Source organism: Leptodactylus fuscus, chromosome 11, assembly GCF_031893055.1.
Source record: "Leptodactylus fuscus isolate aLepFus1 chromosome 11, aLepFus1.hap2, whole genome shotgun sequence".
NCBI classification, from domain to species: domain Eukaryota; kingdom Metazoa; phylum Chordata; class Amphibia; order Anura; family Leptodactylidae; genus Leptodactylus; species Leptodactylus fuscus.
Window position 1 is genome coordinate 42,140,976 of NC_134275.1, and position 144,179 is coordinate 42,285,154.

A 144,179-nucleotide genomic window follows, 5' to 3' on the forward strand; every position below is an offset into this window, starting at 1 on the left:
TGGGAGTGGTACCTCAACTGTGGAAAACATCTTGTGTGGTACCAGTCCCAAAGAAACCCAACCCGATGGGCTACAATGACTACCGACCTGTAGCACTGACATCCCACCTGATGAAGGTCCTAGAGAGACTGGTCCTGACACACCTACGCCTCCTAGTGAGCTCCGCTCTGGACCCCATCCAGTTTGCCTGGACCCCATCCACCTTCTTCTTAGAGCTCTCTCTCACCTGGAGAAACCTGGGAACACTGTGAGAATAATGTTCTTTGATTTCTCCAGTGCGTTCAACGCCATTCAGCCAGGGCTACTGAGGGAGAAGCTGAACCTTGGTGGAGTGGACCATCACCTCTCCAACTGGATCCTAGACTACCTGAAAAACCGCCCTCAGTATGTGAGAGCCCGGGACTGTGTATGTGACACTGTGATCTGTAGTACGGGGGCACCACAAGGTCCAATTCTTGCCCCATTTTTCTTCACATTGTACACTGCCGACTTTAGGCACAACTCCTCCAGCTGTTACTTACAGAAGTACTCTGATGACTCTGCTATAGTAGGCCTTATCACTGATGGCGACGATAGGGGATACAGAGACTTAAACCGGGATTTTGTTGAATGGTGCCAGCAGAACCACCTCAGGATTAATGCTGGGAAGGCCAAGGAGATGGTGGTGGACTTTAGTAAACGGAGAAGTGCTCCGACCCCGGTGGAGATCCAAGGGACATGCATTGGATAGTCAGGACCTATAAGTACCTGGGTGTGGTCCTCAATAATAAACTAGACTGGTCTGACCACCTGGAGGCGCTGCACAGAAAGAGCTACAGCAGCCTCTACCTGATCAGGAGGCTGAGGGCCTTCGGAGTCCAGGGGCCACTTCTTAGGGCCTTCTTCAACTCTGTGGTTGCTTCAGCCATCTTTTTCGGTGTGGCCTGCTGGGGGAGCAGTATATCAACCAGGGACAGAAATAGACTTGACAGGCTGATCAGAAGGGCCAGCTCTGTCCTGGGGAGCCCCCTGGACCCAGTACAGGTGGTGGGTGACAAAAGGATACTGTCCGTGGTGACCTCCATGTGGGAGAACAATTCCCACCCCATGTATGGGACCTTGATGGAACTTGGCAGCACTGTAAGTGACCGTCATCTCCACCCCAAGTGTGAGAAGGAGCGCTATTGCAAGTCCTTCCTTCCAACCGCGACCAGGCTTTATAATTTACATCAGTCCAAGTGAAGATCACTCCGCACAGAAAAATAATGATTATGACGTCTTCCTTCTTTCTCGTCTGTTCTTTAGCTGCTACGGACCCTAGTATATCTTCTCTTCTCAGCATATGTGTGCCTACATCTGTAATATATTACTGTGTATTATCCTGTATCTGTATTACTATGCTGCTGTAACATGCTGAAATTTCCCCACTGTGGGACTATTAAAGGATTATCTTATCTTATTTTGTGTCTGCTCTTCTCTCTGGCCAGAGGAACCCCACTATTTACTAATAGGGTGTGTGAAAATGGGTTTTCTGAACTGGAGAGCCCTTTACTGGGTGGTCCTTTTCTCAAACATTAGAATTATTATTTTTAGATAACCCCTTCAAATCAAGAGGGCTCACAAGAGGTGAGGGAACATGTTTCTGTAGAGTGTTTTTTACTGGTTGGTAGCTAGTCTATTGGTCTTGTCTATGGGTCACGTGAGCCTTGAATAAAGGGCCATATTTCAATAAGGTCGGGTTCACATCTGCGCCCCGGCCTCCATTAAGCAGGTTTCCGTTTGCTGCCCAAAACTGGGCAGGAGACGGAAACCTGCAGTCATTTGAATGGGTTTGGAAACTGTCCGGCCATGAGCACCGGGGAGCGTTTTGTGCTCCCTGCGGCGAAACCGTTTTTTTTAACTGGACAAAGTCGGACATGCAGGACTTTGTGTCCGGTTAAAAAAAAATGGTTTCACCGCAGACAGCACAAAATGCTCCCCAGCGCTCACGGCCAGACACGGTCTGTCTGGCTGTATGTCTCCTTCGGTCTTACATTCCATCTCCAGAGCGGTATTTAACTATGTACCACAATCTGCTTTCTACTGATCTCTTTTAGACGGCTGGCATCTTTGTTCCAGTCCACTGTCTGCATTCAGAATTTGCCACTGTCGAGGGCCAGTACTATAACAATTGGTCATAGTCGTGTTTCGATGTCCCATGTCCAATAATATGTCTGAGGACACAATTCATTGGTTCCTATGGCTAAGATGTTCTGATTGGGGCATTGTCTTCCTAGACCTCTAGTTGTGATTTACAACCTTCAACACTTTAACAGTATAAGCTGTTACGACTTCCATATGGATTATCCAGCTTCTCTCTGGCTTGGTGATCTGGGCATTGGAATAGAAAGTCCTATCTGCTTGAAGACAGAGAGAGAGGTCACCTTAGGAACTTTATCTTGTGTTTAGCTAATGCCAACGCTCCTGATACTGAGTCAATACCCTTGTATGCGCCATCTTTGCTTCATCATTTACAATCCTGTGTTCTGTTCCTACAAGCGTTACATTACACAAGGCTGTAACTTGTCATGCACAACCAGATCAACAGCTTAACCACCGAGAAGAAACTAGACCTCAAAGATTGTTTACCTATTATTCAGTCTATCATATATGGATTGAGCAGCTAGTAAGAATAAAGTAAACACCTATACTTTTGGCAACTGTGACAAATTGGTAAAGTAGTAATTACGGGGTGGTGTCCATGAGGGTGGGTGTGAGCAGAGTTAGGCGTAAGCCTTTTAAAGATATGGCTTGGGGCCCCGTTACCATAAATTTAATGATGGAACTATAAGTCTAACTACATCTACTTATTGTCCTCCTATAGGTTCCCAAAGATTACGGCTTCCCTACCTTTTAGACAACAGCTATGGACCAGTAGTGGCGTGCCTAGTGCCATGAGGCTGCTCACCAAAATCTGTGCTAGGGTGAGGGTCTGGTGATCTATAACTCTGATCATTATTTACACATCATGATCATCAACAATCTGTATATGGCACTGTATTCTTCTCTAGAAGCATGAGTATACATAAAAGGGTAGCAGCCACAAAAGGGCCCAGCAACCATGGCGGCCCACCTTCAGGAATAAGCTTTACTTGGTGATATTTACTTTTTTTTGCATCATTATTGCATTATCCTTGTACTGTCCCTGTACAGTGACATCAATGTGTGTATTATCTCTGTACTGTGACATCACTGTGTGTATTATCTCTATACTGTGACATCACTGTGTGTATTATCCCTGTACTGTGACATCACTGTGTGTATTATCTCTGTACTGTGACATCACTGTGTGTATTATCCCTGTACTGTGACATCACTGTGTGTATTATCCTTGTACTGTGACATCACTGTGTGTATTATCTCTATACTGTGACATCACTGTGTGTATTATCCCTGTACTGTGACATCACTGTGTGTATTATCTCTGTACTGTGACATCACTGTGTGTATTATCCTTGTACTGTGACATCACTGTGTGTATTATCTCTATACTGTGACATCACTGTGTGTATTATCCCTGTACTGTGGACATCACTGTGTGTATTATCCCTGTACTGTGACATCACTGTGTGCATTATTCCTGTACTGTGACATCACTGTGTGTATTATCCCTGTACTGTGGACATCACTGTGTGTATTATCCCTGTACTGTGACATCACTGTGAGTATTATCCCTGTACTGTGACATCACTGTGTGCATTATTCCTGTACTGTGACATCACTGTGTGTATTATCTCTGTACTGTGACATCACTGTGTGTATTATCCTGTACTGTGACATCACAGTGTGTATTATCCTTGTACTGTGACATCACTGTGTGCATTATTCCTGTACTGTGACATCACTGTGTGTATTATCCCTGTACTGTGACATCACTGTGTGTATTATCCTTGTACTGTGACATCACTGTGTGTATTATCCCTGTACTGTGACATCACAGTATTATCCTTGTACTGTGACATCACTGTGTGCATTATTCCTGTACTGTGACATCACTGTGTGTATTATCCCTGTACTGTGACATCACTGTGTGTATTATCCCTGTACTGTGACATCACTGTGTGTATAATCCCTGTACTGTGACATCACTGTGTGTATTATCCCTGTACTGTGACATCACTGTGTGTATTATCCCTGTACTGTGACATCACTGTGTGCATTATCCCTGTACTGTGACATCACTGTGTGTATTATCCCTGTACTGTGACATCACTGTGTGCATTATTCCTGTACTGTGCATATCTCCCTATGCTTTAGGGAACCCCAAATAATCATAAGATGAGCTTGATGCTGAAGTAGATCATGTTGGGGGGGGGGGGGGGCTGGAATTTTTGTTATGCCACTTTTTTGAAGCCAAGTTGCAATTGGAGAACACCTCCATAATATATGGCACAGCTGGGGCAAGTATGGGCCCATAGATTTCTTGCACATGAACCCTAATATTGTAATGGATCCTATAATTCTGTCTATTGGAGATCTTCACTGTGGTCAGCCATATTAGTTGGTTATATCAAGTCTCCGCCTACAGCTGCTGTACAATTAGTTCTAGCTCATATTGTGATCCCAAGCAACGCTCGCTGCCAAGTGTACTGGGCTACATAATTCAGGTGTGTCCAGATCTACATGGGCGATCTGTTATCGCTCCCCAGGCCTGGACTATACCACCAATTGATTTCCTTCCCAAAGACATAAATTCTTCAAGTCAAAGGCAGAAGTCGTTCTTGGACATGGGAATATTAGTAGAAAACACATCAGATTATAACTTGTAATTGTAAATCCCCTTTCGCTAGTCATCCCAGGCTGGAATAAGCAGCAGGACATGCAGTTTTCACCACTAGGGAGGTATGTTAGGACGTATCGTGAAAGACAAATGCAGTTTACACCATGGCAGTCTGTTCCCATTCGTCTTGTTCGAGTGCGTCCTGTTCTGTTCTGCACGTACCATACACTGGGGCTTCCAGGGGGAGTATAGATCTTCAAGCTTTATTTCAGCATGGACTGGAGACACCAAGGGAGCCTGCAATCTTAAAGGAACTTATTAAAATCATTGAACCCCCTGTTGTTAATCCTGCGGGCCTGGGAGAATCCAGAGCCGCATGTATAAACAAGGTGCCTATGCTAGTAAACAATTATTTTTTTCTTAGCAGGAGGTGGAGGACACATGGCCGTTGTTAGTATTCCGTGTTGCAAAGACTAGGTGCCGCAGCCATGTGTATGCAGTAGGCTGACATGACAAGTGACTAGCATATTAATATACCTACCCATATACTAACTGCAACCCTAATAACAGGCTACCTACCAAGGAAACACAATTTCTTAGCATCAACAAACTTGGTTGACCAACGTTGCAACGTTCTGAATTCCTCAGACAATATATGCAGTCACAAGTGACAACATTTTCCGAGGGCCACATAATATTATTTTGTCCATGTCCAGAATGTCAGTTCTTCATGGTAGATTCTCCTACTGCAATGAATTTGTTGTAAAGGTAGCAGGAGAATGGTCCTAGCCTGTGGAAATCTAAACGTATCAGAATCTGCTCAGGAACTTTTGGCACTGTTTGGTACCACCATGTTTTTCAATGTAAGAAGAAAAAGAACTGGTTTGCACAAACTTGTAGTTACCACTTATAGAATGATGGAGTCAGGTAGGGCTTTATGTGGATACACTGAGCACATTTGGCTGAGGTGATGATGAAATCTAACATGGGAAAACAATTTGTTAGCATCAAGAGCTGTGGTTGACCAAGACTTATTGTTGAAGCGCCATGCAACACCTTTTGGTTCCTCAAGACAATATATCAACTCACAAGTGACAAAATATTATTTTGTCCATAGGAGAAATTACAGAATTTTTCATGAGGAAGATTCTCCAATTTCGATGAGTTTGCAGAACATTTGATAGAGGTATCAGAAGAATGGTCCTAGCACATGGAGACCTAAACATGCTTCAGAACCTGTTGAGCAACTTCTGGCATTGTTTGGTACCACCATATAGCTCCATTAATTTTTCTTCCATGATGATCTGAACTCAAGTAGATGTAAGGAGCACATTGGGCTAAAGAAGTCATCAAATGTTCAGTAGATGGACACATTGCTGTTGAGTTGGTGACACACAGAAGAGGGAATTTATCATGGACACCACCAAACATGGTTGGCCAGAATGTGCACCACGCAACACTGTTGGCTCCCCAAGAAAATATATCATCGTACAAATGACAAAAATTTCTTTAAGCTCCAAGATATTATTTTGTCTATGGGAAATAGTTTATAATTCAAGACTTCACAGGGAAGATTCTCCAGTTTGGAGGAGTTTATAGAAGATGTCATATTAGTATCAGAATAATGGTCCTAGAAACATGGAGACCTAAACATGCTTTAGAACTTGCTGAGGAACTTCTGGCATTGTTTCGTACCACCATGTAGCTCCTTTAATTTTTTGTCCCTACTGAGGGTCTCAGGACAGGTTTTTTGTAGTTACACGGATCACATTTGGCTATGGAGGTGACCAACTCTTTGGTAGGTGGGAACCAAAATAGAGGAATGTTACTTACTTTTAGGCTGATGGCACAAGGGGAAGGGGAGGAATATTTATCATGGAGGGAGGGAGGATATGGGTCAAGTGATTTACCTTACTTACTCCAGAAACTGGTATGGGGAAGGATGTAAATATGCAAGTTAGGCAGGAACTCATTAAAAAGAGTTCTAAGAGTTAAGGTGGCCATACTTATAAGAGCAAAGTCAGCCAAACCCACCGATTTTGGAAGGGGGACCACTTGACTATCAAATAAGTATGGGTGTGCCAATTCTCCAACAACAAACTGGGAAAAGATTACTTGTTTTTTGTTGATAAGCTGTCACTAAAGGAGTCTGACAGCTTATTCCTCTCTCCATTGAAAACACATGCACTCTCAGCCAAACAAAGTTGGGAGAAATAGCTATGAGAACTAGTGGCACACAACTCAAAGTCATCGAACTGGTGGCTGACATCGTCAGTCTCTGCTGGCAACCTTTTGCCTGGTAGTGGATACCAGGCTAGAGACAGCCCAGACAATCCTAGTCCACTGGATGGAAACGCAACTCTCTGATTCCTGTCATGATGGTGATACTATGCTGAGATCTTTGTGTGGGATGCAGATGACTATTGATGGAAGTCTCACACAATATCGATAAGTCCCCCATTATACACAACAGTCACCCCAATCAACCATTTTTTCCCCCTTTTTCCAGAAACAGTGCCACTCTTGTCCGCAGACTAAGCCTAGTATTGCAGTTTTCTCTTGAATCGCGTTGAGCTGCAATACTAGTCGTACAATTACTACATTTTCCATGATGTCCAAATGTCTGGATCTACCAAATGCATTCTTACGTCTACAAGATGCGCACGCCATAATAATATATCCGTTTATACAAGCAGAATTGGTAATGAGGTATTATTGTGGCCGCTGTGTGTGAATGTAGCCTAGCTGTGCAGCCCTGGTGATCATCCTGGGGTTTGCTGGGTAGCTCGGGGCTATGCTGTGTTTACAGTGCTGTAGTACAGCTGCGCGGCTCAGGAAGTGGCAGTTAGAGGGTGTCTGGAGAGGAGGGGGCTGCCAACGTTTGTGGTGGAGGGGTGATTCATCTATGTGACTTGAAGAGCTGGCTAAAGCAGAGGGGGCAAATCTGTAGCCGGCCATAGACAATTTACTCTGATTTGCACACAAGGACACTGGTCATACAGGGGCAGATACTGGTGGGAATGGTTCCTTCATATGTACAAGGTACAGTCATATTCTTATAAGTTTTACCATCAGTGGAACAAGTTGCAGAGTTCTTCGTAAGAATGGGTCAGGGGGATTTCCTAAAATATAGGCACGGTGTAGGTATATGGTGGCATCCATCATCCATAGGCTCCAATGTTAAAATTATGCTACACATTGTGTTTTGTTACTGAATGTCTCCGTATGGAATATACTTGACAAGACTACAATTATCAGACATGACGGCTCCCCTTTCTAGTGACGTGGGCATGAAACGTGAGGCCACACTCCTCTATAGCAACGTGACCACCACATAAAGTGACCCATTGACATATAAAATAACTGAACTCTCGGGGTCCCGGGTATATGCCTGCTCTTCCTGGACACTGGGAGCCACCTGGACGTTCTCAGAAAGTTGTCAGGTATGGCAAAAAGTTATACTAATGTATACTGGCCCAGTGGAGACCAAATGGACACTCTTAGATGAATGGAGGCCTATGGATAGGACTGACAGGCGTTTCCCCAGCGTAGACTGCATATGTATTGTGAATATAGAGGAAAGCTAGACAGGGCCGCCGTCCTGATATCACAGAAACCTCTGTGACAACTCCTATGGCAATGGCGACCATATTGGATGTCTCTCAGAAACAACTATAACTATGAAGTGGATGAATATCAATGTTATCAGCTTGACCGAAAGGGTTAGACTCACTGAGTATGGACTCAAGGTTGTCTGTTACCAATAGCAACCAATCACAGCACAGCTTCCATTTTATATTCTGCTGCTGAAAAATGAAAACCATGCTGTGATTGGTTGCTATGGGCAACAAAGCCAGGGACGCTGAGTATTTAGGAAGGCCAAAGTAAATATCTGGTTCACTGCGGCCATGTTTGAATTTATCAACAAGCTTTATTGGTTCGATCTGATCACAGGCAGTGTATATTTTTCCACAGGCGACAGAGAAGGCAGGTTGCTGCAGCAGTGTGAACAGGCAGGAGCAGCTGTCACAGGGATTAGGAGAATATCTCAGCTTCTGCGGTTCCCATACTAGGTCAGCTCAGTGAGGATGCCTGGAAAAACCAAACCAATATTGAACAGGACGGTATCAATATGTCTTCCGTGAAGATGATACATGGCATGACCAATGTGAACACCGTCTGAATGGTCGGTGTAACTAACTGCAGCATTGGTTGGCTCTCTGTGATAGACAATCACAAAAATGGTGGTTTTGGATAACAATAGCTGGGATTTGTCAGGGGCCTAGGAAAGCAGAGTAGATTCACTTTTATGAAACAGAATGTAGAGCTGCTTTGTATGAGCACCTCCTGTTGTGGTGGACCCGCACAGTCCTCGTATCACACGGAAGAAGGCCATTATTCCGAATGGTTAACAATGCATATTTTTTTGTGCACATTATGGCCAAGCGTTCCCAGCGAGAACACAGGTTTTATGACAGGCAGTGTGATAGTGACCTCTAGTTCAGATCAGTCATTTTTGGGATCAGAAACTTGGTCATAATATGGGCAGAAACCCCCCCACAATAAACTGGCCTATCCTTAGGACATGTCAGCTGAGTAAGTCTTGTGTAGATAATGAACATGCAGGGAATGCAGCGGAAATTAACTCTAATGCCAGCAGAATTGTGAGTGCTGCTCTGGAGTATAATACAGACTTATTAATACATAATGTAAGTGACTTCACATAACCACATGATCTCACCCAGTCCATGTCTTTGTACGAACGCTCGCAGGCCTTGTAAATGACTTCACACAGTATACAAATATGGACTTTGCTCCTCCATGTCAGTATTGCGCCACTTTTGTTGCTCCGCGTGTAACTTGTTATTTGTTTAAGTTAACGGTAGGAACTGTGAAGAGCTGTATGCACCCTGTGTGCCAGACGCTCAGGCGCCACCCCCTAAAAATAATAGTGCATTGAAATGCAAAATGCCATTTAGGACTCTAGGAAAGCTGGGTGATAACCCCTGTGGAATGGTAAAGGCAGACATATTGATTGTCAGCCTAATAGATTGTATAAGCCTGTCCTTGACTGAGCAGGATGGTGACATTCACAAAGCAAAGATGCCTTAGCACTTTATTAAAGGGCTTGTACAGGATTAGACAACATGGCTGCTTTCTTCTTCTCAGTAAGTGTCCTGACATCCATTGGTCACAAGGCAATACTACAGCTCAGTCCCATTAAGATAAATGACCATGTGACCAATGGATGTTATATCATTGATGAGAAGAATAAAAAGAAGCCATATTTTCTAAACCTGCACAATCCCATTAAAGAGAGTCTATCATTGGCTCTAACATTTTTTAAAAAATAAGCAAATCTTCACATAGGCTATTCTAGGCGTATCTTTCATTCATTGATCCTTGCGACTGTTTTTTAATTAACCCGGTTTCCTTGATATGCAAAGTATTCTTTAGGGAGCACTGGAAGCCTTACCCCTGTTTCTCTAGCTGCCCTGCATCACCAGCTGCCTCTGTTTCTCACCGCCCCCCTTCTTTACAGACGATCCCACCTTCTACACCTTATCACTGCTTCCTTCAGAGCAGCTAGTCACATACAGCACAATTAAAATCTCGCACATGCGCTGTACGTGATTGGCAACGAAGAGGGGTAGAAGGAGGGATCGTCTGTAAAGAAGGGGGGCAGTGGGAAACTGAGACGGCTAATGACGCAGGGGTGCTCGGGGAACAGGGATAAGGCTTACGATGCTCCCTGAAGAGTAATTTGCATATTAAAAAAATGGGTTAATTAAAAAAAAACCGCTGTGAGGATCAAAGAATGAAAGGTATGAATAGAATAGCCTTTCTAAAGGCTATGTGAAGATACGCTTATTTAAAAAATCGATATAGCCAATGATAGATACTTTAAAGGGATTGTCTGGGACTATGATGTTAATTGTTGCGGCCTCTTCACTACTTACCAAGCACAGTGCGCTGTACATTTAGTGGCTGTGCTTGGTATTGCAGATCAGACCCATTCATTTGAATGAGACAGAACCAGAACAAGGTCATGTGACCAATAGATATGGTGGCACGGGCCTGAGAAGAGGAAGTAAAGCTAAACATCATAGTCCTAATTTTGCAAACAAACAATCTCTTTAACGCTAGGTTCACACTAGCGTTCGGGTCTCCGTTTTGTGGTTTCCGTCTTCTGCATGCAGAAGACGGAAAGCTGTCAGATCGGGTCCGGCCGTGAGTGGTGGTGAGCGTTTTATGCTCTCCGCTGCAAAACCGTTTTTTTTTTTTTTTTTAAATCGGACATAGAGTACTGCATGTCCTACTCTGTGTCCGGTTTAAAAAAAAAACGGTTTCACGGCGGAGAGCATAAAACGCTCACCGCCACTCACGGCCGGACATCTTTCAAACCCATTCAAATGAATGGGTATGAAAGACTCCTGCAGGTTTCCGTCTCCTGCCTCTGTTTTGTGCAGGAAACGGAAACCTGCAGAACGGAGACCGGGTGCAGATGTGAACGAGCCCTAAGGCTGTGTTTTTTTCCCCTGAAACAGTATCACACTTCTCCATAGGATTTCTCTACCATTCTAGTGAATGTTGTAATACTCCATATACAGTACATTAGAAGGTCAGCCATACCTGTCATAAGCTAATGTATATGTATATCGAGTTCCACTTCATTTTCTGAAGCCAGTGACATCACATCCTTTGGTCACATGACCATGCTGCGGCTCAGTCCTATTCCAAGAAAGGGGGATAGATAAAATACCAAGCACAAACACTATATAATGCACAGTGCTGTACTTGATCGTTGTGCTTAGGACAACCCCTTTAAAATTAGAATACCCCTGTATTACAACTGGGATGGGATAAGCAGCTTCCAGGCTCTCTGCCACCTCTTATCTCTTAACTGTATGGTGCCTCGGCCCCTCCTACCTGATGGGATATTTCAGAAACGTTATTTTCAGTAGTCCATCTCATGCCATCCTGCACTATAAAGATGGGTCACCAGTTATGAGACCAACCCGCAGGCCTAGCGGTACATTGGCTGTTGTAGCCCGCTCCCCTTATCCCAGATCTCCACAATGACAGAAGATGTGTAAGAAGCGGTCGGGTGTCAGGGAGGGGAGCGTGCTACACGGCTGCTGTCAGCCACACACAGGTGTTCTTTAGTTTTGTTTTGCACATCATGACAGCCTGTGTCAGCATCGTGTAGAGAGACTAGAAGCCGCCGTACGCGCCTCTCTATTCTGTGCTGATGGCTCCTGCCGGGTAACAATGGGGAGTCCTGCAGGGTTTTAGCAGAGTTCTCTAGCACTGTATGCGGGAATCACCAGTTGTGCAATTCCCTGGCAATTCTTAACCCCTTCAGGATTTAGCCATTCTTTCTTTAATTTTAGCATCCAAAATTTTTCACCTATATTTGCGTTTTTTTTTCTATACAAGATATATTTTTCAATGACACCATTTTAGGGGCTGTATAATTTCCTGATTTTTATTCATTTTTTTGCGGGGCACAGAACGAAAAAAAAATTCTTGATAGCTGCAGCTTCTGCCATTGACCTCTAGAGTACAGTAGTAACACCCACAAGATAATTGGGACTTATACCGTATACACTTTATGGATCGACCATTTTACTAGAAAATAAACAGACTTACATTTATTAAAATGATGTAATTTTCTGTCCACAGGATCGACCATCAATATCAGACCGCTTGAGCACTCCTGCAGGGTCTTCAGTGTTTACACGGCTCCACCTACATAACAGTGGCTGTCCACGGTATTGCAGCCTCGTCTCACTCACTTGATCTGATATTGGCGGCCTATCCTGAGGATACCATGAACCTGGAAAACAGGGCGCTTATTTTATTCAACATACTGCTTCAGCCTCCCAGTGAGACAGATTGAGGATGGAGGTGTGAATATGCCCTAAGGTTATGGAAACCGCAGACAATCATATAAAATAATAAAAGAAGCAATACTCACGTTCCCGATTCCCGCCCAGTCTCTGACTCTAGTAATGTTGTGTCGCCCTGAAGTGATCTCTGCAGCCAATCGCTGATGTCACTGGTGTCAGGCAGGTGATTGGTTGCAGTGGTCACATGTCGACATGCCAAATCATTGCTGGAGCCTTGCGGGGGCCAGGAAAGCATCGGAAACGCATAAGGCGAGTAGAACTGTTGTGATGTTACAGCTCCAGCTGGCGCTAAAAGGTATAAAAATGTAAAAATAAGCGCTATATACAATCATATAACACACACGTATAACTCACACCATCATGGTCTTGAGATTTTATTGGTTTAACCCTTAATGCAGGCAGAATTCCAGTGCCAAAATTCATCTTAAAAGAACAAGGACTTAAAGGAAACCCTCATGGCGGTCTCCTTATAGATGACATCCATAGGTCATAACTAAAGGCAAAGAGAGCAGGGGAAAGAACCCGTCAAACTGTGGACACCATCAACCTTCACCTGCTAAAAGGAACCCAATGCCCTAAACGAAGTGCGACTATGTAGACCTGCTATACCCAAAGACACCCCAACCCCATACTATACAAATATGGCGACAGGTGCGGAGTCTTAACTTATACTGCTAATTCCAAAATATCAACTTCTATCTCCTGCTCTCTCCCCCTCCTCATTTGTAAAAGAGCCAGTGCTGAACCCCTCCGTCCACAGCAGATATGACAACGTGGATAAGATAAGCGGCCGCACAGCTAGGAACGGCAGGGAAGGCTTGTGTCTAGAGGCAGAGGGATCTCTGCTCCATCGCCGCGGATCCTTAGGACTTGACAGGCTGAATGGAGAGCAGGCTGCCAAACTTAAAGTGCTGAATCACAGGAAACTTCTCCAGGCACTGCAAGAGATAAGACACAATCCCAATTAGAGGGCACAGCAGACACAGAAATGGAGATAGTCATAGGCAGGGTGAATTTATAGCCCCCCCCCCCATGTCATATATACTGTACATGTGTCCTGAGTTACATCCTGTATTATACTCCAGAGCTGCACTCACTATTCTGCTGGTACAGTCACTGTGTACATACATTACATTACATATCCTGTACTGATCCTGAGTAACATCCTGTATTATACTCCAGAGCTGCACTCACTATTCTGCTGGTACAGTCACTGTGTACATACATTACATTACTTATCCTGTACTGATCCTGAGTAACATCCTGTATTATATTCCAGAGCTGCACTCACTATTCTGCTGGTGCGGTCACTGTGTACATACATTACTTATCCTGTACTGATCCTGAGTTACATCCTGAATTATACTCCAGAGTTGCACTCACTATTCTGCTGGTACAGTCACTGTGTACATACTGTACATTACATTACTTATCCTGTACTGATCCTGAGTTACCTCCTGTATTATACTCCACAGCTGCACTCACTATTCTGCTGGTTCAGTTGAGGATGTAACTCAGGATCAGTACAGGATAAGTAATGTAATGTATATACACAGTGACTGCACCAGCAGAATAGTGAGTGCAGCTCAGGAGTGTAATATAGTCTATAACTCAGGATCAGTACAGGAGAAGTAATGTAATGTATGTATATAGTGAGTGCAGCTTTGGAGTATAATACAGGATGTAACTCCGGATCAGTACAGGATAAGTAATGTAATGTATGTACACAGTGACTGTACCAGCAGAATAGTGAGTGCAGCTCTGGAGTATAATACAGGATGTAACTCAGGATCAGTACAGGATAAGTAATGTAATATATATACACAGTGACTACACCTGCAGAATGGCGAGTGCAGCTCTGGAGTATAATCCAGGTGTATAGCAAGCATAATATGATGGAATACATTTCTCACATAAGACAGAATTCTTAGTGAGCCCCATTAAATAGCACCTTTGTATAGGGTGAGTATAAGTTCTCGGCTAAATCCGTATTCACCCAGAGGCAAGCTTTGACATCATCTAGCACCGGTGCCATCACTGCGGTATGAAGCACTTAGTGACTCAGCCATGTCTTTGTCTGCTTATGACATGACAGGCAGCACTATCACGAGTCTCAGGTACGAGGCACAAACCAGCTGCCAGCTCAGAGCGCCTCTGTGATGAGACCGGTTCCTAAGAATTACACACTGTATCAGCTGCTCGGCAATGCCACGACTTCCCGTACCACTGGACGGTTGTTTTCTCCTGACTGAGTCATCACTGGTAAAGCCGACAATGGCTGGACATGAAAACATTTCACTATATACCCTTAAAACAGGTTAAAGCTGAATTTCTACGAACTATAAATGGTTAAAGGAGTTGTCCAGAATTTTATTCATTTATTTTTTTAAAAGGCCTGTAGTATTTTCTGGAAACAGCGCCAATCTATGGTCTAGTCTATGGTTGTGTCTGGTACTGCAGTTCAGCACCACAGACTTGAACAGAGATAAGCTGCAATACCAGAAATAACTAAGTCTGGATTGATTCACACCTGTAATGGAGACTCCGCCGCAGAAAGCGCCCAATATTGGCGGAGAGAAGAACCTTCTCCCTAGGGAAACTAGGGAACCGGATGGACCCCATTTTAAAATCGATGAGATCCGCGGGTTTCTGCCTGTAACTGCTTTATAAGAAAACAGGGTCTCAGTCTTTCGGGTCCCCATGCGGACCCAAACAGCGGAAACCAGTATGCTAGTGTGAACCTGGCACAAGTCATGAATTGCAAATCTAGAAAAGTGGGTGACTACCCCATGAGGCGGCCATATTGCCATCTTTAGTAGTGTGTGTATACATAGGGGGCTGAATGTTGTGGCGCAGTCTGCTGCCGTACCGTCGCTTTGCACAGGATGAGGTGGGGAGGGTGCGGACTCTGTGTGCGAGCGCTCGGCCTCTGCAGGAAGTTTACCACTAAGGAAGTTTCCACGTGTGTGTGTGTGTGTGTGTGTGTGTGTGTGTGTGGGAAGAGACCGGGACAGCACAGCTGCGCTCCCTGACAAACCGGGCAATAAATGCCATTAACCATTCAGCTGCCCGAGCATCGCTGGGGGGCCCCTCATCTGCAACATATTATCAGCCTGCCGCACAACTATAGCAAGCTGTCCATTCTTAAAGGGGATTTCTGGTTGAATGTAAAGTTTAACGAATCAAGACTTCTGCTTACAGTCAATGAATGGATAGATGCAGTGGTAGTCACTGACATGGTTACGAGGCTTCTTAAAGGGAGTGTATCACCAGACCCCAGCACATCACCCCAGCCCCCAGATAGATAGGTTAGGGTGTTTTCTCCTTGTGAATCACTGAGTCCCTTGCTAAGATATGGCTGTTTTTACCAATATGCAAATGAGCTCTATGGAGCAATGGCAACTCCCTGAGCTCATTTGCCTATGGACTAAAATGGCAATCTCTCAGCAACGGAGGCAACAATTCACAAGGGGAAAACATTGTATGATTCAGGTGACCCTACACTATCTATCTGAGGGCTGGGGTGATAAAGGGCATCTGTCACCACACTCCAGTGTAAGTGAGTGACCCTGCTTGGTTATTAAAGAGGCTTTCCAGGCTCCAGAGGGCAGAGGAGGGTAGTGGAGCCTGGAGGTAGTGGAGGAGAGCTAAGTGAGGCCCATTGGTTATAGCTTTGGTATAGGTATAGGCTTTTAGGTAAAATTTATGCCAGCTTTTGGGTACAAATTATATAAACATCAGTAATGGAGACCCCACCTTGTCTCCTTACACTTTTCTAGTGAGAGCAGTGCAAAACCCTCAAATTGTGGCAAAGTTTGTAACTATCCCCCCAAAGTCTATTATAAAGTTACATAAGTCATCCATATGCAATGAATGAGCTGTACTTAAAAGGGTAGTCCATACACAATACCTTTACAGAGAATTGCAGGAAGGTAGTAAGTGACTACAGACCTCTCCAGTGGCAGATCATCTCCTCCAAAACCATCAGCCATGCTGAACCCTGAGGCCAGGATTTGGCTGCAGCAGTCATGTTAGTGACGTACATGACATCATCAGTGCAGAACCTGCCAGGACCAACATAGCCAAGAGCGGATTACCGGGTAAGTAATGGTTAGATTTTATACCGCACTCCATTATTTCTGGATATGACGACCACTAGACCTTCCCTGGGGATAGCACTCAGCTTTCCCATATGCCATACTCTAGATATAAGGGATCAGGGTCATTTGGGATCAGCTCCTGTGCCAGGTATTGCCAGTAATTCACACTTCCTTGGGCACCGATGACGTGCTTCAGGTATTTTGTATACTGCTGAATGGGCCTGGCTCCAACACACCATTGATGGCATGTAAAGTGAAGCCTTAACTCCAAGATTCACACCAGTCAGCAGAACAAAGAGGCAGCAGCACTTCAGAGCAGATTCGCAGCAACAGGCAAAGTCTACTGACCTGCTGCTGTGTCTATGCTCATCTACCTGCTCTGCTTATCCGTGGGTGTCCCCAATGTCCACATCAGGCAGCAAAACTAAGGACCCCATATATTAGACTGTCATAAGTGAAACCTGCAGGCTTTGCGGCTTAGTTTTGCAGGTTATTTTGAATCCTCTGTTGCTGAAGCCATCACATTTGCCAGAAAACTATAGTGCAACACTCAGCAAAACAGACACTGACGTCTATTATAGGACAATGGGTCAGCCTAGCGTCAGTCACAAGGAGGATCTACCAGTAGTAAGGTGGTTTTGGTTTATTTTCAGAGCCTTGGTCACAGAAGCCACCATATTGGAAGGACAATCGCAAAACACACAACTACAAACCGTAGTATGTCAATGATGACAGATCAATCACAGTGTTGTTGGTGTGCAGATTATTTTCAAAGCTTCCTGTAAAATCCAACACATTTTACGGACAAAAATGGCACAGCATGCAGCAAAATGGACACAGATGGAAACTGACAAACTCTATTATAAGCCAATGGGGTCCACCCGACGTCATTAGTGGCTGCCGCTCGCTTGATTTATAGTAGTAAGGTTTCCCCACAGGTTATTTTCAGGGCTTCGGTCACAAACTAAATCATTTGATGAAAAAAATAGCACAGCATGCAGCAAAATGGACAATAATGGAAACAAACGAACCATATTGTCAATGGGGTCCACCTGGTCCAGTCTGTTATGTATGGATCCATCACAGTGTTGCTGGTTTGTGCAACTGAGGGTCTGAAAGTAACTCGCAAGCCATCACATTAGATGGAAAAACTAGTGCGGCATGCTGCAAAATAGACACCAATGAACCCTGTTATAAGTCAATGGAGTCCACCTGGCACAAGTGATGTGCTGTGTAATGGATCTTTTGTATTATTGTTGGCTCTCAGACCATTTTCAAAGCCTATGTTGCAGAACTATCACATTTGACGGGGGAAAAAAAAAAAAAAAAAAAAAAATTATATATATATATATATATATATATATATATATATAGTACAGCGTGCACCAAAACTACACCTACTATACGTAAATGGGCTCCGTCTGGCATCTTGGAGTCATATGAAGGATCCACCACAGTATTGTTGGTTCAGGAGTTATTTTTGGGGCCCCTGTTACAGAAGCCATCATATTTGATGGAGAAAAATAGCACAGCATGCAGCAAAATTGACACCAACAAACCCCCAATATCAGTCAATATTTACGCCTTGGCACCACTGGTGTCGATTTTGTGGAGGATCCATCACAGGGTTGTTGACTCCTCTCACAGAGGACATCACATTTGACAGAAATAAATAACGTAGCATGCAGCAAAATGTATACAAACACAAAGTGGCGAACTGTATCATAAGTCAATGGGGCTCACCGGATGCCACTGGTGTCTGTCGCATAACAGATCCATCACAGTGTGGTGGCTTCTGTTATAAATGTAAACCAAAATACTGATGTGAACAGCGCCCTATATGGACAGCACTAGAAAAGTTTAAGCCTCCATGAACCTCCTAGATTGGGCCTGTGTGTAGACTGTGAGACCCTAATACCTTGCTCCAGCTCAGGCTGTTAGTTGCAGGCATGCAGCTGCCGGTCTCGCTGATGTCATGAGGGAGGCTGGGGGTTGGGGGGGGGGGGGGTGGGTTACAGATCAGGCCGCCTGGAATTCCAGCCAGGGTGAAAGTTCACTTCGCTTCCCAGAGACTCAGGGGCCTGGTGGAGGCTGAGCAAACATGAGAGCGGCTTCAGAGCTAAAAGAGCTGTGCTGTTCTCCTGCAGCAGGCGCAGAGCGTATGTGCTGGTGTGAGGGGAACACACATCAAGAGATGAAAGGAAGAGGCCTATCAGTTTGTACTGACACACATGGGTGCAGTGTGCTGGCTCTGCAGTCCTAATGTGAAGCAGCTCTCGCTTACAAATCAATACCACACCGCCTTATAGTGCCAGGAAACCATGCACAAGCATAGCCCTCACACCACCACATGGTGACTGGGTAATGACGGATAGTAAACTGCACAGAAAGTGGGTGCTGATAGAAATTTCTAGGGTGACCATGGCAGATGTCTCATTCTGGGCTATCCGAGCATCGAGGCGTCACTTAAAATAAGACATGTAACCGGTGGACCTCACATACAGACTGCTGAGGAGGATTTTAGGGGTGCCTGTGGGCCCACCCAGCGACTACATGACTGCTGTGACTACGCCTGGTCTCACCAACACTTGCCGTGTAAAGAATATTGCTATATTAAAGGAGCAATATATATATATATATATATTAAAAAAAAGGAACAAAAAGAAAAAAAAAATGACGTATCTTCTCTCCTACTGTGCCTATATACAGCTCCTTTGCAGACCCATGTGTCTCCATGGTAACAGACTACAAACAAACCCTGAGGAGTTTGATCCCGCAGTCACGTCTGTCATCGCCTCTTCAGTCTATAGTTAGTAGAGGGAGTGCAGGATCCCGTGACTGTAGGATCAGACTACACAAGGTTTGTTTGTAGTCTGTTACCATGGAGACCACATGGGAGCCGTGGACACAAGACAATATATTTAAAGCAAAGTTTGTTTTATTGTTTTTGGTTTTTTAATATGTACTAAAAGCAGAACAAATGGCTGTACATACCCTATCTTATAAGAGAATTTGGTGATGTCTCGATAGAGGTGACTGGGCCTCTTGGTTTTTGGAGTTCATGCTAACACTACATTTTAGCAGTGTATAAAGCATTGTCCTCCATGCCTACGGCCCCTGAAACTCAGCCCTGTATTTTATATCTGTAGGGCCAATATATCTCATGACTACACTGACATATCCATCAGATTCTTGCACAGTCTGGGATCTGTGAGAATCACAGAGGCCATATTGGGTGTCACCCATCTTTCCCAGAACCAGATATCACTGAGAAGTAGAAGCAATCATCTTAGAGGCTTATATTTATGTTGCGATTTCTCCTTGGTTGGTTGTGGGCTGAGGATATAGAAATGACAACCAATCTGGTTTTCATTATGTGGCATCCAGAGGACTCGCCGGCCTCCATGTTGCCTATTATATCATTAATGGACATGCTGGGTCCTCCAAAGTAAGACACCCTCTCTGTACTTGTTCTTCTCTTTGTTTAATGGATGAGGATCCTCAATAGGGGACTCCCCCATACTTACTGACCCCAAAGTTATTTATCTGAGCCATAGATAAGGGCACATAAAAGAATTCCACTGTCTTAGATGGAACAAGATGTGGATGTGCTGCAGACCCCGACTCTCCCAAGGTAGACCCCGCTGTTCCTGCCTGCACCTGGCCTCTGTAAACGGAGGGACAACCGGGAACAGAGCCCTCTTAGCAGGAAGGAGACAGCACAGACTTCCAAAAGACTGGCTCCCAGATTACAGAGGTATGTGGGTGGAACCTTACACAGGATGTGGAGCCGGCAGCGGAGGGGGGGTGGAGGAGGAAGGACTGATTCAGAGCTCCAGGAACTTTTCACCTCAGTAATTCTATTCAGTACATGTGCTCGCCCCTTTCACGGGTTAACAAACAAGCCTGTGGTAACAGAACCCAGATACATTAACCCCTGCTCTGCTGACCAGTGTAAAGATCTGCTGTATACCCCTCTATGTATACACATATAACTTATATGTATATATACATATACAGGCACACCAGGGGACCATAAAACTAAGGCTGCCCATAAGTCTCTGTATATGTAGGAGCGACAACGTGTGGCATAGAAAGATTGCACAGAGCCTGCAGAGTATATGTGTTACATGGCGTAATACACATTAGGTTGGTGGTATACATCAGGGAGACTGTCCCATGTACACTACTAACCTATGCCAGTCTATAGGCATACAGTGCCATATGTCATCCATAAGGTTCCATTGGAAAAACTCATATACGTTACAGTATGTGTTCCTGCAGCAGCCCCCCGTATAGGAAAGCAAGGTCTGCTGAACTTTCTAATACAAACCACCCTGATAGAAGCCAAAATGGTTGAACGGGGGTTTGTGCCTACATGTAACATATATGCTGGGAGCGTTTCCTGGGATATATGTTAAAGGGATCTTCTAGGCTTATTATTTATTATGCTTACTTATATATCGCCATCATATTCCGCAGCGCTTTACAGATATTGTCAGTCAATGTCCCATATAGGGCTCACAATCTACATTCCCTATCAGTATGTCTTTGGCGTGTGGGAGGAAACCGGAGTACCTGGAGGAAACCCACGCAAACACGGGGAGAACATACAAACTCCTTTCAGATGTTGCCCTTGGCAGGATTTGAACCTAGGACTCAGCGCTGCAAGGCTGCAGTGCTAACCACTGAGCTACCATGCTGCCCTGGCTTTACTTATTGATAGGTCATCAATGTGATTGGTAGGAGTTCTACACAAAGAACCCCCACAGATCAGCCGATTGAAGAGGCCACAGAGCTGAAATAAGAGCTGCAACTTCTTCATTGAATACCAACCACAACTCCATACACTGTATAGTGGCTGTGCTTGGTATTGCAGCTCAGCCCCTTTCACTTAAATGGGACTGAGCTGCCATTGTACCATGTGAGTGATGAATGTGACCACAAAAAACTGACATGGGGGAACTCAGTTGTTGGACCCAAACTGATTACATATTGATGATCTATCTTTAAGAATAAGTGCTGGAAAACCCCTTTAAATAGAAGCTCCCCTTGCACATGTGAGCAGACGTCTCTCTTTGACCCAGCAGCCACACAACACCACAGCACACAGCGGTGCCATGCACCTTACCACAGGGCAGAGGTTTCTGATACGCGGCAGGCATATAGAGACATATCCGTAATGTTTTATCATTTGGTTTCTTTGTGGTCAGAATAAACCACGGCGTTACCCTCTACAAATATCTGTGTGGTCACCAGCGTTTATCGGATAAGCCTTAAGACAAAAAGCAGCTGGGTCAGTAGTGTGGACGTTTCCTGGATCCATGTGCCTGTGCATATGGCCGCCCTATGATGTGGTTTCATATTGAGGCGCTACTCTCTGTATGTCACACTACACAGGGCCGACAGGGAACCTTCGTCTTTCAGTATCGCTCAGCAGGCGCTTTACTGGATAGCTTTAACCCTTTACCTCACAGTACAGTCCTGTCACATGCAGACCATGTGGACAGATCAGTGCATACCACATCAGCACATTCCTCTACTGAAATACTCTGTGCTGCTGCCTGTACTATTTAATACATGGCCTGTGACCTCAGTCAGTAAACGACGCAGTTAAAGGGGTGTCCATATGCTCTAGTTGGACACATTGATACCTTATAGGGTGGTCTCTGTAAAAGTGAGCTCATTCATCTTTGTATGGTTGGCTACTTAGTGAAATGGCCACCATGTAACACTATATCAACCCTGTGGGGAAGCCTGGTCAGTCGTGGCCACCCTAGCAAAATTGGTAATGTTAAAAACCATTGTTTTTCAAGAGATAACCCCTTTACGGCTGAGGCCCCACGTTGCGGAAACGCAGCTTCTTTTGTTGCCGTTTTTTTTAGCCAAATCTAGGAAATGCTACAAAATGAATGGGGAATATATAGGAAGTTCTTATACTTCTACCTTCTACTCAATCCACTCCTGGCTTTGGCTCAAAAAGCACAGCAAAAGCTACAACAAAAAAAAAAAAGCTGTGTTTCTGCAAAATGGGGGCTCAGCCTAAAGTTGTTTTCCAGGACTTATATACGGATGGCGTATCTATTAGGGTAGGTCAGCAATATGTGGCTGGTGGGGATCTGACATCTTGGATCCTCATCAATCAGCTGTTTGAAGAGGTTTCAGTGATCACAAGTGCTACAACTTCTCCTCTGAGCTGAAGTCATGTACATCAGTCACATTGTACAGCAGCAGCTCAGTCCCATTCAAGTGAAAAGGGATGAGCTGCAATACCAAACACAGCAACTATACAACGTACAGCACTGTGCTTGTTATTCAGTGAAGAGGCCACAGCATTCACCAATCTCTTCAACCTGCTGATCGGTGGGGGTCTCGAATGTTGGACCCCACTGATCATATATGGATGACCTTTCCCAAGGATGGCTTATCAATATATAAGTCCTGGAAAACATATCCCTTTCAGAATTTAGCCCTCAGGAAAATTAGCTGATCACACCGGGTCCTACGCCTGGCGTATAGATACCACTAGCCTAGCACACATGACCACTGACTCCATGCTTCCTGACAGTGAAGACGAGCGTCCACAGCCTGCCTCACCTCTGCCTTGTACATGCGGATCAGGCCTTGGTTGACTTTTGACCATGTAGGAACAGCGCTGATATTCCATAGCTGGTTGGAGTGTTCTGCGAATGGGCCGGTCTTCATCTGTAAAAGAAACTATCATCAGATCTGAGGAAACCACAATACATCCACAAGTGATATCACAGACATTGCACTGCGTAGGTTTACTAGCGGCCTCTGATAACTGCTGCCCGGTCTAACTGTAGGGAATGTCCTGTAGGCAATGCCTTCTGACTAGTCCCTGCAATATGTAAGATAACATTACTGTGGGGGGTGAATGAGCCCCAAACCCCCATAAATTCCAGGAATGAAAGGGCTGCTGAATTCTGTAATTTGTGGTCAGGGGTAACCTTAGCACCTTAGCAATTGCATGGGACTCAAGAAATTAGAGGGACCCCCACTGACCGGCAGGTTTGTGGTTATATCAACCATTACATATTATTGCAATAAATACTCACCTCTCCTCACTACTGGCTCCTCCTCTTTAGCCCAATCATGGGGGAAGTATACTGCATGTAGGAGCACTAAGGGGGCACTATAACGCATGTAGAAGCACTAAAGAAGCACTATTCCGCATGTAGGAGCACTAAAAGGGCACTATCATTCATGTAGGAGCACTAAGGGGGCACTATACCGCATGTGGGAGCATTAAAAGGTGCACTATACCGTGTGTAGGAGCATTAAAAGGGGCACTATACCATGTGTAGGAGTATTAAATGGGGACCATACCGCATGTAGGAGCACTATGGGGGCAGTATTAGAGAGGGCCCCCAAATATACCAAATCTGTCTCCGTATGGTTACACTTTTGGGGCTGATGAATCACTGCCACCAGTTGTAATGGCAGTTTATTACACTGCACCATCAGTCAATGGCCCTTCCACAGAAGCACTGCATTGTAGACAGCAGCCATCAGTGGCCATAATACCATGGATGGGAAAAGGTCTTGTCTGGAGCTGGACGCCGTTTTTTTTTAATCCCAGTCACTGGTTTCCAATTTGCCTTCCTGAATAGACTGTATGCCCCCAATAATCCCCCCCCCCATCTGTGTACACAGACCTAGGGGTCTCTATAGACACAGACTACAGACAATCCCAATACGTAGTCTGACTCTGCAGTCTTGTTACTTTATTCCCAATCTCGCTCTTATACTTCCTGCAGGTTAGTACATAGAAGGCTGAGGAAGCAACCATGGAGACATATTGGTCCATGTAGGAGTTGTATACACAAAACGATTGCAGATTTTTCATGACACAACAAGGATGAAATGGAAAGGACAAGTTATGGTCAATGAGGAATATACGGACCGGGCCCATGTGTTTCATGGACAGAACTAAGAAATATGATCATCATCAAGTTTAAAAGGGGTCGTCCAAACCAATAAAACATAAAAAAAAACAAAAAACTACTCTCCTCCCAGATCCCATTTCATCATGTTCTCGTCGCTCCCTACTGGCCATTGTGTACATGTAGAGAGTACAGAGCAATCCCTGACTTCAGAGGTCACAGGTCATACTTGATGACATCACTTTTTTTTTTCTCTCTCCTTACATTTGCTGCTTTGTCCCTCTCAGGCAACTCCTTTAAGGCCCACTGAATTAGTTCAGCCATGTTGAATTTTCAGATTCAATCCCACCGACTCTCTCTTTAAAAACAGGGGTGATCTGGAAGCTACTTTATAGGCACATGTTAATGGGAGGATTGGAGCTGAGCTGTAACACCTCGTACATCCTGCAGTTTTTGGGGTTTTGTTTTTTTCTGCACCCTCTAATATTTTTGTGCAGGAATGGAGTGGAGCAGCTGCCATACACCCACCACCACTTATCTCTAATCGAATGAGATTGCAAATAACAAAACAAAAAAAACCATGGTTGCTTTCTTCTAGCTATAGCGCCCCTGTCGTTCTTTGGCTTTATATGGTATTGCAGATCAGTCCTAGTCACATGAATGTCGCAGCTGCAATACTACACACAGTCCTATGAACAAGTGTGGCACCATTACTTAAAAATTTTTTTTAAAAAAAATGCATCTTTAACAAAGGAATCAATTGCATCCTTAAAGGGATCATCCAAAATTAGAAGAAAAAAAAACATAGCTGCTTGCTTACAAAAACAGCACCACACCTGTCCACAGGCTGTGTGTGGTACTACAGTTCAGCCCTATTCACTGCAATGCAGCTGATCTGCAATATCAGACAAGAATCATGGACATGAGAGGCGCGTTTTTGAAAATAATGTAGCCATGTTTGTCCAATTCTGGATAATGCTTTTAAACCAAGGCTGACTATATACTTAATATAATCAGTACACAATGCTTGCTTGGTTGACAGCTATCCCTCCTGTACCCTTCCACACACACAAATGCTCTGTGCACACTCCTGTAGGTGTCTTTTGCCCCCAAAATGATCAGGCATGTTGACATCCAATGGCCTGATCCTTCTCTTCCCTAATACCTGCCGTCAAGGGAGAGACAGGAGGCCGACATACAGTCAGGTCCAAAATGCCTTCCAATCCAATAGTAGTGTCATGTAGGGAACTGTAATAGGAGCAGGAATATCCTTTTAAAGTCACACACCAATGAAGCAATACTGAGATAATCATCTTTTTATTGACATGCAAATCAGCCTTCAAGTGCACTGGGGGTGGAGCCTGATTTATCAGATGTGCCTACAGACCACCATCATGCAGGCAGCGACTATAAATTCAATTCATGCCTATCTGGATGGCAATTCCAGAGCAGAAATGAAGCAGGTGTTGCTGTCTGTAGGAAAAGCTGACAAATAAGGCCCCGCCCCCAGTGCACTTACTGGCTGATTTGCATAAAAATATGATTATCTCTGCATTTCTTCATCAGTTTGTGTCACAAAGATGTGTTTCTGCTCCTATTAAAGACCCCTATTCCGCACTATTATTGGTTAGGGAGACAAATTCCGTTTCACCACCTCCAACATTTTGCGCCAGAATCGTCCCTTATTGAAGGATGCAGTTGGAATTTTTTTCTCTCACCTGTCCCACTCCTGGGCAATCTACGCAGTTAGTTTCAGCACCCAATATGTTAATTAGTCTTTCTATTGTCAGGTGGGCGGTCCTACACTATAGTCCGGCCCATGTCACCTGGCAGTATGGAGCCCAATAAGCATATTGGATGCTGAAAATAACAGCACTGATTACTCGGGAATGGTGGGAGCTACAGAAAAGATTCCAACTGCGCTGGAATAAATGGGGAGACGCCTATTAAATGATGTAAAGAGTTGGAGTCGACGGAGGAGATGAAAGGTCCCTTTAAGACTATTTTATAAAGCCGCCATTTTTATGCTTTGCCTTTTCACACGTAGTCAGGGGACACTTGCGGCAAGGACACTGTTGTCTTTGCAGATACGCCGCCCATTGAAGGTGGTAAATAACAACGCTTCCACTTCAATAGCAGCGCCATAAAACAGGGACCGAAACCGACAGCAGGGGAGGGGGGATAAATAAAATTAAAAAAAAAAAAAAAGAGCGAAAATACAGAGAGAGATCATGAGAGGCGGCAGGAGAAAAAGAGCCTGAGACATCACATGATGGAGAGAGAGGGAGAGAGCCAATCCTGCAGTAACCTCAGGGGAATTGTATGAGTCAGAGAAGCCATATTGAGCAGGAAATTACTCACAGGCTCTGCGTTCCTGACTCTGCTCTCCCCAGAGAATGAGCCTTTTGTAAATGGTTCCTCAGTCAGTAAGAGGAGGAGGAGGGGGGGAGAGGGATAGATGAGAGCAGCCCCTTCCTGTCAGTTCCTTCCCTTCCAGCAGAAATCTGAACCCTCCCTTCTCTAGGAAAAAAAAAAAATCTCCTCCAAATTTAGAAGGGCAGATTGAAGCGGAGACTGTGGCGGCGGCGGAGAGCGGTGCACAATGCTCTGCGCCTTTCAATTACCGCTCATCTCTCTCTCTCCTTAAGTCAGCATCGCTCATTCCAAACTTCACTGATCTCATCCTTTGTGGTGGAAGCTGCGCTTTTATTAACCCCTACGCTCTCGGCCCCACAACCGCATCCGATGCGTTTCTTCATCAACAAGCCTCAGGCGAGGTGGGGGGGGGGGGGGGAGTACTGACAGTAAATCCCTTTTAAAGCAGCGCATGTAAAATATAGAAATTCTGGGCTGCAAGCAGATCGGAGGAGATGGCTATGGTACAGTGTTGACTTCTCTAGGATGCGGTATAACAATGCCCTTCTCCAAGTGTATGAACAGGGATCGGTATCCCTATATTCACAGAAACTATACCGCAGCACCGTGCACAGATTATAATCCCGTACACCAGTCCCTAACCCCACAATCTAATATCACTAGAGTTTATTTCAAAACCAATTAACCCATTAGTAACCCACACAGACTACACAAAGACGACTGAATTTAAAGAGGACCTTTCACCGCCTCCACCAATTGAAGCTCTTTTCTTCCTCAGATACGCCCCTCTTCACCGATTCAGGCGCAGTTGAAATTTTATTTGTAGCGCCCCACTGTTCCTGAGCAGCCCAATATGCTAGCTAGACTCCCTAATGTCAAGTGGGTGGTGTCAGGCAGGAGCAAGCAAGAGGGCGTGACTCAGAACTCCAATCAGAGGGAGACCGTGTCAGAGCTCAGAGTCACGCCCCCTTGCCTGCTCCTGCCTGACACCACCCACTTGACATTAGAGAGTCTAGTTAACATACCAGGTACCAAAACTAACATGCTTGATTAATCAGGAATGGTGGGGGCCAGAATCAATGAAGGGGCGACTATTAAAGGGTGAAAAGAACTGTCGATGTCGGAGGTGGTGAAAGTAATGATGAGCCATATAGAGGTGCTTAAAGGTGCTTTCCATGGTTATTAATTATTATTCGGATTGGTCATCAATTGAAGATCGGTGGGGATCAGACACCTGAGACCCCACAAATAGCCTTTGAATAGACCTGAGCATTCGGGTGAGTGCGGTGATCTCTTCAATGAAAACAAGCATAACGCCATACAGAGCCCCAGTTACTTGAATGGGACTGGGCTGTAAACAGCCCAAAACTGTGGTGTCACATGGCCTGTGGGGAGAAAGTGGCTCTGCAGTTTTAAACAGCTGATCGGTGAGGATCCTGGGTGTCAGACCCCAAGCTGATCTTCAACCAATGAGCTGTCCTAAGATTGGGTCATCAACTAACAATACCCAGAAAAACCCTCTAACTGTCGCTATGACAGACCTCTGGTATTAAAGCACTACAGACAGATTTTAGAAAATCGATGCACAACCGAAGCATTTTTGTGATAATTTTGGATTATGGCAGCACAAATCACAACAACTAAACAGGCTCAGCTACCAGTCTCAGGGCTGCGATCATTACAATACATCTCATACCACTGTTTCCCTCAAGATAAGCAGCGCCAAAACAGCCTGGCATCCACTTATCTCACCCTAGAAAGAACACGGTTTATACCTGTACTAAATGGGCATTTTCAGAGGATATCCATGGCCAACTACAGTATCATAGTAAGAGGCTGTCTCCAACCCCATTACTTTAAAGGGGTCCTCATCCTACAGGAAAGTTTCCTATAAGGCCATGGCTATTTTCCCAATGTACGTACAGACATCTGGATACAAACTATACGTGTAGCTTCCCTACAGCTGTAGGGGCAGAGCCTTTAAGGGGTCTTTGCTTTAACCAATGCCTCTTTGTAAGGAGTCCCCCCCCAAAGAATAAACTGTCCCAATATTAAGACCTCCAGTGATCAGATATAAACTGCCAAAGAGCACGTGTTCTATTGCCTTGCAGCACCCTCAAAGGGGAAAAGAAGAATTACAAGTAACCACTAAAATCAATGCCCTAGAGTAGGAGATGCCCTTGTAGGGCCCTAAATTTAAGGAATTGTTTAGGATTACAAAAACATGGCTGCCTCCTGTACATAGGTTGTGTGCGATTCTACAGCTCTCTTTAATTAAGCTGAGCTGCAATACCGAACACAACCCACAGGCGACTGTGGCGCTGTTTCTGGAGAGCAAATCGTGTTGATGTGTGATCATAGCAGTGCACATGTATGGAGAGGTATATGTGCGAACTGTAAAGGGGCTGGAACGGGGCCGCAAATAAAAGGGCACAATCTGGCAGCAGGAGTGGAACTTGGGGAGATTAAAAGCATGGGAATTCCTACATACTTTCCTCCATACATAAGCTCCAAGCCACCAGCTTAGATTTTTTTTTCTCCGGTTTTACTTTTATATGGAAATCTAGAGAAAATTTCCATCATGGAGCATTGGGAATAAGGCAGACACAATAGTAATAGGGCCGGGGCGGCAGCTGCAGTCTCTGCCATATAATGCTGCAGGCAGGCAATATTCTGTCAGGACTGCCTGCTCCGGTAGCCTTTTCAGACAGTGATGTGCCAGCCCTGGGTGACCCCCGGGTCACAGCCAATATACATGTCTCAATAGGGATAGCCCATCCTCTGATCTTCACCCTCCTAGAGGCAGATAGTGTTTCCAGGAATAGAAGCAGAGACCAAGCGGCGGGTTACATGGATATATGAAATAGTCACTGACTAATCCATATACAGGTGAGCAGTCCAATGTAAATCCAGCCACAAGCCCTATTAAACACATTTTTGCGGGACTACAAGTTCCAGCACGCAGTGACTACACATATGCTTGAGCTTGCAGTTCCACAAAAATCTGAAATTCTCGGCGGCCTCACCCAACCGGTGGAGTTCCCCGCAGTCTTACAACACATGAAATGAGTGTGTTAACCTTTAACCATGTGGGTGCAGTTTACATAGCTGCTCCGTTACAACACCAGCCTGTTCTTCAACTATGGAGTCAGCCGAAAATACGCTGAGCCAAAACCTGACTAGGTGACATTGCCCTGAGGAAAGAGTCAGGCTGATAACAGAAGAGAACAGCTGAAATACCAAGGCTGTGGAAAATGTAGAAATGCTGCAGATGTTTGGTGTGCAAGTCACTCACAGTTACAGAAGTCATGGCTTAGAGCTAGAACGTACCATTACTTTATGATCAGTGGAGGTCCAACCTCCGAGACCCACCTGGATCCTGAGAACAAGGCATCCACACCTGCAGCCCCTTCCTCCCTGCGCTGTGCCTACCTGCATAGTGCAGTGAACTGGGCCTGTGACTGAGAGCGACGTAAGAAAAACTTATGATGCAGCCCCCCATTGATCATATAACGGCACAATGGTAAGTGGGGGGCCGGTACTTTTTGCACAGCAGATTCCAGTTACATCGGTGATTTTACACCATTTATCCACCATCACGATTTTGCCGCCACCATAGCCACTCCTGAAGTAGCTGTAGCCACACGTGAACGTCAGTCCCACCATTACAATGCAGTGTAAAGCGCTATGCACATAACCAAAAAGGTCTGTGAAAAACGGAACAGGCGGAACACAGAAAGGCATCGATGTGACAACTGTGGTGATCCTATCATTAGACTAGATGGACAGAGGTGCAAAAACCTGCTCCAGATCTGGAAGTAAAAAGCTCAGCTGTAAAATATATCAGCTATGTGCATGGGGCCACTGAAATTAAAGGGGTTGAGACATTACAGACACCTCTTCAAAGGGCGTAGCTATACGGGGTGCAGAGGTAGCAATTGCTACCAGCCCTGGAGTCTGAGGGGATGACACTAGTATTATAGACAGCACATGGCAGATGGGAGCCCCATTACAGATTTTGGATTGGGGTTCAGGAGCTTCAAGTTACGCCTCTTGTGTCAGAGTACTGGGGGTCTGACCTCTTGGCCATCCAATGGTCAAAACTGGGACCAAAAACTTGTTCTCCAGATCACTGAGAGTCCCAGCTGTAGGACCCCCAATGACGTGACACTTATCGCCTATCCTATACTTTAATAGGTTTGTACGCCATCCATTATTATGGATCTATAATAACAGATAGAACACACACCTAAAATGGGTTTATGTGTATGGAGCCTTAGATGGTAAGCCACTATATGGACAGGGATAAAAACAAGAGTGAATGCATGCTCAGTACTATGCCACGGAACATGCTGGTGCTATCAGAGTAACAGGTAATAATAATCTGCAGCCAGGTGGCGTTCACTTTAGGAGTTTTAGGTTAGGATATACTGATCCAAATTCTTCCCATACAGTAGTGACGTCTTTACAGTCCCCATCACCATGAAGGGATGGGGGGGGGGGGGGGGTCATAGCAGGAGCATGTGAGATAAGACGACAAAATGTCATCACTTACCTAATGACTCCCACTGGTCCAATATGTCCCCCACTGTGCTTTGTTTACATGGTTAGCAGTGATGATGGCCACAGCTATCTCTTCCTTATCATGGTAGAGGCTCTTGCAGGGCACAGTCCCAGTAAGTATATTAGGGAACTGCACTCCCGACTGGACAGTCTTCAGATGATGAAACAGACTATGGTGGGGTCTTTCTGGCCCCCTGCCTCAGAATCACAGGGGCAGTCACATGTTCAGAGTGACATCATCAGCTTTGCAGTGACCCTTTTTATCCCTTAGGTTAGGACTTAATGGTAACACATAGCACTACGAAAGATCACAGTGTTGCCCTTCCATGCTTCGCAGCTACCGATTGTGGCCACATTGCGACTTGCAAGTTGCTGAAATGTGAAAGTCCCCATCCAGTCACATCCAGTAGATTTGGTCTCATGGTTGTAGCCGGTAGTAACTGCGATGCAGGTAAAGCAACACTGATCTATGGCCAATGGATGTGTACCATGGCCAACGTCGCTGTGTAGCCCTAGTCAGACTGGTGACTTGATGATCATCAAAATGTCACCAGGGCCCATTAAAGTAGTTTTCTAGGACTTACTGTACCCAGGACCCCCACCAACCAGCTGTTTGAAGAGGTTGCAGCCCTTCCCCTGTGACAATAGAGTCACGTGCATGAGGCACATTGAATGGGAGCAAGCTGCTCCTGTACTAATATGGAGACTGGGATGTCCTGAACGCTGCCAAGCTGCTGTACCATTCTTAGCTGTGCCAATCCCACCCGGCCATAGACGGCTTCACCCTCACCTGTGTAATAAATAAGATGCACTCCAGAAACATATAATCCTTGTGATTTTCATTCACTACCTTCTCGTCCACAAAATGCCTGGGCTCCAGGGTGGAATGATCTGCAGAAAGACAGAGTACATGTTAATTGCTGCCCTATAAGAGACTGTATCTGTGTGAGACTACACGTATGTGAGTGGATATTACTACACGCCAATGCGGTGTGTCCTCAAGAGAACAAGTCATGTAGAAACAACAAGAGTCTTACAACGCTGAACTTTTTACCTACAAGCTGAGCGCTGCCCCATATAAAAGGCAGAAACTGGAAGTCGTCCAGGCCCCAGACCCCTTGACTGCCAGCAGGCTCCATCCTGTAGGTTTTTTGTAGTTTCCTCATGACCTCAAGGTAACTGTAGGGGCACGGAGAAGAAGGTGAAGTCATTACCCTAAACCATCACCAGGCCCAGCGAGCAGCTCAGTCCAACATGTAGATCCTCCAGAGAGAGCTCTGCCATCCTACCCCCTCTATTTAAGTACGATTTATCTGCATTAATGGGGGTTTCTGGGTTCACACTACTAATGGCCTGTCTAATACTATCAAAGTGGTGGGGGTCTGACTCTCAACATCTACATAGGAAAGACTACAGAGCATCGCAGCTTGAAAAGGATGGAGGTGCAGTACCAAGTATGGCCACTATGAAACGTATGGTACTGTGCATGGTAAACAATGAAGGGTATGCAGAGGAGATACGTGGCCCCTCAGTCATCAGTCGGACACCCACAAATCTGATATTGAAGGTTTACACCCTCGGTCAGCATTAGTGTGAACCCCACAAAACATATTTAACGTTTGGAAACTGAAGGGGCAATAGATTGTTCGCTGTTATCAGCCATTTCAGACTCAGTGCGGATTCCTGACAGATAGGGAGTCCAGAAAGATATGTGATCACAATAAAACCTATATGTAGCCTCCAGGCTGTACAAACTGAACCCCAAAACTACAAGGTGGCTCCTCCAAATAATAGCTCTGAATGGAAACGTTCTGGACCACCTGGGGAGCAGTCACTGACTGTAAGCTCTGAGGGGCGAGGCATCACCAATACTATGCCCAGCTCAGGTGCCCTCATTGCCGTTCTCTTACCGGTCAAACACCTTGAAGACGATGGCGAGCTGGTCATCCACCTGCAAGACTCGGATCCTACACAGGCAAAACAGAAAAGCAGCAAAGGCGGCCTCATGTCCTAAGGAAAGAGACAGAGCGAGTTAGGGCAGCAGTCTACAATCCGCCACGGTTTACATATTGCAAAGTGACAACCCGCAGCGTGAATATTGGGAGTTGTAGTCTCAAAATACCAGGATAGACATTGCGTTGTTTGCACTACTACATCACATGATGAATAATGAATAATTATGTTATTTTTGAGTTATTTATGCCACTCTATGTATATAAAGTATATGTCAGACTAGGTCTGCGACGTTCACTGCAAACACAGTGTGAACAGATGCTTAGCAAAAATCAAACTAGACATTAGTAGGAGAGAATAGTGGTCTGTAGCCTGAGCTGTACTGCAGGGATCCTGGCACCATTCTGTGCCCATGTCAGAGGTATACAGCACACTGGGTAGATCCCACCACATATCTCTTACATATGTAGCGCATGTAATACATCCCCCGTACTAGATTATACACTTTCTCAGTATATGAGCCACATTATACAGAACATCCGCAGGGATATCCTTTCAATGTACATGACAGATGCAGTGTGAACACACCCTTAGCCTCTCCAGGACTCGCAGTCTATAGGCCACCCCACACATCTACAACCTTTCCTGCCTCCCGAACATCCTTCCCATTTCTGCCCCCCCTTCCCCAAAGCTTCCAGTTCCTGTGCCTCAAATAGTACCTTTGAATGGCTTTTAACCCCTTCCCAGCCACCAGATGGCATGAAATGATGGACAGCATCCTGGCGTGTATACTACGGCCCTGACCTAATCCAATGCTCAAGGTGGATTTTACCGAGCGTAAAAGATAGGGACCTGATTGTAAGCGTCCTATAGCGCCGCCATGTCCTACCCGTCGTAGACTTGCTGGGACTTTTAGTTCTACAACAGTGATGGAGCAAATGGTTAAAAACTAAAGTAGAAAAAGAATGTACAGATGGTTCTGGGGGTGAGTGCTGCTGCAGCGGAGGTATTAAGCGTACGTGAGGCGAGCGCCATGCTGCTCGCACATCTCGCATGTCTACCAGCAGCCCCTGGAACACGTGCGACTGATGCTGTCACCCCATGGAGTTACAAGACACAAACCGTTTTAGAGTGACTAACAGAGAACAAGAAATGATGTAAGGGAGAGGGGAAAAAAAAATGACAGCACAGGAAGAAGTGGGCTCGAACGCTGCGAAAACCACTGCAGGCATCCAGCAGGCAAGCACTGCTGCAGCAACAGGGCACCCTAGTGGCAGGCTGCGGAATAGCAAGCAAGCTTCATTTCTGAGCCTCTACCATTGTGTCGTGCCATGGGCATCATTTGGGTTTATGTTTGGTGACAGCTCAGGTGAAAAATGAGCGTATTATACAGATACTCATTTGTGCAACCGCCATCTTGGTCATATTGAGCGTGCAGGGTATAGGGATGCGTATAATAGGACAATACATTACCACATAAGATTCCTAGTCCTTCATTATTATGGTTTATAGGGGGATTACAGGATACCGCTGGACATTACCTGTGCCATAGTCAATACGGGTTGAGTTGCCCACAGATTCCTTCAGATATACGGCCACCTCGGGCACCGCCGCACTCAGCTGTGGAGGGATCACCGTGGAAACGAGATTCTCAGCTTCCTAAGGAGAAGACTCCGGTGTTAGGCACATGTGTGATATTGCTGGAGGAATGGAGGGACAACGCCATCAGCTCATTACAAATGGGGTACTAGAGGGTATCTGTGGTCCAGCCAAGGGTATACATGCCACAGAGTCACTCATAGGTGCCAACCCTATCTGCAGAGGGTACCCTGTACTACAGGCGAGCAAGGGGTCAGTGAGATCCCAGGATTTCCACCGCTGTATTCCCTCTCTAAGGACCCATTTTGGAATCAGGGGGTGGAAAAACTGTGAAGTCTCTGCATTAGAGGAGTGGGCATCAGTTATGTAACATTGGCTACCCATTTCATTTATGCCCATGCAGTCCTCTTTAGAGGCTTTGGTTTCCATTCACTTTCGCTGATGAAACTGCATTAGAGTGTGGGTGTCCATACACATTAGACAATCATCAGCCTTATATTCGTTCAGATGAGAGCTCCCCCTTCCCATATACAGGCACCATTGGCTGGGCCAAGCATGAATGTGTCTGCCATAGAAAAAAAAAAGATCTTGGGGCGATAAGGATAGGGCATGTTGAAATCCAAGCGTTTTATCTTCCCCCATATCTATTATCGGGGGAGAATCAGGAGACCTCCATACACATTAGGTGGTCAGCCGTCCCCGCTAAGATCATTGGGTTTGTCTGATATAAGCGATCCCAAGCCAAAATGTTCTAGGATCTGGGCACTAATGCATATACGCGCTATGTCAAGGGAGTTTCTTTTAATGCGCTTCTTCGGGATAAGTCACCAACATGTTATCAATGGGAATCTGACACCCAAGGCCGCTATTCAAGTGGTGGTAGAGCTGCAATACCAAACACAGCCACTATGATATGTATAGCACTGTGTTTGGCATTCAGTGCAGAGCTTGCCCCAATGCTGCGGCCTCTTCAACCAGCTGATCTGTGGGGTCCCTGAAGTAGGACCCCCACCAATAAGGATATTCATTCATATACAAGTCCCAGAAACCCCTTTAACATCTCGTACACATTGAAATGGATTTGTTGCTGCAGCGTACAGAGGCCGGCTGTGAGTGCCATGTATATAATAGGGGGAGGGGAGAGCACTGCTACCAGCCCACGGTGCAATTATAAATCTCAATGAATTCTTCACGCCCTTTGCTGTTTCCATGCCATGCTGGTTATACAAGAAGGATTCAGTAAATACACGGCGCCTACCCCCACCCCAGGTACTGGTGCTGGATAAAACCAACAGTCTATGCCGGGGCTCTGTACAAATGTCCTTATATCCATCGTCGCAATGCCCCCAAATATCTGAACCCTTACACTGAAGATACAAACTCATGAAATTACTGGACAGCGCCTCCGTGTGGCTTTACATACAATATAACCGGTTGTGAATCTCTTGCGCGGTTCCCACCTGATCCAGCTTGGCGTACCAGGTTCGAAATGCCTTGTTGCCGAAACGGGATGGTTGGTCTACAGGGGGCGTCTCATCGATCCAGCGATCTAAGGTGTCCAGTAAGGCCATCAGCTTCTCAATCGCCTGTGTGGGTGGTAAACATACATACACTTAGTAATGTGGGTTCTCGGCTGTCATAGTCAATAATGTGCGCCCCCTAGAGGGCCAATTCTTCAATGAAATTTAGGGTGCTCTTTTCAAGGTTTCACTGAATTTTTCCCTCCCAATTGATCCTTCTCAGTCACATCTACAAGACCTTTGTGCTGACCCCGTCCTCTGGCACGGCCATGGACTATCAGACCAGATCCTGACATCCACACGTAACTCATCCCTTTAAGAAGGCTTACTATATCATAATGGCTGCTGATGGCCCATACACCACCAGACTTACTAGCAGAGGTCAGATGACTCAGATCCAGCAAACAGCACCACTCTAGACCAAGGGTTTGGACCAGAACCCCAAAACAGCCGTCTATAGAGGTCTTATCCTCCTACAGGCGGCTTCAGATTTGGCAAATATCCTAAGTCATGTGCGAGGCTTCCTGAAAGTGGGGCATAACCTATAGAGAGTCACCTTCTAAAATGTGGCGCTAGAGGCAGTTTTCCTTTTTCCAATTTTGATAACTGATTTGCATAGCTTTTCCCACAATTCCCATGTATGAAATGAGATAAAAAGATAGAGATATGATAAGAAATAAATACGTATATGCATTAGATAAATAGATTTCATCATGTTTTTTCCATTATAGATACAGCACAGATATGACGGTATTCTTGGATCTTTCACATGACATACCCCATATGTGCCCAGTACACCCCATAGACTATAGTGGGGCTGATCAGGTTTCCGCCATGGTGTCAGCCATGTTTACCAGACATCGTAGTTATTACTGTTTTTTTCTACCAGGGCACAAACTTGTATTTTAGGTCCATTAACCCATGAGTGTCCAGCCCTGGCCTCTCCTAGATCCCACAGCCCTGACGGCAGAGGCTTCTCATTGTAATTAAGAGTCATGGGGAGAGCGGCTTTCTATTAAACAATGCTGATGATTTACATGGCCACCAGCCTGCCAGCCATAGGCGGCTCATTATGGCCAATTCTGGATTCTCCATCCCTCTGGTAGAGCAGAGACTGGCTGAGTAATGGCTGGCAGGGGACGGCTGTACCTCTAGGCTTAGGAGCTGGTGAGGAGGAGGGGGGAGGGGTAGAGCAGTCACGCATCCATTGCTTTCTACTGCTTTTTAAAGGGATTAAAAAACAGCAGAGCGGTATGCAGCGAGCAGGCCCCAGCTGCCAGCCCAGGCTGCCTAATACATAATTAAAGAGACACAAGGGTTTCGCTGGTGTCTGGGTCTCTTTGAAAAGCCGCGTGTGGAAGCGCAGGCGGCATCCTATTGTCCGGCTAAATTAATATTGCAACGGAAGCATTAGGGTGTGTGTCCTATGTAGCCGGGGTCACAGGCAGCAGGAGCCGGAGAGAGGCACGGACAAAACCTACCCTGTGTGTCAGCACAATACATTACCTGACAATGCAGGCGGCGGCGGTGGCACGGCGCACAAACTGTACAAGAAGCCTCCTAGTATCAGGTCTACAATACCTAAAATGGGTCAGGTCTGTGAATTTACTGCACCCCCTGCACTGCAAAGGACAAAAATCTGTGATCGATGGATTGAAAAATCTGCAACGTGGGTCAATTTTTGGTTTGTTTTTGCATCTGCCACTACTGTAAATGTTGCCGTGGAAATCGGAGCGTACAGGTCGTGTGTGGGCCCTTAGGCTTGGTTCACATGGCAACATTTTTACAGTTGAATCCGCTGCAAAAATGATGTCTCCCATATATTTCAGCAGGAGACAGAAGCTTCATTTTCTGGTAACTGATCGAGCGTCCTGATACGTCTTCAGGAGAATCTCCCACTGAAGTGAATGGGGGTAGGAAATCTTTGGAAGGTCTCTGTGGCGGATCTTGCATGGTGGATCTCAGTGTGAACTTACCCTTAGACTGTTGCCTGTGGCGTAATTGCTCCACTCTTGCCCCCTGCTGGTGTTTGGTGTAAGTACCAGTCTATGAGAAGGTGTTTGGGGTCAATATTTGATATGTTGCTTCCCCAATTTTTTGTTTGGGACAACACATTGATATGAATGGAAACTGGCTAATGCTTCATTCCTCCTGGGGAGGCGCTGCAGGGAATTCAAGCATCTGCTGCTAACCGATTACTTAGGGTCTAAGAAGCGAGACCCCTCCACATAGGTCATCAATTTAAGTCCCAGGAAACACCTTTAGTATATTCCTCCTGACACCTAGCACCCCGACAGATCAGCTGGTTGAAGAGGCTGCAGCATTCAGGTGCATATCGTATAGTGGCTGTGCTTGGTATTGCAGTTCAGCTCCATTCACTGAAATGGGACGGAGCTGCTGCTGCTGCACAAGTGAGGCCGAAGATCGTGATCTCACTGGCACAGGGAAGGGGCCGGCATGCTCGTCCAATCGCCACAACCTTTGCAAACAGCTTATTAACAGGGGTCCTAGGGGTGGACCCCCACCACATATTGATGGCTTATCTAGTCCCAGAAAACCACTTTAAAAGCTTTACATATTTACTATCCCATACACCAGAAATGGATTCAGATTGCAGGGTAAACAATGCACTCCTGCTCATGGCAGGGACAGATTCTAAGCCCTAGATGCACCACATTTAGTAACAGATAAATATGGTGATGTAAGACTAGTGTAGGAAAACTCCAGTCCTAATAATTTCCCCCATAGCCACTGCCCAAAACACCCCCACGATTTTCCTGCTGCTGCACAAAGCACACAAGTATGGTAGTTATGTAAGTGAAGGGTGACAGCTGCCAGATGCATTCTCATATTTGACCACCAGGTGGCAGTGTTCTCATATCTGCTATGGAACAAACCGTGTTCTAGTACAGCGACTATCAGGTGTATGGAGCAAATACAGAAAAAGTAACGTATACATGAAACTATATGGTGGATAACAATGAGCCGTGCAACGTCCGTCTAGTCCTGACTGAACACATCCATAAGCGTCACCAGAAGGAACGGTTTCTGTCATATTCAGCCGTCATACAAGGCTATATGAGAGATATCCAGTTACATTTAGCTTAATTCCCACCATGGTGCCAGAATTGTCCTGCACTTTGGACAATCCCTACTTGTTAGAAGGGTCCATTTATAATAAGCTGATCTTAAACTGTCCCCAGCGAACAGCTGTAATCTGTAAGGAAACCTGGTAATAGGCGTTCATTGTCTCTGCAGCGCCACCACAGGGGAAACAAAGAACTACAGAGTGTCTATTTAAATGTATGGGTTGTCTATTTAATGCAGGACAGGACAGGTCCTCTGGATTGAGGGACGCTCTTTGTAACTGCTCTGATCAAGAAAGAAGAAACCGGAACAGACGACCACCTTCTGTGTTTTCTAAGGTAGACAACCCCTTTAATTAAGAAGCCAATCGAATTTAAGGGGTCCCAACTCTCTTAATGAAGGTCCACTCTGTATTTCAATGAGATGGTTGTGGTGGCTATGACCCCACAGTCCTGACAGCGAGGGTCTCCAGCTCTCACATGTATAGTCACTCTCCCTTCCTATCAGTAGGGGAGTGAGTGCTCTGGGTTGTGTTCACATCACTACATGCCTTTCATGTTGCTTTTTTTTTTTTCACTATGAAAAAAAGTGCAGAAAGTTTTTTTTTATGCATACGTACATGCATAAGCTACAAATTGTTAACAGATTTCATACAGGTTCAGAATGTGAACATATCCTTATAGGTCAGGTCATGTAAAACAACCTGGAGCTGCTCCATCCAAACCATCATGTAGGAAGAACTAATACAGATAAGAGCTCAGACTGCCGGCTACGGCTTGGTGTACATAACTGGGTGCTATACTTTATGTCCACCAGATGGCAGTGTTGTAGCCCATAAAGGCTGATTAGCTGCAGATACACAACACACAATGTGTCACCCCTGCTGATCCCCAAAACCTTCCTAATGGACAAGCCGCCATCAATCCATGTCCTAAATGCGAGGACTCAGACACTGAGGATCATACAAGCACAATAAAGGATCGGTCACATGTCCTGTAATGCTAAAGAAAATATACAAAGACACCCCAAATGAGAAGCAGCGAAGGGAATAAACTGGAGCTCTTTATCCCCAAGTACTGGACAAGGCTATGAAGCTCTAATTTATCAGTACAGACATTATTACTCTATTCTGCAGACGTATTGCACTTGTAAATGTTACACCTGCCTCTAGTCTCCACTAGGGGGTGATCTAGATTACATGGTTTCACCATATGCCCAATCATAGAGAGCGGGCGCCCTGTCCATCTGGAATACCCTCTAGGATGTCTAGACACAATATACCCCACAGATATCAGATGAACATGGGCAGACCTCCTGCAATAAGCAGCTGACAAATGGAGCCACCATGTGAGTCCTTGGTCTTACCTAACATTGTCAAATCTTAAAGGATCTCTGTAAGAGTCTACCACGTAAATTACTAGTATGTGTATGCTTACATGAATAGGAGCTGCAGTAACCCCGCCTGGCCATTACATAATGTATGGTGCTGTCTGCTTCCTGCAGTTCCAGAAGTGAAGTCTGCTGAGGACAGCCGAATGGTGGGGGTGGTGGTGGGGGGCTTGGGTGTCAGACCACCGCTGATCCGATATTGATGACCTATCCCAAGGATAGGTCATTAAGATCTAAAGGCTGGAAGTCCCTTGTAAGACCAGACGCACGCACGCACACGACCTACACACAACAGGACAGCCGACGGCTAAACCACAGCGAAGTACAGAGCAGAGGAATAGGTGGGACTGACAAAACATCCATTCACACACTGCAGAAACACCCAACCAATGATGTGTGCTCGCCCATGGATTTTTAACCTTTGCATTGCCGAGTCCATGGGTCCAATGTGGAATATTTATGGTGGACATCCTGCAGCCGATCCAACATGTGTGGCCTTAGCCTTAAAGGGGCATTCTAATCTTATAAAATGCTCGGACAACATTGCTTATAACACTGCTAGGATATGCTATCACTAAATGATTATGGAGGGCTGACCTCTGGGACCCCGACCAATCCTCAGAATGAAGGGGCTGCGGCACTCCTTTAAGACTTTTCTCTGCACAGAGAAGCTTCAGGACCTTTATAGCTATGTCTCATCTCTGTTGCTCCCAGTGCCTGCACAGTTTGACAATGAAGCCAAAGATGTACACCCCAGCTTCACTGTGCATGTACCCCAGTACAGTGAATGAGCACCAAAGCCAAGACGTACAGCTCCGGCTTGACAGAAGAACTCTGACTTACAGCTGATTAGAGAGTATAAAGGCTGGCTTACAACAGGATGATATAGGACACTAAACACCCAATCCATAAGGACCCGCGGGTCTTTAGTGTCCCAAATCAACCAGATAGATTCCCTTTAAAGGGGTATTTTGATGACCCACCCTTAGGACAGGTCATCCATATGTGATCAGTGGGGGCCAACACCCAGGAGGTCTGTCAATCAGCCATTTGGAAAGGCCGTGATGCTTATGTGTGCTGGGCCCCTTTCTTGTGCCAAGGATCACATTCAGTGGTCACAAAATATAGCAGCAGCTCTGTCCCTTTCAAGTGAATGGAACCGAGTTGTAATACCTAGCACAGTCACTTACACAATGTACGGTGCTGTGCTTGCAGTGTTCACCCAGACACTGCAGTCTCTTTATCCAGTGGGGGCTTCGGTGTTGGGGCCCCACTGGTCATATACTGATGACTTAAAGACAGGCCATCAATGTGTAAGAAAACCCCTTTAACAGTGCGAGGTCCAGCAACTGAGAAGAGGAAGGACAAGGGCCCAGTAAGTGTTCTAGCTTTGTCATAGTGAGGTAAGGACAAAGGCACAAATAGCACCCATGACATAAATTAAGGGATTGTCTTATGAGAGCGGACGGTCTATACATCCTACAAGCATATGATACCATAAAAGGGGCTCGCCTATTTTGAAGCCCCTTCTATGAAACAGAACAGAGAGCTGCTCTTGTATTTATCTGACCAGTCTTCTTGTAATACTAACCTTCTAATGGCTTTCCCTTCTATCAGTTACCGCAGGTAAAATGCCTGGCTAGCTGCCGATTCGCCATAGGGTTACATAGCCTGAACAATCATGTGATTACCCCTGACCTGCATTTATCAGAGGTTGTCCAGGACTGTGACATTGACCTCTACTTCCTCTTCTCAGTCAAGTGACATCATGGCCATGATCTCAGTTCCATTCAAATGAATAGGGCTGAGCCATAATAACAAACACAGCCACTACACAATGTATGGCGCTGTGCTTGGTAAGTAGTGAAGTAGCCACAGTGATCAATGTCATAGTCCCAGAGAACCGCTTTAAGGGCATCTGCAAATATTTATAGGTCACAGTGGACAGGTTTAACAGGAGGTTTCTTCAATCAGATATGTAGACAGATTGGGCAGTGGGTACCCCACTTAGGATCACTCAGTGCAGGGAGGTGCTGGCCATCAAATACATGGACCTTCCATTCATTTTACGTAGCCCATATTGTGATCGCTGCAGGGAACATGACTAAAGAACTACCACCTCCAGCAGCAAGACCCCAGACTAAAATTAAGAGGAAGGGGGCTGCTGAAAGGGGGTTAGCCAAAGTTAACAACCCAAAAGAAAAAGAGAACATAGACTTACTTCTGACACATGGTAATCACAGGTCAACTTCTTTCCCTTCACGCTCTCATTTAAGGTGAGGACGAAGCCCATGTAATCCGCGTAGGCCTGGGAGGGGATAGAATGTGGGTTACATCAAGTCATCCAATGGTCACTTATTACTAAGTAGCAACCCTTTAAAGGAACCTTCTGGGAGTTACATATCCTTAGGATAGGTCATCAATACCTGATCGGTGGGGCCTGACACCTGGGACCACCTTAGCTCATATCACATTATTTACCTAAATACTGTGACCTCTTCACTGAATACCAAACACATTGCCGTACCCTATATAGTGGTTGTCCTACCCACTTGAATAAAACTGCGCTGCAAACAGGTCATGTGACATCACATGACCTGTGAAAAGTGTCTGGTGCTCACCTGAGGCGATAGACTCCCTGATCAGATTTTGATGACCTACCCTAAAGACAAGTCATCAATAGTTAACTCCTAGAATGCCAGAGGTTATTGTGTCTGCTGCTCACAGATTATCTAAGTTTGCACACAGTTTTCTAGGATAAATGATGTCCTACGCACTTCCCTGAAATGACACTGAGCACTACAAAGCCTCAAATGTAGATTTTCTATTTGAAGAACTCTTTAGGAGGTTCTCAGAATGAAAAAGAACATAACAAATCCCAGCAAAAGTGGTGAAAGAATCTCAAGGAGCTGAGCAATGTGGTGGGAATTAATTCAAGAACACGTCTTCTGTATTTGCAGATATCTAGAGAACGCCTGGCAACAACGGTTTATTCTATACAGAGATGTGCCGTTCCCAAAGCCGCCACAAGAGGGAGCTCTCGCTGCAGTGTCCTCCACACAGAGTAAAACCTTGTACACATAGAAAGGACTTTGGCGCCAAAATCTGCAAGTAGATGTGGCTAGGGCTCTATTCATCCGATGTAGACCTCAGTTGTCTATACAGTGGTATATCCCCTCTTCTATCAAGGGGTATTCCTATTTTATAAACTAATGTTCAGACCCCTAGTGTACACTCACAGCCGAGTGTACACCATAGGGTAATCTGTTCATGGATTCCTTGTAGACTTGAATATGTTGTAACTGTGAAAACACACCAAGAAATAGCAAGTTCTATTTAGCGCATCCATCGTTCACATGGATTGTCAAACAAATCCAAAAAACGGCTGTGTGAATAAATCCATTATTTTCTATGGGGTAGTGTACTTGCCATTAAAAAATAATAATGACTGTGAAACTCTGGTTCCTTTCACTTGCAGAGCAGGTGGCGCCACTGCGCCATCAGAGAGCTTAAAGGGGTTGTCCGAACACTTTGGATTCACTTACCTGATCTGGTGGACTCTTGATGCTGGAGCTGGAGATTCAGGCCTCATCCAACCCTGTGGGCTCCACCACCTCCCTAATCTCACAGATAATTATCTGTGCTATGGGAACTAGCATAGCCAGCTAACCCTAATAGAACAGGTAATTTACCTGTGAGATTAGGGGAGGGGGCAGAGTGACCCAGAAGTCAGACTGCCGCCTCCGATCACGTGACCTGGGGGACAGAATGAAGCCGGAATCCCTGGTCCATCATCAAGAATCTGACGGATCAGGTAAGTGATTGTAAACTCTACGTACAACCCCTTTAATGAGTAGTGTGGCCCCTTCATACACAGAATCAGTCAGACGCCCATTTATCATAAAGTGAGATCTAGAAAACCGCGAAGAATTGATAAAGAAAGTAGAAATTTGTAAAACTTTCTATTATACAAACAAAACAATTGTCTCTCTAGATTTAGACAACGCATTTTAATTGTTTGTAATTATTTTATAGAATAGTAACATTGTATAATAGGATACGTAGCCTGTTAGGCCTGGTTCACATCTGTGTTCAGTATTCAGTTTGAGGAGTCTGCTTGGGGACCCCCTGAACGGAATACCAAACGCATTGACAAGTGATGAGCTTATGAAAGCACACGAACCCCATAGACTATAATGGGGTCTGTGTGTTTTCCGCACACTGTCCGCACGAGTCATGTGGAGAGAAAATTACTTCATTAACTACTTTCCTCTCTGGATGATTTGTGCGGACACCGCGCAGAAAACACACGGACCCCATTATAGTCTATGGGGTCAGTGTCCTTTCATAAGCTCACCGCTTGTCAATGTGTTCGGTATTCTATTTGGGGGGTCCCCAAGCGGACTCCCTGAACGGAATACTGAACGCAGACGTGAACCAGGACTTGCACATTTACCTTCAGTTTACTGCTCCTGATTGACCGTGGCTGTGGAGTCGGAGTCAGTGGTTTGGCAGGATTTTTTATCCAGCGATTTTACATGGACACTGCAACGAAGTCTCCGAACAGAGACTGTGACGCAGATGTGAATACAGCTTTAGGAATGCGCCTTGTGTTTACAGGCTGGTTCCAACCTTGGGTCATGTGATCGGAATCAGCACCCGACCCCCCAAGTTGATCCGCCTCCACCATGTTGTCTATCATTACCTGTACTATGGGGGCTGGCAGAATAGATTATAATAGTAAGACCCCATAGTACAGGTAATGCCAATAAACACAGGAGAAGATGGGGGAGGTGGAGCAACTCAGTGCTGGTGCCAATCACATGACCCACGGTTAGAATCAGCCCAGATACAAAGGATCATCCATAATAGAACCCAGGGGAAGAAAAAGTTTGCACAGTCTCTGGAGAACCCCTTTAATGAGCCAGGGCACTTATGCAAGTGCTGTGGCCTATTCAGGACTAGGCAGAGTGCCTCACATTCTGTAGTGGCTGGGCCTGGTACTGTATCCCATGCATGCACATCACTGCTCTATTTACATGGGGTACTTGTGGATCCCCATTCTCTAGACTGCTGGAGGTCCCACAATCAGACCCCCACCAATTAGCCACTTATCCCCTTCCAAGAGATTTTCCAGAACTTTTTAATTTATGATCTATCCTTAGTAAGATCTGGGTGTCCAACAATTCTTCTCCACACGCCATGTGATGTCACATTCATTGGTCACGGCTTGATCGCAGAACAGTCCCATTCAAGTGAACGGGCTGAGCTGTGACACCATGCCATGCACAGTAACTATACAATGTATGTGCTCACTCAAACACTGCAGTCTCTTCAAGCGGCTGGTCAGCCAGGGGTCCCTGGTGTCACACTCCTGCTGATCTTTAATTGATGTCCCATATTTAGATTGGAAAACCCCTTTAAATATTGTTGAGCTATCCTTAGAATGGCTCATCAATATCTGATTACAATGGGCCCCACAGATCAGCTGATTGAAGTGACAGCAGCTCCCCATTGATCGTATTCCTACTTCACAGGCCAGTGACATCACATGAATCCGCCATGTGTCCTCACTCATATCACCCAGGGATAGTACACACTTGCTATGCAGTACCTGAGAGCGTTTCCACTTGGCCATGTCAGGAACAGTGTTGATCTCCTTCTTCGGGACGATGAAGCTGTGTCCTGCGAGAGGATCCTCTTCCCCATCATGGGAGCCTGAAAAAACAGAGACAACCATGACTTACACTTTGACAAATAACGGGTGACAGCACATAAGGCCACCACTACTGGTCCAATAGAGAGACTAGGAAAGCTGAGTAATAAACCCAGGACATCTGTAATGGCAGCCAAGGCTCCTCTGCCTATACTGTATCGGTATGCTGCCATCTTGGCCAATCAGAAGCACTGAGAAGGCTCCGATAGAGTCATAAGGAGTTAATATGGCAGACATCTTAAAGGTCCAGAATTGTACAGACAGTGAGAACACTTCTTGCACGTCGCTGCATAGTCCTTGTCCAATGCTGGCTATACGTTATAGGTATACTGGGATGAGTGGCAATCACATGCAGCACAACGCTTCTCTACAGGAATCAGGGCACATCCCACATGCCCACTCCTTGTCTCCACAGACGTCAGTGCCCTCAGACATCGGACCAGCTGTCCTGCCCCCTCTTCTATGTAGTCTGAGTCACTTAAAGTGCATGGACACAATTCAGACAAGCTCCATTATTATTACTGATACAATTCCACTCCGGTCCAGCGCTCTCTATAGGACCAGTGGTGATCCTTGTGTCATGGGATCCAGTCACGGCTCATAGAATGTACAGTCTCTCTGAGGCCTAGTCAACACCCAATGGAGACTGGGAGCTGACACGGCAACACATTACTAGTCCACAGCCCTAGATATAGGAGAACTACAAAGCCCAGCATGCTAGCAGAACACGTGAGGCATGCTGGGCTATGCAGGTAACCCCCAGGGTAGCCACCTCTGCCTGACACCAATGGAGACTGGGAGCTGACATAGCATCACATTACTAGTCCACAGCCCTAGATATAGGAGGACTACATAGCCCAGCATGCTAGCAGAACACGTGAGGCATGCTGGGCTATGCAGGTAACCCCCAGGGTAGCCACCTCTGCCTGCACAGACCTACAGGCCATCCACTGTAGGCTTAGCCATGGTTACCATAGCAACGAGGGACCAGCAGAAGCCATGTGACTAGCCGCTCCCTGACTGTGTAGTGTTATTAATTGGGGGTGTCAGGGTCCCCAGTGACAGACCTGTCTGCTGCTCCCTCTCGGCCATCTTCTTGCAGCCGGGTTCTCTTCACCTTTTACCTCTCACCTCTGAACGACACGCCCTCCGCCCGTTACCCTGGAAACAACGACTCTACCGCCGCCACCGTTTCCCCCTCCTTTAGGTTTTTTTGCCGCCAGCAAAACTTTCACTCCGTCTTTAAAATAAAAACTGATCCCCCCTCGTTACAAACACGCCGTAACCCCTCAGAACTAGGCGCTTGCCAATTACAAAAATGGCCGTCGAGGAGTCCCCTTCAGCCATCTTTACTAAGGGCACATTTTCCGCCCTTTCAAGCTTTCGCTAAATATTACATTCGTTAAATGATTTCCATATCAGGAAACTGAGAGGTGACGTCATGGCGTCTAGTAAGCATTTGCCCTTAATCAAGATGGCTCTGGGTTTGGGAACGCGGGCGCCATATTTGTTCCTGGCAACTCCTAGTTGCGTATATCTCCTGTTTGCAAACATTTGGAGGAGAGTTCTTCTCCTGAGAGCGGTTTCTATCCCAGGGTGATGTTACGGAAGGGAATTTGTTGTGTGTGAGGAGACCCGGCCAGAACATGGCCGCTGCGCCCCACCCTGGCCTGTGTGGGCAGTGCAGCAGAGTTGTGTTGACAGTGCAGCAATGAAGTTCCCTTGCCACTGTCCTTGTGAGTGACAGCAGGTCGGCAGTGACAGCTCTCAGTAGGGACTTTGTACTGGGGCTCTGATATCTCTCCCCTGCAGGAGACATGCTGGCCTTTATAGCTAGGAGCATGGTAAGTACAGCAGCCTGGGGGAGGTGGGGGTGAGGGGTCATGAAATGGGGGGGTAGGGTAGGGTATGACCTGTGTGCTAACCCTTTCTTTCCAGGACAGATCACCTTTAGGGTTAATCGTGTTCAGGGCTATCACTTTTAGGTGATTTAACACTTTAAGACTGTGTTCACACTATGCGGGTGCAATGGAGAAAACTGCATGCGCTGCACTTTCTTAACTTTGCAGGTGAAACGCGTCGATGTGAATAGTTTTCCCTGCAAAATTAATAAACTGCGTCAAAAAATGCACCAATACGGCATGCGTTTATTTCCCATGTAGTTTTAACTGCATTGTGTGCACGTTCCCCAATTCGTAGCAGCCGTTTAGTTTTTCACATTTTTTTTCTACACCTATAATTTGCAATATGGTAGCGTGTCAAGAGAACGGAGGCCTTGCATATAACCGCTATCTTAGTATCCTTTATGTTGATGTATATATGTGTCATTGGGAAAGGTTGCCATGTTTGTGGCCGTAGTAGCCCTATAGTTCATTTATTTTTTACTACTTTTTTGGCCATTTTATAATTTCTCACTATTATTTTGCAATTATTGGATCGTCATAGCGTGAAACTGTTCTGGTTTCAGCACAATGTATTTGTGGAGAGAACCGCCTGTATCATGTTCACATGTCTATAGTGCAATCCTGGAGGAGAAATATAAGTTCTTAGGGGTGGTAAGTAAATCGTCCTTGGGCCGTGTTCACACTGCAGATTTCAGTTTATATACTGCATGCGTTCCTCCTCTTATTGTTTTCAGTGGGTAACTGCACTGCAGTCCAGCGTTATGGGAACGAAAGCATTGACGCGCCAATATGTGACAAAGGATGGAGCCATAGGGATGGTGTGCTCCTCAGAATCCATCCAGTATGAGGTCTCCTGCATTTCGTGTGACATGTACATATCTATATAGCGGTCATATAGCGGTGATATAAGTCCTGAGGTGCAGTATGAGGTCTCCTGCGCCCCGTGTGACATGTACATATCTATATAGCGGTCATATAGGGGAGATAGAAGTCCTGCGCTGCAGTATGACGTCTCCTGCGGCCCGTGTGATATCTATATAGCGGTGATATAAGTCCTGAGGTGCAGTATGAGGTCTCCTGCGTCCCGTGTGTCATGTACATATCTATATAGCGGTCATATAGCGGTGATAGAAGTCCTGAGCTGCAGTATGAGGTCTCCTGCGGCCGGTGTGATATGTACATATCTATATAGCGATCATATAGGGGAGATATAAGTCCTGAGCTGCAGTATGAGGTCTCCTGCGTCCCGTGTGACATGTACATATCTATATAGCGGTCATATAGGGGAGATATAAGTCCTGAGCTGCAGTATGAGGTCTCCTGCGTCCCGTGTGATATGTACATATCTATAAAGCGGTGGTATAAGTCCTGAGCTGCAGTATGAGGTCTCCTGCACCCCGTGTGACATGTACATATCTATATAGCGGTCATATAGCGGTGATAGAAGTCCTGAGCTGCAGTATGAGGTCTCGTGTGACATGTACATATCTATATAGCGATCATATAGCGGTGATAGAAGTCCTGAGGTGCAGTATGAGGTCTCGTGTGGCCCATGTGATATGTACATATCTATATAGCGCTCATATAGTGGTGATATAAGTCCTGAGGTGCAGTATGAGGTCTCGTGTGACATGTACATATCTATATAGCGGTGATAGAAGTCCTGAGGTGCAGTATGAGGTCTCGTGTGACATGTACATATCTATATAGCGGTCATATAGCGGTGATAGAAGTCCTGAGCTGCAGTATGAGGTCTCGTGTGACATGTACATATCTATATAGCGATCATATAGCGGTGATAGAAGTCCTGAGGTGCAGTATGAGGTCTCCTGTGGCCCATGTGATATGTACATATCTATATAGCGCTCATATAGTGGTGATATAAGTCCTGAGGTGCAGTATGAGGTCTCGTGTGACATGTACATATCTATATAGCGGTGATAGAAGTCCTGAGGTGCAGTATGAGGTCTCCTGCGCCCCGTGTGATAAGTACATATCTATATAGCGGTCATATAGGGGAGATAGAAGTCCTGAGCTGCAGCAAAGAGATCCTTCTAGGGACGTGTTCACACAGCTCGCTCTGCACAATGATTTTTCCTCCTATTCTGTGTGTATTTCGCCTCCCATTGGAAGCTGTGCTGTAGTCCTGCATTGCTGAAGCAAAGGTACTGCCACGCCAATTCGTGAGGTGGCGTCCACAACAGATAGCCAAATGCCTCACTTGGGGCGAATCCACTGCAGACATCCAAAGGTCGTCCTCCATTTTCTAGCGGAGATTTTCTGGCATTGTAGGATGTCTGACATGTCTAAGGCAATGCTCCCACGGCAGGAGAACATATCGTATAGCCTGCCGTGTATTTTTACCCTGAACCCGGAGGCCATGTCCATAGCACGGCCTTGTCTTACAGCCAATCACAGAACTACTTTCATTTTTCCACAGAAGGTAAATAATGAGCGCTGACAGGTTGCTATTGGCTACAAGGCTAATAAGTGAGGCTGAATGTAGAGTCTATGGGGCCTCTCCACCCCAGATTGGATTGTTTGCTATGGGCAATAAGGCCAGATTTTCTGTCAGGCAGTATTAGTGCGGCACAATGTATGTGGGTCATATTCTGTTTGGGTGTAGTACAATTGCCTTGGTAACTGCACCCTCACCCATCTTCACCCTCTTGAATTAGAGGGTCCTGCCCTGTATGTGTCGTAGCCGGGGCCCATGTGCCCCATACAATACTATCGCCCCATCTCAGGACATCCCCTTTACACACCAAGGTGGCCACTTCTAACTCTATGGCGCCATCTTTAAGTGGCAAGTGGCTCAGCAGACTGCGAGGGAGCGATCCTGCCATGACTCTCACCCTCAGGCCATACATAATTCTGCCTTCATTCCAGCCATGAAAGCGAACGCGCTCATGTCACCAGTCACTGCAACAAAACAGTCAGCAGAAATCCATCAGGTTTATAGCAGCTTGTGAGTCGCAACGTAACCACATTCACTACTCACAAAGAAATACTGACATCTTTGCTCCTGTCCAAAGTCGCCATGTAGTCCGAGCCTTATGAGGCCGCAGTGACAAAGTGTGGCCATGAACGGCAGCGGAATATGGCGACTTTGGCTGGAGCAGTGTCTGGAGTGTGTTGGAGTGTTCTCGTGTCCCACATTTTGGGGGAGAGAAGGATTGGGCTGTTGGATTTTAACGTTACCTTTCTTCTTTTCTTAAGGGTGCGCGTTACCTATTTCTAGCTAAGCTGGACGATCATCAAACTCAGATTTCCACACCGCTTTTCTTGGCTGCTGAATGGCAAAGCTGCCTAGCTCCATAGTCACCAACATGCGTTTCGCATAATCTGCCATTCAGAAGTCTGGGAAAGCATAGTGACCACTGTAGGAGCTGCTGTTGGTTTCAATTCTGCTTTCTCAGGACTGGACGTGTAGGAGGCTGATAGTAAAGGGTGCCTCAAGGACTTCTATTTTAGGGAGAAACATCCATGCTTTGGTAAACTGATTCAGGGGGGTTTGATGTCCTAGATGATGACCCCGGCCGGCCAGCAGATGTCGGTGTATGTCAGTGCTGAAGCATGGTCGCTCTGAATAGTCAGGATGTTTGCAGTGTATTGTGTTACACATGGGCCGGGGTCTCATACCCTTGAGGTGTAGTTTTTAGCTCATGATAGTCCCAGGCATGGACTGTACACAGGATCTGCTGTATATGTAGGAGAATGGGAATTTGCATTTCGTCATTGCCTGTTGACAATAATCTGGCATCCCATAATTCTTTGGACTGCAATGAATATAATTCTAGATCTACAGTGAATACTGACACACAAAGAAAAAGGGAGAAGATGTAACATTACTTTGGATTACTTTTTACAATTCGTCATTGCCTGTTGACAACAAGTTGTCATCCCACAATTCTTTGCACTGCAGTGAATAGAATTCCAGGACTGCAAAGAATAATGACACACAAAGTAGAAGGAAAAACAGGGCAAAATGTTGTTTTGCTTGACAGTGGAGACTTGTGCACTGTTCAGGGACCTGGGAAAGCTGAGTTCAGTGGAATCAGTATCCAGCAGTCTTTACCATGCCCTGCCCTGTAGGGTGTGTTTGTATCTGGCTGTTGCAGCGCTATAATCAGTTATTACAGCTCTCTGCCTTGATAACCATTGGTGGTCAGAGGTCACGCTCCAGCTACAAAACGGGAAATCAAGGACATGAAACTGGGGTAAAGTTTACATTCCTCTTCATAGCTCTGGGACTGTAGTCCGAGCAATGGCCGACACCTTATAATAACCAAAACGCCTCCAGGATCAGTTTTTATAAAATACAGGTGGATGGTCCCTGGTAACATACAGGGGGCGCCAGGTGTAAAACTACAGCAGGAAAATGTGGTGTCTGTGGGCTGTGCTGCAGATCTACTCATAGTTGTATCATATCGTATTGATATCTTATATAGGATAGTTTGAGAGGTAGGACCCTCACAATCCCAAGATGGGGGTACCCCATGACGTGCTTGTTGTCTTTGGTTTGGTCAGGGCTCAACACACATACATGACACAAATATCTCTCGGTCATCTAACCGAAGGTGGCTGTCCCATATACCAAACCTCTTCTTAGTAATTGTCCACCTTGGTGGTCAAGGGAGTTGTAGGGGAGGGTGTGCTCACTGTTAAAGGGGTTCTCCAGTTTTTATTTGAGGTGAGGTTCCCCTGTCCAATATCTTCATCTATTTGCCAGAGAGTGGTTGCAAAAAGTGACTCTTACTCTGGAGGACCTTGTCCTGTCCTTCGTTACATAGACAACCCATTGATATGCGTGGATATGGTGTAATGCTTCATTTTCCCTGTGGTGGCGCTACAGGAATACTGAACACTTAGTGCAGATGACGGCGGGGGATCCCAGGAAGAGGATACACTGATAAGATTGTCAGTGGACCCTCTAAGAAGAGCTACCCAGAAAATGCTGACTATAGTGCGGTATATTAGAGAATTGCCTTAAAATGCATTTTAGGTTGTTGCGTTCGCTCCAGAGCAGTGAAGTGATTGGGTGGGATTATATAGCGACTCCCTGTAAATCGCATTACGACCACAACTTTTAGTTGGAAAAGACACAAACACCCTCAATTATTTAGCGAATCTGAGTCCCATTCGCAGCACCTTGCTTTGTAGTGCGACTTCATTCGCAGGAGTCACATGGTGATCACATGACAGGAGTCTCCACATAGGCCTTGTCTAAGGGTTGTTACTTAAGCAGTTCCCTGTATATTAATGGGAGGTATGAGTAAGAACAGCATGGTCCTGTTACCCAGGGCTTCCGTTTTTCCACTATCAGAGCTGTGAATGGCTTCATTATGGCGGCACGCCTGATTCTCCTGCCAAGTGTTGCACAATTATTGACACAAGCAGTGACTGTGGTGCCCGGCGGGCAGTTGAGATGTGATCTCATGTCCAACATACACAGAGGTTATAACAGCCCGTTCCTGCATTCATCCTGCTGACAATCTATTCCCCCGGTGTAGACACTTGCACATCAGGTATGTAGTCTGTAACATGTCCCCATACCCTCAGGATAGCAGCAGGGGCCCTACATAACTAACCCTCCTACTTGTAGGGTAACAGCGCCGTAATTATATTTTATAGGGAAAATTGCTTATAGGGTAATTCCCTTCCTGAGGTCTCCATAGGCTGCTATACACACTCTTTCGCAATTTTCACAGTGGATTTATATTATGTCTTTCCCAATTTCCAATATGCTGGGATATTACACATTGTAACGGAAGTACAGCTGTGGTGCTGATGGAGACCAACACCTGGTGAAGATATACAGGCCCATACACACTGACCTGTGACTGGCCTTTAAATGACACATACTAGCCCTAGTAAGCTAGGATTAAAGGGGTCCCTGCTAGGGGTAAGCTTATCCTGAAGTTAAAGGGGCCCTCTCAGAAAGACTAGCGAAAAAGTATCTCCCATATGTACTAATTCACAGATGCTAGGACTGTATAGTAGCACTTACAAGACTAAAGCGAGTCACTGACCGACAGCTATTCCCTATACACGTGCACACTTGATTTGGCTAAGAGTGCATATGTTCTTTGTAAGGATAGGTGCATAGCACCCGCAAGGACTAAAGCTAGTCATACACTTAAGATCCACCTTTGTGCACACATACTTTGTTTGGCTGAGAGTGCAGGTGTGCTCAGTAGGGAGAGGGGAGTAATGCCCTCAAGACTAAAGCTAGTTATACATTTGAGATAGTTATCAGCTGAACACTTGTACAGCCAACAGCTATTCCTCCCAACCCTCCAATACACATGCAGACTTGGCTTGTTCTCAGCAGGGAGAGGGGAGTCAGTCACCTCTGGTGACCGCTTGTCTCTCAATCCTTTTTCTCTCTCGACATCGGGGAAGAGCATTATGACCCCTCATGCACAATAGATGGTCAGAGGGTTCTGCTGAAATTGTCAGCTTTACAGTAGGAAGAGCAGCTCCGGAGTATAAACTTCTGTAAGAGTTGAAGTTCTGTGCAGCTAGGAGAATCACCTGAATAATAGGCACCAGTTAGTATCTGGGTAACTATTCCAAATTGTAATGGCTGCCGTTTTGTTTCCAGTGTAAGGTTTTGGTCCTGCATGTTGTTTAGTCTGTCTCAGAGCGTCAGGTATGGCGATGGATGACAGGCGCCGGTCTCATCAGGTACAGTACGCCTCTTGCTCTATGTCTTACCCCTCCGGCCGGGGCTGTCCTCCTGCTCTTACCTGATTTGCTTCCGCTGGGATCAGAATAATGAGACGACGGATAATTCATCTCATTACCTCTTATCCTGTTATATCCACCATGTCCAGGAGACTGCCAGGATAAGGCCCAAGATCTCATCATCCGTGTCCTCCAGATTAGTAGAAGTAGGTTCAAGAAATCAATAAGGACATAATCCCCATGGAGACAGCACTAGGGGATTATGAGCTGGGCTGCAGTACCAGAGACAGCCCATTGACAGGAGTGGCGCTGCTTCTGGAGAAATAAAGCAGACCTTTTCTTAGATATAGAACTTTTCCAGGTTTATTAATTGATGACCTATCCTTGATGGGGATCTGTCGCCTGTCAGTCAGCTGCAGACTCTTCACCACTTGCCAGACACAGCGCCTTATATTGTCTAGTGACTATGCTTGGTATTGCAGCTCATGCTCATTCACTTAAATAGAACAGAACTGCCAGCAGGCCATGTGACCGATGATCGTGACATCACATAGCCTCGGAGTGCCATTGCCAATCTGTGGGTCTCTGATCCCCCGCTGATCTTCAGTTGATGACCTATCCTAATAGTAGGTTATCAATTATAAAGTCTGGAAAACCCATTTAAGAATATATTAGGCAATTTTTTGAATACTGGTTCCCTTAGTATCATGTTTTTTTTGGAATTGGTCACAGCATAGATTAGGCCTCCTCCTTCTGGTGAGACTAGATTGTGTAGTCGTAGTCAGGAGTCCTTCTCCACAGCAGTTATTGGTGCTGCCATCTACCCTTGGACTAAACTATTTGGTCACCTCTCCCTTTACCCATGTACTGTATATGTGATATGGGGACATTGTAGCAGTATTACAGCCTTATTACCGGGGTGTTCTGCTGTACTGTAGCACAGGCTATTGCAGCACATTCCTTGGTAATGATGTATTGTGCAATGTAAATATCTCGCACTGTACAAACAGATGGAGAAAGTAATAACTGCACATAACCTGCACTGAGAATCTACTAAACCAGACTACGCAGGATATACATAGGGGATCACGTCTCATGGGACCCCACCTTCTCATCTATAGGCCACCCCACACTATGTACCTCCTCTTAACACTGCCTGTGGACAAGTGCGCTAGGACTGCCGGGACCCAAATATTTGGCTGACTCTATAATACCTGGATGGCCTCTGAGCCCAGAAACCACATCTAGGGGCAAATAACCTATTAACCCAATATATGCTGATGCTATCTTTTAATAAGGAACTTAACCGCAGTTTCTGAAATGAATCCGAAACTTCAGCTTTTTATAACACGCAGAAATTTATTAACACAGCTAAAGATCTGGACATTGTTACTCACAGGTATCAACCAGTCAGACATATAAACATGCCGTTACAGCGCCCCTTTTGTCCATAGTCTTTGTCTGGTATTACAGCATCCAGATCCAAGAGAGCTGCAGTACCAGACACTGCCTATGGATAAGGGTGGTGCTGTTTCTGGTAAGATAAAAAACAGTCCTTTTTTCTAAGACGTTGTGCCCCATGTAATTTTGGGTAGCATTACTATTTGACTTATATAATTTAAGTTTCTTTTCTCTTTCTTTTTTTTTTCTTTTTTTTTTTTTTTTTTTTTTTAAATATAGGCAAGGCCGGCTCGCTTGGTAAAGCCTGTATCACTAGTGAAGCTGCCAGGTAGGTACTTGGCACACCAGGAGGGATTGCCCCACTTTCCAGTACCACCATTGCAGCAGACACTGGACAAGTACCTCCTGGCCCTGAGACCCCTGGTGCCTCAAGAAGAATGGAGCCATACCGAGGGGCTGGTGGAAGACTTCCGGACGTCTGGAGTGGGCGAGCGGCTGCAGAAGGGTCTAGAGAGGAGAGCAAAGAAAACTGAAAACTGGGTACTGACCTCTGATATTGATACTGTTACTGTAGATCATTGGCCTCCAACTTGTACCTGTCTAGCTGCTGCAACTAGACAACTCCCAGCCTTAACTGGCAGAGGCATACTAAGAGTTGTAGTATTACAACAGCTGGAGAGCACAAGTTGTAGAAACTGCCTTTAAAGGAAGTCGAAAAATCAGTATCAAGATAATGAAAGTTTCTTGTATGGCGGCTTCTACACTTACCAAAGATTATTTTCTTCTTCTACATTGCAGCTCCATTTTCTTGAAAATCTGAATTTTATTCTTATGTAAATTAGCTGAGATGGGGCGTGTCCTCTTCTGCTGGGGCTTCACTCTCTGCTGTAGATAACCTGCCCTAACTGCCCCCAGCTCCTCCCCCACTGCTTGTATGAGTTTGTCATAGTTTACTAGAGCTGAGCGTAAAGGAAAGAAATGACCCTGAAGCCCTTTCCCACTAATTTCCATAAGAATAAAATCCTGAACAAGGAACCGCCAAGCAGAATAAGACATCATAAGAAAGTGTAGAAGCCACCCTACAAGATACTGCCTTTAGTTTGATAGCAATTATCTTGCTCACGACTCTCTTTAAATCAGGAAACCCCTCAACCGGTGGGTAGAAAACCCTTTTAAGGTGTTCCCAAGGCTAAACAATCCATGACTTATCCTTAGGTTAGGTCATCATTTAAAGATCGGCCATGGATAGATGAGCAATTTGAAAGTCCTGGAAAAACCCTTTAAATTTCCTATCACCCTCCGCTGACTGGCTGAGGGAGGACACATGACCAAATAAATAACTCCTCATGGATTGGAGTCAGTCACGTGGTCTCTTCCAGCCTTTCAGGAGAGAGGGATGGACAAACCCTTCCAGAACGTAGCCCAGGGCTGCTCCCTACACTTCTACCAAACAGCTGACTACTGGGAAAACCCTCTTAACAGGTGGTTATTTTCCCTACAGCTACCCCTGCAGGAGACTTGTAGTATCACATGGCTAAAAGGGTAGACACAGTATTAGGGTGGCTTTCTGTACTGGATCAAAGTGGGGGTTGCTGATTGGGTTGTTCCCCTGTATGTTGTCCATATGTCCTAATAGAATTTGCCTTCATAAAATAACCCCTGATATAAAGTATACACTTTCAGGGCCATATGTGGGATGTCGTCCACAGCTGGACACTCTGCAGCTGACCTGCCCGTGGCCAAAACTGCCTGCTTTTTTGCATGGATTTTGCTCCTTCAGCCAGGCTGGTTTTCTACCTGCACATTACAAATGCTGAACTCTTCAGCAACCTCACAGTAATAAAAACTGACTTGCTGTGGGTGCAAAAAGACGTATTTTGCGTATTTTTTTTCTGCTCGATGTGTGAACGATGCCCACTTCACTACTATTGTATTTTAACGCAGTTTCGCCAAAGCAGTTCCCCCAGCAGCCACACTGCTTCAAACTCTGAATGCGCAGTGCCAACCCTGACATTGTTATGGGGGGCCTGATTTAGTGACATTGTGCTGTTGTGTGCCTCTCCGCAGCTCGCTGACTGGTGGCTGCAGACGGCGTATCTGGAATACCGTCTGCCTGTGGTGGTTCACTCCAGCCCTGGGGTGGTTTTGCCAAAGCAAGACTTTGAAGACAGACAGGGACAGCTAAGGTAAGTAACTTTCCTTTTGCACTTTGCACTTGCCTTGTACAGTGACCTATGTCTACCCTGTAGCAGAAGGGGGGGGGGGGAATTACACAGCAAGATAGAGGATGGCCTCTGCCCAGGGTGACCTTTCCCACACTTACTTGGCAGCTATTTCCACTCCGCTCAAAATAAAGTCCAATAAGATTTATGATGGCCAGTTATACCAGACCCTCCCCTGTGTACAGATTCTACCACTCGTCACTCTGATCTCCAGCCTGTACCCCTCCTCAACAGTGCAGGGGATTATAACATTACACGGTCATCTTACTCAATAATGCAGCACATTACAAGTGACAAGCCAGTATTCACATCTTATCCGGGTGTTATCTTTCTGAAAGCCGCCTTTATGTGTCAGGTTTCTGGTGTCTGATCTACAATGTCTGTGTATATATATATATATATATATATATATATATATATATATATATATATATATATATATATATATGCTCAGGCACATTAGATGCGTATTGTCCAGCAGTGTGTGTATGGCGGTGTCCTGACTCTCTGACCTCAGGTGGTCGGGCATGTTTGATTTCAACATGTCCTTTCCTTTGTTTTCAGTGCAGATAAACTGCCGTCATAGTCACCTGACAGTAACTGGTTCCCCACTCAGCACTAAAGTGTTCCAGGACCTATTCTTGGTGTGATTAGTGGGGGGTCTGACACCCAGGACCCCTAGCTGGTTGAAGAGGCTGCAGTGTTTAGTGCTGCGACCTATTCACTGAATACCAAGCATGGTGCCGTACATAGCATGATCTGCTTTGCATTACAGTTCAGCTCCATTCGCTTGAATGGGACTGGGCTGCTGCTGCTCATGTGACCGATGAAATTGACATCATGAGCACAGGGAAGAGCGCCATTGCCTCCACAGACAGCTGATCAGTTGGGACACCCATTAAGAATAGGTCATTGATATAAGTCACCACTAGGGGGCGCTAGTACTACCGTAAATGCAGTGAAAGCAAAAATGCTTATCTGTTCAGGGCAGGGCCCCTCCTCAACACTGGCCCATGGCATCTGTACAGTCTACTTCATGGCCAGGTGAGGTATTTGTACCATCTGCCAGCCCCAGCACCACCAATACCATTTTACTGTTTGGTTTTACAATAATTTCTGTTTCTCTTAGATTTGCCGCAAAGCTGATTGAGGGCGTTCTGGACTTCAAAGCCATGATAGACAAGTAAGCAATGGGCTGGCACCAGCAGACCTTCTCATTAATATGTCTATGGGCCTGATATATATTGTGTCCTCCTATTACAGTGAGACCCTTCCGGTGGAATACCTTGGTGGTAAACCTCTGTGTATGAATCAGTATTACCAGATTCTGTCATCCTGTCGAATTCCTGGTCCAAAGCGGGACTCTGTGGTGAACTACAGTCAAGGGAAGAACCCCTCCACTCATATAACTGTGGCCCATAACTTCCAGGTACCTTCATTGTCTCATTGGTAGATTTAGATGTCCTGAGGATGACGTTACTGGTCTTTACTGGTATCCTTATCTCGCTGTAGTTCTTTGAGCTGGACGTATATAACAGGGATGGAAGCCCCCTCACCTCTGATCAGATTTTTATTCAGCTGGAAAAGATATGGGGGACCTCACTACAGACCAACAAGGAGCCCATTGGCATTTTGACTACGAATCACAGGAACAGTTGGGCCAAGGCCTACAACAATCTCATCAAAGGTGAGTTGAAGATGACGTCTAGTCATGTGCAAGGTGGTATTCCTACGACCCTGTTCATGCATTCACAATCGATTCTAATACCATATAAAGGGGTTTACTTGGCTTCATTAATTGATGACCTTTTCTAATGATAGGTCATCAGTTGAAGATGAATGGGAGTCTCATTGATGACCCATACTAAGGAGGTCATCCATTGATAAATCCAGGAAACCCCTTTAAATTTGACCATTTGTAACACATCATACACTGTATGAGACACTGCACTGGAGGACGTCATCTGTACTGACACCCACACAGATCCACTACCAGAACTCTTCATCTCCTTCATTGTTTACCAGGCCCAGCTCTATACAAGTTGGTAGATCAGTCCCATTTACTTGAATAAGACTTAGCTGCATTACCATGTGCAGCCAATACAAAATGTATGGTGCTATGCTGTGTACAGTGAAAAGGACAATGTCCTTTTAGTCAGTGCCAGGAGCCAGACCCCACCTAAGGATAGTTCATCATCGCCAAGGATAGTCATCTTCATTCATCACTCACATCTCACTGACTGTCAGTGTTGTACATGGCACATGATGGATAACAGATTTTGTGTTGGAGCTCGGGAGCTTCGCCTTACACCTCTGATGTTCTCATTTCTATAACTAGATAAAACCAACAAGGAGTCGGTCCGCTCCATCCAGAAGAGCATCTTCACCGTGTGCCTGGATGGCCCCATGCCCAAGGTTTCTGATGAACTCTACAAGAGTCGCGTAGCTGCTCAGATGCTACATGGCGGGGGCAGCCGTCTGAACAGTGGCAACCGGTGGTTCGACAAAACCCTTCAGGTAGGAGAGGCGGTGGTCTTGGGATACTTTGTGAGCAGAGTATTTGGTATATTAGACCTCTCACATTGTGTCTGCTCTTAGTTCATAGTAGCGGAGGATGGGTCTTGCGGGCTGGTGTATGAACATGCCCCTGCAGAAGGACCGCCCATCGTGGCCTTGTTGGATCATGTTGTTGAATACACGTAAGGGTCTTCTGAATGCATTATATCCATATCTCATTTATTTTTTTTAATTAATCATGGGAATTATTTCAGTCCACACAGAATATATTTATACAAAAACTTCCTATTATAATTTTTTTTACCTTTACACAGAATAGAGCGTGAATGGTGTGCTAATGTGTGTATGTGACTATGCCTCCACTAACTTCTATGGGACCGTTGGAGATGCCCAAAGACCGAGCTCTGTCAGCCCCATAGAGGTGAATGTAGAGGTAGATACTACTGCTCTGTTTACACTGGGTTTTCACAATGTAATAAGGTAAAATGATTTTTATTGCCATACTCTGTAAGTAAGAATATGAAAGGGGTTCTCATGACTAGGATATTGATGATCTATCCTTAGTATAGGTTATCAATATCAGATTGGTGGGTCCAGAACTGGCACCCCAGCTGATCAGCTGTTTGAAGCACTTGCAGCGCAACTTCCACTTTACAGGTTTGTGACCTCACATTCATCTGTTATGAGGCCTGTCTGCAGCTCAATCCCATTGAGGTAAATATCCCACTGAGCTGCACAGCCACTTGGTGTTGAACTCCCACCACTCTGTTATCGATCCTAATGATAGGACATTAGTATCTGAGTCCAGAAATCCACTTAAAATAATATAGAAATAGTAAAAAACCCTTCATGCACTCTGAAATCCCTGCTAAATTCATCTTGGTCTCCCAAGACTGATTTTCACTTTACTCAGATATCAGATTACAAGTGTCTGTAGAACAGCAGTGAGGAGCAGTGGGAATTGAGTGAGAAAGAAAGACTCTTGGACGAAGGTTGCAGCAACTAATAGTGCAATTTCTATCTCTCCCAAGTGCTCTATTCACATCAGTAACCTAACATGTCCTCCATGAGTGAGTAAGAGAGTGTTAGGGAGCAGACTATTCTGGCCTCTCCATATGCAATATATAGGAGATATGGCAGCTGCAGTTTTCCCCTCTGAGGAATCAGAGGGGAAAAACTGCAGAAAATGAAGAGAACATGTCAAATTATTTATTTTTAATACAGGAAGAAGCCCGATCTGGTGAGCTCTCCGATGGCTCAGCTTCCAATGCCTAAGAAACTGCGCTTCAACATCACTCCAGAAATCAAGGATGACATTGATAAAGCCAAGCAAAACCTAAACATGTGAGTGTACATTTACGGATATGACCTTCATGCTGGCCTGAAATATGGTTTATGTGAATTAGCAGACAGGAAACAGTTAACGCAACATTTAAAGGGGTGACCCGAGACCCTTGACTGGCAGTATACATTGTATATAGTCCCGTTATGTTCTACTTATTCTCTTCTTGTTTCTTCTGTTCCCCACTTTAGATTGATTCATGACTTGGATGTTAAAGTCATTGTTTTTGAAGCATTTGGGAAAAATTTCCCGAAGTCAGAAAAGATGAGTCCAGATGCCTTTATCCAAGTGGCTCTCCAGCTGGCGTATTTCCGGTAAGTAGGGGTCCATTCAAGCGTAAGCCAGAAATTGTGAATATCTGATAGCATGGAAAAGTCTAGTGTAATGGCCGCAACACAACAGAAGTTCCAGAATGAAGATCTTGTGTAGATATTTGGTTTAAGATAGAAGGATCTGGAGTGTCCTCCAACCAGTGGCTCTGGAAAGCGAGCGGTTATTATAGGGAAGGTTATTACAGATGAGAACTAGGAGTTCTAAAGATTTTAGGAGTGGCCTGAAGTTTGTGAGTGATAGAAGCCATTATAGAGACTGGCAGAAGTGGCTATAGGCCGAGATGTCATTTTAATGTTTCCATAAAGATTTTACCTGTAAAAGTCAAGTAACTTTCTAAAATACATTTTTCTTATTTTATTCTGACTTAAATCCTGTGTTATACTGCAGAGCTGCACTCACTATTCTGCTGGTGCAGTCACTGTGTACATACATTACATTACTTATCCTGTACTCATCCTGTATTATACTCCAGAGCTGCACTCACTATTCTGCTGGTGCAGTCACTGTGTACATACATTACATTACTTATCCTGTACTCATCCTGTATTATACTCCAGAGCTGCACTCACTATTCGGCTGATGCAGTCACTGTGTACATACATTACTTATCCTGTACTGATCCTGAGTTACATCCTGTATTATACTCCAGAGCTGCACTCACTATTCTGCTGATGCAGTCACTGTGTACATACATTACTTATCCTGTACTGATCCTGAGTTACATCCTGTATTATACTCCAGAGCTGCACTCACTATTCTGCTGATGCAGTCACTGTGTACATACATTACTTATCCTGTACTGATCCTGAGTTACATCCTGTATTATACTCCAGAGCTGCGCTCACTATTCTGCTGGTACAGTCACTGTGTACATACATTACATTACTTATCCTGTACTGATCCTGAGTTACATCCTGTAGTATACTCCACAGCTGCACTCACTATTCTGCTGGTGCAGTCACTGTGTACATACATTACATTACTTATCCTGTACTCATCCTGTATTATACTCCAGAGCTGCACTCACTATTCGGCTGGTGCAGTCACTGTGTACATACATTACATTACTTATCCTGTACTGATCCTGAGTTACCTCCTGTATTATACTCCACAGCTGCACTCACTATTCTGCTGGTTCAGTTGAGGATGTAACTCAGGATCAGTACACGATAATTAATGTAATGTATATACACAGTGACTGCACCAGCAGAATAGTGAGTGCAGCTCAGGAGTGTAATATAGTCTAGAACTCAGGATCAGTACAGGAGAAGTAATGTATGTATATAGTGAGTGCAGCTCTGGAGTATAATACAGGATGTAACTCCGGATCAGTACAGGATAAGTAATGTAATGTATGTACACAGTGACTGTACCAGCAGAATAGTGAGTGCAGCCTGGAGTATAATACAGGATGTAACTCAGGATCAGACTCCAGAGCTGCACTCACTATTCTGCTGGTACAGTCACTGTGTACATACATTACATTACTTATCCTGTACTGATCCTGAGTTACATCCTGTATTATACTCCAGAGCTGCACTCACTATGCGGCTGGTGCAGTCACTGTACATATATTACATTATTGATCCTGAGTTACAATCATTTACGCCATCGGCAGGATGTACGGACGAGCTTGCGCCACTTATGAGAGTGCATCCCTACGAATGTTCCGCCTTGGTAGGACAGACACTATCCGGTCGGCCTCTGTGCAGTCTCTGGAGTTTGTGCAAGGAATGGAGGATTCTGGGAAACAAGTGAGTGACAAGCCTGAACCCATTGATACTTGGGCAGGAGGCCGTGCTCTGGCTGATGCACATGTTCTGTTTTTTTCTTCTTTCTTGTCCTTAGAACTTGGAGAAAGTGGATCTGCTCAGAAAAGCGGTTCAAGCTCATCGTGCCTATACGGACATGGTAGGTGGGAAAAGTCCATCCAAAAATTTTAAATCTCTGAAAACCCCTTTAGATTTCTGAGACTGGCATACATTTCAGCAACAATTTATGCGAGTTTCTCGCTTAAATTATAGTAAATTTGTGGATTGGAGAAGGCCAGGTCTGCTCCTGCTAAGACACCCCCCAACATGGCCACTTTTTAGGAAAGTGCTATGAAAACTGTCAAATTGTATTGCAGAAATGACTGCGCTCCACAATTTGTGAATTTTATCAGAAAACAGCATAAATTGTATGATAAACCTTCCCTGTACATGGCAGCTAGTCTCCACCCACAAGCTTAGAGAGAACTGCAAACTACAAGTATCAAACTGGTGACATCCTGTACATCAATCACATGGCCATGCTGCAGCTCAGTCCCATTGAAGTGAATGGGGCTGAGCGGCAATACCAAGCACAGCCACTATAGAATGTACGGTGCTGTGCTTTGTATTCAGTGAAGAGGCCGCAGCGCTCACCTTAACTGTGGGGATCCCCAGTGGGGATTCCAGGTGTCGGACCCCACTGATGACCTTCTAAGGAGAGGTCATCAGTATCCTAGTGTTGGAAAAGCCCTTATTACATCATTTATGATGTCATCCTCACAGGCAATCAATGGAAAAGCCATAGACCGCCATCTACTGGGACTGAAGCTCCAAGCCATTGAGGATTTAGTTAGCATGCCGGAGATCTTCATGGACACGTCCTACGCCATGGCGATGCATTTCAACCTCTCCACCAGCCAGGTACAACTCTTACATCTTCCCTAGTGTATTACCCTGTTTCTCCATGTGACTGACACAATGTGTTGTCTGTAGGTACCTGCAAAAACTGACTGCGTCATGTGCTTTGGCCCAGTGGTGCCCGATGGGTACGGCGTTTGTTACAACCCCATGGAAGATCACATCAACTTCTCCGTATCTGCATTTAACAGTTGTGCTGAAACCAATGCTGCAAGGCTGGCCCATTATCTGGAGCGGGCACTCATTGATATGCAGCAACTGATCCAGAGCACCCCCAAGTCTAAGCTTTAATCCTATACCAGCTGGAGACTCTAACCACAATATATGGTGCATTATCCACATACATGCAAGTGTGGGCATCTATCGGTAAGCAGTCAGTGACCACCACAACCAAACATGGTGCCCTCTCAGGACTGGCAGATGGTCTAGATACTAATGAGAATATTCAGATACCATAACGGTTCACTAACTCCAGGAGCTCACCGGGGCGAGGGTTTATCAAACTAGTTCAAAGGAAAAGGAGGTGTTGCCCATAGTAACCAGATACCAGCTCTCATTTTTATAAGGCCCTTAAAGGGATTGTCCAGGGAGTCTTATTTTACTTCCTCCAGGTGATGGTGTACCTGTGGGTCTAGGCTGGTTCCAACAAAAGATCACGTTTGATACCACCTGCCCCCTAGGTCTCCCCTCTCCCGTTTTCACCTCTAGTCATCTATGCTATGAGGGCTGGGTTTATATAGCATAACAATGAGGGAGGAGGTGGAGCCTCCCTGGGGCCAGCTGCTGGTTCCAATCACATGACTCAGGGGCTGAACCAGCCTGGAACATCCAAGTACAGCATCAAAAGCTAAAATAAGATATCCTTAAGATTATCTATGTGATTGGTTGTTGAAGCAACACCCCTTAAAGGGTTTGTCCAGGAGTAGATATTAATGGCCTATTCTTAAAGGGGTTTTTTCAGGCTTTATTAGTTGATAACTTATCCTTAGGCTAGGTCACTGATTGAAAATCAGCTGGGGGTCTGATACCTGGGACCGCCACAGATTAGCTGTTGGAAGCGGCAGTGACCATGTGACGTCACAAGGTATGCTCATAGTTCAGCCCCATTAACGTCAATGGGGCTGATCTGTAACACTAAACACAACTAGTATCCAATGTACTGCAAAGAGGCCACACCGCTCACCCAAACACTGCAGTCTCTTCAAACTGCTGAGCTGATGTGCAGATCCAGCGGCTGCTGCTGACTCGGGGCTGTTCTGGGTGCTGGACCCCACCGATATAATATTGATGACCTATCCTTAGCTTAAGGCCAGCAATATCTACTCTTGGACAAAGCCCTTCAATTTTCCCCACTGCTCTAGTTTTGCTAAATCTGCCCTAATAATAACTTTTATAAATCTGAGTGATGATTATATTACCGTACATACCTAAATAACGTTCATATTTGTGGTGCTGGGGTATCGACTATCAGATGTGACATGTATGTTTAACGTAGGACAATAGGGACTTTGTATGTCGGTATATATACATTTTCAGAGAGTTGAATCAACTTATTCTGTGTTTTGTGACACTAATACATGAATGGCCCTAAGGGAGTGTCCCAGCTATACACGGGACAGGAGAAAGGTGTCCAATCGGTCCTAGAAGTAGAAGGACAAGAAAGAGAGTGTATGAGCGCTCTTAGAATCCCTCCCTACACAGGGGCAGATGTGATCTGGTATACAGTATGGAACGGTAGCCCCCACAGGTAGGCAGGGACTTCTAGTGTCATAGATCACTATGGTACTGGAAGCCTTGGTCTCTAGACTGGATTCAGCCTGAGAAATGTGGACACTGTTCTGGATTTTCTGCACTTTAGCTGCCCGTGTGCAGGGGGCCTTTGAAGGATCAGATATAAGATTTCAGTTCACAGGATAGATCCCAACTGTGAGGTCATGACATTCACTTTACAGAGGCATTAAAGAAACTGTCTGGGGCCTAAATTGTACCAGTGTTTGAGTTGTGTTCTGTCAGTGCATTTCAGGTTTCCAGGTTGGTTCCGACTCTGGGTCCTGTGATCGAAACAAGCACCCGAGTCGATCTGCCTCCTCTCCCATGTTCACAAGAGAGTTACCCATACCTTGAGGACTAGACTAGATCATTAGAATAGCAAAGCCAGCCTCATAGTACAGGTAACTAGCGGCAAACATGGAGGAGGCAGATTGACTTCTTATTCTAGTCGGTACCAGGCCAAGCCTGTAAACAGAATTTAGTCCCTGCTTATCCCCTTTAACGCATGTTATCCTGGATTAGAAAACATGGCTGCTTTAGAAACAGAGCCCCCCCCGTCCATGGGCTGCAGTACCAGACCTGGTCAATGCATCAGAGTGGTGCTATTTCTGGACAGGGCAGCCATGTTTTCCTCATTGTATCCACTGACGCCAGAGAGTTACTATAGCTGTACACAGCGCCTCCATTACCACATGTGCCACAAGTAGGTTTTTGTATTTTGTGACTTCTTTTTACCAGTTCATGTGTGATATGTTATTCTGAAGCAAGTGGCAATCTGTGGCCCGTATATAAAACATACAGGCTCAGTCAGACACTGGACATGGTCTTATGAATATACAATCCATATATTGGTCTTACAATCTAATCCCGACCAATCAGGTTGGTCAGTGAGCTGATGTTTACTTTGCAAGTCGTTGTGATTGTTGGAAATTGTGAAGATTTGATAAAAGATTTCTAATAAATATGATGGCTATAATGGTTTATATTATGTATGTAGCCGCCTTCTCCGTAGCCTGCGACGGAGCAACCTCACAATATTTTTTTTAATGTTTATCCATCAAAACAGAACCAAACCAGTCTGAAAACCGCAAGAAGTAACGTCTGTACAGTTTTCCATTGTGGCCACACCAGTACTGTACTGGTGCAGGTCGCTGCTACATCATTACCCCAATTCCCTTCCCCCTCAACCACTATAAGGCTAACACCTGGCAAGAACGCATCACCGTTCTTCCCGTTGCGCTTTGAACAGAAAGTTCAAGGAGTTTGTTACCATTATATCTACGGGGAAGCCACTGGCGTTTCCATAGATATAATTGACATTGTGATTTCCAAAACCGCGCTGGTTTTGGAAATCGCAGCGTGTCCACGCTGTGGTTTTTCCCGCAAAGTGGGCATGGGATTCGCAAGAATCCCATCCACTTTGCAATTACTGTAAAACACCGTGATTTTTGCATTTCCAACCCGTGGGGCCACGGCCTTAGGCCAAGATCACATGTGCTGGATTAGCTGCACTCCTTGCAGGTTGTCTCCTGTGAATAACACACAAAAACACCGGAATTGTAGAATTTTGCATAATTTTTATTTAAAATAAAAATGTCATGTTTCAATTCATTGGACTCACATATGAACAAAACAAACAAGAGTGACACATTGGTGCCAGGAGCCACTGGTAAGTCACCATGAAATGGAGGGGTGCTACCGCCATGGCAATCTGTGCTCTGGGGCTGAACCATGCAGCTGAATCCATAGATTAATGCCCCCGTCACATGATAAAAGGCATTGTCCAAGATTAGAAGGGGGGGGGGGGAGTCAAATTTTGTTTCCGCCAAAACCAGCGCTACTATTTACTATGGGTTATGTCTGGTGTTGCAGCTCAGCTCTGGTATAGTGGCAATGGCAGCCATGTATGGGTCTTATTCTATGTAATGGAACCCTTGTGTCACAGCAGTATCCTGTCTATCTATGTCCAGTGTTGGACTGGGTAGGTGGTTTCCAAAATGTCACTACAACTACCGTCTACTTAAGATAAATGATCAATATTAGCAGCCACAGTCCACCATTTATTTATTCCCTATGGATAGAGAATAAATGACTTTCATGGTGTAACCCTTTAATGTAAGGATAGGTCATCAAATTCACAGACCTTGGAAACCCATGTAAGTGATGGGGATAAACTGCAACACCAGACACAACCAATGGACACGATTAGGGGAAGGGACACCCTTTTTCTGATCTTGGAAACCCTCCTTAACTACCAATGAGCCCCAGATGTGCACATTGTGGGGTTAACTTTGTGGGCCTCCCATGCAGTCCTCAGGTGACAGATCTCCTCCGTGCAGGACATGTATTTACAGACAGTGATAGAAGATGGCAGATGTCCGGATCGGCCTGCCGTAAGCCCTTTCCACATAGACAGAAGACTCTACTGTACCTGACGTGTACACAGATAGTAATGCTGAGCTCTGAAGACTAGTCACATGGAGACAAATGTTGGCATAGCGGAGAAGGTTTTGTCTAGACTGCCAGCTCAGATACAGGTGGGTGTTCTCTCATAGTCATTGTGTATTTCTTAGAGCTTTGCAGGAATTTAATAATCTTAAAGAAACACTTTAAATTGATGTTATACCTAGTGTAGGTCTTGAGGGGGCGGAGCATGATACAAAGGTTCAATACACCAGACTGAGAATCCTTGTGTCATGTCTGCCCCATGCTAGAGTGCTTCTGAAAGCAACAGGGTGACTATGGCACAGACCGCTGTGCATCACTGGAGTCATCTAAGGTCACAGTTGCAAATTGCAAGTTAACACGCCACGATTGGAAAAAATTCTAAACTTCGTGTGTGTGTTAGACAAATTCTGTGTAGTCCTAGCCTAAACAAGTTTTCCAGTGTGTGAAAAAATTTTGGCAAATGCTCAGGACGTATTAACATACAGCCCAGGTTCTGCTTTCTGGTTCTTCTGGACAAGCAGAGGATGTCGCTTATCCAGTGACTAGTTGATCAATTGTAGTGCCACACTTGTCCAGTGGTCATATCTGGTATTACAGCTCCGCTCCATTATGGTCCTGACCTGCAATACCACGTACAGCCTGTGCAACAGGACATAAAGAAAGTTTTATGTCCAATAAACTCTGATAGAAATCACATTAAAAGATTTGTTAAAGAGACGCAGATAAAATGGCTTAAAATTAAGCTTCATCCTTTTTAATAGGGAATTGCTATGCAAGCAGCCTCCAATATAAGAGTTCAAATTTAGAGGGAAAATATTTAGTTTTAGCCTTGGAAATAGGGCCACTCTTTTCCATGGGTTGTGTCTGGAATTGCAGTTCACCCCCATTCATGGGAGTGCAGTAACAGAGAAATCCCCATGGCCAAGAGTGGCGCTGTTTCTTAGTGAGGACACCTTTTAATATACAGCAAAACTTCCTCTTAGACACCAAATTGGTTTGAAGTGTGGTCTTCTCCCAGACGATGCCCAGTATGTACAATACACGGTAGAACTGGATATGTGTCACAGGAAATCTGGTCTGGCTAAGGGGGTTGCACTTTACCCAAATTTGTTCCCTTACTTGTGAGAACACCCCCTTCATGAGGCAGGCACTACTGGCAGCAATTTGTATACTGTATCCTAGTTGTCTCTACCTTTTGCAGCCCTGCAGATAGAACCAGTGATATAGGCAGTAGCTAGGCATGAGAAAACCCCTAAAGTGGAACTCGATTTACTTTACATGTGTTGGGGGGAGTGAACATTTTTGTAATATACTTGATTTGTCTAACTTCCTTTTAATAGAAAACAGACTGTAAAGTTCCCATTAGCAATGATCTAAGCACTACCAGGGAGACTGTCCATACACCTAGAGCTGAAGCATTTACCCAAGGGAGAGATGGTCACTTCAAATGGCCGTATCTCCAGTTTTATACCACTTAGAAAAAAAATAAGTATAGTTGAAGTACAGTACTGTACAGTATCGGCAATTCTTTTACAGCTAGTACTTCTATATTAGCATCATATGAAGGTTGAGAATCTCAGCATTTTTTATTTTTTTTAGGTGGTATAAAATCAGAGATACAGCCATTTGAAGTGAACATCTTTCAGCTCTGCATATTCACAATACAACTGTGTACAAACTATCCCTAGCAACAGTTCAGTTAGAGGGCTGTAAGGAAAACGTTACAGCCTGTTTTATAACTATTAGGAAGTTAGATCAGGTAATAAAATATATTACAAACAGTCACCATACCACCCTCGACACAATAGGGAAAAGTAGTTACAAGGTAATCCTTCATAAAAATTTTAATGGGACCCAATACTCACCAAACCGAACCAACACGCTCCCATTCTGACACTGGCCAGGGCTCACTACTTCCTTATCCTTCTTGATAGAAAAGAAATACCATGTAGCCAAGCAGGGTAATCGCTGTGGCCAGTCGTTGGTTAAAGGGGTTTTTCCAGTCCTATTTATTGATGACCTATCCTTAAGAATAGGCCATCAATTGAAGACTGGCAGGGGTTCAACACAGTCCTAGACTGCAGCATTTAGACCAGTGTTGTGACCTCTTCATTGCTTAACAAGCACAGCGCTGTACATTGTATAGTGGCTGTACTTGGTATTGAAGCTCCGCCACAGTCTCTTGAATGTAACTGAGCTGTGAACAGGCCACATGCCCGATAAATATATCACATGGCTTATAGGTCATCAATTAAAGCCCAGAAGATTCCTTTAAAGGGGGTTGCCCACTACAGCAACGTTATTCCCTGGATAAGAGAATAACTTCCAGAACACTAAGGGTCAGACCCCTTCTCAAATTCCCACCAATCAGGAGAATGGGGGAATTTTTTTCCGCGTTCTGAATGAATTGGTGCTCAGGGCAGCGGGCACACTGCTCTATTCATTAAAATAGGAGCTTCCAGAGATGAGACAAACCCTGGATTTTTTTTTTGCTATCTCTGGCATTCCCATTGAAATGAATGGAGTGGTCGGGGAGTGTGCACATCAGTCCCCTCGATCACTGAGGGTCTGGGCTGTCAGATCCCGACACGTATACAAAGAGGATAACTTCCTATTGTGGGAAAACTCTTTTAGGTTGAGGGCCCCCCCTCCTCTGCATCAAGACAGATCCACAGACCGGTGGGGCCCCTGCAGTGTTGGAACAGGAGCAGTGGGAAATCGATGAAATATTTAGGTTTTTTTTGTTTTGTTTTTTTAAACACATTCTGAGACTCTTGTCCCCCACCCCCTCTTGTATATTCAATGCAAGGTCAAAGATGAACCACATGGGAGGCCACAAAGTGAACCAGCTCCTTAGTTGCTGCAAAGAACTCACCCTCTCCACGGAGTAAGACAAGTAACAAATCAGGAAGGATATGATCCCACTTTTTCGCCCACTTTCACAATTTCCACACAAACAATTAAAAAAAAAAAAAAAAAAAAAATCACTAGTGTTAAAAGGGTTAATTGTAGTCCTTAGATCGGAAACCTTGTTCAAAAGTGCAACAGGAATTGCTTTAAGCCCTCCAGCCATCAATCATCAATAGGCACCTCGGGGAGCGTAGCTGAAGCCCATAAGAGGGGGAAGGGGAGCACGGTATTATTAGATCGGCAACCATGATTAGTCTGTTGAAGCACGAGGGGTTAATTGCCTCCCTTGTAGATGATGGGGAGAAAATCCCACCCCCCAAAAAAAAGGTTGCCAAGGTTTACAGCACAGTCCACCCTATACTTATTAGTTTCAATGTTTTCCTTATAAAATATATATAAATAAATAAAAGGTGGAGCCTCATGCAATAGAAAGGGGCGGGGTCTGCTAGGATTACTCATTTCCTTTGATCATCTCTTGAAAAGGGGGGAGGGGAAAGAGAAAAAAAAAATAGAATAGAAACACCTTAGCTCTTGCAAAATTTCCATCAATCCGTCTCGAAGAGGGGACGGTTGGACAGCGTGCATTGGAGAGCGTTGGTCGGCCCCAGTCCTGACATGCAGAGGGCGGCCGCTGGCAAGACAGGCATTGTAAACCAAGTAAAGGCCTCGCTCGTTCTCACTTCCGTTTTTTTGGTCCGTCAGTTATAAATGTTCTTCAGTGCGCCATGGGCTATACTGGCTTCAGTTCCTTTGGACTGCCAGAAGATTATGGATCCTACCACCGTCATACCCCATTCCTGTCAGTTTGTCTGTAGGAGATTCACTGCAACTTTGTACCGAGTTTGCGTTGTCTGCTTCTGGACAAGTCAGGAAAAAAAAAAAAGTACATTTTAATTTTGCTGCTAAGGGCGAGTTCTAGCCAGTATCAGTCTACTTCCCCCCACTGGCAGCTGACAATATAGCTCCTTCTTACTTGCCCTGCTGAAGGCAGTACAGCTGAGAAGACGCCATGTACAGCTAGTCTCTACTCCTATCCTGACAAGTGGGGCAAAAAGCTATTGCCCCGCAGTGAACAGAGGATCACTATGCAGGAACCTGGCTATGGCGAGAGCGACCACCAGCACTCATCAGATAGACGTTCATGTTACTATACACTGTAACCACAATATAAGAGCAGCATGTAAATAAAAACCTTGTTAATTTTGTATGACCTATACCAGGTGATCTGAGGGCTGGGACCCCCACCATTCATGCTAATGAGTAGTGGTCAAGCATGCACACTCTTCTAATCTCCTCAACCAAAGAGATGAATAAAGCAACAATCCGTATGCTTGATGCCGCCCCTTTCAGATGGGGGCAGACATGACCCTCATTCTCATCATCATGGGGATCCCAGTGATTGCACCTTCACGAATCAGAACTAAGGAATTATAAACCTGCTAGCTGCCTGCAGTCACCACTAGGGGGGGTGCAATGGTAGCTGTAAACACTATACAGGTAGCTGCTTTTCAGTTCTATCCATTTCCAGCCACGGACTGTCATGCTGAGAGTTGTAGTTATTGCAGTAGAACAGCTGCAGGCTGGAGATTGCTCTCGTATCATCTTTAATAGGGATTCACACATTGATGACCTATGTGAGAAGTGGGGTCCGACACCTGATCAGCTGTAGGAAGAAGCTGAATCCTCTTCCCTGTGCCAATGACATCATAGTCATCGCTTAAATGGTGCAGGCGCAACTCAGTACCAAAGTGAATGGGGCTGAGCTGCAATACCAGGTTCAGTGATGTGCTTGGTATTCAGTAAAGAGCCTGCAGCGCTCATCCTAATACTGAACCCCCCAGCTGATCATGGGGGGGTCCCGGGCGTCGGTTCCTCACTAATCATATTGATGACATGTCCTAAGAAATGGTTAGCAATATTAAGGCCCCAGAAACCCCCCTTAATGAAGTGCTGTACTTGGCATATTTACCTGGCTTCTGACCGAGTGACTGTGTACTCAAACCACAAGATGTTGGGGATTAGACTGGTGTCACGGATTAGGAAAAATTCTGAGATGGGCCTGCAGGGAAAAGCAGACTACAGTAAGAAAAGAGACATCTTTCCAATATGAATACCATATACAGTATACTTGAGTATAATCCGAGGCCCCTAATTTTACCATAAAAATATGGGAAAACTTATTGACTCGAGTATAAGCCGAGGGGGGAAATGCAAAAGCTACTGGAAAATTTCAAAAATTAAAATAGTCGGAGTTTTTGGGTGCAGTAATTGCTGGGGAAGGGGAGGAGGTGTTTTGGTTGTCTGTCTGCCCCTTCCCTGAGCTTGAGGACTGTTTTTTCTTCCCCCACTTGGAATTCAGTCTGGCTGAATATAGGGGATCTGCAGTGCTCCTATTAACCCCTTTCCAACAGAACAGGAGCACTGCAGATCCCCTATATTCAGTAGACCGGGCACTTTCAGACACAGAGATACCTAATGTGTTTGTGTTTCACAGTCATTTTCTACTTTTTTTTCCCCACTATTTTATTGGAGATTTTATACATTACTATTGCGGCTGGTCATAGACCAGGTCATTTTCCTGACTCGAGTATAAGCCGTGCTGAAAAACTCTGCTTATACTCGAGTATATACGGTAATAATAATGGATCCATACAAGCCTCTACAGTAGTTGCCATTATATGGACTCCCATCATTCCTGGTATATTACATGTATTACCATCTACTGCAATGGTGAGCAATGGCCAGCCCCTTATGCATCTGTGTACAGTATACAGCCCCAAACCCAGGCTGTGCTGCCCAACTTCATAGTCACTGTACATACACTTTTTTGGACTTCTCTGTTTATTTGCTTGTACTGCTTTCCATCAAACACTCTATTCCTGTATAACTGTGCATGCTTTCAGATATTTTGTTACACCAGCCTGATGAAGAGACCTGAGTAGTCTGGAAAGCTCGCAATCTGTCATCATTTTTTGTTAGCCATTAAAAAAGGCATCAACTACTGAGGACTCTCAATATTTACATGTACATACACTGTTATATGTCACACAGACTGCGGCGCTGTGATCCCTTCTGCAGTGGACGGCTACTAGTACATGTATAGTTACTAGCCATAGTGTACCGGCTGCAGGTACTCACTAGGCTGTGTCTGTATCCAGCCCTATAATGGAGGAGCAGCCACCTCTGTGCTGTACATGAGGGGCCCAGGATACTCAGACTATGCAGTGATAATAACAGCAGGAGACTCGCTGGCACCTACATGGAGATCTCCAATACAAGTTTTATATGTGACAACTGTGACATAATCCAGAATAATCTGATAATCCACTACAAGAATAACAGGATTAAACAATCTGCTCTGTAGTGGCAGGTCACTCCTCTAACGAAGGATGAGCTGATGACCACTTGGCTAATATTCGGAGATGTGGATCTTTTTCGCCAGTGTTTCTCACAGAAAGTCCAGAGTTTTCCTCTGCAGATCTTCTGCCCCTATTATACCAATACGGGAAGTGCAGGGTTTCCATAGCTATAATAGACATGCTGCAATTTTCGAAAACACAAACATTTTTAAAAAAAGCAGCTTTTCTGTTGCGGAATTTTTTCTGCAATGTGTGGAAGAGATTAGCCAGAATCCCATCCACTATGCAGGGACTGTAAAACGGAGTAGTTTTGCCACAGCCAAAAAGCTGCGTTTTCTAACTTTAGGTTAGGTCATCAATTGAAGATCCAACATCCAGGACTCTTCAGCTCTCCAAGTACCGCTTCCACTTTACAGCGCACGTTATGTCATATTCATCGGTCACGTTTCCGCAGCTCAGGCCCATTCAAGTGAATGGGCTGAGCTGCAATACCTAACATAGCCACTATGCAATGCATGGTGCCATGCTTAGCTCAATCAAACTCTTTGGGCTCTTCAAATATTTGATCACTGAGAGTCCCTTTGTCACACCCACACTGATCCTCAGTTGATAACCTTTAACGTGCATGTATATATAGGCAACCAACATGTTCTTATTGCTCCTGTGCACCTATTTGGTGTATACAGCTCCTATGCAGACGTATGAGTCTTTAGCAGGGGTGGGCAATTAATTTTCTCATGGGGCCGCATAAGAAATTGAAACTAGGGGGCCACACGGTGGCTCAGTGGTTAGCACTGCAGCCTTGCAGCGCTGGAGTCCTGGTGTTCAAATCCCGCCAAGGGCAAAAAACCATCTGCAAGGAGTTTGTATGTTCTCCACGTGTTTGCATGGATTTCCATCCCATATTCCAAAAGACATAATGATAGGGAAAACTGTACATTGTGAGCTCTATGTGGGGCTCACAATCTACATAAGAAAAAAAAAAGAAATTGAAACTATTCTAGAGGGCCATGCGTGTCACGGCAAATTTAGCTCCACCCGCTTCTGCCCATTCTCAATCATCTTTTCACGTGCCGCCACAAAGTATAATCCTCTACAGTCACCCGTACATTATATGCCCACATTATAATGTTCCCTTCCAACTGCCCCACAGTATTAAGTCCCTCTCCTGGTGCCCCAGTTTAAACTGGTGGAAACTAGAGGGGACATTAAACTCGGGCAGCTAGAAGCAACAATTATATACAACAACATAAGGGTAGCTGGAGGGTGACATTAAACTGGGGGCAACTAGAGGCAGACAGGTCCCCCTACAGCTACCTGCACGGTTTAATGCCCCCTACAGTTGTCCCCAATTTAATGTACCCCCCGTTTAAGTGCCCCCTTCATCTACCCCCAGTTTCATGTCCCCGCTCCATTTCTCTACCAGTTTCATATCCCCTTTCATCTGCCTCATTTCATGTCCCCCCTCAATCTCTCCCTCAGTTTCATGTCCCCCCGTATAACATTCCCCCCTCCATCTGTGCCCCCAGTATAACATTCCCCCCTCCATATCTGCCCCCAGTATAACATTCCTCCTCCAGATCTGCCCCCAGTATAACATTACACCTCCATCTCTGCCCAGTATAACATTCCCCTTCCATCTCTGCCCCCAGTATAACATTCCCCTTTCGTCTCTGTCCCCAGTATAACATTCCCCTTCCATCTCTGCCTCTAGGTTACTGACCCACAGACAGACACACTCTCCACCCTGCATCTCACATCACCCCTCCCTCCCCTCTCAGTACCTTAGGACACACACCACATGTCTCCATCTTGTTGCACTGTCCTGCCGGCACTAAGACACGCCTCCCTAGTCAAGCTATGCGGGCCGGACTGAATCAGTCAGGGGTCCGGATCTGGCCCACGGACGGTACATTGCCCAGATCTGGTCTTTAGGGTCACATCCTGCAGTCACTCTGTTACGCCCTTCCATCAGCCCCAAGATGTCCATTCACACAGGTATACAATATAATGTGTTAAAGGAACACTCCGCACAATAATGATATAAAGTGTTATGCCTAGTACAGGGCTGGAGAGACTCAAAAACATTAAAGGGGTTGGACCAAGTTTTACTGTTAATAACATGTTGATCTGTGGGGGTCTGACCATGAGAACAGGGAGTAGGGGAGGGTCACTTCAGACAGCTATATCTCGGGTGCTATAAAACATAGAATCTTGATTTTGGTGTCATATGAAGGAGGATTCTCTGCTTTCAGGTGACACTAAGGCTGCAGCTATCTATATTATTTCCAGAGATATCACTGGTTGAATTCACAGTTGGGATTGGGATGTATATAGCTGCATAGAAATATCTTAATCCTGACTGTCTTCAACCAGTGAGATCTCTGGACATAATAAAATATATGTTTGAGAAATTCTCCAGACGTTGGAGCTGAAATATTGGACATGTAAGAAATCCCACTAGACTTGGTGAATTTATCTTTGGAGCGCTGCCTACTACTAATATTATTGTTGGAAATAATTAGACATGAGTGAGTAGTATTCCATCAAATACCTCCAAAATATAACTGATTGAAGTGAATCCTCCCCTCCCCTCGTTTTCTCTACCTGTTACACAGTCCCATACTCCAGACACAGTAACATTCAGTGAGAGGCAGAAACAGCTCTCAATACAGAAACAAGGGAAAGAGGAAAACAATGCCGGATTTCACAGAAAGGAGCCAAAGTGTGTTAATAAAGTAGGTTACAAAATGTATTAATGATACGAATACTGCTTAAAAAAGGAGTTTGTAACTTTAGGCATGCTTTAATGCTTATTTTATAATCTAAACTTACCAGGATGCAATTCTAGGAAACAACGGGGTAAAAATCTCCTGGGTGATGGCAAACCATGCTATAGCCAAGATGCTCCCTGCCACCGCTCCATATGTGACCTGACTCCAACTGTGATACATTAGATACACTCTGCAGGAGAATCAGAGACTGTTATCACAAGATGTAACACTCAGTACTTATCTATGTAACACAATACAAGGCGTAGTACATACCGACTATACGAGACTAGACATGCAGCTGTAAGGAGACAAAGTGACAGTACATGGCGCCAGAGCAAGTCCAGGAACCGAGCATTGTTTGTCTGGTGCATCCTGGAGAGCAAAAACACAAGATGAAATCTGAAGAGCGTAATACTGCTTAAAGGACAAGTACTATCCTTTACACATTCTGCCACTGGTGCACCCTTCTGATACACAGCCTGCATGATATGCCCTCTCTCATGACCCCTCCAAACTCTAATCTGCACTGTACAACCTCAGAACTGGAACACAGAAGCAGCAGAACAGCCAGCTATGTGAAGGAGTTGCACAGACTCTACCACACCACACCAGTAGAAAATTATTAATGAAAACTATTTAAATTAAAACTAATTAAATTATTAAAAGAAAATGTCATCAATCCGCTACCTGGCTATGAGGAGCTCTACTTAGACAACCACCCCACATACAGCCCAAGTGAGGCAGCTGTCTCAAAAGTGGGGATATACAACCCGTGAGGCCCAATATACAGTGTTATTGATGTTTCTCACCTCAAGTATAGGAAGAGGAATGAATACACAGAGAAGAACCACATGAACTGTGAATGACTTGAAGGCATCCCATACTCTGTGGTGACTGTTGTGTGCGTTCCTGTGAGAAGCAAAATAGAGCAAAATGAGACAAGGAGACACAATGACCCAAACCCTTCTAATGTTTACCTTACAAACCCTATCCCTTCTGACTCTTATATGATTGATCCTACTTACCCCAACCCAAATGACCCTAACCTTACTAACCCCAACAGTACTGCTCCGGACCTTATCAATCCTACTAACCCTGATCTGTCCAAACCCAACCCTGTAGACTCTTACCTTAATAAAACTCTACTTCCCCTGGCATTATAAAATCTAACCCGAAAAACCATTATTAATCCTACTAACTTTAATGCACCTAAACCTATAAACCCTGGACTTTCTAACCCTACAGACCCTGGCCTTACTAATTCCACAAAGCCTAACCTAACCCCAAGTTACTTCGGGTCACCCAGAATAATGGCTGTCCTGCTGGCCCCAGCTGTGATCCTGCTACAAAACAATCCCCTACAATCCCATTGTGCTGTAGAGAATCTTACAATACCCCTATAGGCAGGAACGATGATAAGGTACACAGTCATCCATGAAGCACTCACTTACCTTCACATGGCCGCGCCTCTCTTACAATGTTCTTAATTAACCAGTTCACGCCTTCATTCATTACCAAACCCCCCAGAAAGGAAATCTGGAAGACAGAAAGACAATGAGACGTGACCCGGAAACTACACACCTCTAGCATTAAAGGGGAGGGGGGTGTCATAGGCTCTAACCGTGTGAAGTTCTCTCTTGAATATGATGAGAGTCACAAAACTGATGAGAATGACGACTGGTCCCAGGCTGAGGTAGGCCAGCAGCTGCCCGTAGACGTCTCCTAGATGAAGGGGAGCACAAATATAAGATATAATGGTGAGAAACAGTCTAGGGGTGAGCTATAGCAATGGCCAACACAGACAGGTTTACAATGTGACGTGCCCGATAATCATTATTGGCTGGAGAGGGAATGGAGAGCTGCCACTAACAAGGGCACAAACTCTATCCACCGATATATTGGGGCATTTGCATCAAAAGTACCTTAGCCACACCCGCCTTGGAGGACTGTACACAATCATCTATGCCCATGGAATATGAATGTAGAAGAGGGGCTGTCCTGCTGAGATATTCCCTTTTACGGAGTCTTACCTGCCTTATCTGGGGCATGTCCTAATATAAAGGAAATTTCTAAGATAGGTCATCAACATCATATCTGTGAGGGTAGGACACCTGGGACCTCCACTGATCAGCCACTTGAGTGAACACTACTTCCGAGGCACAGGCCAGTGATGTCATATTCATCAGTCACATGGTATGGAAGCAGCTAAGTCCCATTCAACTGAATGGACCAACCTGCAATGCCAAGCACAGCCAGTATACAATGTACGGTGCTGTGCTTAATATTCAGCAAAGAGGCCGCAACACTCTCCCAAACAATGGTGATCAGCATCCATCTCAGGCGTCAGACCCCTACGAATCACATTTTGATGACTTATCTTAAGGACCCCTTTAAAAGGAGTCTGTTCTAGTCAGTGTCATTAATGGTCCTCATCCTCTGTTAGGGCCTAGGGCCCCTTCCCAATTAGGTTAAAGGAGTTGCCCAGCAGATAACTTTATTTATTTTACAACAGGCTTGGAATCTGTTAAAAAACTAAAAGAAGCAATGTTCGCTGATTCCCCCATTGTTCCTGTCCGGTCATTACCCAGGTCCCCTGCTAGTCTCTACTTACTGGTTTTTTTTGACACACAGGAAATTCTGCTCAGCCAATCACTGGCCGTGTATGTCATGGCTACAGCCAGCAGTTGCCAGTGCAATATTTCATGTGTGTCCAGAGGGATCAGGAAATAGAGACCAGCAGGGAACCTGGTGGTCAGGACAGCCAGGGGAATTAGCAAGGTGAGTTTATCTTTTAATTTTTTTTTAACCCTTTCTGAGCCTCCTGCAGAACAACCCATAGCTGGTGACCTATTTACCGGAAAACTCTGTCCACTCCAATACACAGCAGGCAAAAGCGCCCTCTTCAGGTCTGGAGAGGACATCACTGGTTAAATTACCGGCATCATATAAAAGTGACTTATTTAGTTGCAGCACAGAGAAACAACCTCATGAATAATTGAGGCCGGCAGTTTTGCTGAGCCATTAAAAACCACATGAAATATTCAGGGAAACCACAGAGCAGAAGCATCCAGATGAGAGAAATGTGGTCAGATACAGTCTGTGCGGAAGAGGTCAAATCCTGCACGAAACCAGGGGATCCCTACAAGACGGCAAGGAAATCAGAAGGAATATATATATTTATTGACTCGTTGGTCCCCAGCCAGACGCAGAGCTCAGGAGACAGACAACCCCGTCCCCAAGACAGCCCAGATCTATAGAGAAAAGGGGTCAGGTGACTGCAGAACCAGACTAGACCGGGTGTGCAAGTCTTCTGGATGTACGGTACCTTGGTCTGCACGGGAGCTGCATACACCAACACTTTTTGCAAAGTTGCTTCTTATGGTTCTTTAGCATCTGATTGGTGAGGGTCTGACACCCAACACCCCCACCAAAGGTGCTTGGACAAGGGCTGCTACCTATCCACTGCTCACCATGAACAGCGCCGTGAATTGCATAGTGGCTGTGATATCTCATATTGCAACTCAGCCCCATTTATTTGAATAGGACTGAGCTGCAAATAGACCATGTGACTCAGGAAAGTGACATCACTGGTCTGTGAAGCAGAAATGGTGCTCTCTCCAGCACCTTTTAGACAGCTGGAGTACTTATTCCCCTATAAGAGGTTTGTGGGGAAAGCCCTTTAATATAGTGAAAAGGGATGAGCTGCAATACCAGACACAGCCCACAGGGAACAGTGACGCCACTTTATTTTCTTAGACAATTTTAAGGTCTCTTCCCACAGTGCCACATGTAAATATACTTTAATTTTATTTTTTTTACTGAAGACACTTTTTCCATTTACAGGGGCCGGTTGCTCTTGAACATGACTTGTGTATGGCTGCACAGCCCAAACGGAAAGCGACCCAGGCAGCTGACTGATAAGACATGACTCAGTTACCGGCTCTTTCCTTCTTGTACTAGGAGATAGCCAAGACCAAAGGAAGAAACAGAACTTGATGAACTGGCATATAACCAAGGAGCCGCGTCCTAGATCATCTTATATTATAGTCTCGGCTGCCGGGTTATTTGCCCCACGCACAGGGGATAGATTTGCAAGTCAAATCTCTGTCTCTTCAGTGATGGAATTGCTTTCCTATATTTAAAAGGATTTTCCAGGACTTTGATATTAATAACCTGTTCTTAGGACAGGTCATTGATCAAAGACTGGTGAGGGTCCGACAGTCGGGCCCACCCCCACTGATCAGCTGTTTGAAGAGAGAACAGTGCTCCTTGGAATGCAAATACCACTATACACATACAACTGATGAATGTGACATAATATGGAAAGTGAGCAGTTCTGTCCCATTGAAGGGAATGGAGGAGAGCTGTGATACCAAGCACAATCACTATACAATGTACAGCGCTGCGTTTGGTTTTCAGCTGATAGGGGCTAAATGTCTAATTGTTGGGGGTCTGACTGATGGGACTCTAGCAACCCCAAAGTCCTACATCATGACCACCACTTCATTCACTTCTAAGGGACTGATTGAGAATGTTACTCCATTTCCATTGATCCCATAGCAGTGAATGGGGCAGTGATCCTGTATGTGCCCGACTGCTCTATCTGCAAAGAGGACCCCATCCTCAAGATGGCTGGGTGTCCCAAACCTCAGACCCACAGCAATCATATCCCCGATAGATAAGGAAAACCTGATATTTGTAGGAAAATCCCTTTAAATGAAATACTGGAGGAAACAGCTATCAGACAGCTATCTGACTGACTTCTACATAATATCAGTGGCCGTCTTTATACACAGGGAGAGGGCTCACAGCGGGTCCATGTGAACACCACCCATGATTTACAGAAGGGGGTCTGCTAGCCATGCACTGCGCCATATGGTAAGTAGGCTCCATACCGCCCTCTAGGGTCAGACCTGTAGTGAGGTGGTGGTGGTCATACATAAGGCCACAAGTTACAATGGGGTGTGGTCACACGATGGCTACATGTAAACAATACAAACAACGTACAATCCAGAAATTGAGTTCAGGATTTGTACTGACAATTTAAAGAACAGTCCACAAAGTCAAAAAATGTCCTAAATCATAGAAGGAACATGGTAGAGACACATCCCCCACCTTGTGGAGCTATGCAACACCCATGCATCATAACCACACATGGACTGTGCACCATTGTGTCCGCCATGATATGCAGCCTAAACCCACACACCAGGTACAGGCACTAAGTGCGCCGCGCATGCGTCCTGGCCCGCCACACTATTTAGCATCTGCTTCAGCCCGACTGCGCATGCGTACAACCCAGACAGTCCCGTAAAGGGATCACAATATCGCCATTAAATCTTTCCTCAAACCAATCTCAATCAGCCGTCCGCAAGCGAAGGCGTCAAAACGGGAAGAGCGTCATTTACCTGCAGGATATTCAACGTGAGTAAAGGAAACCGGGCGCCATTGAGCTGAGAGCGAGCACTGTTCTACAGCCGCCATCTTACCCGGATACCGGGCGTTTGGAAACGGTAGTGGCTGGTTCCCATCCTCTAGAAGGACCTTGATGACGTCGCGGTCACATGACCGAGATTTCAGTCTACCACGTGATCGCTCTGTGGCGAAGCTTTGGGCAGTGAGCGGGAAGTTCAAAATAGGAGGGACGGACTGAGCGCTGTGCGTGAGGGGAGAGCTGTGTGTGATGGCAATGCTGTGCGGGTTGTGTGAGGGGAGAGCTGTGTGTGAGGGGAGAGCTGTGCGGGTTGTGTGAGGGGAGAGCTGTGCGGGTTGTGTGAGGGGAGAGCTGTGTGTGAGGGGAGAGCTGTGCGGGTTGTGTGAGGGGAGAGCTGTGCGGGTTGTGTGAGGGGAGAGCTGTGCGGGTTGTGTGAGGGGAGAGCTGTGCGGGTTGTGTGAGGGGAGAGCTGTGCGGGTTGTGTGAGGGGAGAGCTGTGCGGGTTGTGTGAGGGGAGAGTCACCCCCAAACCCCAGTACTAAACCGAACGTACACTCAGCAAAGCATAAACCGAGTTCAATACAATTACCTTCTCTATCTAATCCAGTAATAATGAGCTAGTCATCGTGTCCTACGTAATGGCCGCCATAGACATGTGACATGAAGCCATTGTAGATGATGTATACCAGACCAAAGCAAAATTTCGAAGCCCTTTTTTTTTTTTTTTTTTTTTTTTTTTTTTGGTGTGGGGGGGGGGGGGGTTGAATGTTGTATTCCTCCCTCGATAGACTCTTTAGGCTACATATGTGAGCTCCAAACGTGACCCAAGACTGCCATGTTGTCTAGCAACTCCCTGATTAATCTAAGTAAATCGAGTTGCACTGTGACCCTGAGGGTGCAATGACTTCTTGGTGCTAAAATCCTATGGCAGCCTCTAATACATTCCCTTTTGTTAGCACTTACCTCTTGTATAGGGGAGTCGCGGACTCATCAGCGTATAAGAGCACTGATCTGACCTCTATGGGCTGCTCCGATCACTGACTACTGTATAAGGTTAAGGCTCTATGTAGTGGGCCGTAATAAAAAACGCTGCGAGGAAAACCCGCGCCGGGAACACATAGTAGTTTATCCCACAACATTTTTCACGGTCTTTCGAGGTTCCCTCTGCGGACATTCTGCTTCCATTACTCCTGTAGGGAAACCGCTAGCGATTCTGCAGGTATAACTAGCGTATTGTGATTTCCAAAACCGTTGCGTTTTGGAAAATGTAGCATGTTTGCTGCACGTATTTTTCTGCAATGCAGTGACTGTAAAATGTCATGGTTTTTAGCGTGGCATTTATGCCACTTGGGGCCCTGACCTAAGGCGGCTTTAGGAGCGACACCAAGCCCTGAGGGGAGTGACGGCCCATGAGGAGTAGAGCGTGCCAGCTGAACGTCCTATGGAGGTGTGTGGCACTTCCCAAGACCTTAGACATATTAGTTATTGGCTGGCGGATGGGTGTGTACGTGGCTCTAGATGTTATTGGTTATGATATCACTGGGGGGGAGTGGTTTAGCCCTATATAAGGGTGAAATCAAGCAGTCTAATCACTGCTGTCATCAGAGTGGTCACGCCCTGTCACCGCCATGTATAGCACCTCTATGGGCGGTACAAAAGCAGTTTTTGCCGCTACATACATTTTGTGCATCATAATCCCTGGTGATTGGATAAGAAACGCATAGGATGATTCATTTTATAGTCTAGTCAGTATAGGGTGCATAGGTGGAGTGTTACCGCAGCATCTAACCTTAGCCCCGGATCTTGTTGGCATCAGGTGACACAGGCTGACATTTATTTAGTTCGCTGCATATAATATACATTTATAACCCCTCCTATTTTACTCCTGCTGTGTTGTTTTGGAGGTTGGATATCAGCTTTTTATGCCAAGAGTATACCTGAGCTGGCAGGAATACCCACCACACCGAATCCCTGCTGCGTGTAGCCGCTTGATGCAAGGGTGCTTTGTTTGCCCTTATTAAATTTTTAAAAATTTATCCTATTAAAACATATTCTTTATCAGTGTCATCAAACCATCTTGTCTGTGAAAAGTTCCTAATTTTGGAGACTTGTGAAATGATTCTGTGAAAATTAGCAGCCCGAGACACAATGTGACTCCATTCATGTACATTAGTCAGGGAATCACAGGGCGACACGCCAATTTTTGAGTGTGTTGGGAGATGCAGCCAGTCGCCATGTAGCCCTAGCTATAAGGATAGGGTGCCATGTGACAGATATTTGGCGCGGTGTTGCTCACAATGATTATGAAGTTGAATAACCTTGTGCGTGAACCAACAATGAGGCATTTCTTAGGATTTTTGCTTGATTTATTGACTACAACTATGATTTTCACAGCAATTTTTCCCTTTTTTTGTCGGTAAATTTTTAATATCAGTCTATGCTGCCATAATTGGCACCAAAATTATCAAATTTAGCTCCTCTTCTTTTTGGGGGGAAAAAATGCCAAAAGCAGGGTTTCAAAAATAGAGAAATTAGCGTGACTTACCTATTCTTATCCCAGTGCTCCAGTGATGACATCGTTGACCTGTCCACATGGCCAATCACCGGCCTTGGCGTTCACGTGAGGTAATTAATGCTCCAAAAGACTGCGTTTGCAACGAAGATGGACTCGACTAAGGCGTCATACACAAAACCATGTGCAGTTAGTGTGATAGCCGTGTTTTTCATTCACTTCTATGGTCCCATACACACAACCGTGTATTTTACGGTCCGATAAATGGGGCTGTGAGCAAAACTCAGTACAGGTCCTATCCCCGTCTGTTTTGTAGACCGTGCTCACTGACCCAAATGTAGCATGGCCAGCACACAGATGACATTAATCACGGCTTGGCGCTATACATGCACATGTGTGCATGTTGCCTAAGGCCGAGTTCGAGTCTGTCCTGGAGACTCCATTGCAGTGACTGCTAAAAATTGCCGGACTAAAAAAGGGCTGTAAATCCGATTTACTTAATCCAGTAGTTTCAGGTTAAAATGGACACCCGATAGTCCCCATTATTGTCAATAGGGTCCATCAGTCACTGTAGATGTCCACGGACCAGGACAATGGACACCCAGGTACAGATGTGAACATGGCATCAAGTTGCAGAAACCTTTTTTAGATACCAGAATTCTACAGTGCATACGGTATCTTCGCGGTACAGACTGATATAGTCACCTATGTTGGCAGTACTGGCGCTTGCTTCATGTCACCTTTACATTTACAAAACACAGGCATTGTCCCAAAGAGCGCTGATGTGGGGATAAGTATAGGGAATGAGGAAGGGGAATCAAACATGTCATGGTGTCAAACTGCAGCGAGTGTGGAGTCTGTAACAAGTGACGTTGTGCAGTTCTAGATACGACCAGCAGATGGCAGGATAGGACATTTTCAGGGGGATGTTATTGCATTATGGATATAATATATAAGAATATCTGGACAAAGAAGACAGTCAGCCAATGAGGAACAAGGCCAGGAGGAAAGCTTGGGGGGGGGGGGGGGTCACAGTTTAGGCCTCTGTGCAACAACCTGAGAGGTATGATAGTATCTGGAGTGCCTCAGAATGTAGCAGGAAGCATGCCAATATGGCTAAGGGGCAAAGGGAAAGGTGAGGAGACAGCAGCTGTATACAGTACTTTCACAGAGTCTGCCAGAAGATAGGGGGAGCAGTGTAAACATAGCTTGGTGCACAACCATGAAACTCACATTTTTAATGATCCCCCTCCTTAATTCAAAGTGCTCAGAGCTCTCAATACTACACAGTCCCAACCCCACTGCTTTGGCTGTTGGTTCTAGGGTCCAATCTAGCGTCCTCATCCTCAATGTTGGACTGTTGAGCGGTCAAAACTACTGACAATTAGTCACCATGAGGAGTCAGTAGTCCCATTTTCATGTAGTCAGTGTCTTCCTATCTCGGTAGTGCGGTCCTGTTTTCACATGGTCAGTAGCTTCATATCTTGGTAGTGTAGAAGAAAAATACAGTACCAAGCTGACCCTAGTGTAGTAAATTCAGCACAAGTATGAGTAAAGGTAAGAAAACGGAAAGCCGCTCACCTTAGGGGGTTGTGTAGGAAACAACAATCCCAACATTTAAAAAGATGTTAGAAACTGAGAGGGAAGTAGCTGGAAGAAACGTCACTGGGACGTAGAGGCATCAACAGACTGCCAAACCTTCTGAAGATTTTGGTCCCAGTCTGTTGATATCTGGGTAGTGTGGTCCTGTTTTCACATGGTCAGTACCTTCCTATCTTGGTAGTGTGATCCTGTTTTCACGTAGTCAGTGTCTTCCTATCTCGGTGGTGCAGTCTTGTTTTCACGTGGTCAGTACCTTCCTATTTCTATGACAGTACCTTCCAATGGTCTCCCTATCCATGATAGAGAACACTCCTTGCTGTTGCTGACTCCCCAATATACCATTTACAGGCCACAAGATTTAGTTCAAATTTCTTTTTTTTTAATCAGATCTTTTGTGCAAGTATTTAGTTGGCTCATCCGACTACACGTAAGACCGTACGAGACTCTCAGCAGACCTGAATATAAAAGAACATAACTAGATATGTCAGTAAAATGTGTGACAACACAAAGCTGTACATTAGTGCAACACAAAAGTCACAATACTTGGCAAACACAGATGTGAACCTATCAACAAGGTAGAATATACAGAATGATATGAGACGAGAGAAGGCCTTAGTATAGAGAACCGTATTAGAACATCTCAGCCTCACCCACTGAATGTATATACTATAGGAACGCCCAACAGTCCCCAATTCAGGACTGGTCAGGAACGCCCACGAGTCCCCAGTACAGGACTGGTCAGAAAACTCCTAACAGTCCCAGTAGTTTCACAATTCCACATGTCAAATACAATTCCGAAGGGCTTGGCCATCACACCCTGCACGGTGCGGGCCTTCCCTGTATCATCGCTCTGTTCTCAGGTTAGTGGATGTAATTTTTTTTTTTCTCCACAATAATCTGGGATTTTTTTTCTAATCCTTCATCATGGTGGTCCAAAACGTATCACAATTATGGACGGCTTCAATTTCCTCCTCCTATAAATAATTGCCATGTTTCCGTCTCTCATTTACACTCAGTCTGTTCACAGTTAAGGTACATGTGCAAAAAAAAAAAAGTCAACTACGCACAAAAATAAAAGTAATAAAAAATTTCTGATTGTTTTTGTCCATTAGTTTTAGTTTGTTTTTTGCTTTAAAATCTGCACATAATAGAAACGATGAATTAAAACGAGTCTTGTAATCTTCAGTCGGTTCAGTCTTCAGGCGAAGAATTTCAGTAGATTGTGCAACAAATAGCTCAATAGGGTAAGACGTTCACTCACTATAGGGTTAACGGGGATTATTAACTAAGAACCAGTCCTTAGGCTAGGTCACCAACTGAAGATCATGAAGGGTCCCAGGTATCCAGATCAGGGTGTGCTGCCTCCTGGTCACAGGAAACCAAGCACAGTGCCACACTGTATAGTGGCTGTGCTTGGTATTGTAGCTCAGTCCATTCACTTGAATGGGACTGAGCTACAAACCGGTTATGTGACCAATCGCTTGCTGATCTTCAATTGGTGACAGAGCATCAATTAAAGCTCAGAAAACACCTTTAGAGGCCTATTCCAACAGTCACAGGATATGTCGTATCTATCTCAAGAATGGGGTCCCCCAACGCCGCTTCGTATCCACTACGAATGGAGCAGAATAGCTCTCGCTATTCACTTCTAGGGAAGTTCTAAAAATAATGAAGCACTCCTACTTGGCTATTTTCAGAAAAGCTATAGAAGTCCATGGAGAGAACCACATGAGCAGGTCAAGGGACCCATGTACATAATACCAGAGGCAGGACCCGCATCAATTGGACATCAATCAGTTGATATGCCACAAATGTCCAATATGGAATATCCCTTTAAGCTTTCTGATGTCTGTGTGTTATCTGAGGACAACATCCTAGGGTTCTATGATCTACAACCTGTGCCCCTCCAAGAATTGGGCACCTACAGGAAAAGGCCATAGGATGGTGAGCACATAGTACAACTGCCAGACCCAACATTCTCTTCCCATCCTACTGTTACAAACTTTAGGAGGGAATCTGGGTCTGGCAGGCGCTAATATGCCGCCTCAGGCTTTGCTGCTCAGTAGGCCTGGAAGGTTCCTGAAGTGTCAGTGTGATTACATTCTGTTAGTCATTTTCATCTCTGCAGTCAGAGGTGAAGCTCTTCTTCTGTCCCGTTTCCAACATGGATGCCACCGTTCATTTCCCGGACACAGTCTACACCCAGATATCCCAGGAGAATGTCACTCCGCCTGCGAGAAAGATGTAGGATATCTTCTGCCAGAGACTGGACTGTAGTGTATCTCACTTTATCCAAGTCAAACATGTCCTTTAAATACTGCACTATCTGGTGCTGGAGGGGAACACAAGCAGAAAGCGGTTACAATACAGAGGTAAAAAGTGCGGCCACGTGTACAAAGTGGGGGCTAGAATACAGGATGCCATAGATTTAGCAAACAGAAACTATGTACGGCCTTGTAATGAGAAGAAGTGTCTCCAATATAGAGGCTATGATATAAGAACATTCTAGTACAGCAGCCGAGCTAACCGCAGAGACCAAGTCCCTAGTTGACCCCTGCACCCCTACACTTAGCTAATACAAATGGTCCAATGTGCTCAGGGGATCAGCTAAGAAAAGGCAACTGTCTAAAGTGGACATCCTCTTAAGATTGCATTCACACAGGGCAGATTTGCCACAAATATGTTACTGACTTTGGATTACTGAGAATAAAATCTGCAAATTATTTACCCAGCGGGTGGGTGAGACTTGGTAAAATTTCATCCACTTTGCTGCTTCTATAAACACAGCCCTGACAATTCTGTAGGGGGAAATCCATCTTTAAAGGGTTTCTCTGGAACTTATAGACTGATCACTGATGGGTCATTAATATGTGATTTGTGGGGGTCTGACGCCAAGGATAGAAGAGGCCACGGCACTTCCCTGTGCTGATGATGTGGTCATTCAAGTGAATGGGCTGAGTTGCAATACTGAGCTCAGCTACTATACAATCTATGGCGCCGTGCTTGGTTTTCAGTCAAGAGGCCGCAGTGTTCACCCAAATCCTACAGCCTCTTCCACACCCAAGACCTCCACCAATTGGCTGGGTTGACACCACAGATCACATATAGATAACCTATCCTAAGGTCCTGGAAAATAGACAGAAAAATAAATATATACATGGATGATATATCTTACCTTAAAGAAATTACATATTTCTGTTAAATTCTCTTTTGGACCTAGAAATCCATATGCCAGTACAGGGCTGACATGCTCCGATACGGAGTAGAAATGTGATATGAAGCCATCTGGGACCTGGTCAAGTGACAGAAGAAGGATTATCATATATGTGGTAAGTATTATCCTATTATATACTATCCTATAATATATACTATGACCTACAGACATCAGTACAGAGCAGCAGGAATTCTAGTGGACCGATACGTCATGTGACATCTAATAATCCACAATGTCTGACATGAATTATTACGGTAAAGTGATACATATTATGTATCATTTCCATCATGACAAGATGGAGGAGGTCACTGCATGTCCCACAGGATCGTGCTCAGGTTATCGGAAGCGACATGACTTTCCACATTTCCTTACCATAAGAAGCCTCCTTTTTGCTTTCAGAACGGACCAGCAGGCTGTAGCCAAGGCCTGGGGGGAATAAAGAGAGAGTAATAGTCAGTCATGTGATCTCTATTACCTGTATATCATCTACCAGCTCAAACATGGCTCCTTAACCCTGCCTCACTCCCGTCCCCTCTCCCGACACGTCTGTCTTAGGCTCTATTCACACAAACAATATTAACATCAGTTATAAGGCTTCATTACAATCAGTTCATTGCATTTGGGTTATTCACAGGCGTGGTTCTTTAACGTCCTGCTTTAAAGGGCCGTCCAAAAAAAATAGACAATAGAGTTTTGGCAGCCATTTTATAGTGGAATGCATTCTGATGTTATCGGAGCTTCTTCCCAGTGTCTTCCATCCCCCCCTCTGATTATTACGGAGCTAGATGGCACCTGTACACTCGATCAATTGCATAGGCCATTAGTGTATGTTCACACAGTGAAATTTGTACAAGCTGAAAGATTCAGCTTCAGGAATTTGAAGCTGAATTTTTCTGCTTGACCAAATTATTCTGCAGAATTTACAAATTCCCAACCAGTCAAGTAGAATTTTTTTGCCTCCTATTCCCTTCAATGGGAGTTATCAGGCAGAATCGAACATGACACTTGCTTAAAAAATAAAACAAAAAATATCAGCCTCCCATTGAGATGAATAGAGATATCAGACGGAATCTGCCTCAGACTCAGCCGCGTGAACATACCCTTAGACTTTCCTTGGAATGTGACAGTATGGATCACCATCCAGGAAACCCTATTTCCCTGCAGAATGTCCTCCACAATATACACCAAGAATTACAATGTTTATCCTTCCTGCTTACTGTTTCCTTGAAGCTGTCAGACAACCAGCGGTTGCGCAATACCGCAATCACTGATGACGGAGGGTTTTCTAGGTCCTCAAAGGCATCCATTAGGATAAAATCCAGCGCAATGTCAAAGAAGTTCATGCAGACGACCTGAAAGAAGAGGACAGCATTGACTCACTGATATAATTCCACCAGAGACAAAGCAGTACCTGCTCACTGGGCCGCCAACTATTCATGTCCTACAAATATGCAAGCTTTGTTCCGTCGAGCACGCGACTAAGTCACTGCCCAGCACCTCTGGGGGTTTATCTCTTCTAAGTACAAAATAGATCAGGCATGTTGAAATCCAACCACCCGATCCTTCTTTCTCCCCCAACCAAATCCAGCACCTGACTTCAGTGGTATTACATGGGGTGAGGAGTGAGCCAAGGGCTGGTATGGATGACTGACCAGTCCGGTTGTCGAGGGCTCAATACATGAACACTGGGCATACAATAAGAAAAAAATAGCCCCCAGAACTTCCCTTTAAAAGCCCTTAAAAAGGACCACTCAGACATGGCAGTCTCAATAAACAACTCCTTGTATAACTTTATTCTGTACCGTTCCTCTGTGTTTCCGCCTAGAAATTTATGTATAAATTCACAAGTGGGTGCTACCAGTTGAGGGTAAGGGGGGGGGGATCCTTGCACAATACCACTGTCCAATCACTGCTGCGATTACCAGACCGTGTAGGGACACACCTCTTACTAGGGGAATAGAAGTGCCTAGTTGTCAATGTATTCATAGATTTCTAGGAGGATTAACAGAGGAACCGCACAACAAAGAGCTGTAAGAAATAATGCATCAGAATTCTAATTTAATGAGAAATGCAAATATTTAGTAAAATGGGTATATGGGAAGAGAGGTCCCCTTAAGGCCTGAATGTTCCATAGCCTGACACATGATGGGATAGAGACCCTTTAGGACAAGCCCTTTAATATGGACCACTTATAAGGAGGACAGCCTGGAGAAGACTACTCTTCTCCCCCACTGTATCCCATCCTATAGGCAGCACGTGATCACAGTCCCCTGTGGTAGGAATCCTCAGGAGGCTCCTCCGGGACTCGTACATGTTTTTATTGCCATCTTCTCCCTTGTTGCCACTTCTTCATCTCTGCTGGTAATTACAAGTACATGCCGGGAAGATATCATCAGCCATACTGTGAGATGAGTGGAGACATTACAGCTCAGCTACATCTCAATGCGCTCATATATTCCATGCTCCATTAAAACACAAGGCCAAGTTGTCGAACTTGCATAGTGCTTGGACAGCCATGACATGCTCCACACAACAAGGGCCCCTTCATCTAGTCGGGGCTGGACCACCGGACTCCTTCTAATCAGGAAGTGACAGTATCTTATAGAATAAGACATCACCTGCCATGGTAGAAATGCCCCTTCAATCCCAAATAATGCCTTTAAAGTGTTTATGCTTCAAAAATTATTTGTTCTCTATCAATATGGTAGGGAAAAAAAAAAAAAAAAAAAAATCGCTAATCACTGGAGGGTCTGACTGCGGAGACCCCCTGCCCCTTCAATCTTGATAGGGGATACATAATTTTGGTTTAACACCTTTTTTTTGTTGCAGATTTTGCTGCAGTTTTTTGAGCCAAACCCAAGAATGGCTACAAAAGGAATGGGAAATATATAGGAAGTTCTTATACTTCTTCATTCTGCTCAATCCATTCCTGGATTTGGCTGAAAAAATGCAGCAAAATCTGCAACAATAAAAGCTGAGTTTCTGCAACGTGGGCCTCAGCCTTAAGAGGGTTTTCCAAGACCTAGGATAGGTCATCAGTATCTCATCCAAGGGGGTCGAACACTGGAGAGGCTGCATTGTGCAAGAGAGTGCTGCAGTCTCTTCACTGCTGTACACTAGCTGTGCATTGTATTTCACCGTCACTTAAATGGGACTGACCTGTTGCTGTGCCATGTGACAAATTAACATGACATTATCGGCACATGGAAGAGCGCGTGTGCGGCCTCTTCAAACAGTCCTGGATGTCAGACCCTCACCTAATCCTAAGGGTAGGCCATCAATGTGTTAGCCCTGGAAAACCCCTTTTATTGAAAGTAATGGCCTCACCCCTTATGTGGGTGCACAGAGGACCTCAGGCTCTACCAGGCCCATGAATAATTGATACTAAAGGAGCAGAAACATTTCTTACCCCGCGTCCTTCCAGTTCCCTCTGTGTGGTGGGCCAGGTGTCCTCCTTTGATGCATAGAGCAGCATCTCTTCATAATTCTCTATGAATCCCTTGGGGTTCTGGTGATTTACAATATAAAGAGCTTATTCATTAAGGGATCATAGCCTTAAAGGGATTGTCTACAACATTTTAGTATTCTTGCAGGAGGCAGGGAAAGGTGAAAAAATAAAAATAAATAAATATTTATCTGTCCATTGCTCCTGTGTCCCAGGCTACTATCCAGTCCCTGTGGCGCGCTGGGGCTTTTCTGGCAAAAGTCCCCACCGCATATGACCGCTGAGGCCAATCAGCAGCTTCAGGAAAGAAACTAGGACATCACCTGTGATATCCATGAATGAAATCCTGTGTCCTCTCCTTAGGCCGCAAGGAACAGACAGTGGTCTGGGACATTGAAGCCCCGTGGACTACCTTAATGGGGTTGTCCATCATGAATTTTTCCAAAAACAGTGACACACGTCTCCACAGGTTGTATGCGATATGGCAAAGCATACACATTTACTTCAATGAGGCTGAGCTGCAATACCAGACCTAACCTGTAGAAGTGAGATGCTGATTCTTGCAAAAGTCACCATGTTTGCCCCTTTAATGCACCTGCACAAAGGCCTCTCATACCTTCTCTGCTTTCACCATAAGCCCCTTCACCATCTGCTTTCCAACTTCACCAAAAAATAGCTGATTCCCCTCGTCCTGAAGCAAGAGCTGCAATGGAAAATCCACATTAGGTAATATATTCTGGATAAAGCAGCTTCAGCTATGAGAGGACATATTGGCTTAAGTACCCGGAAGGCCTGACGGACACAGTGGAGTTTTGATAGAAAGTCTTGGTCATTGTAGCATCCCAGCAACTCAGTCCTGAAATGTAAGAGAATAGGCGGGAGGTGAATTATCATAGACTATTGCACCCAGTACTACACAATGGGGTCGAGTTATCAAAACTGATGCAAAGGGAAAGTGGTGCAGGTGCCCACAACAACCTACTAGGGGGCTGCACTTAATAAGGGCCCATGGAAAAGGAGATGGAAAATGTGAAATTTGGGAAAATTAGAGGCACACAAGTTTCATTCAGGCCATGCTTGAAGGAATTATCCAGAGAGTCAGGGACAAATGTACAATCAATGGGATCACAAGATGGAGAAGCAGTGCTCATCATAACCACCATTCCATTAACCATCTAATTAACCACCTAATCCCTATCCCGATGAATGGAAGTGATATTCAATAAATTCATGGTTAGAGATCCGTACCTCAGGGTCCGACAAGTGACTTCCCCACTTTTAACCAGCCGCATTGCCTCTTCATAGGCGGCGGCAGGCTTGGCTGGTATGAATGGTCCTTCATGAAGTTGCATGGACTCAAAAAGCTGGAAAAGGAAAAAAGAATATTGATATACAAATAGTATAAGTTATTCTATGTTACATATAGAACATAATTCTGTTAGTAGAACGCAGGCTGCCATAGAGGACAGAAACAAGCACAACACACAACAGCAGCAAAATGTAACAAAACTACTACAGAGAAAAAGTGGAAAAGTCACCCACGGCAAGCAGAGACAGTCTCTTCTAATGAAAGATCCTCCATAATGATATGTCACTACCTATAGAGGATACTTATCTGCTACTTATTTTTCTTAGATCTTGTCAGTTCTGCTCCCTTATGGCAGAGCTCGGATCACTGACTATAGTTTGGCTACAATGTCTAAGGGAGTCTGAGGTAGTCAGAGACAAAGCACAGCACATCATTGGTTCAGGCTCTCTCTACCTGGAGCTCAGCCTCCTCTGATGGCTGCGGTGTAAAACACAGGCCCACCACAAGCTCACCCTAAAGTCAGTGGGGCTGATATTCAGTACTGCAGGGGTAGAATGATTGTAGTACAGATTACTAACCCATGTGGTATAGATTTTTTTTACAATTGGACAGACAACGTATACCAATAAAGCAGGATAAGTCAGAGGTACTCTTCGGGAAAAGTTTCCTGTGTATATCTCGGACAGACGTCGATAAGAAATATGGGGCAATACTACATAGAAATATAGGAGTGCAGAAGAGCTTAGGACACAGGAGCTGAAATACTCTGATATCTCAGCTAATGTATAATGTAATAGGTCACCTCTGCTGCGGAGAAGAAGGATTCGTCAGATATTGTGCTGATTTCGTCATCCATTTGTAGCTGCCTCCTGTCCTCCAGTAGGGGGAACATCAGGGCTCCTTCTGTTTGGGGAAAGATCAAAGAATAGATTGTACTTTCATGATACTGAAATTCTCGGATGTCAGCAAGGTTAGGGCACCGTTCATACTGTACAGCTTCTACATATATAAAGTGGGATAACCCTTTTAGCTATCAGATTCCACTCAGCTCACCCAGATCCATCAGCAGGCTATCAGAAGGAACGCTTGCCCCAAATTCTTCCTGCAAATTGTAGGCTCGGCTCAGCAAGGACTCCAACTTTCCTGCAAACTCTCTGCTTTGGGACATCTAAAATACAGAATGGAGAACGATGACTGAATTGTCATGGCATAGTAAAATCCTCCACAGATCTAGGACAGAGAAAGACACATACAAAGCTCCATGTACTTATACTGTATATCCACTATATATGGTCATCCCTAAAGCGACCTGTCCCATGTGTACAGCACCAACAGATCACATAATGAGGATTTGTGGCTTTAAAAAAGTTAGCAGATGACAAAGTCACAATGTTCCCACACAAAGCACATGGTACCCACCTCATGTATGCTTGCAGATGCCTCATCATGGATATCGCTATTCTGAGCAATTGGGGTACTGGAGCTACCCCTCTGCCCAACATTCAGAGCCTGCTCCCATTTGTGTAGAGCCTCTTCAAAAAGCTCCATTCCTAAGCGGCACAAATAGTCAACGTATTACCATTACAAGCGTACAGTATTCCCAAAGTAACACATTTACCCTACCCATCAGACATGTCACAACTGCCAAATCTATGGAGGTTCTCTTGGGGTTGACCAGGGGGGTTCTGCTGTAGAGCTGCAGCACTCTGATGACCCTATGTTATAATGTAATACAGTATACCCTTCTCTCTTTCATCACAGTACATCTTACCTTGAATGTAAAGGTTTTCTGCGTTGGAGTCATCGGCCCCGAGCTGGTCATCCATCTCTCGGGACTCCCATGGCATCAGTGAGGTAGCATTTGCGCTGGAGGAGTTGACCGCCACTACCTAACCAAGCAAGGACAAGGAAGGTGAAGGCAATTTTATGCAAATATTCTCAAGGATATTAACCCCTTCCCACCACCGTGGGCATTTTTGGATTTTCGTTTTTCATTTTTGACTCCCTCCCTTCCAAACCCCATAACTCGTATTTCTCCGCTCTCAGAGCCATATGAGGTCTTAATGTTTGCGGGACAAATTGTTCTTCATGATGCCACTATCACTTATTCTGTACAATGTACTGGGAAGCTAGAAAAAAAAATTCAGAACGGGGTTTACTTGAAGAAAAAGTGTATATATGCGACTTTCTTACGGGCTTTGTTTTTACGGCACTTAAGTACTTTTATATGTGTTCTATGGAAAGGGGGGTGAACTTTTATTTTTATATATATATATATATATATATATATATATATATATATTTTTTTTTTTTTATTTTTTTTATTTTTTTTTTACGCATTTATTAAACCCCCTAGGGGTCTTGAACCGCTAGGGGTCTGATCACTAATGCAATGCATTGCAATGCTTTGCAGAAAAAAAAAAAAAAAAACAACAGCAATTCCATTGCAGGCTACATAGAGTTGCTTTGAGTAGAGTACAGTAGCTCGTAATCCATTGAATGACAGGCCAGAAAGCCTTCACAAGGCTCCCTGCTGTCATGGCAATGGGATCCTGTACCTGGGGCTTACTGGGAAAATAGCGCCGGGAAAATGGCGCCTTGGTAAGCTTTGACTGCAAGCGACCCCCACAGTTAAACACCCGGCATCAGTCATAATAGTACGGTGGATGTCAGGAAGGGGCTAAACAAGCTCTATTCGCATTGGCAATGCACAGGCTGCCATAACCAACAGACTGTATCCTACTGATGGGCAATATACAATCGGGTGCAGTCTATTAATGGAGCACTGCTGTAACAATGTCAGCTACTAATAGATGGAAGTGATGCCGCTATATATCCCCACAACTTTGCTATTCCCTGAGTGGTTGCTTAAAGAGGACCTTTCATGACTTTGGGCACAGGCTGGACGAGCACTGTGAGCAGAGGGAGGGGGGCATTCCTCCCCACTCACACTGTACAGCGCGGGGCACAGATCGGGAAAGCTGAATGCAGCGCACTGTCGGCTTTCCAGCAGTATATGGAACTGCCTGTGCCCAAAGTCATGAAAGGTCCTCTTTTAGGCTACAGCTAAACACTGACGTGTCTCGCGATAAAAAGTCGTAGACTAGTCACATGACTAAAATAGCTCTGCAACTTGTCTGAGACTTATTGTTGGACTACTTTTTTTAAGATAAGATAAGATAATCCTTTAATAGTCCCACATTGGGGAAATTTCAGAATATAGCAGAGATTTGAGTGTGGAACACAGACATGTTGCATGTGAGTTGCAACTTCCATTGAAGTCTATGGTATTGCCTATTCTGGGCTCTGTAACCAAAATCCAACACATTTGAATTGAATGATATCACATGGCATTGAAATTTTTGTTGTGCTAACTTTTGTTGCGAGAATATTTCGCTGTTTTGCCCTAGCCGAAATGGTTTATTGGGGGGGAGAGAAATTTTTTCATTTCCTGTAAGAATCCTTAGTCCTCATGCACACAGACCAGTGTGCAGGCCGAGGCTCTTCTAAGAGGAGTTCCAATGCTCCTTTCCAATAATCATAGAGATGGTCCTGTCCTGTAATAAGAGAACGTAACCCCCCCACTGAAATCAACGAGGGATGGAAGATGGATCCAAGTGTTGGTTGGTTGGTTGTGTGCATAAGGTCTTAAAGGGAGTCTATCATTCGCTAGATCATTTTTTAAATAAGCATATCTTTACATAGCCTTTAGTAAGGGTATTCTAGGCATAAATTTCATTCATTGATCAATGTCACCATTTTTTAATTAACTAGGTTTTCGTGATATGCTATATACTCTTCAGGGAGCAATGGAAACCTTCTTACTGTTCAATGAGCACTGTAGCGTCATCAGCCGTCTCCGTTTCTCACTGCCCCCTTCTTTACAGATGATCCGTCTTCCTACAGTTCTTCACTGTTCCCTTCAGAGCAGCTAGTCACGTACAGCGCATGTGAGAAATCGGGTTCATTAAAAAACAGCGGCACAGATCAATGAATGAAAGGTATGCCTAGAATACAGATATACTTATTTAAAAATGATATAGCCAATGATAGACTCCCTTTAATCATATACATGATGTACCCCTGGTGCCTCACTTAATAGATTATCAGAGTGCAGCAGACGGCCAGAGGTCTGACTATGCTGCATCCTCTGCTGACGCTCCAACTCTCGATCAGATGACTGACTCCACTCTATTCTATGTACAAACAGCAGGAGTAGAGAGGAGTCAGAAACGTCACAGAGAACTGGAGCGGCACAGGGATTTCTGACGCTCTTTTGCCACTGCAAATCCTCCGGGCACCGGTAGAGGCTCCTGGGAGGTTTATCCAGTGCAGATAATGCCCCGTGAACACTCTTCTCTCCTCATAATACACTTTACAGCCGCCCCAAGCATAACCATCCCAGACAGAACTGCATGTGAGGCTGCAAAGAGACAATTCAGCAAGGTAACCTCTGACAGCTCATCACAGTCATCCCCATAACCCATAAGAGCGAAGCTTACTGATGCCAGGCTGTGAGTGGAGCTCGAGTGCTTGCTGGAATGCTTGCTGGGCTCGATAGAAGAGATGCCGCTTAGTGTGTCATTGCTTTTGCTGCTTGGACTTTGCATCCTGCGTGAGTATCCTAGAAGGAGATGAAAGCAAAGGATCATGTAATGTAATTAGATCAGGAGTAAAACCGTGACAATAAGGGGAAGGGGGTCTCTAAAAATGTCACTAAGACAAGTCTGGCTGTGTTCCCATCTGCAATAAATATTTAAAAGAGATGTATCATCTCTAGCGGCCCCGAGATGACTATATTGCTCTACACTAGGCATGCTGGGCTATTTTGTTCACCTCTCAGGAAAACCTGGGACATTAAAGCACCAATAGGTCCTCATGGACTAGTGCAGGGCTCAGCAACGTTTGACTCCATCTGTTGTGAAACTACAACTCCCAGCATACATACTGGCTCTGCTGTTGTCGGAACTCCCATACATGTGAATGGAGCATGCTGGGAGATGTAGTTTCACAAGCGCAGAAGGTTTGTGATCAATTAGACTAGTGGTTCAAGGTCCCAAATGTCTATATCGGAAACCTGTCCACACCGGGGTTGTTTAGTCTTTACTCTCACAGACATCAGGCGTATGCACATATAGTGTACAGGCCGGCTTCATTGTAGAACTCTCAAGATTCACCCAGCGGTTTCATTCCAGCCGAACTGATATTATTATACTCGGAGATCTCTTCAGACTCCAAAATAAAACTATCGGAGACCCGGGAGAGGTGATCAAACAGTATTAGTCTCCCCCACTGGGCTCCAGTGCTGGTCCTCATCCTCTTCTGGCCTCATGAATGACATCGCTGACTGCTGAGGCCTGTGACTGGGCCTCAGCGAGTGGCCATGCAACATTAGGATGTTTATTCATTAACCTTAGGATGATCATTAACCTTGGGAAATCACAGCGCCCTATCCTGGCCACAGCACCACTCCAGCACCAGCGCCCTCCTGAGCCCCCTCTTCTATCACCACCACCTCTTCCCCCTCCACTCATATGTTATCATGCTTGGCAATTGTCCTATCTTGAAATAAACACAAATTCTGATAAAACCCATCTCAGGGGAGGAGTGGATCTCACAAGAGGCAGCAGGCAGCCATAGACAGCAGCATTGATTCTTTTTATGGCTATGAAGATTAAAATGTGAAGATAAGATGTCAGCCAGACCACAAGACATAAAGGGAGAGGTCTCAGAATGTAAACATTCGGTAATATGCAGGACACATAGGTTGTGCTCAGCAGTATATGCATCCCTTCACACAGCAGCAGCAAGTCATCACTATGTCACCTTGCAAGGACAAAGCACTACAAGCCGATATCATGTGAGCCGGGTTGTCAGATTTATACTGTATACATTTCTGATATCATGTGAGCCGGGTTGTCAGATTTATACTGTATACATTGCCTAATCTTGATAGAACTTTCCTATTGCCTTTCCACACACTGTATAATACGACTTGGCCTCAGCTGCTCATAAAGTGGCTATATGGTTTTCAATAAAGCTGGTCACACATGGGTCCCATCTTATACCATGAGATATATGGTTAGCATATGCCATCACCTTATGGCTGTTAGGACTATAACCTGTCCTGAGAACGCCCTTATAGCACAGGGTAGAGCTTAGGATAGGTCATCACTGAGGGTCTCACATCCTGCACCCCTACACCATAAGCTGCTGCAGCACTCGCTTCCGCTACACAGGCCATGTCACATCACGTTCACATGACCAGGCTGAAGCTCAGTCCGTGTCGGAATCTGCAGGTAATTCTCTGCTTAGGACCCTAAACCTAGGAACCCTTGTCTTATCCATGGCTCAGTTTAACTGTTCTTAAAGGGATTTTCTGGGATATATATATTGACAACCTCTTTCTAGGATAGGTCATCAAACGTGATTAAGGGGGGTTCAACACACATAGAACTCTACAAGATCAGCTGGTTTAAGAGGCCACAGAGTCTGGGTGAGTGCTATGGTCTCTTCACTGTATAACAAGAACAGCACTGTACAAGAGACATCGCATTCATCTGCCACATGGCCAGGCTGCGGCTCAGTCCCATTCTGAATCTGCATAAAACGACGCAAGTGGAAGAAGATGTGAACAAGCCCTAAACGTGGGTAAACACAGATGACATTACCATGGCAGCAGGACAGCCAGAGTAATGGGTAAGTCATATGTCCTCACCCTGAAGGAGAAGTTCCTATAATCTTATCAGAGCATGCTATATCTACAACCGATTCATGTCACATAACATACAATCTAGGACCTGGAGCTTCCACGTTGCTAGATGATATACAGATAAACCAGACAGTGAAAGGACTTGTAATGGCCGTAATAACCTTTGCCCATATTCATGGCCTACCTTTCTTTACAGAAGAGGACCGTCTGACAGGTAGCACTATTGGAGGGACCACTCCCTGCTTCAGCTTTTCACCGTCTGCAGTGATCTGCTTTTTCTTGTGCTTCCGTCTTTTCAGCTGGTGAGCGGCGAGGGCTAAGGCCACGGTGCCCAGAGCGGTGGCAAAAAGGACCTTCCGGAGCCCTGGAGACAACCTGAGCTGGGAGAAAGTGTTCTGCAAAAAGACAAGACCAGTTAAACAAATAGATGCAGGATAGCAAAGCATAAATACTACACCAAACACCCAGCAGGGGCGCCAAACCAACATATAATACTGCTCATAGGGGGTCACATGTGAGTGCAGTTAAAGGAGTTGTACCTGTCACCAAAAGGAACCTGTCACCATCAATATTTAATTGCCCAGGATCCCCACAGATCAGCTGATTGAAGAGGCCACATGTTCATGTCAGCGCTGCGGCCTCTTCACTGAATACCAAGCACAGCGCCATACATTGTACAGTGGTTGTACTTTGTATTGCAGCCCAGCCCCATTCACTGGCCATACGATGAATGAATGTGACGTCACTGCCTTGTGAAGCACAAGTGGAGATTACTGGAACTGATCAGTGGGAGTCCTGGGTGTCAGATCCCACCAATCGCAAATTGATGACCTATCCTAAATCTCTATAAACCACCTTTAAGTTTTTATCTGCCACAAATGAGCTCAAATCCAGAAAACGTAATGGGTAATACAATAATACAATGACATTATAAAGTTTTATTACTGTATCATGTGTTTGGATGACAGACATGTCTCCAGACTCCCCTACATACATTTTTTTTTTTTTGGTAGAGTTGGAAGGGACCACAAGGGCCATCGGGTCCAACCCCCTGCGAGTGCAGGTTTTCCTAAATCATTCCAGCTATATACATGCACACTCAGTTCAGTGGTGCATGCATCAGTTCTCAATGTGGAGAGGAGCGGAAGCTGCTGACAGATTCCTCGGACAATGGCTTGTCTCCTGTAAGACCAAAAGGATTGTTCTGTTTCCTAACATCATCTGTCACAGAAAAGTCAGAACACCCCCATACATATAAGGTAGTCAGATGACTTTGCACTTATGTGCATAGGGACCTTTATAGGCAAGCCTTACAGGTCCTCTGTGGAAACAACAGAGCTGATAATGCAAACATGTAAGCTCCTCCTGGCAGGACAGGGATAACAGCTTGTATTTACCTGTCCAAAGGTCGTGTACAAGAACACGGGGATCTCTGCCACGGTCATAGCCAAGGCCTGAATAATGGACATGCCCTCCGCCCTCTGGAATGCCATGATGATCAGAAAGACTCAGATGATCAGAGAACAATCTATTCCACCTTACATACTAGAGCCTTCCGTCTGACATCAGAATCAAAGCCCTCAGTGCATTCATGTTCCATTTTCCAATTAAATACTGTAGGTATGAAAAAAAAGACTGTTACCACATATACAGTAAGCATGACATGGTGCACACAATACATAGCAATAAAGTCAAAATCTGGCTACAAAATTAAAAAAAAAAAAATCATCCTAAGGATGCAACCACATGTAACACAGACAGTGTAGATTTCCAGGAAGATATAAAGACATCTCATCCACATGATGTGCAAAAAAATTAAGAAACTGCAGCATAAATTGACTTGAAACGGAGACCACATGGGCAGTAATTGCAGCTCGTTAACCAGGACATACCTGCTGCCATCTACAGTAACAGAATAGCGAAAGAGATTAAACTTCCACATGCTGAGACTAAAACCGGCAGTGCAAAGTAAACTGAGCTCTGAGGGCCCATAGAGAAGCCTGCAGAGGAGTGACCTGCTGTGTGCCTGTGTGTGCTCCTGCTGAAAGCTTAGGCCCGCTTCACATCTGCGCATGAGTTTCCGTTCGGGAGTCCGCTCGGGACCCAGAGGTGAACCTGGGCTTTCTGCCGCCTGAAGCGGCGTCAGAAAGCCGCCCCCCCCGGAGAAGGGGCGGAACTGAGGGGGCGGGGTCGCAAGAAAGGGGCAGGGCCGAGCGGAAGTGGCGTGGTCGAGCGGAAAGGGGGCGTGGTCGAGCGGAGCGAGCGGTGTTCACAGGCAGAGAGCAGGCAGGGAGAATACCTGCTCTCTGCCTGAGTGTGAAGGGCGGCTGCTGGAGCAGCGCTGCGTCCAGCAGGGCTGCCCCAATACACCGCTTGCTTCCTGTGTCGGGCTTCCTTGTCCTGGACTGGCTTAGGTCAGCAAAAATGCCGCCCTCCCGAGGCCCTGGCATAGCGCCGCCTGAAGCGGTCGCTTCAGGTCGCCTCATGGGAGGTGCGGCGCTGTTGGGACCCCCCGAATGGAAATCTAATCCGCACAAAAAAAGAGGTTGCCTTAAGAAACCCGCGGACCCCATTGACTATAATGGGGTACCTGTGGTTTCTGCACAAAAAATGCAGAGAGAAAAGTGTTGCTTGCATTTTTTATGCGGAGAGGGGAACGCAATCCCAGAATGAAGATGTAAACTGGGCCTTAGGAATTAGTGTTCACCTGTTTAATTTCCTCCAGCCCATCCCGGTATGTATTGGTGTATTTATTTCTCTAGAGAGTTTAAATTAACTAGTCTGGCAGATGCTGGACCTTGTCCTGTTTTATTTGCATGCATGCATGTTTTGTCTGTCTGTTGGCCTAGCCTATTCCTGTATACCTATGATAAGTAACTTGGCACATCTAAGGGTAGCATGGCAGGTCCACAATCCGCTGCCTGAGACAGTAGTACTATATAACATGTTATATAATTACATATATTAGTACTATGCATAACATACTGTACATACAGTACTGTACATAATAGAATAACTTATCACAGTATATATAACAGTAATATAAATAGTATAGCAGTACTGTACATAACATTATAACATACAGTATTAGAGTACATTGTACTATATAAAATATATAACTTTACAAAACTTATACAGTATAACAGTACTATACATAACAGTGTGACATAGTACTGAACATAATGTAGAACATATATACAGTATATATCTACATAACAGTACTATACATAACATTATAGCACAGTACTGTACAGAATAGTATAACTTATCACATACAGTATTCATAACAGTACTATATACAGTATAACATAGTACTGTGCATAACATAACTTATATTCAGTATAAATGACATAACAGTACTATACATAACAGTATAACATAGTACTGTGCATAACATAGAACAATATATATTGAAATAACAGTACTATACATAAGACTATAGCACAGTACTGAACATAATAGTATAACTTATCACATACAGTATACACATAACAGTACTATACATAACCCTATAGCACAGTACATAATAGTATAACTTATCACATACAGTGTACACATAACCCTATAGCACAGTACTGTACAGAATAGTATAACTTATCACATACAGTATACATATAACAGTACTATACATAACACTATAGCACAGTACATACCGGTAGTAGTATAACTTATCACATACAGTATACACATAACAGTATAGCACAGTACTGTACATAATAATATCGCTTACCACATACACTATATTAGCACTGTACATAACAGTATCACAATACAGTATATCATAGTACTATAGTACATAGTAGGAGAGTATATAATAACTATAGAGGACTCTACACGCTACATGATATGCCGCACTTGCACTGTCCCGCTATCATACTTCTATCAGTATCACCTCGACATCTCACCCCGGCAGTAGCAGCCACCTAACCCCGGCTTCCCCTCTCCACACTCACCGCTTCCTGCCTCCAGAAGGGCAGCTTCTCCTCCAGCACAGCGCAGCCAAACCCTGAAGCAGGAGCAGCAGCGCCATCGGCCAATCGCTAACATTGTTTCCCGCCCCTCTCCTCCTGCTAGCCAATCAGAAGAGCGCTGTAGCCGCAGCATTCGCCTCACACAGGTATGGTTGCATTGGACGGAGTGGTGAAGCTTCCTGATGGCCGCGTTCTCTGATTGGTTTAGCCAGTGCTAAAGGGAAAGGGGGCGTGTCCAAGATTAAAGGGACTCGTGTGTAGGGAGCACTGCCTGAGAGCACGGAGGTGACCTGCTGACCACGTGTGCTTATAGAAAGCATTGTTCTGTGGGGTGTTTTTTGCTTACACTATAAATCTGTACAGTATTGGATATGGGGGTTTGTCTGATGTCTGTATAAATGGTCGGAGTCTGTAGGTGGGAGGGGCTTGTTTGTGTAAGTGGGGGCTCTAAGCTGAGTTGTTTATTGATGGGGAGCCCTACTTTTTGTACTGTATAAATGAGAAGCTCTAGATAGGTAGTGGGTCTGCGGTCTGTATTGATGGGGGCTCTAGTCTGCTTTGGGGTCTGAGGGTTGTATTGCTCGGGGGGGCTATGGTCTAGGAGCTGTATTGATGGAGGGAGTCCTAGTTTTTGTTTTGCATAGATGAGGGACTCTTATCTGGTATAGGGTCTGTATAAATGGCGGTCAGGTCTTGGCACTGTATAGGTATCTGTCAGTCAGATGTTACATCTGTATAGATGAGGGTTCAGTATGGGATCCATACAAATGGGGGCCATGTCTTGAGTCTGTATAGATGGGGGTCTGGTATCATGGAGTCAGATTAGATGTCGGTTAGGTCTATATAGATGGGGGCTAAGTCTTGGGTCTGTATAGATGGGGGTCTGGTATGGAGTCAGATTAGATGTCGGTCAGGTCTATATAGATGGGGGCTAAGTCTTGGGTCGGTATTGTGAGCGCAATCCGCTCTAAGTATCACCATATTGAAGTCCAACTGAATACAGTTGATGTATAAGTTAGCTTTGAGAGACATAGACACCGCTATTGTGTATATACTGGGTTGTGCTTTAATGGAGGGAAGGCGATAGTTTAAGAACAGGTCGGACTAGTTTAATTGGTGGTGGCAAAATTGTAAAATACTTCTGGCACATGGCTATTGGCTAAGAAACTGGAGCGGAGTCGCATCCCATTAAGGCTGAAAGGGGATAAGCTTTCTAAACAAAGAGGATGTAAAATGGCTACAGGCATGGCCCCACATGGCCCTGGAATCCAAAATGGAAGTTACACAGGATGACATCCTCCACAGTATAGATGGGATCTGTATATGTGTGTCAGGTCTTGGGTCTTTATAGATGGGGGTCTGGTATGAGGTCTGTATAGAAGTGGGGTTTGATATGGGTGTCTATAAACATGTTGTCCACACATCAGTAAACTGGGAGATTCCTCTTTTGCCCCAGGATGAATGTAGTGCGGACACCCTGGTGGGGGCAGGGAGCCTTATTATGGATGTGCCTCTTAGATAATGGTGGCTACCTGTGAGGTTGTAGACTGTGAGCTGATCTTATCACTCACTAAACCACTGGCCCAGGTAACTGTATCAAACCTGCTGGTCTGGCTTGGAGATCTGCTGTCCCTATTTATATGTATTTAGGGACATGGCACCATATATACCAATTACTTAAAATTTAAATTAATACGATCAATTAAATAAAATAAAGACACGACACCACAAATTATCTTTAGTGGAACGTTTTTGTCCATGGTGTTTATTAAGGTTAATTCAATTCCAATAAATAATTCATCAATAAATAACTCAATTCTATTAATAATTTCATAAATAACCAAATCAATGAATTAACTAATATTAACCCCTTCCCGCCGATGGCATTTTTTGATTTTTTTCGCTTTTGACTCCCCTCCTTTTAAACCCCTTAACTTTTTTATTTCTCCGCTCCCAGAGCCATATGAGGTCTTAATCTTTGCGGGACAAATTGTTCTTCATGATGCCACCATTAATTATTTTGTAGAATGTACTGGGAAGCTGGAAAAAAATTCAGAATGGGGTGAATTTGAAGAAAAAATGCATTTCTGGGACTTTCTTACGGGCTTCGGTTTTACGGCGTTCATTGTGCAGCCAAAATGACATGTCCCCTGTATTCTGTGTTTTGTTACGATTCCGGGGATACCAAATTTATATGGTTTTATTTACATTTTGACCCCTTAAAAAAAGCCAAAACTGTGTTAAAAAACAATTTTTCTATAAGTTGGCCTATTCTGACAGCCGTAACCTTTTTATACGTCCGTGTACGGGGATGTATAGGGCGTCTTTTTTTGCGGGGCCGGGTGTACTTCTTAGTTCTAGTATTTTCGGGAAATGTTTTTGCTTTGATCACTTTTTATTCAAATTTTTATCAGAATTAAAACAGTGAAAAAACGGCGGTTTGGCACTTTTGACTATTTTTCCCGCTACGGCGTTTACCGAACAGGAAAAATATTTTTATAAATTTGTAGAGCGGGCGATTTCGGACACAGGGATACCTAACATGTATGTGTTTCACAGTATTTAACTACTTTTATATGTATTCTAGGGAAAGGGGGGTGATTTGAATTTTTAATACTTTTTTAAAAATGTTATATTTTTTTTACTTTTTTTTTTAATTTATTTTTTTGCATTTATTAGACCCCCTAGGGATCTTGAACCCCAGGGGGTCTGATCACTAATGCAATGCATTGCAAAAAATCATCATTTCTTTTGCAGGCTGCATAGACCAGCCTGCAAAAGGAAATCACTGCAGACAAGACTTTACAAGGCTCCCGGCTGTCATGGCAACGTGACATCGGCCCTGGAGCTTGCTCCAGGCACCGACGATCACCGGCAAAATGGCGGCGCCTATGCGCCGCTGGGAAAATAGCACCTCTGGCGCCTTTGACCACGGCGCCAGAGGGGACCGATCGGAGGCATTACTCTCCTCCTCCAGTCCATCAGGGGTTGCTACCCTGCTTCCTTTAAACTGTTATTTTGGTTCCCAGTACATGTTTTTGTAGTGAGGGGGCTCCCCCCTGGTGCATATCCTATTTCTGGCCCTACGTGGCTTCCGAGTGGGACCTTGGGCGTATGGCCCTTTTCCTTTATGTTTCACATTCTTGTTTTGATTTCTGTCATATTCTCTCCACCTTCTTTGAAAAATTTAATAAAAGTGGATTACACCTAAACAAAACTCATCCCAACATATGGAGCTTAAAATATCCCAGAAATCATTTAACACTTTAAACGTTATGGATCTCCTATTGTCTTGTCTTGACAATTTTCTCTTGTACACATGGAAGCTTCTAGAAGACTCTGTCAGCTGAGTGGCATGACCTAAATTTAACTTCAGCACCTGAGGTAAGTAAAAAGGCGGGAAAACCTGCTAATGCAAATATTCTAGCTAAGCCTATTGATTCAAATACCTGAGGAGAAAAAATAAGGATTGTTATTCATACTATATTTTACTTTTGGTGCCATGTGTCCCCCGAGCAAGTAATGCTCTGGGGGTCCCTTACATTCTATTAGTAAAGGGGGATCAGGAGAGTTTTGTCTCCATTTACACAACCTCCCAAATGTTTCTGCTCAAAAGATGTCAAATGACTTCTATCAAGAGATATCGGTGACACAAAGTGTAGCAGTGTCACCTTGTTTTTACAGCCATATTAATAGCTCTATAGGGTAAGAATATGGAGAGGAATGTACACTATGGCTGCCAGAATCCTAAACTCAAGACCTGCGAAATATAGTACTATTTTGGCTGATCTAGACTAACGCTGGGTTCACACCTGCGTTCATGTCTCCGTTCTATGGTTTCCGTCTTCTGCATGGCAGAAGACGGAAACCATAGACCGGGTCCGGCCGTGAGCAGCGGTGAGCGTTTTAGGCTCTCCACCGCGAAACAGGATTTTTTTATCCGGACACAGAGTACTGCATGTCCGACTCTGTGTCCGGATTATAAAACCCGGTTTCGCGGCGGAGAGCGCAAAACGCTCACGGCCGGACACCTTTCTCACCCATTCAAATGAATGGGTGAGAAAGTCTCCTGCAGGCTTCCGTCTCCTGCATCTGTTTTATGCAGGAAACGGAAACCTGCAATAAGGACAGATGAACGCTGATGTGAACGAGCCCTAAGTGGTACCCCATGTTGAACCCGCTGAGCTTCTGGCACTCATTTGAGCCAACGATAGCAAGGGCACATTCAGTCTTGATTGTTCTGTCCTTGTCCTTTTGAATACATGCTAATAGTTCTCATTTTTGGCAGCACTGTCCTCCAAACTGGGTCGAAAAGGAGCAAATTTGTCCTATAGTGGTCAATTTGGGGCATCCAATAAAACGCCTTTATTAAAGGTTATAGCCCCACCCCCGACGACACCATATAAAAGTTACCGTAATGGAGAGGAAAAACTATTTAAAGTTTTTCAGTTGCACTTTGTGTTATTAAATAAAAAAAGAAAAGTGAAAAACAGACACAATTTCCCTCCTATTATGTTTATATTTTCCCGGATATAAAAAAAATTAAAACACATTCGAAGATAAAACCAACATGGGGGCAACACGGTACCTCAGCAGTTAGCATTGCAGCTTTGCAGTGCTGGAGTCCTGGGTTTGAATCCCGCCAGGAACAATATCTGCAAGGAGTTTGTATGTTCTCCCCGTGTTTGCGTGGATTTCCTCCCTTTCTACAAAGACATACTGATAGGGAAAAAAATGGTACATTGTGAGCTCTATATGGGGCTCACAATCTACAAATCTCCAGGTATACATGTGCTGCTCTCTTGCCATGCTTCCATAACTCCTGGGGTAGGTGGGTGATGGTAGGTTCCCAGGCTGTAGCAGAGTCCCACGTGTCCACAGTAGAAGAAAGAAAATACCAGTCAGTTGTAGCATCTTCATGCATCAGCAATAGACTCCAAAAATCATCTCCTTGAAGGAAGAAGTCCACACTTCCATGTAGGTTTTCCTCCCTGCCGCATGGTGTCCTTAGCTCCTGGGGGGATGCTAACAGGCACATGTGTGCACACAGGAAACCAGCTGAACCAGGTCTTGTCATTGTCCATGCTTTACAATAGAAACAAAAGGAACAAAATACTCCACAGGGTCTTCCATTTGAATTATAGTTGCTAATTCATAGTGCTAGATTGCTTGGTTACAGGATTCTTGAAGATACAGAGAAAAAGAGTGAGAAAGGAAAGATAAAGATAAAGGTTGCTCCAAGCTTGGAGCCCTGTATCAGGCAGCCAGCCACTCAGGGGGCGGCGCCTTCTTCATAGGTATGCAACCTGGTTCAATGTGGGGTGAGCAGGCCATACTCTTATTGTTGGTACATGGGGATGGACTCTCAATTTACCCCTGTATCAGATCTTATTTGGTTCCAATGTTGTGCCATGCCTTCTTTTTCATTGTGGTGGCGCTGCATGAGGATAAAAATACTTGGTGTGGCATTCCCAGTGGGCGCCTTTGCTAAAAGAGATTGTCCACAGATACACCCCCTTTAAATGAAGTGACTGCTGTTCATAGGTGTCATCTGCAGGAACATCAGCCATTAAGTCAACATGAATGAGAAGATCCCATTTTGGTCCGGTGGAACCCTCTCATTCCTGGTGTTTTAATGGACCAATGGAGAGTAAAAAGATGACTAGATCCCCATGAATCTTCAGGCCACCAACAGGGATGACAAAGACTACTAACAAGTATAAGTAGAACATTTATTATTAAATAGAAAACCCTCTAAGTTAACACGCAGATGACAACCCATTTTTCTTGGATTCATAGTCCTTAAAGTGTTGTCTTTTCCACAAATAAGTCTGCAATCATCACATTTTTTTGTCAAGAAATAGCATCCATGTATGTGGCAATCCTTGAGAATCGGCGTCTTCTCTGGAGGACCTCTCATCTCTGTATAGTTCAGATTCAAGACAAGTCTTTGGAGCCAATATAAGACATGGTCTCTATTATGTGTATATATATCATATATAGTATAGAATGTATCCACATTCATACATCATATGGATAAAGCCATCAGCCTCCAAGCCCGATGTAAAAACCTGAGGATGGTGAGTCAACAAATCTCTGGAAGTTCAAGCAGTATGTGAGAAGGTCAACAATAAGGTCATGTCCGGGATGTTGTTAGGTAATAATCCTAGAAGGCTCAAAAAGTTGATGAGTGGTCTAGTATTGTCCAGATGTGATCCCAGGCTCCAACAGATTCCTTGGTGGGGCTGATAGATCTTCAATAACAACTATGGTCGAGATGACGATGTTGCCGAGTTTCACAATGTTTGGTGAAGAAATGAGTTCCTTACACTGGCAGACAAGCTCTTTGCTGTTTATGATATGACTAGCTTCTGCCCGTGACTTCGTCTGCGGGTTGTTGGCATTGATGATCTGCCTATATTCAGCAAATTGCTGCGGTCGATGGTTTGCCTGCTCTGGAATTTTGGAAGCTATAAAGTTGTCCTGCTGCTAACTTTGTTCCTTACACCGTGCCTGTGATTGTTCCGGCATATCAGCAGCTCGCTGGGTTGCCATATAATGAGTGTGTTGTTGGTGTTGATGATCCGCCTGCTATGGCATTTTCACAGCTGTCAAGCTGTCCTGCTGCTGAACTCGTTCCTCGCACTGTGCCCGTGATTGTTCCGATATCTCAGCAGCTCGCTGATACGTCATATAATGAGCGTGTTGTTGGCATTGATGATCTGCCTGCTCCGGCGTTTTGGCAGCTGTCAAGGTGGGCTGCTGCTAAACTCATTCCTGGCGATGTGCCTGTGATTGTTCCTGCATCTCAGCAGCTGGCTGGGATGCCATGTAATGAGCGTGTTGTTGGTGTTGATGATCCTTTTTCCAGGTATGTTGAAAATTGTCAGCAGTGCCTGGACCAGATCAGATAATATGCAAATGCATGAACACAAACCACTGAGGGTTAGCGTGTGTTTACACAGAGAGATAACAGACCTGGCTTTCTCAGAAGCTGTGATAACAGTAGTGTAATATAGTATGTGAACATTATGTGAACATTAATTCATAACAGTCGTGAAGCCATGTCATTTACCGGAATAAAAAGTAGCTTATGTGTTAATCGGGGTTACAATCTATCTATGTGCCGAATTTCATTCAAATCTGTTCAGCCGTTTTTGCGTGATCTAAGGTCTCCAAACTTCATCGATATTCCATTACATCAGAGGTAGATGAACTAAGAAAGAATCTCACTCTACGGTTTGATATCCTTGTCGTCCTTTTGCTATACTTATTTCCTCTTCGGTTTCTGGTAAAACACATACAAAAAAATAATTCAGTATAGAAATAATCTTGGAGGAACGGGAGGACTGGATCCCAGGAACACTATAATCAGCGGTGACATCGACATCCAGGAGGCTGTTCAGCTGTGACACTAGACAACCCATCTCCGAGGACATAACATCAATGGGCGCTCTTCAGTATAGAGCTGTATGAGAAAGAAATGTAGTTACCTGCATAGACAGCCCTAAAGTATTATACACTGGATCTGGGGTTACCAATTTACTAGAAATTACGCAAAGGGGGTACCCCACTGAAAAAAGATAAAACGTAACCTTTATTAATTATCTAAACTTTAAAACTTCTGAGCACAGAACTCAGCCACTACAAAGTTGATCTGGGGCTTGTATTGCAAGTGTGTCTTTTACCTGACCAATCCTTTGCTAATAAAACACATTATTCCCTAATCTTTACAGAGAGTGTTTCCTTTATTATCTCACCCGTGACAATCAAATTGGGATTATGGTCACTCAGCACTCAGTATCTTTTATGTGCTATACCATGTGGTTTGGGACAATTAGTTGTTGTTCCAGGCTGTTTACTAAATGATAGTGAGTCTCGTATGTTAACTTCAGCTAAATATACAATAGTTAAACAATAGTTTAAGTGTCCCTATTGTTCGTAGGTGTTAGTCATAGATACTACACGTCACAGGTGCTACATTGTGTCCACACACAAGGGCAGCCCACATCTGATAACACACTTAAGTCTGTAGGTAGTCAAATAAACTGTGGTCGCTGAATATAGATTAAAGCTTAAGCTCATTAGTCATCTAGAGCTTCCCTGCTCTCTGTTTACTTCCATTGCGAACCACAGCGTATCTATTGGTACAGTCAATCTGAATTTATTCCATACTTTGTCTCTACGCGATTCATCTACTTAGAATCATCAGGAGACTTGTCAAAATAACCTGCCTGTCGTTCAAGGCTTGGCTACCTATACACCCTAGATAATATAGCAGTGTGCGGTCAAAACCGCAGTTCTCGGGACCCTGATGGTGGGTCCCGATACTTCATAGAGGCTGACACTGCGTTCAGCGCTAGCCGCCCTTAAATAATGTCCGAGCGGACCAAGGAGCCCGCCCTCTCTCTGGTCAGAGCCCAATCAGAGGCTTCCACTGTTTTTGGCCCCGCCTCCTCTCTTCCTCGGGTGTTACCATGGGCAGGACTAATCTCAAGCATGGCTCCAAGCACGTGAGCCGTCCCCTCACAAAGGAATACTTTACACTTAGGTAGGTATTCTGACAGGTTGGCACAAACATATGCATATGAAGATTCTACTGCACAAACAATGATGTTCGTCTGCTAGTGTTTATTTTAACACAAAATCCCCTATGCTCATTTCTTCATACCAGCACGCTTATGCAAACTTGGTGGTATACATAACATTCACAGACTGGAGCTTATGTTTACATAGCAGGGAACATTCTAAAGTCATCCCATTAAACCAATCCCAGTAAACTAATCAAAAGACGCTCAATCTGGCCACAGCCCAAGTTCAGTAGTGATAACATTGTGTTGACACTCAATAGGGACAAAAAGAAACGCTCAGTCTCAATATTCAACTCCAGCCTGCCCTTATTATGCATAAAGTGAAACCACAGATGTACCTATGTCAGTCACACTGCCTTTAGAATGGTATATTGTATAGTGTGTAATGACATAAAACATGGGAGGGGGGGTGGGGAGTATCTTTTTAAATCTACATTTTGTTTTCCCATAAAACAATATCCATATTTTTATTGTTAACCCCCGATGTCCACATATCTATTATTAATATTAACCCCATACGACGATGAATAAACAACCTCCCCAGGTACAATTGTCTCCATAATAAAATTGCCTGGTTCCACATATCTATAACCACACCAAATTTGTTTTAAATGAACGGTAAAAATGATATACCGTCATTAAGCCCTTTGGGCTGAACGGACGCAAACTGAAAAATCCACTGCGCTTCACGGCACAAAATCTGTTGATCCCAATTACCTCCTCTCGCAGACCTGTGTACCCTGTGTCCCAGATGTGTTTAGATACAGGCGTATCTACCTGCCTCACTACGTCACCTACATGTTCAAGGATTCTTCTACGTAATTGCCTGCGAGTCTTCCCTACATAATTTAGAGGACAGGGGCATGTGATCACATAAACTACCCCCTCGCTTTTGCAATTGGAGAAGTCCCTAATGGTGAAGTTTCGTCCTGTGGCGCATGCTTTAATTTACGTTCCCCGCTGAATATATCCACATGCTCGGCAGGATCCACACCTGAATGTACCCGGCGTGTGGGTCTTGCCCAACCATGTCGTCTCTCTCGCTGCCGGAGATAGGTGACTGTGCATGACTTTATCTCCCAAGTTTTTATCCCTCTGAAATGTAATTGAGGGATATTCAGGGATCACATTTTGTATGTCTGCATCTTGTTTCAAAATACTCCAGTGAGTCTTAATTATATTTGTGACCTCACTGGAATAGCTGTCGTATGGTCCAATCATACGTATAATTTTCCGTTCCTCAGTTTTCTTTTTTGGTATCAATAAAGACTTCCTCTGAGTCCTCCTTGCCACCTCTCTAGCTGAATTTAACAGTGCATATGGCTAACCCCGGGCCATGAATTGTTCAATTAGGGCTTCACTTTCTCTGTCAAAATCTGTGATGTTACTACAGTTCCTCCGAAATCTGAGGAATTGCCCCTTAGGGATACCACGCTTCAGAGACAGAGGGTGATGGCTTCCCCACTCAAGTAGGGCATTAGTCGCCGTGGGTTTTCTAAAGAGGGTAGATGTAAAACTGCCATTAGCGTTCAGAGTAATTTGAACATCTAGGAACGGCACACACGTTGGATGGTAAAACGCCGTGAAACGCAGGTTCAGTTCGTTCTGGTTCAAAACCGCCACAAATTGCGTGAATTGCTCAGATGTGCCAGACCAAACCAACATGATGTCATCTCAATAAACCTGAGCCACAGCACTATGTACTGGGCCCAGGCATCCGCATGTTGTCCAAATACACAGGTCTCCTCCCAGTGTCCCAAATACAAATTGGCGAAAGTCGGTGCGGCGGGGCACCCCATAGCGGTGCCCCGCCGCTGATGCTAAACCCGCCCCTTGAATAGGAACACATTATGTGTCAAAATAGAATTGAGGAGATTAAGTACCAGGTCGTTGTGTCTCCCAAACTGTTCCCCCCGAGTCCCAAGGAAGCGCCCCACAGCCCCACACCCCAAATCATGGGGTATGGAGCTGTAGAGCGCCTCCACGTCCAAAGTCGCCAGGGCCGCCCCAGATGGTACATGGACGTCCTCCAGATGGCGGAGGACGTCCATCGTGTCCCTGACATAGGAGGGTAGAGCCAGAACGAAGGGCCGCAACACTTGATCGATATAGTTGCTGACTCCCTCAGTGACTCCCCCTATGCCAGAGACAATGGGGCGGCCCCTAAGGGGATGGTACCCCTTGTGAATCTTGGGTAGGGCGTAGAACGTGGGAACCCGGGGGAAGTCCAGGCACATACAGTCCTATGGAAAAGTTTGGGCACCCCTATTAATCTTAATCATTTTTAGTTCTAAATATTTTGGTGTTTGCAACAGCCATTTCAGTTTGATATATCTAATAACTGATGGACACAGTAATATTTCAGGATTGAAATGAGGTTTATTGTACTAACAGAAAATGCGCAATATGCATTAAACCAAAATTTGACCGGTGCAAAAATATGGGCACCTCAACAGAAAAGTGACATTAATATTTAGTACGTCCTCCTTTTGCAGAGATAACAGCCTCTAGTTGCTTCCTGTAGCTTTTAATCAGTTCCTGGATCCTGGATGAAGGGATTTTGGACCATTCCTCTTTACAAAACAATTCAAGTTCAGTTAAGTTTGATGGTCGCCGAGCATGGACAGCCCGCTCTCAAATGATCTGAAAACAAAGATTGTTCAACATAGTTGTTCAGGGGAAGGATACAAAACGTTGTCTCAGAGATTTAACCTGTCAGTTTCCACTGTGAGGAACATAGTAAGGAAATGGAAGACCACAGGGACAGTTCTTGTTAAGCCCAGAAGTGGCAGGCCAAGAAAAATATCAGAAAGGCAGAGAAGAAGAATGGTGAGAACAGTCAAGGACAATCCACAGAACACCTCCAAAGAGCAGCAGCATCATCTTGCTGCAGATGGTGTCACTGTGCATCGGTCAACAATACAGAGCACTTTGCACAAGGAGAAGCTGTATGGGAGAGTGATGAGAAAGAAGTCGTTTCTGCACGTACGCCACAAATAGAGTTGCCTGAGGTATGCAAAAGCACATTTGGAGAAGCCAACTTCATTTTGGAAACAAAGATTGAGTTGTTTGGTTATAAAAAAAAGGCGTTATGCATGGCGTCCAAAAAGAAACAGCATTCCAAGAAAAACACTTGCTACCCACTGTAAAATTTGGTGGAGGTTCCATCATGCTTTGGGGCTGTGTGGCCAATGCCGGCACCGGGAATCTTGTTAAAGTTGAGGGTCGCATGGATTCCACTCAGTATCAGCAGATTCTTGAGAATAATGTTCAAGAATCAGTGATGAAGTTGAAGTTACGCCGGGGATGGATATTTCAGCAAGACAATGATCCAAAACACCGCTCCAAATCCTCAGGCATTCATGCAGAGGAACAATTACAATGTTCTGGAATGGCCATCCCAGTCCCCAGACCTGAATATCATTGAACATCTGTGGGATGATTTGAAGCGGGCTGTCCATGCTCGGCGACCATCTAACTTAACTGAACTTGAATTGTTTGTCCAAAATACCTTTATCCAGGATCCAGGAACTGATTAAAAGCTACAGGAAGCGACTAGAGGCTGTTATCTTTGCAAAAGGAGGATCTACTAAATATTAATGTCACTTTTCTGTTGAGGTGCCCATACTTTTGCACCGGTCAAATTTTGGTTTAATGCATATTGCACATTTTCTGTTAGTACAATAAACCTCATTTCAATCCTGAAATATTACTGTGTCTATCAGTTATTAGATATATCAAACTGAAATGGCTGTTGCAAATACCAAAATATTTAGAACTAAAAATGATTAAGATTAATAGGGGTGCCCAAACTTTTTCATAGGACTGTATATCGATATTCCTGATTAGATATTAGTCCCTGCGCTTTTGCATTATCCAAGATGTTTATGAGGGTTTCAGCGTATTGGGCTGTTGGGTCAGATGGTAACACCTCATAATTCAGGTGGTCCTCTAGAATGTTGTCACACATAGCCACGTAGTTCTCCCGGTCCATCACCACCACGTTGCCGCCCTTATCAGCCGTTTTTATTATTATGGAGTCATCAGCTTCCAAGATTTTAAGGGCGGCACGTTGGTTTTTGTTTAGGTTGTTACATTTTGGTGTGGATCGGGAAGCTAATTTGGACAAATTTTCCAGGACCACCTTCTCAAAAACATCCACACATTTGGAGTCGCAAGGGGGGGGATTTTTTTTATTTTTTGGACGTAGGTCTGTTTGATATGTTTACTTCTTTGTCACATTGTTATTATTATATTATTACTAGACCCAAACTTACTACATAGATATAGTGCCATAGCTAAGGTTATTCCTCAAATACGGAACTTGAACCAAGTTTACTACATATATAAGTAACAAACTTACTGCATAGATATTTTAATAGTACCAAGCTTACTACATGTGATACCAAGCTTAATGCATAGATATGGTACAAGAACCAAAGTTATTGCAAAGATATGTTATAAGAACCAAACATACTACATAGATATATTACAAGAACCATGCTTACTACATATATATGATACCAGTAACAAACGTACTACATAGCTATAGTACAGTAACCAAAGTGACTGTATTGATATGTTGCAAAAAACAAAATTACTACATAGATAACGTGTCATAACTAAGCTTACTGCTTACATATGGAACAAGAACCTATATATGTAGAACATATATTACGAAAATTAAAATACTTTTAGTGAGTAAATATAATTTATTGGATAAGAGGAAACAAAGATGGCAGGTGGAATGAGACGTCCTAGAAGATATCCTCAACCAAGCAATAGCACCAAGACCTGAATGTTATTAGATCCCGTCTCAGCTATTAATGATATCAGGTTGTGTCTGGAGCTGTAGACTCAAGAAGTTCTTGAATGGTCCAGATGTGATGACCTTGTACCACGTGGAGGCTTCAACAGATTTATTGATGGAACTGTCAGATCTCCAATAACAATCTCTAATGGTGATAATTGAGATGTGGAGACCTATGGTGTTTGGTGGAGAATCAGGTTCCTCATGCTTGTAGATAAGCTTCTTCTTGTTCATCAGACTCCATATTATGACCCGAGTAAGAAACACTGTTACCTGTCTCATCGACTATGGCAGGTAATAGTTCGTAGTTGTTTTCATCATTCACTTTTCCTTTTCTATAAAAAAAAAACAACTTTTGGATGATCTTTGCTGCAATATGAAGAAAAAAAAAAATTAAAATATATTAAACTTCCCAAAATCTTACCTTGGAGTAACCTATATATTATAGGTCTTACAATGTCATATGATGAGGACAAGACCTCAACATAACGTACCAGCGACATTTAATGCACTGTAGGATCACGATGAGGAAGATGAGGGCGTATTCTGGTAATATGACCTTAATGAACATCTGATGAACTGGTAAAGAAGAAAACAGAGGAAGAAACATTAATGTCTATAGAATCCTCTTATATCTATGAGACGTAAGAAAGACTGATGGGACTGAAGAGTCACAACACACATGGGAAGTCTGTGGGGTAAGATCTGGAATACGATATAGATGAAGTATCTGTGATCTGGTGACACTTGCCTTGGCTTATTATTTGTTCTGTCCGGTTCTGAGTCTTTGCTGAGCCTATAGAGATAATAGAATTAAAGGGGTTTTCTAGGCTAATAACATTGATGATAGGATAGGTTGTTAATACCAGATTGGTGGGGGTCCGACATCTCCATCGATCAACTGACCACAGCAGTGGATTCATGGAGCAGACAGCTCTGTTTTCTTAATGGTATGATATCCTTGTCGTCCTTTTGCTATCCTTATTTCCTCTTTGGTTTCTGGTAAAACACATACAAAAAAATAATTCAATATAGAAATAAACTTGGAGAAACGGGAGGACTGGATCCCAGGAACACTATAATCAGCGGTGACATCGACATCCAGGAGGCTGTTCAGCTGTGACACTAGACAACCCATCTCCGAGGACGTAACATCAATGGGCGCTCTTCAGTATAAAGCTGTATGAGAAGGAAATGTAGTTACCTGCATAGACAACCACAGATAATAGTTTGATGGTGTCATCATCTGTCCCTTTTCCTTTCCTATAGTAAAACCTTCGGATGATCTTGGGAGATATATATATACAGTCCTATGAAAAAGTTTGGGCACCCCTATTAATCTTAATCATTTTTTGTTCTAAATATTTTGGTGTTTGCAACAGCCATTTCAGTTTGATATATCTAATAACTGATGGACACAGTAATATTTCAGGATTGAAATGAGGTTTATTGTACTAACAGAAAATGTGCAATATGCATTAAACCAAAATTTGACCGGTGCAAAAGTATGGGCACCTCAACAGAAAAGTGACATTAATATTTAGTAGATCCTCCTTTTGCAAAGATAACAGCCTCTAGTCGCTTCCTGTAGATTTTAATCAGTTCCTGGATCCTGGATAAAGGTATTTTGGACAAACAATTCAAGTTCAGTTAAGTTAGATGGTCGCCGAGCATGGACAGCCCGCTTCAAATCATCCCACAGATGTTCAATGATATTCAGGTCTGGGGACTGGGATGGCCATTCCAGAACATTGTAATTGTTCCTCTGCATGAATGCCTGAGGATTTGGAGCGGTGTTTTGGATCATTGTCTTGTTGAAATATCCATCCCCGGCGTAACTTCAACTTCATCACTGATTCTTGAACATTATTCTCAAGAATCTGCTGATACTGAGTGGAATCCATGCGACCCTCAACTTTAACAAGATTCCCGATGCCGGCATTGGCCACACAGCCCCAAAGCATGATGGAACCTCCACCAAATTTTACAGTGGGTAGCATGTGTTTTTCTTGGAATGCTGTTTCTTTTTGGACGCCATGCATAACGCCTTTTTTTTATAACCAAACAACTCAATTTTTGTTTCCAAAATGAAGCTGCCTTGTCCAAATGTGCTTTTTCATACCTCAGGCAACTCTATTTGTGCCGTACGTGCAGAAACGGCTTCTTTCTCATCACTCTCCCATACAGCTTCTATTTGTGCAAAGTGCGCTGTATAGTTGACCGATGCACAGTGACACCATCTGCAGCAAGATGATGCTGCAGCTCTTTGGAGGTGGTCTGTGGATTGTCCTTGACTGTTCTCACCATTCTTCTTCTCTGCCTTTCTGATATTTTTCTTGGCCTGCCACTTCTGGGCTTAACAAGAACTGTCCCTGTGGTCTTCCATTTCCTTACTATGTTCCTCACAGTGGAAACTGACAGGTTCAATCTCTGAGACAACTTTTTGTATGCTTCCCCTGAACAACTATGTTGAACAATCTTTGTTTTCAGATCATTTGAGAGTTGTTTTGAGTAGCCCATGATGCCACTCTTCAGAGGAGATTCAAATAGGAGAACAACTTGCAATTGGCCACCTTAAATACCTTTTCTTATGATTGGATACATCTGGTTATGAAGGTCAAAGCTCACTGAGGTTACAAAACCAATTTTGTGCTTCAGTAAGTCAGTAAAAAGTAGTTAGGGGAATTCAAATCAATAAAATGATAAGGGTGCCCATACTTTCGCACCGGTCAAATTTTGGTTTAATGCATATTGCACATTTTCTGTTAGTACAATAAACCTCATTTCAATCCTGAAATATTACTGTGTCCATCAGTTATTAGATATATCAAACTGAAATGGCTGTTGCAAATACCAAAATATTTAGAACTAAAAATGATTAAGATTAATAGGGGTGCCCAAACTTTTTCATAGGACTGTATATCGATATTCCTGATTAGATATTAGTCCCTGCGCTTTTGCATTATCCAAGATGTTTATGAGGGTTTCAGCGTATTGGGCTGTTGGGTCAGATGGTAACACCTCATAATTCAGGTGGTCCTCTAGAATGTTGTCACACATAGCCACGTAGTTCTCCCGGTCCATCACCACCACGTTGCCGCCCTTATCAGCCGTTTTTATTATTATGGAGTCATCAGCTTCCAAGATTTTAAGGGCGGCACGTTGGTTTTTGTTTAGGTTGTTACATTTTGGTGTGGATCGGGAAGCTAATTTGGACAAATTTTCCAGGACCACCTTCTCAAAAACATCCACACATTTGGAGTCGCAAGGGGGGGGATTTTTTTTATTTTTTGGACGTAGGTCTGTTTGATATGTTTACTTCTTTGTCACATTGTTATTATTATATTATTACTAGACCCAAACTTACTACATAGATATAGTGCCATAGCTAAGGTTATTCCTCAAATACGGAACTTGAACCAAGTTTACTACATATATAAGTAACAAACTTACTGCATAGATATTTTAATAGTACCAAGCTTACTACATGTGATACCAAGCTTAATGCATAGATATGGTACAAGAACCAAAGTTATTGCAAAGATATGTTATAAGAACCAAACATACTACATAGATATATTACAAGAACCATGCTTACTACATATATATGATACCAGTAACAAACGTACTACATAGCTATAGTACAGTAACCAAAGTGACTGTATTGATATGTTGCAAAAAACAAAATTACTACATAGATAACGTGTCATAACTAAGCTTACTGCTTACATATGGAACAAGAACCTATATATGTAGAACATATATTACGAAAATTAAAATACTTTTAGTGAGTAAATATAATTTATTGGATAAGAGGAAACAAAGATGGCAGGTGGAATGAGACGTCCTAGAAGATATCCTCAACCAAGCAATAGCACCAAGACCTGAATGTTATTAGATCCCGTCTCAGCTATTAATGACATCAGGTTGTGTCTGGAGCTGTAGACTCAAGAAGTTCTTGAATGGTCCAGATGTGATGACCTTGTACCACGTGGAGGCTTCAACAGATTTATTGATGGAACTGTCAGATCTCCAATAACAATCTCTAATGGTGATAATTGAGATGTGGAGACCTATGGTGTTTGGTGGAGAATCAGGTTCCTCATGCTTGTAGATAAGCTTCTTCTTGTTCATCAGACTCCATATTATGACCCGAGTAAGAAACACTGTTACCTGTCTCATCGACTATGGCAGGTAATAGTTCGTAGTTGTTTTCATCATTCACTTTTCCTTTTCTATAAAAAAAAAACAACTTTTGGATGATCTTTGCTGCAATATGAAGAAAAAAAAAAATTAAAATATATTAAACTTCCCAAAATCTTACCTTGGAGTAACCTATATATTATAGGTCTTACAATGTCATATGATGAGGACAAGACCTCAACATAACGTACCAGCGACATTTAATGCACTGTAGGATCACGATGAGGAAGATGAGGGCGTATTCTGGTAATATGACCTTAATGAACATCTGATGAACTGGTAAAGAAGAAAACAGAGGAAGAAACATTAATGTCTATAGAATCCTCTTATATCTATGAGACGTAAGAAAGACTGATGGGACTGAAGAGTCACAACACACATGGGAAGTCTGTGGGGTAAGATCTGGAATACGATATAGATGAAGTATCTGTGATCTGGTGACACTTGCCTTGGCTTATTATTTGTTCTGTCCGGTTCTGAGTCTTTGCTGAGCCTATAGAGATAATAGAATTAAAGGGGTTTTCTAGGCTAATAACATTGATGATAGGATAGGTTGTTAATACCAGATTGGTGGGGGTCCGACATCTCCATCGATCAACTGACCACAGCAGTGGATTCATGGAGCAGACAGCTCTGTTTTCTTAATGGTATGATATCCTTGTCGTCCTTTTGCTATCCTTATTTCCTCTTTGGTTTCTGGTAAAACACATACAAAAAAATAATTCAATATAGAAATAAACTTGGAGAAACGGGAGGACTGGATCCCAGGAACACTATAATCAGCGGTGACATCGACATCCAGGAGGCTGTTCAGCTGTGACACTAGACAACCCATCTCCGAGGACGTAACATCAATGGGCGCTCTTCAGTATAAAGCTGTATGAGAAGGAAATGTAGTTACCTGCATAGACAACCACAGATAATAGTTTGATGGTGTCATCATCTGTCCCTTTTCCTTTCCTATAGTAAAACCTTCGGATGATCTTGGGAGATATATATATACAGTCCTATGAAAAAGTTTGGGCACCCCTATTAATCTTAATCATTTTTTGTTCTAAATATTTTGGTGTTTGCAACAGCCATTTCAGTTTGATATATCTAATAACTGATGGACACAGTAATATTTCAGGATTGAAATGAGGTTTATTGTACTAACAGAAAATGTGCAATATGCATTAAACCAAAATTTGACCGGTGCAAAAGTATGGGCACCTCAACAGAAAAGTGACATTAATATTTAGTAGATCCTCCTTTTGCAAAGATAACAGCCTCTAGTCGCTTCCTGTAGATTTTAATCAGTTCCTGGATCCTGGATAAAGGTATTTTGGACAAACAATTCAAGTTCAGTTAAGTTAGATGGTCGCCGAGCATGGACAGCCCGCTTCAAATCATCCCACAGATGTTCAATGATATTCAGGTCTGGGGACTGGGATGGCCATTCCAGAACATTGTAATTGTTCCTCTGCATGAATGCCTGAGGATTTGGAGCGGTGTTTTGGATCATTGTCTTGTTGAAATATCCATCCCCGGCGTAACTTCAACTTCATCACTGATTCTTGAACATTATTCTCAAGAATCTGCTGATACTGAGTGGAATCCATGCGACCCTCAACTTTAACAAGATTCCCGATGCCGGCATTGGCCACACAGCCCCAAAGCATGATGGAACCTCCACCAAATTTTACAGTGGGTAGCATGTGTTTTTCTTGGAATGCTGTTTCTTTTTGGACGCCATGCATAACGCCTTTTTTTTATAACCAAACAACTCAATTTTTGTTTCCAAAATGAAGCTGCCTTGTCCAAATGTGCTTTTTCATACCTCAGGCAACTCTATTTGTGGCGTACGTGCAGAAACGGCTTCTTTCTCATCACTCTCCCATACAGCTTCTATTTGTGCAAAGTGCGCTGTATAGTTGACCGATGCACAGTGACACCATCTGCAGCAAGATGATGCTGCAGCTCTTTGGAGGTGGTCTGTGGATTGTCCTTGACTGTTCTCACCATTCTTCTTCTCTGCCTTTCTGATATTTTTCTTGGCCTGCCACTTCTGGGCTTAACAAGAACTGTCCCTGTGGTCTTCCATTTCCTTACTATGTTCCTCACAGTGGAAACTGACAGGTTCAATCTCTGAGACAACTTTTTGTATGCTTCCCCTGAACAACTATGTTGAACAATCTTTGTTTTCAGATCATTTGAGAGTTGTTTTGAGTAGCCCATGATGCCACTCTTCAGAGGAGATTCAAATAGGAGAACAACTTGCAATTGGCCACCTTAAATACCTTTTCTTATGATTGGATACATCTGGTTATGAAGGTCAAAGCTCACTGAGGTTACAAAACCAATTTTGTGCTTCAGTAAGTCAGTAAAAAGTAGTTAGGGGAATTCAAATCAATAAAATGATAAGGGTGCCCATACTTTCGCACCGGTCAAATTTTGGTTTAATGCATATTGCACATTTTCTGTTAGTACAATAAACCTCATTTCAATCCTGAAATATTACTGTGTCCATCAGTTATTAGATATATCAAACTGAAATGGCTGTTGCAAACACCAAAATATTTAGAACAAAAAATGATTAAGATTAATAGGGGTGCCCAAACTTTTTCATAGGACTGTATATATATATATATATATATATATATATATATATATATATATATATATATATGTATATATACATATATATATATATATATTTATCAGAACCAAACATGCTGCACAGATATGTTACATGAATCAAGCCTACCACATAGATAAAGTTCCATAGCTAAGCTTATTGCTTGCATACGGAACTTGAACAAAGCTTACTACATATATAAGTAACAAACTTACTGCATAGATATTTTAATAGTACCAAGCTTACTACATGTGATACCAAGTATAATGCATAGATATGGTACAAGAACCAAAGTTATTGCAAAGATATGTTATAAGAACCAAACATACTACATAGATATATTACAAGAACCATGCTTACTACATATATATGATACCAGTAACAAACGTACTACATAGCTATAGTACAGTAACCAAAGTGACTGTATTGATATGTTGCAAAAACCAAAATTACTCCATAGATAACGTGTCATAACTAAGCTTACTGCTTACATATGGAACAAGAACCTATATATGTAGAACATATATTACGAAAATTGAAATACTTTTAGTGAGTAAATATAATTTATTGGATAAGAGGACACAAAGATGGCAGGTGGAATGAGACGTCCTAGAAGATATCCTCAACCAAGCAATAGCACCAAGACCTGAATGTTATTAGATCCCGTCTCAGCTATTAATGACATCAGGTTGTGTCTGGAGCTGTAGACTCAAGAAGTTCTTGAATGGTCCAGATGTGATGACCTTGTACCATGTGGAGGCTTCAACAGATTTATTGATGGAACTGTCAGATCTCCAATAACAATCTCTAATGGTGATAATTGAGATGTGGAGACCTATGGTGTTTGGTGGAGAATCAGGTTCCTCATGCTTGTAGATAAGCTTCTTCTTGTTCATCAGACTCCATATGATGACCCGAGTAAGAAAGGCTGTTACCTGTCTCATCGACTATGGCAGGTAATAGTTCGTAGTTGTTTTCATCATTCCCTTTTCCTTTCCTATAAAAAAAAAAACTTTTGGATGATCTTGCTGCAATATGAAGAAAATATAAAATTAAAATATATTAAACTTCCCAAAATCTTACCTTGGAGTAACCTATATATTATAGGTCTTACAATGTCATATGATGAGGACAAGACCTCAACATAACGTACCAGCGACATTTAATGCACTGTAGGATCACGATGAGGAAGATGAGGGTGTATTCTGGTAATATGACCTAACGGAACATCTGATGAACTGGTAAAGAAGAAAACAGAGGAAGAAACATTAATGTCTATAGAATCCTCTTATATCTATGAGATGTAAGAAAGACTGATGGGACTGAAGAGTCACAACACACATGGGAAGTCTGTGGGGTAAGATCTGGAATACGATATAGATGAAGTATCTGTGATCTGGTGACACTTGCCTTGGCTTATTTGTTCTGTCCGGTTCTGAGTCTTTGCTGATCCTATAGAGGTAATAGAATTAAAGGGGTTTTCTAGGCTAATAACATTGATGATAGGATAAGTTGTCAATACCAGATTGGTGGGGGTCCGACACCTCCATTGATCAACTGACCACAGCAGTGGATTCATGGAGCACACAGCTCTGTTTTCTTAATGGTATGATATCCTTGTCGTGCTTTTGCTATCCTTATTTCCTCTTTGGTTTCTGGTAAAACACATACAAAAAATAATTCAATATAGAAATAAATTTGGAGGAACGGGAGGACTGGATCCCAGGAACACTATAATCAGTGGTGACCTCGACATCCAGGAGGCTGTTCAGCATGAGGACCCTTCCGAACGGAATACCAAACACAATAGCAAGCGGTGTGCAGTAAAAGCACACGGACCCCATAGACTATAATGGGGTCTGTGTGCTGTCCGCAAGCTGCCTGCACAAATCATGGGGGCAGGAAAGTAGATTGTGAACTACTTTGGTCCTGAGAATGGAAAACCTCTCCTTAATCTGTGAACATGGTTCTGTCAGTCTCATTCCTGCCAATAACATTGGGTCATCAATCATGTATTCTAGGTCTTACAATGTCATATAATAATAAGATCTAAGTAACTTACCGGCATTTTATAATACACTGCAGGATCAGGAAGAGGATGATAAGGGCAAATAAAGGCAAAACAACCTTCAACAACATCTGATGAACTGGTAGAGAAAATGAATATGAATATGAAAGAACATTCATGTCGTCTATAGGATCCTCCATGAGACATAAAGAAAATGATGTGAGTAAAGAGTCCCAACACATATGGGAAGTGTATGGGGTAAGATGGAGGTTGGTGTGATGCCGAACTGTACAGGACGTTTCGGTGGGGAGATTATTAAATCTGAAATGTTCTATAGATGACATATCTGTGATCTGGTGACACTTACCTTGGCTTTCTATTTGTTCTACCCGGTTCATAGCCTTTACTAAACCTATAGAGATAATTAGACTAGAATTAAAGGGGTTTTCCAGGCCAAAAATATTGATAAGCTATCCTAAGGATTGTTCATCAGTACTAGATCGGTGAGACTCTGACAACTCCAATGATCAGCTTGTTCACAGCATCGGATACACAAAGAGAGTGGAGCAGGAAGCAGACAGCTGCATTCCCTGCATTAGCTCCCATTCAATTGAATAAGACATGATCTGCAGTGACCTGTTGCGACCGCTATATGGAGGACGGCGCTGTCTTCTTCGTTTTACATTCTCAATAGTATCAGGTTTCACCTATGATACCCCCATCTTTCTTCAGAACATGAGATCTCCACCTATCTCCAGACCATGAGATTCCCATCTATCTCCAGACCATGAGATTCCCATCTATCTCCAGACCATGAGATTCCCATCTATCTCCAGACCATGAGATTCCCATCTATCTCCAGAGCATGAGATTCCCATCTATCTCCAGAGCATGAGATTCCCATCTATCTCCAGAGCATGAGATCCCCATCTGTCTCCAGACCATGAGATTCCCATCTATCTCCAGACCATGAGATTGCCATCTGTCTCCAGAATATGGGATTTCCATCTATCTCTAGAACATTAAATCTCCACCTATTTCCAGAATATAAGATCTCCGTCTATCTCTAGAACATTATATCCCCGTCTATTTCCAGAGAATGAGAATTCTAAGTAAATGTGCACGGTGACCCCTCTGTCCACCTACTGACCTTTACCCAAAATCAGCCTGGCACCATAAAACTAGATAATAAATATAAAACTGGATAAATTTGGATTAAAAATGAATTGACAGAGCCAGAACTGCAGACAGCTATAAGATATATATAGGATCTGCTCCATAATTTGTAGCTCTTCGGTTTGTTAGAGACATCAAGAGGTCCCCATAATAGAGTATGTTGCAGAGTTCCAAATTAAATATCAGGCCTGGAGAAGTCACACACATACACAGCTGATGGTGTATCAAGTGAGTTCTAATTTAATGGTGCATATGTGTGAACTAACATCTCACACTATGTCTATATGTATATATCATGGCAAGAGAGATAAGATTACATGCTGGTGCCAGCCTTGGAGATAACGATCAATAGGCTACATAAAGGGTGCATTCACACTTCGGATACGCTATTGATTCTGAACGTTAAAACACGTTCAGAATCAGCGCGTATAAAGCAGATCCCATTCATTTCAATGGGAGTGCTTTTTTCTCTACGAGCGCTCTCATTCACATGGCGTAAGCGCTTGGCTCATTAGCCTCAGTTGTGGAGAAAAAGTACAGTCATGTGCATTGCAGTTTAGTAACTCCATGTGCCTCATAGTAATAGCCCCTAACATTAACCCCTGAGCTTTATCTCATGTGAGATATATGGAGGTAATAATTAAGTATCTTCATTATTGAGGACCTTCATTAGTACCCCCATATGTCTCACATATTAGTAACCCTTATGTGAGGTACACAGGGGTTAATGTGAGGGACATGATGGGGTTAACTGCTATTAATGTGAGGCACGTGGAGTTACTGAAACTAAATGAATGACCCCAAATGCCTGACAGTAATAAGAATATTAACCCCAGTGTGTACCTGTGTTTTTCTTTTTTACTTTCACTTTCCTGTACGGAGCTCTTCTATCCTCTCCTCTCCTCCTCCTGGGGGAGACTTTGCAGGGTGCAGAGCAGGAGCTGAGCTGAAGAGAGCAAGGCTTCAGACGGCATTGCAGGCCTTTCTGAACTGGAGGCGGGGCAGAGGCGTGGAGGGGGCGGGGCTACAACATCATAGAGCAGCTCATACAGAGCTTTCCTCCGGAGTCCCTGCTTACACGGCCGCTGCGCAGCTACTAGTGAATACACAGCCCAGCGGCCGCTGCACAGTCGGTGACCCGACTGTCTGTCAGTAAAACCAGACAGTCCGTCATTCCATTAAAATAGTGGTGAAATATTAGGCAGCGCAGGGGGCCCCTTTGGCTGTTGGGATGCCATGTAATGAGTGTGTTGTTGGTGTTGATGATCCTTTTTCCAGGTATATTGAAAATTGTCAGAAGTGCCTGGACCAGATCAGATAATATGCAAATGCATGAACACAAACCACTGAGGGTTAGCGTGTGTTTACACAGAGAGATAACAGACCTGGCTTTCTCAGAAGCTGTGATAAGAGCAGTGTAATATAGTATGTGAACATTAATTCATAACAGTCGTGAAGCCATGTCATTTACCGGGATAAAATGTAGCTTATGTGTTAATCGGGGTTACAATCTATCTATGTGCCGAATTTCAAATCTGTTCAGCCGTTTTTGCGTGATTGAGGAAAAAACACACAAACATTCAAACACACAAACTTTCACATTTATAATATTAGTAGGGAGGATAGGATTGTACCAACGGAGGGCATGGATCAGGTTAGCAGGTGGAGGTCTGAACTCCAGCACCATTATATCAGTCTGGGAGATTTCATATCCATCCATATAGCTCCTATTGGCCTTTAAGCCGGAGGATGATCTAAGGTCTCCAAACTTCATCGATATTCCATTACATGAGAGGTAGATGAACTAAAAAAGAATCACACGGTTTGATATCCTTGTCGTCCTTTGGCTATACTTATTTCCTCTTCGGTTTCTGGTAAAACACATACAAAAAATAATTCAGTATAGAAATAATCTTGGAGGAACGGGAGGACTGGATCCCAGGAACACCTATAATCAGCGGTGACATCGACATCCAGGAGGCTGTTCAGCTGTGACACTAGACAACCCATCTCCAAGGACATAACACCAATGGGTGCTCTTCAGTATAGAGCTGTATGAGAAAGAAATGTAGTTACCTGGCTCATGGACAACTACAGATATTAGTTTGATGGTGTCATCATCTGTCCCTTTTCCTTTCCTATAATAAACCCTTCGGATGATCTTGGGAGATTCACTGCAATTTGAAAGAAATGTAAAAAAAAAATATATATATTAAAAATATAAAAAATTCTCAAATCTAAGAATTGGTATTTTGATAAAAAAGAATAAACAATAGGGAACGCAAGATCTGTTTTTAACTAGGAGTATAAAGCACCTTCATATAAGATATGAGTGAATAGTACGGAACCAACTGATGGCAGATAATTCCTTGGCTGAGAAGTAGAAATCTGGTTCGAGCACAGCATGTCTCCCCTGCCATCATGACCTTTCATCACCTCCACTCTTTGTCTTATATTAGATGCCCCTCCATGGAGTCTAGCACCATTTTTTCTCTACACCTCAACATTCCTGAGCAATCACTGCTGTTATTTTTGGTGCCTGATACACCAACTGATGTCAAGTGGGTATCAGGTAGGGTCAGACACCACCTACTTGATATTAGGGAGTCTAATTAACGTATCAGGCATCAAAAGTAACAGAACTGATTCCTCAGGAATGGTGGGGGCTAGAGAAAAATTTCCATCCAGAATCAGTTGAGATGTGTCTATTTAAAGGATGAAGAGAACTGAAGTTGGTGGAGGTGGTTGGTTTATTGCTATATGTACATGTAAATACTGATCACATCCATAGACATATAATATGAGTGGAAATGGTCCTGACCATGGAAAACCTCTCCTTAATCTGTGAGCATGGTTCTGTCAGTCTCATTCCTGCCAATAACATTGGGTCATCAATCATGTATTCTAGGTCTTACAATGTCATATAATAAGAAGATCTCAGTAACTTACCGGCATTTTATAATACACTGCAGGATCAGGAAGAGGATGATGAGGGCAAATAAAGGCAAAACAACCTTCAGCAACATCTGATAAACTGGTAGAGAAAATGAATATGAATATGAAAGAACATTCATGTCTATAGGATCCTCTTATGTCCATGAGACATAAAGAAAATGATGTGAGTAAAGAGTCCCAACACATATGGGAAGTGTATGGGGTAAGATGGAGGTTGGTGTGATGCCAAACTGTACAGGACATTTCGGTGAGGAGATTATAAAATCTGAAATGTTCTATAGATGACATATCTGTGATCTGGTGACACTTACCTTGGCTTTCTATTTGCTCTACCCGGTTCATAGCCTTTACTATGCCTATAGAGATAATTAGACTAGAATTAAAGGGGTTTTCCAGGCTAAAAATATTGATAAGCTATCCTAAGGATTGTTCATCGGTACTAGATCGGTGAGACTCTGACAACTCCAATGATCAGCTTGTTCACAGCATCGGATACACAAAGAGAGTGGAGCAGGAAGCAGACAGCTGCGTTCTCTGCATTAGCTCCCATTCAATTGAATAAGACATGATCTGCAGTGACCTGTTGCGACCGCTATATGGAGGACGGCGCTGTCTTCTTCCTTTTCCATTCTCAATAGTATCAGGTTTCACCTATGATATCCCCATCTTTCTTCAGAACATGAGATCTCCACCTATCTCCAGACCATGAGATCCCATCTATCTCCAGAGCATGAGATTCCCATCTGTCTCCAGACCATGAGATTCCCATCTATCTCCAGACCATGAGATCCCCATCTGTCTCCAGACCATGAGATTCCCATCTATCTCCAGACCATGAGATTCCCATCTATCTCCAGAGCATGAGACTACCATCTGTTTCCAGAACATGAGATCCTCCTGTCTCCAGACCATGAGATCCCCATCTATCTCCAGACCATGAGATCCCATCTATCTCCAGAGCATGAGATTCCCATCTGTCTCCAGACCATGAGATTCCCATCTATCTCCAGACCATGAGATCCCCATCTGTCTCCAGACCATGAGATTCCCATCTATCTCCAGACCATGAGATTCCCATCTATCTCCAGAGCATGAGACTACCATCTGTTTCCAGAACATGAGATCCTCCTGTCTCCAGAATATCGGATCTCCATCTATCTCTAGAACATCAAATCTTTACCTATCTCCAGAATATAAGATCTCCGTCTATCTCTAGAACATTATATCCCCATCTATCTCCAGAGAATGAGAATTCTAAGTAAATGTGCACGGTGACCCCTCTGTCCACCTACTGACCTTTACCCAAAACCAGCCTGGCACCATAAAACTAGATAATAAATATAAAACTGGATAAATATATTATACACACGAATAAGAAGAGAAAGAAATATAAAGTAAATATAATATTTGTTACCATGTGCCGGATTAAACAGCAAAATCAGCAAAATCAACATATTTAGGCGCAAAAATTTCATTCACAATAGCGGCAAACAGAAAGATAAGATCCTCTGCTAACAGCGAGAAGTGATAAACTGAGACAATGCACAGCACATCGCATATTCTCTGCAGAGCACAGTGACATCACTGCAGGAGTCTAACATGGCTATGACATCACAATACCACTATGTCCATGACTGTGCGGTTGATAAATAATTCTAAGAAATAAAGTTACATCATAATTTTATTAATTACAAATCTGACATTGTTAGAAATAATAGAAGCAAAAAAGATCATAATATTCGTAATTTAATTTTTTTTTTGTTTAATGAAAGATTTTCAAAAAGTTAAAAAAAATACCCATATATATACCCATGTTATGTGTCCATGGATGTGGCCAGTATAATTTCGGTTTTCACTCCCCTTTTTCTAAAAACCATCATTTTTTTTTTAAAGGGATCCTATCACTCAGACACAATTTTTTCTAGGTACCACGGCTCAATAGACTTAAGGAAGGCTATTTGTCTCCTACCTTTCATTGTCAGATGACCTGGCCGCCACAGTCACCAGATCTGAACCCAGTCCAGATGGTTTGGAGTGAGCTGGACCGCGGAGTGAAGGCAAAAGGGCCAACAAGTGCTAAGCATCTCTGGGAACTCCTTCAAGACTGATGGAAGACCATGTCAGGTGACTACCTCTTGAAGCTCATCAAGAGAATTCCAAGAGTGTGCATAGCAGTAATCAAAGCAAAAGCTGGCTACTTTGAAGAACCTAGAATATAAGACAGATTTACAGTTGTTTCACACTTTTTTGTTAAGTATATAATCCCACATGTGTTAATTCATAGTTTTGATGCCTTCAGTGTGAATCTACAATTTTCATAATCATAAAAATACAGAAAACTCTTTGAATGAGAAGGTGTGTCCAAACTTTTGGTCCGTACTGTGTATATATATATATATATATATATATATATATATATATATATATATATGTTTATCAGAACCAAACATACTGCTCAGATATGTTACATGAATCAAGCCTACCACATAGGTCAGGGGTCTCAAACTGGCGACCCTCGGGACGATAGTTTGCGGCCCCCACGCAGCTCCCTGCATGTCCTGCTATGTCCCTTTAGTGTTTTTCTTAAACTTTCCTCCGATCACTCCCCCGCTCTTATAACAACAATACAAGTGATGGGTGATCGGTGGAAAGCTAGTACTACTGAAGTTTGAAACTCAGGGACCTGTGTGTAACGTCAGACGTCACGTGACTAGGGAGGCGTGTGTTAGTGTGCCGGCCGGAAGATTAAGAGATGTAGTACTGAGAGGAAAGTGAGATGCAGAGTGGAGTGTGTATGTGTCAGTAACCTAGGGGCAGAGAAGGAGGGGGGGACATGAAACTGGGGCCACAGATGGAAGGGGAACGTGAAACTGGGGGAAGAGATGAGGGGAAGCATGAAAATGGGGCAGATGGAGGGGAGACATGAAAATGGGGGCAGATGAAGGGGGGATATGAAATTGGGGCATATGGAGGGAAACATGAAACTGGGGGCAGATAGAGGGGGCACATGAAACTGGGGCAGATGGAGGGACATGAAACTGGGGACAGATGGAGGGGGGACATAAAATGGGGCAAATGAAGGGGGCTATCAAACTAGGTGAGAAATGGTGGGGGGAGATGAAACTGGGGGCAGATGAAGGGGGCACTTAAACTGGGGACAACTGGAGGGGGCATTAAACCGTGGGAGTAGCTGGAGGGAGACCTGTCTGCCTTTAGTTGTCCCCAGTTTATTGTCAGTTTATTTATCGTCCAGCTACCCCTACGATTTAATGTCTGCTTCTGGCCTCCCGAGTTTAATGTCCCACTCTAGTTGCCCCCAGTTTAATGTTCCGCTACAGCTGCCATTAATTTATTGCCCCCCTTCAACTACCCCCACTGTCTTATGTCCCCCTCCAGCTGCCCCAGTCTTATGTCCCCTCTAGTTTCCCCCAGTTTAAACTGGGGCACGAGGAGAGGGACTTAATAGTGTGGGACAGTTGGAAGGGAACATTATAATGTGGGGACATATAATGTATGGGTGACTGTAGGAGGATTATACTATTTGGGGGCACATGAAAAATGAATAAGAATGGGCGGAGTCATCATAAAATTGGGCGGAGCTACATTTGCTGCGGCGAGCATAGCTTGTGGAAAACCTGATGCGGCCCAGCCTCCCCCAGACTCTACCTCCAGCAGCCCCCACGTAAATTGAGTTTGAGACCCCCGACATAGATAAAGTATCATAGCTAAGCTTATTGCTTACATATGGAACAGGAACCAAGCTTGATATATATATATATATATATATATATATATATATATATATATATATATATATGTAATTAATAAGACACCCCTGCACACTATGGTAACCAGCGTTGAGCGTGCAGTGCTCTCACAACCGAGTCGAAACTAGCCTCCAAAGGTTTTCACCAGAGCTCTGATAGTGGAGATGGACACTATTGGTGACTGACTAAATACTTTTTTGCCCCACTTGTAGCTGCTTCCTTTGGCCAGACTATTGTAGCCTAGAGAGCGCTGGAAGCACAGTACAACTCAAGTTACAACAGGCCCAAAAATCTGAAACCACTCACCTGAGTCTGTAGCGGGAGGTCACCGCAGACGGGAGGAAGCGGAGGTACAGAATCAACACGCAGTTGCGAAGTTAAGAAGGGGGAAGAAGTCAGACCAGAAACGCAATATACAGATCCAGATCTCTAACACCCAGAAAACTAAATAGCCAGCGGTGCAAGTGCACCGATATAGGTTCGGGACACAGACAAACAAGCCTTAAAGAGAATGCACACAGCACAGCTGTAGAGGTCCCGGCCCTATTCCTGACAATATTGTTTAGAACCTAAGCTTACTGCATAGATGTGTCCCATTGCAGCAAACAAGCCCTCTGACCTCTTGTGTCCCCCTACCTCCTCATAGAATGTAAGCTCTTGCGAGCAGGGCCCTCACTAAACTATCGTTTGATATGTTTACGTCTTTGTCACATTGTAATGTCTCATATTGTCTGTTCATGTGTCCTCTGATTTGTAAAATATTACAGAATATGTTGGCGCTATATAAATAAAGTTATTATTATTATTATATTATTACTAGACCCAAACTTACTACATAGATATAGTGCCATAGCTAAGGTTATTCCTTAGACTGAATGGACTTACAAACCCCTTGTAAACCTCTTGGTGACTTAGTTATGATTAAACCCCTTATATTACCAATTTATCAATAACAACAACAGAGACCTAAATGTGGGTAATGTGGGCTTGGCCACAGTTTATTGACCAACATAATTTAACAATCAACCAAAGAACATGAATCACCAAAACAAAATAACCAAAATACACATATGGCCATGCCCAAATCTCTTCCCTGTAGATGTTCTTCCTCCTGTCAGAATGCCCTGCTGTGGATCAACGGGCATGAAGGACCTCGATTTCCTCCATCTTGGGCATGGACTCCTGCCAATACGGAAGGAACATGAAAAGACAAAAGAAAAAAACGAGAAAACGAAAAATACCAGGGGAGACAAGATCTATAAAAGGGCAGGGTGGGCAGGTGTTGCTCACACCGATGTAGAGGGTAAGACACAGGCCTACGGCCCCTCACAGTATTTTATACTCCTGCTCCCCCTCCCCATTTTTTGTTTATAAAACGTCACCAATTTCAAATCAAAACTACATCTCTCACGCCCTTCAGTCCATGGCCCTTTCCTTAGGCAGTACAGGGCCTTGCAAATACGGAACTTGAACCAAGCTTACTACATATATAAGTAACAAACTTACTGCATAGATGTTTTAATAGTACCAAGCTTACTACATGTGATACCAAGCTTAATGCATAGATATGGCACAAGAACCAAAGTTATTGCAAAGATATGTTATAAGAACCAAACATACTACATAGATATATTACAAGAACCATGCCTACTACATATATATGATACCAGTAACAAACGTACTACATAGATCTAGTACAGTAACCAAAGTGACTGTATTGATATGTTGCAAAAACCAAAATTACTACATAGATAACGTGTCATAACTAAGCTTACTGCTTACATATGGAACAAGAACCTATACATGTAGAACATATATTACGAAAATTAAAATACTTTTAGTGAGTAAATATAATTTATTGGATAAGAGGACACAAAGATGGCAGGTGGAATGAGACGTCCTAGAACATATCCTCAACCAAGCAATAGCACCAAGACCTGAATGTTATTAGATCCCGTCTCAGCTATTAATGACATCAGGATGTGTCTGGAGCTATAGACTCAAGAAGTTCTTGAATGGTCCAGATGTGATGACCTTGTAACATGTGGAGGCTTCAACAGATTTATTGATGGAACTGTCAGATCTCCAATAACAATCTCCAATGGTGATAATTGAGATGTGGAGACCTATGGTGTTTGGTGGAAAATCAGGTTCCTCATGCTTGTAGATAAGCTTCTTCTTGTTCATCAGACTCCATATGATGACCCGAGTAAGAAACGCTGTTACCTGTCTCATCGACTATGGCAGGTAATAGTTCGTAGTTGTTTTCATCATTCCCTATATATATTATAGGTCTTACAATGTCATATGATGAGGACAAGACCTCAACATAACGCACCCGCGACATTTAATGCACTGTAGGATCACGATGAGGAAGATGAGGGCGTATTCTGGTAATATGACCTTACGGAACATCTGATGAACTGGTAAAGAAGAAAACAGAGGAAGAAACATTAATGTCTATAGAATCCTCTTATATCTATGAGACGTAAGAAAGACTGATGGGACTGAAGAGTCACAACACACATGGGAAGTCTGTTGGGTAAGATCTGGAATACGATAGAGATGAAGTATCTGTGATCTGGTGACACTTGCCTTGGCTTATTATTTGTTCTGTCCGGTTCTGAGTCTTTGCTGAGCCTATAGAGATAATAGAATTAAAGGGGTTTTCTAGGCTAATAACATTGATGATAGGATAGGTTGTGAATACAAGATTGGTGGGGGTCCGACACCTCCATCGATCAACTGACCACAGCAGTGGATTCATGGAGCAGACAGCTCTGTTTTCTATTTAGTGTCTGAACTGCAGCTTAGATCTCATTCAAGTGACTAGGAGATGATCTGCAGCAGTGTCAGACTGAAGTTCCTTGGCCCCACCAGATAATATTCTGAGGGCCCAGCCCCCAACATCCCCCATAAATTTGAGTATCTTCTGCTGAACCATTATTGTGCTAGAGCCTGGGCCACCGGAGGATCCTCTGGTGTTGTGTTGGGCCAGTCTGACACTGATCTGCAGTGACCTGGTTTGGTCACTACACAGAAAATGGCGCTGTCTGGTTCCTGCTCCTTTCTCTGTATATTAGCTGATGCTGCTTCCTAATAGGGAAAGTATATGTCGGAAGCACACTGTGTACCTGCATCGGCTAATAGAGTGAAGCCAGTGCAGGGAGCTGCAGCTACTGATAGAGGACCGACAGGGGGCCCCTGCAAGTGCTGGGGCCCTCGGCAATTGCCCTGCCGACCGACCCGACCTGCGTTTTGTTAGGTCCGGGCCCTGCCGCGGGGCCCCGCTGGGCTTCCCGGCTCTGGATCCGCCCCTGGTCTTACCCCTGAGGACATGGAAGCTCCTCACAACCTTCTGACTCTGGTGGAGGAGGGTCAGTGCTCACAAGGAGAAAGCCCTTTCTCCACCTTTAAATTACCTTCCACCAAGATGCCCCCCAATAGGGGACGCCGCTACTCTTACATAGGAAGGGAAGCAGGGACTTCAATCCCTCATGCTCAATCAGGATATCATTAAGCCTTCCGATATGAACATTGTAATTATGGACAGAGATCATCATGTCCGAATGTGTAAGGACATTTTGAATAACATAGATGGATATGTACTCCTGTCTTCTAACCCTACTTAAAAATATTCTGGTGCAAGCAAGGGATGACAGATTTAGGCCCCATTCACACGGGGCAAGAGGGGGCGGATTTTGGCGTGGAATCCACGTCATAATCCGCCCCCTCACAATGGTGGCTTATGTAGACCACTAGCGTTCTTTCTTCCACTAGCGGCATGTTGCCGCTAGCGGAAAAAAGAAACGAGCTGCCCTTTCTTCAGGCGGATTCCATGGCTGAATCAGCCACGGTGTACGCCTCGCAACAGCACCCTCCGGACTAGGCCCATTCATTTGGGCTTAACCGGAGCGGAAAGTCGCGACGGAATATGCACACGCGTAGTCACGTGTGAACTAGCCCTTATTTCTGAAACTAAATATAACTTCTGTCAGGGTCTGGGGTTGCTAGGTGGGGTGGCATAGACACAAAAGTCCAGTTTCTTTAGTCCAAAACAAAGGTAGAGTTTATTTTCACTCAAAAAGATAGTGCAACAACAAAAGGAAACAACCCAAAAATAAATACCTGCCCGGCTAGGCTCTAACTAAACATAGAATAGGTTACCTCACCTAGAATAACAGAAATCCAAAAGCCAGTAGAATCATTCAGGACACAGCTCCAAAAATATGACCTCTCTGGGGAATTTACGAGAGTACTTAAAAATATTCTGGTGCAAGCAAGGGATGACAGATTTATTTCTGAAACTGATTATAACTTCCTATTACCCCAATTTCCTCAACTTCTAGTGTGTGCCAAGGGTACACACCCCTTAAAGGTCGTCCTATTGTGTCGGGGATTGACAGCCTTTATATAGACCAGATCCTGTGTCCATTCATTGCCAAACGTCCATCTTATGTCAGAGATACACCACAAATGTTCTGTTATTACAATTATTTTATGTTTGAGAAGAAATTCTTCCACCAGCTCAGGGGAGTTGCCATTGGAAGTCCATGTGCGCCAACTTACGCTAACCTGTACCTACGAACCGGCACCAACCTGCATGACCAGCTTTCACTCCCCCAGCTAATCGTCATACATAGCTAGGATCCACTAATTTAACTGGTACCTATAGATGCAGATCATGCTGGGCATGAAGATTCATGGATACGTCTAATGTCATAACATAACCGGATGCTTAAAATAAATATATAAAAAGTTTCCACTGAGTGCCAGAAATATCCTTTTTCATTGAATATGGCGGTGAGATGCCTTTTCTGAGCACCTAACTTATTGAATACCGAGTGACGGACCATTATATTTTAACCGCAAAATGGGCAGCAGATATCCCATTCAGACAGATGCCTATTGTCACACGAGGGTGGTGGTGTACCTCCCAGCGGCACAGAGTACATCATCAAGACAATTAGAGAGTTTCAGAGCCATATCTTTGAACATGTCACAGACATTAATTGGGGTGAAGAGACCCCAGTAGCCACTCATAAGAGAATACCACAATGGGGAGGTGTCCAACATTAGATTCCAGGCTTTGGAGGTAGGTGCCACTCTTCTCAGAGGTGGGGGCCATGACAAGAAATTATGGATGAATCTTTACTATGCAGACCGTACAGCCCTTTGGACTTAACAACTTTCGTTTTACGCCTTCTTATAGGAGACTGGAATAAATTAAGTTGCAGTTCCCTTTATCAGTGGCAGATATATACCCTGTGCTAGAGGAAGATATATACACCCCCTTTTTTTTCAGGGTGCACTATACCCTTAGTAGATCCACTGGTCCGCCACGTATGGATTTCTGTCTATTCGAAGCCTACATATATCCCTCACATCAGGAGATTGGCAGAGGGGTAGCTCGCAGGTTCGGTATTCCACACCTTAGTGTAAGATGGTATATCTCTTGCCATTTTTGGGAATAGTGTTTCCTACAAGTAACGTGGTCCCATAGATATGCGGCACCTCCTGCCATTTTTTGGGAATAAAATTTCAACCAAGGTGTTGATCTTAGTCACTTTGGTGATTAGATACTCTATGGTGCCCCTACCACATTACTGGTGACTTCCCACAAAATGGGATTCAGACATTCTGGTCAGCCTGCACAGTATACCAGGAACTGCCTGTTAACCCACAGTTGTCAAGCATCAGTGTAATAACATGTAGAAGGGCTTTCTTGCCTTATCGCTATGATCTGGATAAACAGACATGTGCATTCAAGGTAGCGCCGCATACGCAGGAGTGCACCTCTAATGAAGTGGAGTGAGGCGGCACTATCAGGGGGGCGACATTTTTACAATTTTTTTTATTTTTTTACAATTTTTTTCTTCCCCTAAGCCAGCCCAAGACAGGCCGCTCTAAAAACAAAGCTGGGCAGACCTGTCCTGGGCTAACTTAGACCTCTGCATCTGCAGGTGGTCGATGCTAAGACGCCATCACCCCTCCTGCACTGGGACACAGACATCTTATGCGCGGGTGAAGAAAGAGGAGGCGGTGGCAGCGGTGACGGCTCCATCAAGGGATCGCAGGTAGGTGAGGATAACTTTTTTGTATAATAATCGAAGACTCAGGGGAGGTGAAGAAACATAAAAAGCACTGTTACTGTGGAGGGGGTATCTGATTCGCCGCCATTGTAAACACCATCCTTCATAAATCTCCCCCATGAACCTTATGATATGTAAAAATGAAAGATTTCTTAATTTGTACAAGATTAAAAAACAAAATCAGCAAAACCAAAAATGTCATTTTCACGAATGAAACAGCAAAGCCCGATGACTGAGACCCTGAGCAAACACGGGCCTGGGCCTCAGTGGCCAAAACTGTCATTGTTGCCCATAGCAACCAATCAGAGCCTGGCTTCCTTAAACCACGCCCAAAGAATGAAATCTGAACTCTGATTGGTTGCTATGGGCAGCAATGACCATCTCTATTTAGTCTGTGTTTTTAATGGATAGCGCACTGGCCTACAGCCACATACACACTGTGCATTGTATTGTCACAGGTCTATGTCATCCAGACTCAGGACAGGTCCTATTCTTGTCCATTTTACAGTCCAGGCTCATTCATCGAAATATAGGCAACAGATGACACACGGATACCAGCCATGT

The 144,179-nt window shown here is 44.2% G+C and overlaps 4 protein-coding genes across 7 annotated transcripts; 1 reads left to right on the forward strand and 3 right to left on the reverse strand.

Moving 5' to 3' along the window:
• Positions 1 to 13,009: 13,009 nt before the first annotated feature.
• Positions 13,010 to 48,101, reverse strand: PTPA (protein phosphatase 2 phosphatase activator). The gene is made up of 10 exons (XM_075259967.1): positions 47,929 to 48,101; positions 46,760 to 46,863; positions 43,367 to 43,453; positions 36,610 to 36,735; positions 35,092 to 35,209; positions 33,508 to 33,607; positions 32,652 to 32,776; positions 32,388 to 32,488; positions 23,349 to 23,456; positions 13,010 to 13,589 (listed from the first exon to the last, which is right to left on the reverse strand). The coding sequence occupies exons 1-10, from the start codon at positions 47,951 to 47,953 to the stop codon at positions 13,515 to 13,517; spliced, it is 969 nt and encodes a 322-aa protein (XP_075116068.1). The 5' UTR covers positions 47,954 to 48,101; the 3' UTR covers positions 13,010 to 13,514.
• A 286-nt stretch (positions 48,102 to 48,387) lies between these two features.
• CRAT (carnitine O-acetyltransferase) lies at positions 48,388 to 68,685 on the forward strand. Its single transcript, XM_075259954.1, has 14 exons — positions 48,388 to 48,705; positions 57,136 to 57,396; positions 58,924 to 59,042; positions 60,208 to 60,261; positions 60,342 to 60,507; positions 60,591 to 60,765; positions 61,417 to 61,595; positions 61,677 to 61,777; positions 62,820 to 62,939; positions 63,129 to 63,251; positions 64,889 to 65,024; positions 65,119 to 65,181; positions 65,805 to 65,942; positions 66,015 to 68,685. The coding sequence occupies exons 1-14, from the start codon at positions 48,679 to 48,681 to the stop codon at positions 66,228 to 66,230; spliced, it is 1,878 nt and encodes a 625-aa protein (XP_075116055.1). The 5' UTR covers positions 48,388 to 48,678; the 3' UTR covers positions 66,231 to 68,685.
• Positions 68,686 to 69,259: 574 nt separating this feature from the next.
• Positions 69,260 to 84,733, reverse strand: DOLPP1 (dolichyldiphosphatase 1). The gene is made up of 8 exons (XM_075259970.1): positions 84,606 to 84,733; positions 80,822 to 80,922; positions 80,652 to 80,736; positions 80,010 to 80,109; positions 79,474 to 79,572; positions 79,262 to 79,390; positions 75,037 to 75,126; positions 69,260 to 73,924 (listed from the first exon to the last, which is right to left on the reverse strand). Exons 1-8 carry the CDS (start codon positions 84,679 to 84,681, stop codon positions 73,888 to 73,890), a joined length of 717 nt encoding a protein of 238 aa, XP_075116071.1. The 5' UTR covers positions 84,682 to 84,733; the 3' UTR covers positions 69,260 to 73,887.
• A 4,381-nt stretch (positions 84,734 to 89,114) lies between these two features.
• Positions 89,115 to 107,425, reverse strand: MIGA2 (mitoguardin 2). Of its 4 annotated transcripts, none has more exons than XM_075259956.1 (16): positions 107,379 to 107,425; positions 104,823 to 105,039; positions 103,610 to 103,820; positions 101,216 to 101,337; positions 98,485 to 98,602; positions 98,133 to 98,263; positions 97,767 to 97,881; positions 97,516 to 97,616; positions 96,653 to 96,768; positions 96,188 to 96,260; positions 96,021 to 96,107; positions 95,369 to 95,467; positions 93,177 to 93,311; positions 92,332 to 92,385; positions 91,921 to 92,037; positions 89,115 to 91,077 (listed from the first exon to the last, which is right to left on the reverse strand). In XM_075259956.1, the coding sequence occupies exons 2-16, from the start codon at positions 104,916 to 104,918 to the stop codon at positions 90,874 to 90,876; spliced, it is 1,779 nt and encodes a 592-aa protein (XP_075116057.1). In that variant the 5' UTR covers positions 104,919 to 105,039; positions 107,379 to 107,425; the 3' UTR covers positions 89,115 to 90,873. The 4 variants fall into 4 exon arrangements, with proteins under 4 accessions (XP_075116057.1, XP_075116058.1, XP_075116059.1 ...); XM_075259957.1 differs by having other exon boundaries at positions 107,331 to 107,418; XM_075259958.1 differs by having other exon boundaries at positions 107,318 to 107,418.
• Positions 107,426 to 144,179: the final 36,754 nt, after the last annotated feature.

Coding starts and splice junctions, on each gene's coding strand:
- PTPA (XM_075259967.1), bottom strand. CDS start 47,953: ATGGCCGAGAGGGAGCAGCAGACAG. Junction 35,210..36,609: donor GGTACGCCAAGCTGGATCAG/GTGGGAACCGCG, acceptor TCTTCTCCTTAG/GAAGCTGAGAATCTCGTTTC. Junction 32,489..32,651: donor GGGCAGCGCTCAGCTTGTAG/GTAAAAAGTTCA, acceptor GTCTTTCTGCAG/ATCATTCCACCCTGGAGCCC.
- CRAT (XM_075259954.1), top strand. CDS start 48,679: ATGCTGGCCTTTATAGCTAGGAGCATG. Junction 57,397..58,923: donor CAAAGAAAACTGAAAACTGG/GTACTGACCTCT, acceptor GCCTCTCCGCAG/CTCGCTGACTGGTGGCTGCA. Junction 65,182..65,804: donor ATCGTGCCTATACGGACATG/GTAGGTGGGAAA, acceptor TCATCCTCACAG/GCAATCAATGGAAAAGCCAT.
- DOLPP1 (XM_075259970.1), bottom strand. CDS start 84,681: ATGGCGGCTGTAGAACAGTGCTCGCTCTCAGCTCAATGGCGCCCGGTT. Junction 80,110..80,651: donor AGAGGCGCGGCCATGTGAAG/GTAAGTGAGTGC, acceptor TGCTTCTCACAG/GAACGCACACAACAGTCACC. Junction 79,391..79,473: donor TGTCTAGTCTCGTATAGTCG/GTATGTACTACG, acceptor ATTCTCCTGCAG/AGTGTATCTAATGTATCACA.
- MIGA2 (XM_075259956.1), bottom strand. CDS start 104,918: ATGGCATTCCAGAGGGCGGAGGGCATGTCCATTATTCAGGCCTTGGCT. Junction 96,108..96,187: donor GTGTCCGTCAGGCCTTCCGG/GTACTTAAGCCA, acceptor TTTCCATTGCAG/CTCTTGCTTCAGGACGAGGG. Junction 92,386..93,176: donor CTGACAGCTTCAAGGAAACA/GTAAGCAGGAAG, acceptor TATTCCCCCCAG/GCCTTGGCTACAGCCTGCTG.